The sequence below is a fragment of the Notamacropus eugenii genome, chromosome 4 (genome assembly GCF_028372415.1).
Source record: "Notamacropus eugenii isolate mMacEug1 chromosome 4, mMacEug1.pri_v2, whole genome shotgun sequence".
NCBI classification, from domain to species: domain Eukaryota; kingdom Metazoa; phylum Chordata; class Mammalia; order Diprotodontia; family Macropodidae; genus Notamacropus; species Notamacropus eugenii.
This window is the reverse complement of record NC_092875.1, coordinates 283,592,527-283,736,705: the sequence shown is the minus strand read 5'-3', so window position 1 is coordinate 283,736,705 and position 144,179 is coordinate 283,592,527.

Genomic DNA, 144,179 nt, shown 5'->3' with positions numbered 1-144,179 from the left:
CCTTTTTTGGAAATTTCTCATTTTCCTCTTTTATTGGTTGAGAAGTGCACATTGGGAAAGAAACTGCCCAAAAGAATTTAGTCAAAATGTTCTAGAGCTTCCCGTCTGTTTGGGGATTCATTAGAATTCTATAGTGCATTAAATAAAAAATTTCAAATAGATATCAACGTGCCAAGAGAATGTGGAAAATGTCTCAACTAATCAGTAAATAGTTCAGATTAGATACCACGTGTAATCATATGATACCTAAATCTGGACCACCTCCATTCCTAAACATTATTATTCAGAAGACACTGCAGCTCACTTATTCTATTTTGAAAAAATTAAAAAAAATCCTAGACAGGATTCTGCATTTAAAATGAAGCTTTAAAAAGTTTGTGAGATTTGGGTCCACAAATGAGAGTGACAGCAACGAGAATTATGTTTTCCTTTGGGGTTTACACCAGTGGTGACATTGTGATGATGACGGAGTATCAGTTCTGACAACCTGAAGGTTAATTGCTTAGCCCACATTTGAGGTCTGCCAGAGTGGGATACTGCCATGAATTTATTTACAAAAGTCAAAAGCAGTTGCTGGGGTTTTTAGCATTGCCTCGTACAATCACAACTAATGACTCGATGATTTTGAGTTTGTTGTTGTTTTCTGCGCCTTTTTCAGGTTTTCGTTTCAGTTAATTTCTTCCTCAGTTCTGTTCTCAAGTAACCTCTTCCTATTATTCCTCTTCACCTTCAGTTCTTGGCAAACAGCATGACACTTACGAAGAACACTCAACTCTAGAACAGAAGCAATTAAAAAGTAAAGCAAACTTGAAGGTACATTTTCTGAGTCATGCAGACTTAGGTGTTGCTCCATTAAAAAAAAATAAGTACTTAAAATCTTATTTTGTCTTTCAAAGGTGAATTTGGCTACAAATTTGGACAACGAAGTAAAACTGCAGAGAACAAGGGATCAAATGAAAGCAATTGAAAAACAGATTTATTTAAAATGCTGTAAATGAAACATGATGTGTTAAATTATGCTTTGTTTTATTAGGAAGGGAAGAAACCAAGTATCTAATGCTGTGTTACCTAGATGGAAGACTAAATTTTTAAAGAGCTCTTTTATTTCACATACGTAAGTGTTCTAGAAAGAAATAGGTAGGTAAGAGGCCAAATTAGAAGTTACTTGCTCAAGGAAATCTGTAATAATTGGCCTACGTACCCATAGCCTAAAACAAAAGCAGATCAGTCAGTGATTTTAATGAAACGCAGGATCTAGACCCATTTCTTTTCTTCATTCAACCATTTATTAAGTACTTGGTCTCTGTCACATACTCTGCCAGGTCTAGGAGATGTGAATAACAACAATTACAAAAACTAGAACTTGCCCTCAAAGAGTTCACATTCTGCTGGGAAGTAAAATTGTGTAGTGAAATTCACCCAGCATTGCCAATGCCAGTTGGGATTCGTGACTCTCTCTGCTTATGTAGTAGCATGCAAGACCACTCCAGTTTCCAGTGGAAGCCTTGTTCCACATCAATAAGTCACTGCAAAATAAAAGGTATCCCAAAATCTCAGCACAATTTTATACTATTAAAGTTTAAGCTATTAAAGTTTAAAATCCCACTGGGAATTTCGAGATACAAATTTAATTCAAGGAGGAGTAAGGATCCTAACAAATGGAGGGTGGCAGGGATTGAGAAGTGCCTTGAATAGGCATCTGAAGGAAGCTAGGAAGTGGAAGAAGTTCAGATGAATCTGCATTTCAGGCAGAGTTCATGTAAAGACCTAGAGAATTTTGCTTGGATATCTTACAAGCAGATGCTTCTGTCTCTTCATATCATTTTTCCCCCAGGTTTTTAGAGATTAAAAAATCTTTCTGTATTACTTTTCACGGCACATGGTATATATCATTAAATAGCCAAGGTACACACACACACACACACACAAATATATATATATATATATATATGTAGTCCTTCAACATTACTAAATGTTTTTGCTTCAGAAAAAAAGCACCCTTTCATACAATACTACCCCAAAAGGAAGAAAGTCAGAATAAAATTACCATATTTTGTTTGAATATCTGCAAGAATAAATACACATATATCATTTCCTTGACTTATTCCTTGTCAGTTTGGTCTTTAGTTAAGGCTTCAACCAAAAATGTGTTTGTGATTCTATTTACGCAATTAGAAGGGATAGGAGAAAAGTATTATTTGTTTAACTGATGGCATAACCCTTGGGAGGACTTTGTATATCATGAGATTCATATTGATATCAGGATGCATTTCAGTCCCTTATAAAGGGAAAAGATCAGAAGTCAGAATAATGTCCCAGGGAAATGATCAGAATAGTGTCCTACCTATCTGACCACTTCTTCTCACTAGTGGGCCCTCTTCTCCTTTTCCTCTGTTCTAATTCTCTTGGTGATCTTATCAGCTCTCATAGACTCAGTTATCATCCATGATTATCAGACCTACTTATTCAGCCCTGATCACTTTGTTGACCTCCAGTCTCCCATTTTCAAATGCATATTGGATATCTCAAACTAGATATCCTGCAAATTTCCTAAACTCAGCATGTCCAAAACTGAACTCATTAATTGTTCCCCCAACCTTTCCTCACTTTTTAACTTTCCTATTACTGTCCATTTTCCTTTTAATCACCTGTATTGTTGACCTTTATATTATCCTTAAAATCTCTCTTTCTCACCACCTAAATCCAATCTGTGGCCAAAGCTTGTCAGTTTCAGCTTAGTAACATCTCTTATATATGACCCCTTCTCTCCTCTGACTGCCACCACCTTGGTGCTGGCCTTCATTTCCTCACACCAGGATTATTACAGTAGTCTGTTTGTTGGCCTTCCTGTCTCAAGTCTTTCCTCACTCCAGTCCATTCCCACTCTTCTGTTAGATTGCTTTTCCTAAAGTAGACATGTGACCATGTCTCTCCACTCAGCAAACTCCAGTGATTCCCCATCACTTCCACCTCCTGGTGTTGAAAGCCCTTCACAATTTGTCCCCTCCTCTTGCCATATTTCCAGTTTTCTTATATTTTATCCCATTCACTCTCTTCTCCATGACTGGTCTTTATCCTCTTCCTTGAACAAGATACTCCATATCCCCCACCCTGATTTTTCGCTGGACATCCTCCATGCCTGGAATTATTTTCCTCATTTCTGCTTCCTGACTTGACTTCCTTCTGGTCTGAGTTAAAAAGCTTATCTTCTACAGGAAGTCTTTCCCAATCCCTTTTAATGCTAGTGCCTTAGCTTCGTGCTTATCTCCAATTAATCTCATATATACCTTGTTTATATGTGTATTTACATGTTCTCTCCCCCATTAAGTTATGAACTTCTTTAGAGCAGATTCTAAAGTTTGCCTTTTTTCTGTCCCCAGTGCTTAGCAAAATATTTCACACACAGTAGGTGGTTAAAAAATTCTAGTTGACTGATAGTAAGCTCAAGAAATTTGTGGAAGGACTTCTCTCAGATTTCACTCATCTTTTATTTTGTGGCTGACCAGAGCTGTATTAAATCCAATTCAGGTTAGCAGAAGGTAGCAAAAAATTGAATAGGAGAGCAGGTGAGTGCCAAAGTCAAGGTCGAATGCTTTAAACTATACCCCAACCAACCAGGAAGATGACTTGCTGTCATAGAATAAAACAATAGAAGAAGAGAAAAAAAGCAGAAGTGTTATCCAAATATAAAGATAAAATGGATTTAAGGAAAGAGAAAGGATGATTTTCTTCTTCTGAACCTCTTTTCTTCACTGACCTACACTTTTCAGAGAATGATTGAAAAGCATTTCAATGCACAAATGTAATAGAGAAGGCTTATAATTTTGACCTTGAAGTAACTTTAGTGGTTATCTACTATAATCCTTCATTTTATAGATGAGGAAGCTGAGATCCAGAGAGATGGTTACTTTCTCAATGCTGCACTGTTGACTCCTTTCAGTATATATGCTTTCACTATGTGTAGTGTGGTTTTGATTTATCAAAGCTAACTTTCCCTTGCAAAATAGTATATAAAATCACAGATTATCAAAACAAAAAAACCTTATTTTTTGGAATATCTATGCATTTGTGTTTAAACTATTTCCTCTAAGCATTCAGATATGTTTTAATCCTTAATGCTCAATAAAAGTACATCCTTGTTTTCAAGGAGAAATGTGTAAATATTTTACAAGTTTTAGAAATAATCTTGCAAAGTATACTACTGCCAAAGTGAAAAGACCTCGAGTTTTTAAGACCCTTCCTTTGAAATAAGTATAACATGTATCTTTGAGTGGACAATCTGTTAACATTTCTGGTGGAGGTTTTAGGCATTCTTGTTAATAGCACATTGCAACTCGGATAAGTTCTTTAGATGTTATAGCAAAGTGACCAAACCAGGTTGTTCCGGAGGAAAAGCAGTTAGCAAGCATTTGTTAAAAGTTTATTAGGAGAACCAAATGTTCAAAAATATTTATAGCAGCTCTTTTTGTGGAGCAAAGAATTTGAAATTGAGGGGATGTCCATCAATTGTGAAATGGATGAACAAGTTGTGGTATGTGATTATAATGGAACATTACTGTATATAGTGGAACAATACTATAAGAAATGATGAGCAGGGTGATTTCAGAAAAACCTGGAGTTACATGAACTGATGCAGAGTGAAGTAAGCAGAACCAGGAAAGCACTGTACATAGTAATAACAATATTATACAATGAACAGCTGTGAATGATAGCTATTTTCAAGACAATTTCAAAGGACTCATCATGAAAAATGCTATTCACCTCCAAAGAATATTTTTTCCTTCCTTCCTTCCTCCCTCCCTCCCTCCTTCCCTCCTTCCCTACCTTCCTTCCTTCTTCCATTCTTTCTTTCTTTCTCTCCTTCCTTTTCTCCTTTCTCCCTCTCATCCTTCCTTCCTTCTTTCTTTCCTCCTTTTTCTTTCTTTTCTTTCTGTCTCCCTCTCTCTTTCCTTCTTTCTTCTCTTCCACAAAAAGACTAATATTGAAGTGTTTTACATGATTGCACATTTATAACCTATATCAGATTGTTTACCATCTTAAGGAGAGTGGGAGGTACAGAGGGGTAGAATCTGGAACTCAAAACTTAAAAAAAATGTTAAAATTGTTTTTTATATGTTGGGAAAAGATATTGTTTCAAAAAAAGCTTATTATGTGCCAGGTATTGTGTTAACACAGGGCATACAAATATAAGTAAAAATAAAGATGGTTCCTATTTTCAATTAACTTATATTCTAATAGAGGGAGCTAAGACATATTGGTAGAGGGAGTGGCATGAGAGATGTATATCACAGAGTGAAAAGGCTTCAGATACTGAGGGAAGTTCCAGTTTAAGAGGGCTACTGAGTCATGTCGGCAAACCCTTTGGAGTCAGAAACATATTGGAAAGGGTGGAGAGTAGGGAGGAATGAAATATGGCTAACCTGAACATATCAAATATAGGGAGCCCAGAAAAGTCTTCTTTGTTGGGAGAAAACTGCTTTGGATAGAAGAGATATTCTAGGATGAGAAGGCGCCAGGTCTGGAAAGGGTTTAAAGAGCAATGGAGTCATGAGGAGGTGTTTCTCATGCATTTCCTACTGTTGAGGTAGTGTGGTGTCATGGAAAGAACACTTACCCGGTCACTGGAAGGCCTATGTCTGAGTCCCAGTTAACTCACCTTCAATAGGCATTTGTTAAACACCTGCTGTATCTCTGTGATCTAGCTGTAGAGGGAAGCAAAAAGTTTGTATAAGTTCCTATTATCCTCCATCTTACTTTTACTATAGAAAATGAATAAAGCACAAATTCAGACAAATATAATACTTATCATAAAATTAATGTATTGAAGAATGAAGAGCAAAGTTCTATATGAAGTCAAAGAGAGGTTGTTCCTGTTGGGAGGAATCAGAAAAAACCTTCATGGAGGAAAAGTCATTTGATTGTTCTTTAAAGCAGTGGCATCAAACTCAAGTAGAAACAGACCCTTATGGGTCTCATATTGACTTATTTTATTTATTTAATAGTCCAAGCATTTAGAAAATGACAAATTAACATTATTTATGTTGTATCATATTTCTAGTAAACATTTCCCAATTAAGAATTGGACTTAATTGGGAGCTTTTAGTTCGTGGCTACACCACAAGTTTAACACCTCTGCTTCTACGCACTTAACAGCTGAAGAGTGGGAGATGTAAGAGAGTTCAGATGTAAAGAAACAGATCTGTGAAACTGTAAGGAAATCTAAGTTAGAGGAAAAAATGTCAGACTTTGATGCTGATGATCTGGCACTGAATTCTGATTCTGCTACTTACCAAATTTAAACTCTTTTGTGCTTTGTAATAGTAATGGAACATTGTTATATGTAGTGGAATAACACCATAAGAAATGATGAGCAGGATGATGACCACAGAGAAGTATTTTTATGGCTCATAAATCGTTTTATATGTACAGGATCTTTTCATATTTCTTTGATCGCTCTTGAGTACAGACTTAGCAGTAGTATAGGTAGACCAAAGTATAAAATAGCAAATTGCTTTTCAGAATGGGTATGTATATTCATTCTTAGGTGCACCAGCAGTGCATTGGTGTGCTTGTTTTCCTATAAGCTCTCCAACATTTATCGTTTTCTCTTTTTGTTATGTGGAACCTCAGAGTTGTTTTAGTCTGTTTCATTATGTTGTATACCTAATATGTTCCAATAATCAATCTCTTTTTAACTGAACTGAATTGTTTTAATGATTAATGCTTTGTAGTTCATTCTGAGATCTGGCACTGCTAGGTCTCTTTGTTCCCTTTTCTTGTCATTGTTTCTCTTGAGCTTATTTATCTCTTTTTTCTTTCATGTGAACCTCATTATTATCTTTTCTAGTTGGGTAGTGTGATTGGTATGGAATTTAAATATGCAAATTCATATAGGTAGCATTATAATTTTAATACATTGGCTTATCCTACCCATGAGCAATTAATGTGTTCTCAGTTATTCAGGTCTGTCTTTATTTCTGTAAACATTTGTTCATAATTGTTCATATATAATTCTTGTGTTTATTTTGTAAGGCAGAATCCCAAGCATTTTGTATATTGAATTGCAATTTTAAATGTAATTTCTATCTTTTTTATCTATTCCTGATAGATTTTATTAGTACTGTACAACAAGTCTGATGATTTGTTTGTATTTACTTTATATATAGCAAGGTTGCTGAAGCTATTATTTCAATTAATTTTTAAACTATTCTTTAGAATTCTAGGAGAAGCAAGTCTTCATTTTCATTTACATTAGTCAAAAGAGAGCAGAACACATCAACATATAAAAAGTTTGATGTAGAAATACATTCAATTTAATGAAGAAAGAGATAAAATTGAGAAGAAGGGAAAGTGGAATATAAGGGAGATTAGACTTAGAAAGGGATTAGTCATAGGCAAAATAAACCCAACAACAAAAACTAAACTAAAGCTTGGATAGGGATTTGTGAAAAGATGATTAAAAGGGAAAAAAAGAAAGGGCAATAACTTGAAATAAACAAAGGAGAATTGAGTATAGAGGAGCAAAAATCAAAGAAGATAATGGGGGGGGGAACAACTGGGGACTTGAATGGAATGAACTCACTCATAAAGTGGAAGAGGTTAACAAAATGGATTAGTAAGCAAAATCCCAAAATATGTTGATTACAAGAAATGTACTTGAAATATAAAGACTCACATAGAATTAAAATAAGAAGTATAAGTACAATTTATTTTTGATACTTTAATATTTAATATGAGGTCTAATATTTATTTTTTGGTTTCTATTAAGTAGATATTTCCATTTTTTTTATTATGTCATCTTGACAATGTGGATTTTCATATACCTCTTCCCATATGTAATGAGAGGAATTAATATATCAAAATATTATAAAGATCATGTCTTCTCTTTATTCCAAAAAAAAGAAACAAAAAAATTAATCTTAAACATTATCTACTCTCTTTCATATCATTAATCATTAGCGATCTATACAAAGTACAACACAGAAAAATCTAGGGCTAAATTGAAATAGAATATTTACAGAAGTGAATAGAAAAATATTAATTTGCACTCATGATTGTAGTAGTGTACTTTCGTGCTATAGCAATATTATTTAATGCTTGTAAATGTACAATTACAAACTTCTTGAAAATCCTCTCACTGGACACTTTTAGGCAAAGTCTGGATGAATTCCAGTATGATGGACATGTGATTTTTGGTCATATGTGAGTTGAACTAGATGACTTCTAAGGATTCTTCTACCTTTGGGATTCTATGATTAGTCTGGGCTAATGAAGTGTTGCCTTAATTTCCTCATCTATAAAAGGAGTTGGAGAAGGAAATGGCAAACCTCTCTATCATCTTTACCAAGAAAACTCCAAATGAGGTTATGAAGAGTCAGACACAATTGAAATGACTGAACAACAACAACCAAGTGAGATTTTGCTTTAGTGTCTTACATTCTAAAAAGCTAAAGTGGTGTTGTATCTTCACTCTCACTTATCTTTGCAAATTTTGTACAGTTAAGATCAAAGGATTCCTCTGTTATTTCTCAACCTCATGAGTCTACAGAATTCTAATTTTAACAACAGAAAATATTCTGAGTGATTTCTCTTGATGTTTAACTTAACAGCTTTCCATCAGGATTGAAGATACAAATTCTGTCTCATTTCATATCTCTGTTAGTGCTCCTTTTCCAGTTTCAACTGAAGAATGGTGCATGATTATTGATGTACACCAGGTACCACCATGTGAGGATATAATTTCAAGTATATCCTATCCAGATTAGGCAAATCATAAAAACATCTCAAATTAATCTCTTAGTGATAGACATGTATTAAACACTTACCGTATTTCAGACAATGTGCTAGGTACTGAGGATGCATAGTTGAAAAGAAATGAGTTCCTGCCTTCAAGGAGTTTACTACTCATTTAACAACCATTTATTAAGTGCCCATTATATATAGTAGCACAGGAGGAGATACAAATATTATTCATGGTCTATGTTTCTGGTAGTAACAATCTATTTCTTTATAGAAATTATCATTAGGTAGATAGTGGTAGCCTATATGTAGATACATACATACATACATGCATAATATGTATGCTATAAGTAGATTATATACAATATTATTGGCAGGACAGCTTGAATTCCTAAAGATAGAGAAACTTTAACATTTTTTTTAATCATACTTTTCTATAAAAAATACTTTAAATTATAATATCAAAGAGCAAAATCAATAAAATCATGATTATATCAATAGATACAGAAAAAAACTTTTGAGAAAATACAGTACTCATTTTTATTAATTACAGCAGAAAGTATAGGAATCAATGGACCTTTTTAAAAAAAAATGATAAATAGTATTTATCTAAAACTAAGGGCCATTCTTATTTGAAATGAAGATAAACTGAATTTCTCCCCCACCCCATAAATTTGAGGTAAAGCAGAAATGTCCATTGTCATCATTTCTTTTTGACAGTGTTAGAAATTTTCACTATAACAATAAGATAAGAAAAAGAAATTGAGTGAATATTCATAGACAAGTAAGAAACAAAAGTATCATTTTTTGCAAATGATTTAATAGCATACTTAACATTATCTATAATAGAAAAACAAAACAAGTAGAGACCTTTCCAAAAAGATCAGACATAAAGGAAGGCTGTCTATTGTCAACAATAATGTTTTATATAGTTTCATAAATGCTAGTGATCGTAATAAAGATAAGATAAAGACATTGAAATCTTTAAAGTAAGGATAAAAAAAGGAGTAGATTTACTTTGGCATTGGGGTGAGCACAGGTAAAGAAAGAACAGAACTGTTCCTATTTGCAGCTGATATGATGGTTTATTGAAACAATGAGTAGCCTCAAGAAAGTGACAGAATATAAAATAAATCCAGAAATAATTAACCCTTCTATATATTGCTTGTATAAGCTAGCAAAAAAAAGTGTTCTTAAAAAATAAAATACATTCTTACATCACATATCTCATAGTCAGCCTATCAGTACTTATTCACTAATATGGAGGAATAACACTTATTATTGTCCAAGGCTAATCTTGGACAAACTACTTAACTATCTAGGTCTCAGTTATCTTATGTTTAAAATTAGGCTGTGGAACTAGTAATTTCTAAGTTCACTTTAATTCCAAAGTTGTCCACATGACCCACAAAACTGAGGTCCTCCCTCTCCAAAAAAGTAAATGCTACAGTTAGAACAATTATAGTTGTCTCCTCAGGTTAAGATGCCAAGAGGCCTAACAAGATAAGATCCCTTTGAAATAACAATGGAGAAAGTTCACCCCTAACATACACATTCAGGTACCCTCTACCTGGTAACCTCTATACTCTCTCAGGGCACATGAGAACCACTGGATTGTACTTTTGGATTTACGCAGAAATTTCTTGTTTCTATTATACCCAGCACACCCTGTCCCTTCCCACACCTTCACCCTATTATTTTATAATGACAAGCATCATGTCTCAATTCTGCTTAGCCATTCATAGAAGACAGAATAGTATAGAAGGTTGAATTGCATTCTACCTGAGGTGGCTACACTCAGTCACAAAACTTAAGGACAGAGGGAAGTGGTCTGGGTTACCAGCATGTGGTGCTGCACTGGAGCTGAAGGAAAGGACAGTGACATCCAGTTAGGTACAATCATTTCCTTCCAGAAGTCTCTTGAGCCAGGATTTGAGGCAATTGAAAATGAATTTCTCAACATAAGAGGAACTTGAGACATTCCCCCAGGGAAATTACATCATCAAAGAGGAAGGAATCAGAAACAAGACATTAAAATATTAGGGAGGGGGGACTAAAACTACCAAAGATCTCAGGAGAAAGAAAACAGAACATAAGTAGTTACATCAAAAGGAAAGATATAAAAATAGAAGAGAAGATGATTATGTCATCTAAAAAATCGTAAGTTCATCTAAATAAATATAAAAGACAAAGGAACTTGAACCAAGACAATAAAATAGTAGCCCTTGTTGATTCCTATTACAGCACAGAGCTTCAATCGGATAATCCTGAGTAGATCTAGAGAGAAATCAGAATCTTGAAAGAAGTTAGAAGTGAATAAATCTCAGAATTTATGGACTGCACAACAAAAATAATTAGCAAAATAGTAAAATCTTGAATCTATACAGATAAATCTTTTCAACGAATCGAATGAGAGAACAGCCTATAGGGAAAACAGATATTCTGAAATAAAGGGTAATCTAGAAGACTAGAAACAAAAAGCAATAATTTTTAAAAGAATGCATTTTGGGGGTGGAGTAGAAAGACACAGATACAGAGGCTCTCCCCATACAGCCCATAAAATATCGGTAGAGAGGGACTCTCAACAAATTCTGGAGCAGCAGAAGTGGAGAACAACAGAGCGGGAGAGATTTCGAGGCCAGGGTGACCTGAAAGGCCCACGGGAAATGTCTATTGCATTGGACATGGAGCAGAGCCAAGCCCAGCCTTGGCCACAGTGCACAGATTGCGAATAGCCCTTGGGGGGTGGAATCTCCAGTCACAGCAGCAGCAGGTTTGCAGATCGCTCAACCCACAGGCACCAAAGGTAAGTGACAGGGCTTTTTGAGTTGGCCAGGAAGGGAGAAGGGCCTTTCCATACCTCCAGCAGCAGACAGCCACCAGAGAGGTAACATTGGCAGGCGCAGCAGCCACATCCATTGTTGAAACATAAAAACCCTGTGGGCACTGAGGAGCTGATTCTTGCCTTGGCCCTGTGTGGGGGTCCTGGGGGATCTGGTCTTTGTCTCACACTGAATGGAGGCCCTACCCATCCAGCTTATCTGAAAATCAGCCCCCAGTGCTGACTTTGCGTAATTGGAGGTCAGGTGGCTGTGGAGAGGTAACTGCTAAGATTCTGGTCACAAAAATCTCTCCCTGCTTACAGATCAGTGTACATGCTGGATTGTGCCACCTTGGAGGAACTGAGATCTTACAGATTCCCAGAGTATACCCTACTCTTGACAAAGGACCCAAAAGTCAAGTAACTGGTTGGGAAAATGCCCAAAAAAGGTGAAAAAAATAAGACTATAGAAGGTTACTTTCTTGGTGAACAGATATCTTCTCCCATCCTTTCAGATGAGGAAGAACAATGCTTACTATCAGGGAAAGACATAAAAGTCAAGGCTTCTGTATCCCAAACATCCAAAATAAATATTCAATGGGCTCAGGCCATGGAAGAGCTCAAAAAGAATTTTGAAAATCAAGTCAGAGAAGTAGAGGAAAAATTAGGAAGAAAAATGAGAGAGATGCAAGAAAAGCATGAAAAACAGGTCAACACCTTGCTAAAGGAGACCCAAAAAAATGCTGAAGAAAATAACACCTTGAAAAATAGGCTAACTCAATTGGCAAAAGAGCTTCAAAAAGCCAATGAGGAGAAGAATGCTTTAAAAAGCAGAATTAGCCAAATGGAAAAGGAGGTTCAAAAGTTCACTGAAGAAAATAGTTCTTTAAAAATTAGAATGGAACAGATGGAGGCTAATGACTTTATGAGAAACCAAGAAGTCACAAAACAAAACCAAAAAAAAAAAAAAATGAAAAAATGGAAGATAATGTGAAATATCTCATTGGAAAAACAACTGACCTAGAAAACAGATCCAGGAGAGACAATTTAAAAATTATGGGACTATCTGAAAGCCATGATCAAAAACAGAGCCTAGACATCATCTTTCATGAAATTATCAAGGAAAACTGCAATGACATTCTAGAACCAGGGGGCAAAATAAATATTGAAAGAATCCACTGATCACTTCCTGAAAGAGATCCAAAAAGAGAAACTCCTAGGAACATTGTGGCCAAATTCCAGAGTTCCCTGGTCAAGGAGAAAATATTGCAAGCAGCTAGAAAGAAACAATTCAAGTATTGTGGAAATACAATCAGGATAACACAAGATCTAGTATTTTCTAGATTAAGGGATCAAAAGGCATAGAATATGATATTCCAGAAGTCAAAAGAACTAGGACTAAAACTAAGTATCACCTACCTAGCAAAACTGAGTATAATACTTCAGGGGGAAAAAATGGTCTGTCAATGAAATAGAGGACTTTCAAGCATTCTTGATGAAAATACCAGAGCTGAAAAGAAAATTTGACTTTCAAACACAAGAATCAAGAGAAGTATGAAAAGATAAACAGCAAAGAGAAGTCATAAGGGGCTTACAAAAGTTGGACTATTTACATTCCTGTAGGGAAAGACAATATTTGTAACTCTTGAAACTTTTTTCAGTATCTGGATAGTTGGTGGGATTACACACACACACATACACACACACACACACACACACACACACACACACACACACACACACATAGAGAGAGAGAGAGAGAGAGAGACAGAGAACACAGGGTGAATTAAATAGGATGGGATCATATCTTAAATAAATGAAATTAAGGGGTGAGAGAAATATATTGGGAGGAGAAAGAGAGATATGGAATGGAGCAAGTTATCTCTCATAAAAGAGGCAAATAAAAGACTTTTCAGTGGAGGGAAAAAGGGGGAAGGTGAGAGAAAAAAACATGAAGCTTACTCTCATCACATTTGACTAAAGGAAGGTATAAAATGCACACTCATTTTGGTATGTAAACCTATCTTACAATACAGGAAAGTGGGGGAGAAAGGGGATAAGCAGGGTGAGGGAGATAATGGAAGGGAGGGCAGTGGAAGAAGGGAGCAATTAGAAGTCAACACTCTTTGGGAGGAATAGGATCAAAAGAGAGAACAGAAGAAATAGGGCACAGGATAGGATGGAGGGAAATATAGTAAGTCTTACACAACAAGACTATTATGGAAGTCATTGGCAAAACTACACAGATATGGCCTATATTGAATTGCCTGCCTTCCCAAAGGGAATGGGTGGGGTGGGAGGGATGAAGAGAAGTTGGAACTCAAAGTTTTAGGAACAACTGTTGAGTATTGTTCTTGCAACTAGGAAATAAGAAATACAGGTAATGGAGTATAGAAAGTTATCTGGCCCTACAGGACAAAAGAGAAGATGGGGATAAGGGAAGGAATGGATGTTAGAAGGGAGGACAGATTGGTGATAGGGGTAATTGGAATGCTTGGCACTTTGGGGTGGGGGGAGGGGAGAAATGGGGAGAAAATTTGGAACCCAAAATTTTGTGGAAATGAATGTTGAAAACTTAAATAAATAAATTTAAACACACAAAAAAATAAAAGAATGCATTTTTTCTGTACAAGGGAAATACATTGATATGGAAGATAGGAAAAGCAGAGACAACTTAAGGATCATAGACCTCCCAGAAGAGAATGACAAGCAAAACTCTGAGTACTGAATCTCAAACAGCTGAAATGAGAAAAACACACAGTACTTATAAGGAAAGAAAACAAAGCCCCAGATGAAATCATCCACTGACCTGAAAGGACACAAGAAGTGCAAGTCATGTCATCATTTCTCTTATGGCATGGTCTTCTTTGGCAACTAAGGTCGAACACAACAACACAACAACACAAAACAAAGTAACATTCCTATTTCTCACTTCAAGACATTGTTTAAATTTAACCATCTCAGTGACAAATTCTAAAGTTCTGTCAATGTTAACTCTGTGGAAGTCCTTTCAAAGTTTTTGCTATGTTATTTCTAAAACAAATATGTGCTATTGCCATGTTACAGTGGCCTTCTGACCATCTAGAATGTTGTCCTTTGTTCTCTAAGAGGACCAAAATAATAGCACCATGATAAAGTGAAATTTCAGTGTGTCCACTTGTGGCTGATCAGACAAATATGAGTTCAGAATGTTCCACCACAGGTAGAGCAGATAGTCTGTGTGAATATTAGGGGTGGATACTCCAAATTTGTGCATCTGACATTGACTTTGTGCTGTTTCAATTATGCTTTGCTCATAGAGCACAGCACCCTTTCTGATGTGGGCATGCCATACCGAGCCGTCCTCTGCCAGTGTCTCCCATGTTGCACAGTCAAATCCAAAGTTCTTGAGAGAGACCTTGAGAGTATCCTTATATTGCTTCTTCTGACCACCGTGTGATTCTTGCCCCATGTGAGTTCTTCATAAAATAGTCTTTTTGGCAAGTGTACATTTTGCATTCAAACATCATGGCCAACCCATCACAGTTGCACTCTTTGAAGCATAGTTAGAATGCTTGGCAGCTCAGCTCGAGAAAGGACTTCAGCGCCTAGTACCTTATCCTGCCAGGTGATCTTCAGAATCTTCCTAAGACAGTTCAAATGAAAGTGATTCAGTTTCCTGGCATGGCACTGTCCATGTTTAACATACAACAATGAGGTCAACACAATGGCTCTGTAGACCTTCAGTTTAATAGTCAGTCTACTACCTCTTCTCTCCCAAATTTTTCTTTGGAGCCTCCCAAACACTGAGCAAGCTCTGGCAATGCATGCATCAATCTCATTGTCAATTTATACACACCTAGGAAATATGCCACCAAGGTAAGTGAACTTATCCACAGCATTCAGAACTTCTCCATTTGTTGTAACTGATGGTTCCACTTATGGATGGTGTGATGGTAGCTGATGGAACACCTGTGTTTTCTTGGTCTTAATTATTTGGCCAAAATTAGCACAAGCAGCAGAGAATTGATCCATACTTTGTTGCATCTCAGCTTCAGAGGCTGCATTGAGTGCACAATCATCTACAAACAGAAAATCATGCACCAACACTCCCTTCACTTTGTCTTAACTTGTAGCCTTTTCAAATTGAAGAACTTACCATCAGTATAGTAGTTGACCTTGATGCCATGCTCATCCTCATTGAAAGCATTTGACAACATGGCTCAAAACATCTTGCTAAAAAGCATGGGAGCAAGCACACAACCATTTCACTCCATTGGTGACTGGGAAGGCATGAGAGCATTGTCCACTATTCAGAACCTGGGCAGACATGCCATCATGAAATTGATGTACAATACTGATGAACTTCTCTAGGCAATCAAAATTTTGCATAATTTTCCATAAACCCTCATGACTAACAGTGTCAAAGGCCTTGGTCAGATCCACAAATATGTGTACAGGCCTATATTCTGCTCCTGGCATTTCTCCTGGAGTTGTCAGGCAGCAAACACCATATTGACTGTTCTTCAGCCCTTTCTGAAGCCACATTGGCTGTCAGGTATATGACCATTTTCCAGATGAAGGATCATCCTATTAAAGAGAATCCTTGCAAGAATTTTGCCAGCAATGACTAAGAGAGGGACCCCCCCGCCATGATTGTTACAGGACAATCTATTCCCTTTACCTTTATAGACATGGACAATGGAGGCATTCTTGAACTCCTGGGGGATAACTTCCTCTTGCTATATAACCTGGAAAATTTCAGTCAGCTTTTGTGTGAGCACTGGTCCCTTTACCTTGTAAATCTCAGCTGGAATAGAATCAGCACCAGGTACTTTACCACATGAAAGGAGCCTAATGGCCCTCAAAACCTTTTCTTTAGTTGTAAGTTCAGTTAAGAAGGGGTTGACTTCAACCTGAGGTAAATGGTCAATGGTCTGAGCATTGATTGATGATGGTCTGGTGAGAACACTCTGGAAGTGTTCTGTCCATCTCTCTAGGATCATGTCCTTATCACTAATCAATGTGGCTCCATCAGCACTGGGTAGTTGTGATACACCATAATTTTTTGGTCCATAAAGAGCTTTCAGGGATTCATAAAAGTGCTTCGAATTGTTACTATCAGCATAAAACTTAATTTCATCTGCCTTCTTACTGAGCCAGGAACCCTGCATCTCTCTAAGCTTTATTTGTACTTTGCTTTTGATGGAATTGAATGCTGCCTTCTTAGAAGTGGATGAACTATCCTGCTGATAAATCCTATGGAGTTCTCATTTTTCATTTAGCAACTTCTGAATTTCCCCAACATTTTCATCAAACCAGTCTTGGTGTTTGCGAGTGTTCTGACCCAGATGAGTGAATGCTGTACACCAAATCTCTGAAGGCTGCCCACTCCTTTTCTGCTCCACTGTTGCCAACTATGTGTTGGCTCAATGTTCCCTCCAAGTTAGCAACAAACTGTTCATACTCAGAGGAGAGCTCTAATTTGTTGACATTAATTCTTCTGGTAGTCATTTTGCCATGGGGGCAGCGCTTTTGATGAATGCAAATATTTAGCTTGGAAAGGATAAGTCTATGATCAGTCCAACACTCTGCACCACACATTGCCTTTGTCACTCTCACATCTTGTCTGTCTGTTCTCCTTACAATCACATAGTCTATTAGATGCCAGTGTTTGCTGCAGGGGTGCATCCATGAAGTTTTATTGCATTTAGGTAAATGGCAAACAGTGTTGGTGATGAGAAGGTCATGTGATGCACAAGTCTTCAGCAGTAAATGACCACTGCTGTTGCTGTTTCCAACTCCATTCCTCCCTAGGAATTCCTGCCAAATCTGGTAGTCTGAACCTACTCTAGCATTAAAGTCACCCAGAATTACAAGCTTGTCCTCTTGTGACACATTGATGATAAGGGTCTCGAGGTCTTCATAAATTTTTTCTTTGACTTCATCAGGGTTTGTCATGGTGGGAGCATAGGCACTGATGATGGTGGCATGGCATTTTCCTGTGAGTGGCAATCGCATTGTCATGAATCTGTCATTCACTCCTTTTGGCAGGCTAATCAGCTTGTTGATTAGATTATTTTTGATAGCAAAACCCAGGCCAGCTTCATGGCATTCCCCTTCACTGTGATCACTCTAGAAAAATATGTATCTGGCTCCAGCTTCAGTAAGGTAGCCTTCATTTGACTACCTTGTTTCACTCAGGGCTGTTATTTGGATGTGTTGCCTGTTAAGCTCGCTTGCAGCAAGAGCAGTTCATCTTTGAGGTCTACTGGATTTTTGTTTTCTAGTAGTGTGTACACGTTGCATGTGCCAATGGTGAGTGGAATCATCTTTGCAGATGTTTTTGTACATTTTGTACATTTTTTTGTGTTTCAACTTCATAGTTGGATTCTCCACTTGCTACGGTAATCAGACCAGGGTTGGGCAAGCAGACAATGTTTAGGGCACCTTTTCGAGCCCCCTTCCTCACACCAGAAGTTGAGCAGTGTGATCCTTAAAAGGCTGCTCAGACACCCAGAGGGCTGCTGAGACCCACTGCTGCTTCTAGTGAGAAACAACCTTATGGCCTGGGATACCTGTGTACAGAGTTGTGACTACAGTTCCCGGTCCATCCACATCTGCTGCTTCATCATTTGCCTGTCACCACAGGACTTTGAGGCATAACAGTAAAATGGTATGGGTGACGTCTTTTGATCCGTAAGTAATTGGATTTAAGTGAGACAGAGTTGCATGAAGTTGTCAGCCTCACTCTCTCCTCCAGAGTCATCATAGTCCAGTAGCAGGACAGAGTCAAGATGACTGGCAATGGCTCAGGACACAATAGATTGACCTTGGCGTCTTTGGTGTCTCACCAAGCTCTAAGCACTCCACATTGCTTGCTTCATCTGCCTTCATGGCTATTGGAACAAATTGTTCTCATCTGCCCATTCCAGTAGAGGAAGTTTTCACATGCTTGGGGTAGACATTCCCCTAAATCACCAATGGGTTTGAGACCCCTAGGTCCCCTTTAATCTGTTTTGGCTTGTCTGAAAAAATGGTTTACCAGGGTATGGTCACTGCACATGCTGCAGTTTCTTGGAGCCACAGGTGAAAGTTGGGGGGAACAGGTAGACATCAAAGGTGGAAAGAGCCCTGAAAAGGGCTCAGCAGTCATCGCACCAAAGGTGCTGGTCCTCACTGAACACACCCTACACCCCAGTGATCATATATTCTGATATTGGATAGGATTGTAAGGTCTGCTCATTGTTTTTGGTGTTGACCTAGTTATATTTGTTTTACTTTATTTTGTTTTTATCTAAGCTGCTAGATATAATGCATTGATGCCAACAAAATTTAAAAAAATAGAACTTGAGAGAGTAACATTAAAAATTAACAAAATTAATATAATTTCAGTTAATTGGTTGACAAGTGGTGTGCATCAATTGAGGAATGACTGAACAAGTTGTGATGTTATGATTGTGAAGGAATACTACTATGCTATAACAAATGATGAATTCAATGATCTTAGAAAAAAGGATAGATTTGCATGAACTAATGTAGAGCAAAATGTGTAGAACCAAGAGAGCACTGTATAGAGTAACAGCAATATTGTTTTAAGAATGACTTTGAGTGAATAAGTCATCTTAACTAATATAAATACCCAAATTAACTACACGTATGAAGGAAAATGTTATGTGCATCCAGAGAAAGAACTGATAAATAGAAGTATGTATAGAATGAGTGTGTTGGGGGGAAGGAAGAAAGACATCTCTAGGGTGTGGGGGAAGGAAAAAAGAAAAGGAAAAACAGAAATTTGCTTGATAATTTTATTATATATTTAAAAAGGAATAGAAAGTTGTACATAATAGATTTGCAGTTTCATGTACAATCATGTTTTATACTATATTACAGAAATCTTTGTTTTATTCCATAAATTAGCAATAAAGTTTTAAAAAGAATTTATTATGTTGGTAGATTTCTAGATGGATTCACTGGAACACTTCAACGAAATGACATACTGCATGTTTTCTCTTTTTTTCTGGCAATTATCCTTAAACACAGATGAGGCATAGGGGTTTGAAGGGACTGGAGATGTTTGCACCATTTGGTTAATTAATGAGATTGACCCTAAATTTAGCCAGAATCACTGATTCCAGGAGGTGTCTTCTTTGGTCATCTTTAGGTGTATTGTATTGCCTTCTTTCTCTGTGAGATAATTCTTATTATCTTTTTTGGTGTATTCTATCACTTCCTAAGCTTATTGGAATTATTTCCCTCACCGATGATACTATATACTCCCAGAATTGGGAGCCAGATACAGGACTGGCATTCTTGGTTGGGTTATTATTCAAATAGATACTAGAAATAGGAAAGGAGAATGGAGGTTCCCAGACTACATACTTATTGATCAGGTCCACTCTTACATGGACACAATGTAACATTACTTAGGCCAATCCTAGCTTTTACAAATCAGTCAAGTAAATGTTAAGCCCTACTATGCTCTGATCACTGTGCAACATTCTGAGGATAAAAAGGCAAAACCAAATATGTTCAGGCCCTCAATTGGATTGCATTCTATCATTGGAAGAAAAAAACATACATGAATACCTACAAAAGTTACAGAAATTAAATGTGGGATAGCTTGTAGAGAGGTAGTAGAAGCTAGCAGGTGTCAGGAAGTATCTCAGGTGGGGGTGATACTTAAAGAAATTTAGGGGAGGAGCCAAGCTGGAAGAGTAGAAAGACACACATATGCTAACTCCTAACCCACAGCCCATAAAATACCTGTAAAGAAGAACTCCCAACAAATTCTGGGGCAGCAGAAGCCACAGAACAACAGATTGGAAGAGATTTCTGTTCCAGAGAGACCTGAAAACCGACACCAAAGGTCTGTCGCGCACTGGACCTGGAGCAGAGCCCAGCCCTGCCTTGACTTCACAGCAGCTAGAGGAGCAGATCAGAGAAGGCTTCAGGGGCAGAATCTCCAGCAACGCAGGTCCTTCCACCCACAGGCACCAAAGATCAGTGAGAGGGTCTTTTCAGCTCGTCAAGAGAGGAGCGGGGTGACCCCATGACTCAGGCTCCCTCGGGAGGCAGCAGCTGAGGCAGCAGCAGTCAGGGGCTCTGAAAGCAGGCAGGAGCTCAGATCCATTGTTGAAGGTCTCCATGTAAACCCCCTGAGGGAACTGAGCCCCATGTGGTGGCCCTGGACCCTACCCTAGCAGGTGAACTTAATCTCACACTGAATAGCTGCCCCACCCCTGCCAAAGCCCTAAGGCTGGGAAGCAGCATTTGAATCTCAGCCCCCAAGCACTAACTGAGCAGATCTGGAGGCGAGGTGGATATGGAGAGGAAACTCAGAAGTCAAGTAACTGGCTGGGAAAAAGCCCAGAAAAGGGGGGAAAAATAAGACCATAGAAGGTTACTTTCTTGGGGAACAGGTGTCTCTCTTCAGATGAGGAAGAACAAGGCATACTGTCAGAGGAAGTCAAAGGCCCTCCCTCCAAAGGGGACTTAAACTTGGTTCAGGCAATAGAAGACCTTAAAAATCAAGTCAGCAGCTTACTAAAGGAGTACCAAAAAAAAAAACACTAAAGAAAATAGCAGTTTTAAAAAGAGGCTAACTCAATTGGAATAAAAGGTCCAAAAAGCCAACGAGGAGAAGGAGGTTCTAAAAAGCAGAATTAGCCAAATGGAGGAGAAGGTTCAAAAGCTCACTGAACAAAATAATTCATTGAGAGAGAGAATTGAGTCCAGGGAAATGAATGACCATGAGTTAAACCAAGAAGTTAGTAAACAAAACCAAAAATTTAAAAAAATAAAAGATGATGTGAAAAAACTCATTGGAAAAACAGCTGACCTGGAAAATAGATCCAGGAGAAATAATTTAAAAATTATTGGGCTACCTGAAAGCCATGATCAAAAAAAGAGCCTAGACACTATCTTCCATGAAATTATCAAGGAAAACTGCCCTGATGTTATAGAACCAGAGGGCAAAATGGATATTGAAAAAATTCTTCGATCACCCCCTGAAAGAAACCCAAGCAGAGAAACTCCTAGGAATATTGTAGCCAAATTTCAGAGTTCCCCGATCAAGGAGAAAATACTGCAAACAGCTAGAAAGAAACAATTTGAGTACTGTGGAAATATAATCAGGATAACACAGGATCTGGCAGCTTCAACATTAAGTGAACAAAGGGCTTGGAGTAGGATATTTCAGAAGTCAAAGGAACTGGGATTGAAGCCAAGAATCATCTACCCAGCATATCTGAATATAATTCCTCAAGGGAAAAAATGGACATTCAGTGATAGAGACAAATTTGAAGATTTCATGTTGAGGAATAGACCAGATCTGTATTTAGAATTTTGACTTCCCAAGACAAGAATCAAGAGAAGCATGAAAAGGTAAACAGGGGAAAAGAAAAAAAAAGAAAAATCATAAAAGACTCTGTAAAGCTGAACTGTTTACATTACTACATGGAAAGAAAATATTTTTAACTCTTGAATCTTTTCTCAGTATTTGGGTAGTTGGAGAGATTGTATGGACACACACATACACATAGATTGATAGAAAGTACAGGGGGTGTTATATCAGAAGAGATGGGGGGCAGAGTCAAGATGGCAGAGTAGAAAGACACACATACACTAACTCCTAACCCACAGCCCATAAAATATCTGTAAAAAAGAACTACAAACAAATTCTGGAGAAGCAGAAGCCACAGAACAACAGAGCAGATGAGATTTCAGTTCCAGAGAATCTGAAAACCTCTCACAAAAGGTCCTTCGTGCTGCGGACCTGGAGCCCAGCCCAGCCCTGCATTGGCCGCGCAGTGCCAAGAGGAGCGGATCTGAGCAGGCTTCAGAGATGGAATCTCCAGTGGCCGTGGGGGTCCTTCCACCCACAGGTGACAAGGGTCAGTGAGAAGGTCTCTTTGGCGGGTCGAGAGGGGAGTGGGGTGCCCCCATAACTCAGGCCCCCTCGGGAGGCAGCAGTGGAGATGGGAGCAGACCAGGGCTCCCCAAGCAGGCAGGAGCTTGGATCCATTGTTGAAGGTCTCTGCATAAACCCCCTGAGGGAACTGAGCCCATGAGGCGGCCCTGCCCCCACCTGAGCACTTGAACTTAATCTCACACTGAATAGCAACCCTGCTCCCGCCAAAAGCCTGAGGCTTGGAAGCAGCATCTGAATCTCAGATCCCAAGTGCTGACTGGGAGGACCTGGAGGTGAAGTGGGTGTGAAGAGAATACTCAGAAGTCAATTCACTGGCTGGGAAAATGCCCAGAAAAGGGAAAAAAAAATAAGACTATAGAAGGTTACTTTCTTGGTGAACAGGTATTTCCTCCCTTCCTTTCTGATGAGGAAGAACAATGCTTACCATCAGGGAAAGACACAAAAGTCAAGGCTTCTGTATCCCAGCCCACCCAATGGGCTCAGGCCGTGGAAGAACTCAAAAAGCATTTTGAAAATCAAGTTAGAGAGGTGGAGGAAAAACTGGGAAGAGCAATGAGAGACATGCAAGCAAAGCATGAGAAACAAGTAAACACCCTGCTAAAGGAGGCCCCCAAAAATGCTGAAGAAAATAACATCTTGAAAAATAGACTAACTCAATTGGCAAAAGAGGTTCAAAAAGCCAATGAGGAGAAGAATGCTTTCAAAAGCAGAATTAGCCAAATGGAAAAGGAGGTTCAAAAGCTCACTGAAGAAAAGAGTTCTTTCAAAATTAGAATGGAACAGATGGAGGCTAATGACTTTATGAGAAACCAAGAAATCACAAAACAAAACCAAAAGAATGAAAAAAATGGAAAATAATGTGAAATATCTCATTGGAAAAACAACTGACCTGGAAAATAGATCCAGGAGAGACAATTTAAAAATTGTGGGACTACCTGAAAGCCATGATCAAAAAAAGAGCCTAGATATCATCTTTCATGAAATTATCAAGGAAAACTGCCCTGAGATTCTAGAACCAGAGGGCAAAATAAGTCTTCAAGGAATCCACAGAACACTGCCTGAAAAAGATCCAAAAAGAGAAACTCCTAGGAACATTGTGGCCAAATTCCAGAGTTCCCAGGTCAAGGAGAAAATATTGCAAGCATCTATAAAGAAACAATTCAAGTATTGTGGAAATAAAATCAGGATAACACAAGACCTAGCAGCTTCTACATTAAGGGATCGAAGGGTGTGGAATATGGTATTCCAGAAGTCAAAGGAACTAGGACTAAAACCAAGAATCACCTACCCAGCAAAACTGAGTATAATACTTCAGGGGAAAAAATGGTCTTTCAATGAAATAGAGGACTTTCAAGCATTCTTGATGAAAAGACCAGAGCTGAAAAGAAAATTTGGCTTTCAAACACAAGAATCAAGAGAAGCATGAAAAGGTGAACAGCAAAGAGAAGTCATAAGGGACTTATAAAAGTTGAACTGTTTACATTCCTACATGGAAAGACAATATTTGTAACTCTTGAAACTTTTCAGTATCTGGGAAGTTGGTGGGATTACACACCCAGATACACAGAGAGAGACACACACAGCACAGAGTGAATTGAAGAGGATGGGATCATATCTTAAAAAAATGAAATTAAGGAGTGAGAGAGAAATATATTGGGAAGAGAAAGGGAGAAATGGAATGGGGCAAATTATCTCTCGTAAAAGAAGCAAGCAAAAGACCGTGGAGAAAGAGGGGAGGGGAGAGAAAAACATGAAGTTTACTCTCATCACTAAAGGAAGGAATAAAATGCACACTCATTTTGGTATGAAAGCCTATTTTACAATACAGGAAAGTGGGGGATAAGGGGATAAGCAGGGTGGGGGAGATGACGGAAGGGAGGGCATGGGGAGGAGGGAGCAATTTGAGGTCAACACTCATGGGGAGGGACAGGATCAAAAGAGAGAATAGAAGTAATGAGGGGCAGGATAAGATGGAGGGAAATATAGTTAGTCTTATACAACACGACCATTATGGAAGTCATTTGCAAAACTACATAGATTTGGCCTATATTGAAATGCTTGCCTTCCAAAGGGAAGGGGTGGGGAGGGAGGGAGGAAAAGAAGTTGGAACTCAAAGTTTTAGGAACAACTGTCGAGTACTGTTCTTGTCACTAGGAAATAAATAGAGGTAAAGAGGTATAGAAAGTTATTTGGCCCTACAAGACAAAAGAGAAGATGGAGACAAGGGCAGAGAGGGATGATAGAAGAGAGAACAGATTGGTGATAGGGGCAATTAGAATGCTCGGTGTTTTGGGGTGGGGGGAGGGGACAAAAGGGGAGAAAATTTGGAACCCAAAATTTTGTTAAAATGAATGTTAAAAGTTAAATATATAAATAAATAAATAAAGAAGAGATGATATCCACATATACACACACAGAAATAAATAAAATAAAATAAAATAAAAATTAAAGGGTGAGAAAGGGAGTAATGAAACGGGGCAGGCTATAACTCATAAAAGAGATAAGAATAATCTTATTCAATAGAGGAGATAAGGGAGAAGGGGAGCGGAGGGAAAATAAAGCTACTCTCCCCACATGTGGCTGAAGGAAGGAATAACATGCTCACTAAATTTGGTATGAAAATTTATACCATACCACAGGAAAGTTGGAGTGGAGACACCAAGTAGAGCGAAGGGAAGGTTAGAAGGGAGGGCAAATGGGAGAAGGGAGTCACTAGAAATAAACACTTTCGAGAAGAAATTTAGTCCTAGATACGTGGCAAAGTGTAGATACAGCATGGGACTTGTAGTCAAGAAGTGTTGACTTCAGATTTTGCCACAGAAACAAGCTGTGTGACCCTGGACAAATCACTTCACTTTGTTCAGCCTCCATTTTCTCCTATATAAAATGGGGATAACATTAGTACTTTTATCACAGAGCTATTGTGAGGATCAAATGACATAGATTATGCAAATGTCTTTCAAACCTTAAAACATTATATACATGTTAACTATTAGATACATAAAATGCCTTGGCCAAGGTTACCCACTGCACACTTACACCATGACTTACTGAAAGAGTCAAGTCTAGAATTCAGCTTTCCTGACATCTAAAACCTCTTTTTGCTACAGCATACATATCCCTTAAATCACAGTATAATCTGGAACATATAGTGCCAGACAGCTTTGGGAATTAGCACTTGATATTTTTCTTCCAGGTTTGTAAACATCTGTGTAGTCCTAAGTCCTGAGCAGAAGTGTCTTTTGTTGAATATGTAGTAGCATAATTAAGAAAGTTTGCATCCCTAGAAAAGAGTCCTACAAGAGACCAGAGATCAGCCTACGTTGGAAACAGTGTAGCTACAGAAGTCATTTTGGAGCTACTTGAAACCCACAATAACAATGAAAGCCTCCTTGCCCTTGTGTGCACAGTCCTCTTAGTAGATGATATTGTTCATGAGGACTAAGAAACTGGTGTTTCTAAGCCATCTGGCATGTCATGGCTAAGTTCAGCTCCAACAGCATAAGCAGAAACAGACACGTGTGGTCAGAAGTTATCTTTCCTGCTGATCACAAGGTAGACATAGAAAGCAGTCCCTGCTTGACTTTCCAGAAAGCATCTTTATGCTAGCAAGTCTAAAGACAGAGGATGCATTTTTCTCATAGACAATGAAGCACTGTCGCAAAAGTTGGCTTTGGTGACCAGCAAAAATGAACAAAGAAACCCATAGCAATTGTTTTGTCTGAACCCACATCCTTCCTGGAACAAGAAAGGTGGGATGGGTTAGGATGGACCGTACCAGGATGAAATCTCACCAGAAGGGGGTGGGGGCAGAGATAAAAGGAAGACCTGAAACTGCTATAAAATGTTGAAGATTTGAGGAAATAGCTTAAGTCTTAGAAATAATGAGTGGGCTAATACTCCCTATTTTTTATGACAGGATCCTGTCCTCAAAGAATTCCTATTCTACTGAAAACAAATACCAGTTGAAGTTAGCTCCCCTGCCTCTGATCAGTCTTTGGAATTTCCTCTTTTATCACCAACAAGCAAGCATGTGTTCAGCACCTACTGCATGCAGAACGTTCTTTAATACTGGATGCCATATAAAGTTTAAATGAGACATAGTCATCACTCTCAAGAAGTTTATAGTGTAGTGGGGAATAAGACATCAATACACATAGCTATCACAATATACAATATCACATAATAAGTATATTAAGTAATTAAAAAACACAGTGCTATTAGGGCTTTGAGGTCTGACCCTCAGATGTGAATAGAGACTCTCTTGTACCAATGAAAGTTTTTTTTTAAGGATTTCAACCCCTTATGACTTCCTACACACAAAGCTAGGAAGATCTTTGTGGGAACCACTGGAGGAGACCGTAAATCATAGAAAATACAGCCATTGAGGAATATGAAAGAGTTTCTTTAAGATCTGAAGGAGACTCATGTCTCCCTTAGAGCAGTTATTGCTATTTGATCAATCAACTAACAAGCATCTATCACAAGTGAAACAAAAAAATAAGTGAAGGAGCCTGTGTGTTCAAGGAGCTTGTGATCTATTGAGAGAGATGCTGTGGGCATACATAAACATATAGAACACACAAAAAATGAAAACAAGGTACTTTGAGGGTGAGAGCTTGGAAGATGGGAGATCAAGAACAGCTTCTGGTAGAATGTGATACTCGAACTGATCATTAAAGGGAACCAGAGATTCCAGTAGAAAGAGTTGAGGAAGGAGTGCTTTCCTGGCATGGAGTATGATCAGTGAAAAGGCAAATGGGAGATGAAACATCATGTCTGAGGAGTAGAAAGTAAACCATAGAATGTGTGGAGGGGTTACTATGTAAGAAGACTATAAGCTAAGAAGGAGCCAGATGTGAGGAGATTTAAATGCCAAACAGTGGAACTTATCTTTGATCCTAGAGACAATAGGGAGCCAAGGGAGTTTATTGAGCAGGTCAAGGTACTATGGTAGAAACTCATAGCTACTTTCAGAGTTTGTAATGACTTGGAATGAAATATTCCTTTTATGGAACATTATTTTTTGATATATTTGGCCATGCCCATCCATGGAGGACTGGGAGATATGACCAGAACTTACGCAGCAATATGTAAATATCAAGCTCCAACTTAGATAAAATCTGATGCTGCTTTCCAGTCTGACCTCAGGAATTCTACTACATGATGGGGTAGAGCTGGTATACTTTGGGAGTATACCACTCAGAGAGCCTGGACATGTTGTTCCACTTAGGCAGGATGATATCTATCAATTTGCCTGCCTGCCATCATAGGTATGGAACCCACAAGATTTCCTATCTCTACCCATTCCCAGACTTAGCATTGAGAAAGGAGTACATTCCAGGCATGGAGTGTGACCAGTGAAAAGGCAGATGAGAGATGAAACATCATGTAATAGCAAGTAAACCAGAGAAGGTATGTGATTCCACTCAATGAGCCTTCCATTTCTAAGTGCCAGGGCTTCAAGTACTGTGAGTTGCAATTACAGTAATCATAGGTCCCCTTAACCTTTATGGATTGTGTTCTAGACCATAGAAAGTAAATATCCCAAATATCTATGCTGCCTTTTAGCTAACACATACCCATTCTAGTCCACATTAATGACTGAGAAGGCTAAATTTCTTTAGGTCCAGGGAGGAGGGAGATATTTCCAGGTACTCCAGTTGAATATTTCCCACTCTTTCTAGGTGACTTTCCCTGTATATTCCAGTTATTACCTGGGATGGATTACACCATTATGCAAATATAGACAGTATGTGTGTTATATCTTGTCATAGCTCCCATCAAGACCTCTTGTAAGAACTCCTTGCCCAGTAGCATCATTCAGATGTATATAAACATACCAGAGGAGTCATCTCCCTTGACATGTTAACAGTTCAATTGTTTGAAACCTTGTTCTGGGAACCCAGTCTGAGGCACATGGATCTACTCATTAATAATCCCTGAGACAACATCTCTGTTGGAGTTCATGAAAAATAAATGAAGATAACATTTGCCCCTTTTCTTATAGACAAACACTCTCTGTGTGCTATTTATTAAACTGGGAGTGGGTAGCTATAACCTTTACTATGATTATAGTGCCCTGACCTGGTGATCATCACTATCTAGGACAAGTAATTTCTGACTTTATTCCTGAACTTTTGGACAATCTGTCCGGGATGATCATCCTCATTCCAAAAGGCTGGGGATGAAGGCATGCCAAACACCAATTTCTAGACATGATATGGTTTGTTTTGATGTTCTACTTGATTAATGCAATGATTTTTCAGGCTTTCAGAAGTTTATGGGTTTAGTGCCTTTAGATTTGATGGTCTTGCTTTAGTCACCAACATGCATTAAGACCCACTTTCTTCCCTTCCTGTATGTGAGGTAAGATATGAATAGCCTTTGGAAGACAGGAAACTTTTGCTTTACTTTTGGAATAAATAGGTTCTTCATGGATTCATTCCTTATCTCAAGAAACACAAGGTAAATAGGAGGAGTATTGATGTGGTGGCATAAAAAGACGCCAATAACCAGCTTCCTTTCTCTCTCTCTCTCTCTCTCTCTCTCTCTCTCTCTGCTTAGAAACCTGGTAAATGGGAAAGAAGAAGAGTCTTTGAAATTAACCCCCTGTGAACCACATGATGAGAACATCATCACAACATGCCCATCACACTGGAATCCCTGAAAGTAGGGGATCCATGAAGAAGTGAAAAAATTCCAGACTGAATGTACTTAGCTTAGAATGAGCCTCAGAATGTGAAAATGATGTTTAATACCTTCTGGGGAATAATCAATAATAAACTATTGATATGTTTGACAAAGAAAAAGTTTTACAAAGACATTTCTCCCACAAAATAACCTTGAATTTACAGACATGTAAATGCTGTGTATTTGGGTACAGCATAAATACGTGACAGCACACTGGGAATCTTCATAAAGTTTCTCCTTATATATTATGTGTAGCCTACTGGGTTTATGTAACTGGTTTGAGAACATATTACCCATCCTTCCAAGCCCACCTCAAATCACGTCCATTGTCTAAGCTTCTATGATTCCTTTCTCCCATTGTAAATGAGTTCTCCCCATTTGAACTCGCGGAATATATATATATATATATATATTTTATAATTCTTATTTATATTACTCTAATTTCTGTAGTATTTATCTGATACCTCTTCTAATCACCAAGATTAAGACTACCCACTCCCAGTCTTGGGGGTTGAGGAAGACATGGCCATATTTATATTTATATATCTTTCTGTGCCTGCCTAGCTCAACGTGTTGCACATAACAGGAAGTATAATATGAGGCTGTTAAATGAACACAAGAATTAATGAATGTATAAAAGTATGCTCTGACTTTTCCTTCTTTTTTCCCTCAGAGGAAAATGTACACTTTTACCTTCTAAGTGAATTGTTGCAATGTTTTAATAACACATGAAATCATACTGGCTCCTTCTGAGTTTGGGAAATCTGTCCATAACTCTATGCAGTCAATCTTCCTCTCATGAAAACCTAAAAAAACTAACTGCTAATGGAGTGAATTCACTCCTTATTAACGGTGCAATGATAAGCGGATATTTTTAAAAGGGGTCCCGCATATTCACACCACAACTTTTAGCACTATCAACTAAGTGATCATTACATAGACCAGAGGTGTCAAGCATATGATCGGGACTCCCAATTGAGAGTACACCAGAAACAGATTAAAATATAACTGGAAGATATTTAACAAAATAAATAAAATACAATAAAGCGTATTCTTACATATGGATTAGTGGTCCCTGTTTAAGTTTGATACCACATAGTCCCCCAGGGAACTACTGAGTCTGGTGACCTTGATAGATTCTTGGGACATGGGAGTGCACTAAAGAATGGAAAATAATAGATTTTAACTTTACTGGAATCAGATGTGAATCTTTTTTTTTTGGCTAGGGTTAAATAAAATCTATCTTGTTTCTAATATCATGTTAGCCTGTATACTTCCCGGAAGTTGAGAATCATTTCCCTTTTTCATAGAAATCTATACACAAACTAAATTCTTAAGTTCTGGTATTCCTAGGAGAAATAACCCTCAATAAATCTTGAGCTAGAGTATAAGATTCCCGAAAAGCCTTTAGATTGGAGTCTACACTATGTAAGTCCCAAACTTGTGGGATCCTATGGGCAAAAATGAAAAAGTGCATAATAATCACATAAGCCTAGGGAAAAAAGTATTGCAAAAAATAATTTCATAATAAATATTTTAAAATACATGTAAGGAAAAAGAATACAGAAAGAAGCACAAAATAGAGCTATTTCATTATTAACTTGTTAAACTTGAAGAAAATGAACTATGTGTAAGAGTTGAGTTACATAATTCTCCGTTTTATTTCAAAATGTTTGTGTGTGTTGATGATTGTTAAATTTACAATAATAAAAGACAATGGAAAAAAGAAAATGTCTTTGCTGATTGTTGATATGCAAAGTCTAGACAACATCAACCTTATATTTCTTCATCACTTAGATAGAGGAGATTGTATGGTATGCTAGAAAGAGCACTGGATTTGAAGTTGGAAGACATTAGTTTGAATCCTTTCCTACTTGCCTTCCTGTGTGACCTTGGACAAGTCACTTCATTACTTTAGGCCTCAGTTTCCTCAGCCATCTAATGAAGGACTTGGACTAGATTTCTACGGCATTGCATTATTCAAAAGTCTCCAACTCTATGATCATCTTGAAGATACTGCAGTATTCTGAAGCATCTTGCCTCCATACCTGGCACATAACATAGCTCTGGGGTTATCTCTTTAATTTTAGAAGATATGAGTAGTTTTTGAGCTTCTTTACTATGGATTTGGAAAGGACATGCTTTCTCAGGATAGACCCTTTAAGAAAATCTATATACCCCATCCTTAAAATTGCAACTAGAACAATGATATAATATAAGCTTCTAAAGCCCTAGTTGTGGTATGTCTAAACTGATAAGCAGATATTATGATGCGTCAGTTTCCTGCTTTTGTTGGCCTTCTGAATTGAACATCTCTTAGTTTACCATGGTCAAGATAAGTAAACACACATTTAATTTATATGGTGTGGAGTGATGCAGTCTCACAGGCAAAGGTGTAGCCTTGGGTATCTTGTTCTGCCCTATGTGAGGAGCCAAATGTGAGACCATACTCCCAGATTCAACCAGGTCCACTGCAGCTATGTCATTTTTAGGCAATGCCAGATCTTGGCAGGCAATTAGTGCCCTAGGCAATTGACTAGAGTAAGCAAAAAACAATGTGCTAGATATTAAATGTACACTTCTTCAGGGGATAATCAGGTAGACCTAGACATTCTGCCTGAGGGGAAAAGAGCAGAAACTGTTACAGGAGCTAAAGCAAAGTTATTCAGAATGCAGGCAAAGCAGATGAGGATGAAGTAAACAAAAGAGGCAGATGCCAGATCTCAGACAGAAATCAGTTCCAGAACTAGGCAAAGCAGAATGGGAGGAACCGGAATTCAAGAAGCACGTTTGCGTGAGTCAGCACTTTCCCTTTATGAAGGGATGGAGTGTTCTCCCCATCTCCTCCCTTGCTTGTTAAGACCACAATTGGAGCATTGTCTTAAATGCTGGGTGGCACAGCTGATTATAAGGAAAATTATAAGCTGGAGAGCATCATGAGAGAGTAACCAGGATGGTGAAGGGCCTTACATTCTTATCATATGAGAATTAGTTCCAAGTTTAATTTGGAAAAGAGAATATTCCAGCTGTGCCTGGAGTCACTCATCAAAGGCTCAATGAGTAGTTGTTGGGTATATCATGATGAGAATTCTCCTTTATGTATGGATTGGACTAGATGATCTCTAGAGTCCCTTCAAACTGTGAGATTTTGAGATTGAGTTAAATGAATATTCCATTTATTAAATGTCTTATTCTTAAGTAAAGTAGGATGGACACTAATACTTAAGTACTCAACAGTTATTTTAGTTAATGGATCTGCTCAAAATGCAGGGTGGAAACCATTTTAAATTGCTGTCTAGAAATAGAAAGTAATTACATCTTAAGATGTGAAGCTTTAGCAAGATTCTGTCCTGTTCTTTAGGATGGACATTATGTTAGGTGCCTATAAACAGGTGAAGTAGACCTTCAACATGATTGAACTTTACAGTTACTGACTCTCTTCTAGAAACTTGTGTGAAGTTAATGGAAGGTCAAAGATGGAAAATATTTATGGGTGTTAAAAGGAGGTACCAATCATTGCCTGGTATCCATGTATCTCTTCCCAGAACCTCATTTGTTTATTTGGGAATGGGATAAGCCTATGGGTCATTGGGCAGAGACAAATCTATTTAGAGGAAAGAAACTTGGGGGATCCTTTGAAAGTGTTTTGAAAAGGACTTTTAGAGCCATGATCAAGGAGTCCTGGATAATAGTGATGGATAATAGGGGAAATAGGTCATATTAATAAATGAACAAATTTATATGGGCAAAAAAGAACTTTTGCTGTGCAATTTTAGAAAATAATTTGACAGGGTGATTTTTCTTTCTCTTTAGATGAATGACTCATTTTTATTCTTTGAAACTAGATGGAAAGAGACGCTAACAAAATGTCTAGCACATGTATTAAAATCTGAGACAAATGGCGTTACCAGTGGTCAAAATTATCTTGTGGAATCACACTCCTGTGTTTCTAGAATCTCAAAATTTTCTGGCCTTTCCCTACTAATCTGAGAACCTTGACCCTGATTTCTCATCTGCCTAGTCCTGACATTTCTACCAGGTCCACCTTATTTAACTCAGTGTGTGGTCCTGACTCTACAAGCCTGACTCTTGTGACATTGCTTTTCATGCCCTATTTTTTGCATATAGAAATGTTGAAAACTACCTCTCTGATTCTTTCTCCCTACTAGCTGTTTATCTTGCCTATATGATCAAGCTTATAATGACTTTTTTTTTGTTATCTGAGGGTCTTCACTTTATTTTTATTCAATTTATACTCTCTTGATTTTTTACCATTACCTCCCCCCCCAAAAAATCTGACAGTCTCTTTCCTTCTCTGTGTCTTTGTGTCATTCCCAGAGTGTGGAATAGACCTTTATCATGTGTCTTTTGGTACCTTTATCAAACCTCAGTGCTTCAGGCAAATCTCTAAGACTAACTGTTAAGTTCCTGAAAAGATATTGATCTGCACTGGTGGAGAGAATTCCTTGCTAGAAGTTCCCTATACCAGTGAAATCACAGATCCAGTTAAAAAAATGCAAATCTAGAAATGAAAGATCTATAACTTTCGGTGACTTTCCCACTTTTGATGTACCTCCTGTAAAGTCTTCCTTGAACATTCAATCAAAAGTAATCTCTAACTCCTGTGTTCTGTTATTGTATTTTGTTGCATCTCTTTTTGTTTCCCCCGATTTAGCTCTGGGAAGAGCTAGTTCATTTATTTATTATTTAACTTATAACATTCATTTTCACAAAATTTTGGGTTCCAAATTTTCTCCCCATTTGTCCCCTCCCCCCACCTCAAAACACCAAGCATTCTGATTTCCCCTATCACCCATCTGCCCTCTCTTCTCTCATCCCTCCCTTCCCTTGTCCCCATCTTCTCTTTTGTCCTGTAGGGCCAGATAACTTTCTATATCCCATTACCTGTATTTCTTATTTCCTAGTAGCAAGAACAGTACTTGACAGTTGTGTTCCAACTACTCTTCATTCCTCCCTCCCCACCCATTCCCTTTGAGAAGGCAAGCAATTCAATATAGGCCATATCTGTGTAGTTTTGCAAATGACTTCCATAATAGTTGTGTTGTGTAAGACTAACTATATTTCCCTCCATCCTATCCTGCCCCCCATTGCTTTTATTCTCTCTTTTGATGCTGTCCCTCCCCAAGACTGTTGACTTCCAATTGCTCCCTCCTCCCATTTGCCTCCCTTCCATCATCCCCCCCCACCCTGCTTATCCCCTTCTCCCCCACTTTCCTGTATTGTAAGATAGGTTTTCATACCAAAATGAGTGTGCATTTTATTCCTTCCTTTAGTCTAATGTGATGAGAATAAACTTCATCTTTTTGTCTCATCTCCCCTCTTTTTTCCTCCACTGAAAAGTCTTTTGCTTGCCTCTTTTATGAGAGATAATTTGCCCCATTCCATTTCTCCCTTTCTCTTCCCAATATATTTCTCTCTCACCCCTTAATTTCATTTTTTTAAAGATATGATCCCATCCTGTTCAATTCATTCTGTGCTGTCTGTCTCTCTCTGTGTGTGTCTGTGTGTGTAATCCCACCAACTTCCCAGATACTGAAAAGTTTCAAGAGTTACAAATATTGTCTTTCCATGTAGGAATGTAAACTGTTCAACTTTAATAAATCACTCATGATTTCTCTTTCCTGTTCACCTTTTCATGTTTCTCTTCATTCTTGTATTTCAAAGTCAAATTTTCTTTTCAGCTCTGGTCTTTTCATCAAGAATGCTTGAAAGTCCTCTATTTCATTGAAAGACCATTTTTTCCCCTGAAGTATTATACTCAGTTTTGCTGGGTAGGTGATTCTTGATTTTAGTCCTAGTTCCTTTGACTTCTGGAATATCATATTCCACACGCTTTGATCCCTTAATGTAGAAGCTGCTAGATCTTGTGTTATCCTGATTGTATTTCCACAATATTTGAATTGTTTCTTTCTAGCTGCCTGCAATATTTTCTCCGTGACCAGGGAACTCTGGAATTTGGCCACAATGTTCCTAGGAGTTTCTCTTTTTGGATCTCTTTCAGGAAGTGATCAGTGGATTCTTTCAATATTTATTTTTCCTCCTGGTTCTAGAATATCAGTGCAGTTTTCCTTAATAATTTCATGAAAGATGTCTAGGCTCTTTTTTTGATCATGGCTTTCAGGTAGGCCCATAATTTTTAAATTGTCTCTCCTAGATCTATTTTCCAGGTCAGTTGTTTTTCCAATGAGATATTTCACATTATCTTCCATTTTTTCATTCTTTTGGTTTTGTTTTGTGATTTCTTGGTTTCTCATGAAGTCATTAGCCTCCATCTGTTCCATTCTAATTTTGAAAGAACTCTTTTCTTCAGTGAGCTTTTGAACCTCCTTTTCCATTTGGCTAATTCTGCTTTTTAAAGCATTCTTCTCCTCATTGGCTTTTTGAAGCTCTTTTGCCAATTAAGTTAGCCTATTTTTCAAGGTGTTATTTTCTTCAGCATTTCTTTGGGTCTCCTTTAGCAAGGTGTTGACCTGCTTTTCATGCTTTTCTTTCATCTCTTTCATTTCTCTTCCCAGTTTTTCCTCCACTTCTCTAACTTGATTTTCAAAATCCTTTTTGAGCTCTTCCATGGCCTGAGCCCACTGAATATTTATTTTGGATGTTTGGGATACAGAAGCCTTGACTTCTGTGTCTTTCCCCGATGGTAAGCATTGTTCTTTCTCATCAGAAAGGAAGGGAGGAAATACCTGTTCACTAAGAAAGTAACCTTCTATGGTCTTATTTTTTTTCCCTTTTCTAGGCATTTTCCCAGCCAGTTACTTGACTTCTGAAATGCTGCTTCCCAGCCTTAGGGCTTCGGCAAGGGTGGGGCTGCTATTCAGTGTGAGATTAAGTTCAGCTGCTAGGGTAGGGGCAGGGCCACCACACGGGGGCTCAATTCCCTCAGGGGGTTTACATGGAGACCTTCAACAATGGATCCAAGCTCCTGCCTGCTTTGGGAGCCCTTGTCTGCTGCTGCCTCTGCTGCTGCCTCCCGAGGGGGCCTGAGTTATGGGGACACCCTGGTCCCCTCTTGGCATGCTGAAAAGACCCTCTCACTGACCTTTGGCTCTTGTGGGTGGAGGGACCTGTGCTGTTAGTGGCCATTCTGTCCCTGAAGCCTGCTTGGATCTGCTCCTCTTGGTGCCACATGGCCAAGGCAGGGCTGGGTTCTGCTCTGGGTCTGGTGCACAATGGACCTTTTGTGTCAGTTTTTCAGGTCTCTCTGGAACAGAAATCTCCTCCACTCCATTGTTCTGTGGCTTCTGCTGCTCCAGAATTTGTTGGGAATTCTTTACAGGTATTTTATGGGCTGTGGGTTAGGAGCTAGCATATGTGTATCTTTCTACTTCATCATCTTGATCCTCCCCTGCATCTCTTTCTACCTTGTAAGAGCTGCTTTTGCATGTCTTATTGTCATGACTAGATAGAGAACTGGTTAAGGGATATTTTTTGACGAAATTGCCTAGAACTAGAACATCTGGCTCAAGTCCATTTCTTTCTAAACTACACTGCCTCTTATTTCCAAGATGCGTGAGCACTACTAAAATAGGCTATTCTTTAATGAATGCTGGGAACGTTGGGTGAAAATTACCTTCTTGGGATATATTGACCTAATGGAGTCAAATTTACTGATATTAGGTTCATGTCTGTTCAGTTGAAAGAAAGAATATTCCAGTGTTTCTATGTTCAACAAATGAGACTTTGGCAAATGACTTTGTAGCAATAATTTATTATATAGCAGGTGTATATTTCTTCTACTTGGACTTGCACCCGAGACGTGGTCTATTTTTTCCTACCAAAGGAATTCAGAAATTTTTTTGTCTTTTATTGTCTGGGTTAGTGAACTTTAGAATATATCATGCTATGAGGGTAACAATGAGTGCAAGACTATCTAACAAAAGAATACATTTCTATTAAGCAAAAATATAATATGCCTCCACTCAGGGTTTGATAAAATCCAAAAATTTAGAGTGGAATAGGGCCTTAGAGTTCATGCACTCATAGAGTTAGAGGGGAAAAGGGTCTTTGAGGCCATTTAATCCAAAGTCATTTGTTCTACAGATAAGGAAACTGAGGACTAGAAGTCTTAAATGCTTGGATAAAGGTCCAGATATTAAGTCTGAGTGGGAATTAAAACTCAGATCTGATCTCTTTACCCTAAATTTGCAATCCAGCCTTCCTTTGCTTACCAAATATAAGTACTATTTTATAACATCCTAGTTTTCCAGACTTCAATAGGCAATGGCTTATATCCTTTGACCTTCAGATTTTCTCTACTATATTTGGAACTAAAGTCTTCCTCCCACAACTTCTCTCTCTGAGGCCCCACAACCATCTCATTCTCTTTCTGTATATTCCTGCACTAAATGAAGGATCTCATCCCAACAGGGGGGTCTGTTGTCACAGGTTCTTACATCTGCATTCATAAAAGGAAAGTCAGCTTTTGAGGGCTTAACAGTCTCCTTTAATCAAGCACATATATCATTCACTTAGTTCAGGAAGTCAACAGACAGTGCTTCCAAACTGTCTGACACAAGCAATATATATAACACAAATCAACAGACAAATCCAAATGTCTGACCATAGTTGCCAGAGAGGGAAGCACCACATCGGTTTTCAAAGCTGAGGGGCTTCTTAGTGGCTTCCCAGAGTCTCATCTGGCACACAAAGCTTCTTCCAAAAACTAAGACCCAAAGTAAAATCTCACCCTCAGAGTATTTATGCCTTTTTTAGACCTAGAGAGCATCCTAGTCCTTGAGAACCAGTGCCTCTTTAACAAAAGGAGTAGGCCTTCCTACAAATCTTCCCTAATCAAACTCCCCTTGATGGGCAGACACATTAATAGGTGGGGAAGATCTTTAATCACATATACTGTTTCTAGTTAAAGAAACTCTTGTTTCTGAACTTTACTCCTAGTAAAGATTCTTGGCTGGTAAAGGCAAGATTCAGTCAGAGGCACTTGATTAGACTAAAACAAAAACAGCAAAACATACTACCTTGCTTGCCTTTACATTTGGTTAATAGAGTTGACAAAAACTTCACATTTGGGAGGCAGCATTCATTCCATGTTAGAGGGTATAAGTAAGGAGAAGACTATATAGTCTAACCAGTGCCCTGAACTTTAGGAATGGGAATTGCTTTTAGTAACAGTAGAAGTAAGATCCCTTGACTGGGATTCCAAAAGTTATCAGTTCAAGATGTATAGTAGGCTTTCAAGAATATACCTTCAGTGATACAATTGCCATCAATTTCAATGAGTAAGACATATGAAAGATATGTCAAGAAAAAGATGGGGTGGAATGAAGACAACAAACTCAAACTTTAAAGAGTATGCGGTACTGCATATCTAGGCAGTACTGTGTATTAGATACTACAGAGTATTAGATCTCAAATTAGGAAGACTCAAGTTCAAATCCAACCTCAGACACTTTCTAACTGTGTGGTTCTGAGTTAGCCACACTGTGTGGCTCTCTCTCAGCCTTAGTTTTCTCATTTATAGAATGGGGATGATCATACCACTACATCCCAAGGTTGATGTGAGGATAAAAAGAAATAATTTATAAAGTTTTTTGCAAAACTTAAAATGCCATAGGTATCATTATGGTGTAAGAGAATTTCATGTGCTCTCTTTTGTACTGGAGGAAAAAGTAAGACTGATGGGTATATAGTAGAGGGAAGTGATTTAAGCCTAATATAAGGAAACATTTTCTAATAATTAGAAATATCCAAAGATGAAACGAGATACTACTGGGATAGTAAAAGGTCTTCAGAAAATTTCTAGATGGACATCTTGGGAGCATATTCAACCAAGAATTTATGATTTGTGAAGGGAGTTGAGGCAGATAACTTCTAAAGTTTCTTCTAATTCCAAGATACTACGATTTCACATTTCTATAATAGGGATGTAGATTTAGAGATGTAAGGGCACTTAGTTATTGTCTAGTCCAAGCCTGTCATTTTAGAGCTGAGGAAATTGAGGGTCAGAGAGGTTTAGTAATTGCTTAAGGGTGCATAGGTAGTAAGTTTCAAGTCTTGGACTTGAACCCAGGTCCTCTGTTAAAAAATCCACCACTCTTTCCCCTGTAAAATACTGCCTCAATATCCCTTTCAACTGAAAAAGTTGCCCCTGGAATGGGAGATACCTAATGGTTGAGAAAACTAGAGCATGCTCCTCCAAGGACAATCTGTCAGCATTCCAATTCATTTGCACAAAAACCGTTGCTTTTATATAACAACACTATGTCATGATTTTGGTAGAATATGGGAGCATTTTCTCATTGTGGATCACCACTTGGATCCTCTTCAACAATGCCAACCACCTGATGAGACACCCACTCCAGGGTTGAAATGATACAGGGTGGATTTTTTATTATGAGGGGATCATCCACTATTGAAATTGAATTTTGTATTCCTATTTGCAATCTACCACCTGATAAATGCTAGATTATGATTCAGAATAATAAACATGGAATTGTTGTCTCAGACCCAAATGCTTCCCATTGTCTAATGTTACATCTGTCTTTTTAGGGGTATTCTCAAAGGAAAACACAATTTGAATGCGTGCCTGTGTACTAACAGTTTCTGGAAACTGAAGAACCTATCCATTTTCTTTTTTTAAATAAAGGCTTGTTGTAAACGGTTCATATAACCAGTTATTTGTCTTGAAATGGTCTTCCCGTGAAAATACTTGCCTTAATGTCAAGTCAGGGAATAGCAAAGCTTGGCTGGAGTCTCAGTGTCTAGCAGATATAATATAAATTTAATTTCATGGCAAAGTGAAGTCTATTACAGAAAATCAGAAAGAACTATCTTCTCAGCAAGGTCACCTCTCTTTTTTTTATTGAGTCCTTTTTATGTAGCTTTTTTGAGCTTTGACTATACCTGCCAATAAAAATAGGACTCATCGTTTGAGTACAATACTGACAAATTAACCAGCAAACATATTTCCATTAGTGAGTGGGGGCAGAAGCTCAGGGGATGAATGTTTCTTCTGTCTGTTTTATCGTACCTGTAGTTGAAAAGACCCCTGACAGCAGTGCTAGTGAATCTAGAGGCTTTAGTTTTGAGGGCCTGTCATAGAAGTGTCTTCAAGTCAATGTATAAACTTTGGGTGACTGGGAGTAGATTTTGGAATAGGATCTTAGTGTGGTTAAGTTAGTCAAAGATTGGCCAACATGGATAAGGGTCTTTTAAGCCATAGCTCCAAAATCCTTTAATTGGTGTTTTCTATTTGCTATTCTGTAGTTCAATACTTTAGTTAAAGCTTTCCTGGATTTTTTGCAAAACATTGCGATAACTCCCAAACTGCTGTATTAGACAGTCATAGCTCACTTCCTAGTATCAACACCTGATTAATCCTGGCCATTAAAAACATAATTGCTTTTAAGAGTAATATGATGGCAAGGAGGTAGCAATTCAGTCAATGAAATTTAATGTGGGACTCTATCTTCACTTTTATCATTTAAAATCAACCAAGGAAAATATTTCCAGAGTTAAGGATTTTAAAGAACCTTGGGGATCTTATAGACTGACTCTCTTACAGTAGGGAAATTCAGGTACAAGGAAGTCAAATTATTTGCCCTAATTCACAGCAGAAGAACCAGGAGTAGCAGATGGAGAGAAACAACTTCCTAACCATCTATTGTTGAGTCATTTTTCAATCATGTCCAACTCTTTGTGACCATGTTTGACAAAGATTCTGGACTGGTTTGCCATTTCCTTCTCCAGCTCCTTTTACAGATGAGGAAACTGAGGCAAGTAGAGTAAAGTGTCTTCCTAAGGTCACATAACCAGGAGGTGTCTGAGGCTGGATTTGGACTCATGAAGATGAGTCTCCCTGATTCCAAGTCCAGTGCTCTATCCACTGTGCCACCTAGCTGCTCTCCTAAGAATTACTCAAAAATAGAATAGCCTTCCTGGGAAGGCAGAGGGCTTTGTGCTATTGATGGTCTTCATTGTTTTGTGGTAGTGGGGTGTGGGAGGTGTTCCCTTTTGAGTATGTGTGGGATTAGATTTTTGCTGACATCCCTCTGCACTCTAAAATCTCATGATACAAGCGATTAGGGGCAGTTAGAGGATTTGAGCCTGAGTCCTGTAAGGATTCCAGAAGCTAGTCTTCCCTTCATTACACTGTTATGAGTCCTAGCATAGCTATATGTGTGAAATTCAATCTAGAATAGTTTGTCTCTCTCTATACATAAACACACATATATGCACCTATATAGATTATATCTATGTATCTATATATGTATAACATATAAATATGAATGTATGTATGTCAGTAAACACATATGTACATAAATGAATATAAACTGGGTTATTATGGGAGGATCAAATTTCTGGTTTCATTAGTGTAGGGAACTCTCACTGAGAAAGTCCTTTGACAAATGTAGATTGATGCATTCTTTGCAATTTATAAATCTTTGAATTTGGTTGGGGGTACCAACTGAGTCCTTAAAGGAACTGCCTAGGTTTGTAGTCAATATATGCTTGAGCAGGCCTTGAACTTAGACCTTCTTTATTCTGATGCCTGCTTTCTGTACACTTTGCCATACTATCAAATATACTTTATCAGATTCCATATTGCTAGCTAGCTAGCTAGTTAGCTGTATAAATATATAGATATAGATTTGCATTTTTCAAGTCAAGTAGCATAGACATATGGGTATACATGTATGTGCATGTGTATATCTATTTGTAGCTACAGTCCCAAACGTCTTAGTGTAGCTTTAAGCCTTTAGAAATTGAAATTGAACTAAGACTTTTGGGACACGCTGTATATATGAAAAGTCCCCTCTAAAGTCATTGTTATAAGGTACCTGATTCAGTGTAATTTTATATGAGTTTCAAAAATTTGACTTTCCACTCTGATGTCAGTCAACAAATTTGAATTAAAATGCATCCTATCCAATATCTAAAACTATGATAGAGGGCTGTGGGACCCAAAAGATGCAAAAACAAATAAACAACAGTCCTTAATCACTGCCTGTATTAGCTCTAGCAGAGGCTTTAGAGATTATCTGATCTAATCCTCTCATTTTATAAACAAGGCAACTTAAACACAGAGACGTCGAATGACTCGAGCCAAGTTACATCTAGACTCAGTTTACAGAGCTGGGATTCACATGCAGAATCTCAAAATGGAGATTGAGGATTCTTGACACTGTGCTACTAGAGCTCATTTTCTAGTTAGGTAGCTGTTGTTGGATAAAAACCTCGGTGTATTAACAAAATGATCTATCTATTGTTATCTTAGTGGTTTTAAATCCCAATATTTTCTTTATGTCAAATAATTCTGAGGACTTTAGTCATGGAGAGCATAAATGCTTCAGATCTGCACACAAACATTTCTTCTATTCCTGTGGTTCAGCAGCAGAAGGATTAGTTGGGCATGATACTGAAAAGATGTTGAATTTGACTAAAGCTTCCCAAAGCACCTCCCTACAAGTTAGCCATCACATTATCAAGAATGTAAATCATTTTTTTTAGATTTTTCACACTTTACGCATCAAAACTGACTTTTCAAGAATGGAAAGTTGATATGACTTATTCTGGTAAAGGGTTTAAGTATTTTATAAAATTCTCCAAATGATATAAATCTTTTCCTTTTTGGTTAAATACATCTCTCTTCCTCCCAACTTTGGGACAAAACAATTCCCCTATAGAACAAGGGATCTTTAAAGGAGTCCAGGGTAGTTCAAGTGGTGTTTGCCTTAGTAAGAAACAAAAAAGACAATAATGATAGATATTCATAACTTAATGATGCTTTAGTCTCAAATCTATGATCTCAACTGAATTTTCCCATATCTGAGGAGTGAACAAAAATCAAAGTACTTTTTGAAATATAAAATGCAAAATAAATGACTTGTCAGGGGACCAAAACCTACAATTATATTTAAGAAGAAAAGAAAAATAAAGAGTTCCTCCTTCCTGGAAGTTCTATTAACTTTCGTGAAACCAGGATTGTTTTTCCTTAATTCCTAAACTACGCTTCATTAGCACTATGCTCCGACTTTTTAATGTCAGACATAAGAACTGATAATATGGATTATTAGTTTACTTTAGAATTGGCTTGCTACAGGACAGAAGAAGGGAATGCACAGTGACTACAAAAATGTAACAGAAAACAACACCCCGAAACAGGGAAACGTAGAGAATTTGAAATGCCTAATCTCGAAGGCGCTGGAGAAACAAGAGGAAGCATGCTCTTCTCTGATGAAGAAGGTGGTGGTGGGGAGAGCTATTGGCATGGAACATTATATACGCAAAACTATGGTAGTTCATGTTTTTGGACTATATTTCTTTGCTACAAGGGAGGTTTCAGTTTGGTATGTTGGAAAAATGATATTTAAAAATGAATGAAGCATGAAAAAACATCGGTAAAACTTATAAAGAGAATAAAAAGTAACTCATTCATCTGCGGATTCTGGACAATAAATTGAGTATGCATCTGTATGGGACTTTTTTTCTGCAACAGAGATTTTTAAACTCCTTTTGTGTTATGAACCTCTTTGGCAGTTAGAACAAACATATGGACATCTTCTTGGAATAATGTTGCTGTTTTCTAAATTATAATGGAAGGAGATGCTAAATCTCATTTAGAGGTTCGGGAAAATAAAGATATATATATTTTTTTGGTACCAAATTGATGGACCTCCTGAAATCCACTCAGTGTCTGTAGACCCCAGGTTGAATCCCTATAGCAAGGCAGGAGCAACATCTGTCTGAGAAGAGATGTGTGAGTATATTTGATGGGGGAGGGACACAGAATAGAAGTGGTGAAGTGGGATTGGGGGCACAAATTACACTGATATCATTCTTCCACATCAAAGCTGCCTCAAAGTATGCTTTCTGGTAAATATAGATGGCTGGCATATTTATATCCCAACATGGAGTCACTGGGTAGAATTAGGGGGACCCATGGGTAAGTCAACACATAAATGTGACATCCCTTTCTTCTTTCTCTCTCATCTCCTCTAGAATTTTTACATGTGTGACTATCTCCAGGCCAGGGACAGGGGGGAAAGAGGAATAGATTGAGCATTGGGAGGAAGAGACTGTTCTTTCCTAAAAGGTGCATAAGTACTTTTTCACCTGGAGAAAAAAAAATGAAACAAAAAAAAAACTCATGTCTCATTGCTTACTAGAATTCAGGAACATGTAAACCTGGCTTATCAGGCTACTGGATATGCAGCATTTTTGTTTGGAACTATCAATATATTTTAGCATTTATACCTGAACATTATTTAGCTGAACTCTTTTCCTATTATCTTTGTTCTCTAAGACTTCTTTTACTTTTACACATTTTTTTAACATAAGGAAATTAAAGGCTAAAATCATTTAATATAACATTATGGATAGAGGTTTAATACAGAAAACCACTTCATTATATAAGGAAAGATTGTGTAGATAAAATAAAATCCTTTCATTATGAAGGAGATTTCAGTATCCTAAGTTTGTTTTAAGTAAGTCTTTCAAGAAAGCCCTTAGGTTTTAGTATAAGAAGGAGGGTCCGTTCATTCAGGAAACAGAAGTATAAGAATTTGTCTGTATCAGATTATTTATTTTGATCTCTTTCACAGTGTGTGTGTGTGCGTGTGTGTGTATTGACTTTCAGCTTTCTTCTCCATTTACTACATATGTATATGCATACACACATGCATGCATATATGTATATTTACACATATATATTTTAGTATATGTGCTGTCAAAGTGAGCACACACACACATATATTTTAAATTAAATATTATTCTTCTTTTAAAATGACCACACATTTATTTCTTTTTTCCTTCTATCTCCCAATGCCATGGGGGGAAAATAAAAAAAGAAAAACAAAACCCAGAAACACAAAACTTTTATAACAAATATGTATAAGTGAGCAAAAAAAAAAAAACCACACCACATTAGCCATATCCCAAAATGTATAGTTTCAGTCTGCACTTTGAGATCATCTCTTCTCTGCAACATTTTTCATTTTTATCAACAATCAAAGTTGGTCATTATGTTTGTCAGAATTTGGGGATCATTAAATTTGTCTTTAAAAAGGTTGTTATTATATAAATTGTTCTCTAAGTTCTATTTCTTTATCCTGTATTACCTTTTGGATTTATGGATTCAAAAGGTGTTCAATGCCAAATAGGGGATAAAGAGAATACATAAAAGGTAAAATAGACAAATTTGATAACATAAGATTTAAAACTTGGTGCAAACAAAATTAATGAAGCTATGTTTTGGAGAAAAATAGGTGACTGGGGAAACTAAAATCTTTGCATTAAATTTCTCTGAGAAAGGTCTCATTTCCAAGACACATGAGGAAGTGATTCAAATTTATAAAAAAAAAATAACAGCTATGCCCCAATTGACAAATTGTTAAAGGATATGAAAAGGGAGTTCTCCGGGAAGAAATCCAACTTATCATGAATCACATTTTTTTTTAAAGGCTCCATTTGCCTTCTCACTTTTCTTAGTTCACCTCCCTAATATGTTTACTACAGTTGGTTCTTGGAGAATGTTTCCCCAATGTCTTATTAATACTCCTTCTTCTATCCTTCCCAGTCAAGATAGAGTTAGGAAGAGCACAACTTTGGGGGGTTGAGTTCTTTCAATTCAATTCACTAACCATTTTTTAAGCACCTACTCTTCGATAGACACCTTGCAATGTGCTAGAGATAAGACAAAAGTGAAACCAGGAATGAAATCATATTTACATGAAAAAAAAGAAAAACAAAATACATTCAAAGTAAATGGATAAGAGCAGTAATGACCGAGTGGGAGACAGGAGGGTCAGGCAAGGCTCCTATAGGAAGGGACTTGAACTGAGCTTTGAAGTGAGCTTGGGATTCTGGGAGGTGGAGATGAAGAGGAGGAATTTTTTGGCATTGAGGGAGAGAGGCACAAAATCAAGTAAGTGAGTTATGCTGCAATGTAGTGTTCTGAAGGAGAAATTATATTAATTCTACCAAGAAAGGTTGGAACCAAATTATGCAGGTATATATTCATACCTGGCATAAAGAAAAATTTGTCTTTTCTTCTAAAATCAATCAATAGACATTAAACAGGAGTGATACGCTTGGGCTTGTGGTTTGGGAAGATCACTTTGGCAGCTATGGGGAGGATAGATTGGGGAAGTAAGATCGGAGTGGGAAGAGACAGGAAACAGAGAGACCAATTAGGAGGCTGCTAGAGTAGATCTGGTGGTGGGTGAACTAGGGTGAATGTAGAGAAGAGGACAATCATTCAGAACTGACAACTTGTTTCAGTCTTGCAGTCACTTTCCCTTTCTTAATGATCTTCCAAAGATTCACAATGGCTCAGAAATCTCACCTACAACTTTTTTAATGTTTTGTTACATTTTGTATCTGGCTACACTCAGTTTCCAATGTTGTATTGTGCTGACAATACCCAGCTTTGTAATAAAAACAACACTGCAAAACATCTGAAACAACAACCTACCTGTGTCACATCTCAGACTGAAAGTAAACCTCTTTTTAATCAACAAAAAGGAAATGTATCCCACCTTTGATCATCTGATATCCATCATTTTATTTGAGTTCAATTATCTTTAAATGGAAGAGGGCTAGATTGTGTAGTGGACAGAATGTTAGCTACAGAGTCGGGAGGTTGACTTCATTTCCTGCCTCAGATAACTTGTTTGTTGAGTGATCTTGGGCATGTAACCTAAATTCTTCTAGCCTCAGTTTCCTCATCTATAAAATAGGGATAGTAATAGGACTAACACTACAGGTTTGTTGCAAGGATCAAATGAAATAATAGATAAAGGACTTTGCAAACCTTAAAGCACTGGCTAATTGTGCGTATAATTATTATTCACTTACATTTTTTTTTGTCATCAATGTTTATGTTGTTCCTCTGCCCCTTTCCTATGCATCATCCTAATTTTCCGTCTGTTTCTCTCATATTTGTTGTTTATTCTGGTGCCATAGTAATAGCCCACATTGCATCTTTATGCCACAAGTCATTCAGCTCTCTATTTCCCAATCTATGACTACCCACTTTGTTTCCAGTTCTTTAAATAGCATGAATAATGAAATTGTGAATATTGTCACATACTGGCAATATATGTCAAAGTCTTTCTGCCATTGACATCTTTAGCATATAACGCCTGTAGCAGGCTCACTGGGGCAAAGGGTATAGATCATTTAGTAACTTTTCTCATAGGATTCCAAATGGATTACTAGGCTTGTTATGCCAATTCAAAGAGTTATTCTGCTATTCTTTTCTTAGTTCTCTCAATATGATTTCTGCTTTTGTTATTCTTATCAATTCAAAGGATGTGAAGTTTTATCTTCAGGGTGATTTAATTTCTGTTTCATTTTTCTATATGTGTGTCCATAGATTATAATTTCTGTTTGCCTCAGTTTCTCTATTTGTAAAATGGGGATAATAATATTGCCTGTCTCTCAGGGTTGTTGTGAGGATCAGATATAATAATTATAAAGTGCTTAACACAGTACCTGGCCACATTGCAAATGTCATATGAACCTTATCCATATCATTATAAAAATAACAATTACTATTACTAATGACAATAGTGATAATAATCATTACTTCTTTGAAAACTGTATTCTTTGTTCATTTGACTATATTGGGGAACGGCTTTTAGTTGTATAAATTTTTGTCAGTCTTCTCTATAATTAGACTTTTATCAGAGTGGCTTGATGAAAAAAAGATATTTTCCAACCTCAGGCTTATGTTCCTCTAGTACATGAAGTTTGTTAATGCAAATCATTAAAATTTATAAAATGGATGTAGGATATTTTATTTCTTTATAATTGCCTTTATCTCTGGTCAAGTTATGAACTATTTCCCAAAACATGAGTATAACAAGTAATTTTTCATTTTCCTTTATATAAAAAAAATAGGACCTATGTACTCTTTTATGTTTGGATCACATATGGATTTTTACATTGTTATGGTATACACTCTCAGATGTTGGTTTAAACTTATTTCACAACAAATTCTTATCCAGTTTTCCCAGCAGTTCTTTCCAAATAGCCCTTGCCTCAGTAGTTGTGTTTTTGGCTTTATTGAACTTTATCATATTACTATTATATTTATCATATTCATTCATTTCTAAAGCTTGCTTATTCTAGACATTTTTTACTTAGCAATTTAAAAAAATTTCTAACAATAGTTCTGATGGCTGATGCTTTATAATATAGTTTAAGATGAATGAGATAATGCTAGGTAGACTTTTCTCAATGTCTACTTTTTTCATTATTTTCCTTCAAGTTCTTGACATTTTGTTATTATTTTGTCCAGTTCTATGAAGTAACTCCTTCATGTTTTGATGTGTCTAACTCTACATTTATCATCTAATTTGGGTAATATCATAATTTTTATTACTTCGATATAGTCAGGTCTGAGTATTGAGTATATATGCAGTTATGTTTCTCCATATAGATATGAAATGTATCCTGACAATCTAATTTCTTCCTTGAGAATTTTGATTTTCATCATAATTTGTAATTTCTACTTTATTTATTTTGACTTCTTTCAATTTTTTTTTGCTCTTCTCCACCATTGTAGAAATTTTAACATATATTTAGTAATATTTCAGAGCTTTTATAGTTGTACCTAGGATGCTTTCCCTTTCATCTAGGGGTTCTTTCAGTGAGTTGTTAACTCATTTTATTGGACCCTTTTTGTTACTGATCATTTTTCTTCTGTTTTCAGTCTTTGCTGGTTTTACTGCCACCCCTCCTCCCCTGAAGAATATACATATCATTTTCCTTCTTCCTTCCAATACATAGTTTGTTGTTTCTTATCTTGTACTTTATTAGGTAAATTTCTTTGACAAGATGGAAAAAAGTTGGACTGGTCCAAGACTTGTCATGTAGCTGTATTGCCAGAAGTCTTTATTTGTCCCCTTTGAATTGTACTTTAGTTTGTTTGGAATCTTTCTAACTTACTCATGATTGTGAGGGGCACTTGGCCTCATTATCCACATCACTTTTTTCTTTCTTGTTGGAAGTCTTTTCCTCCTTGTTCCATATAGTCTTGATGTTTGTCCCCTCCCTCAACCAAGGACACCTACTCTTTTCCATACAGCCCAGAAAAGCTGGACCAATTCCTACCCCCAACTCTTTGCTGATGAATGAAAGGGTCTGGTTTATCATCACAGAGAGGAAATTCTGGATAACAAGAGTAGAGGAGCTTTTTGGGGAGTGCTGGGGTAAAGGACCTTGAATGGTAATAATACCACATGGTTTAAGTAGAAGTAGTAAGCCTTATGTTGTTTTATAGGTAGAAATCCCTATTAGACATAGCCTACAAATATTCTCCTTGGTAGAGAAAAAGAGAATTAAATAATTGTTAAGGGCTTTTTTTTGCCTTTTCCCCATTATTTACTGAAAGTTGAATTTTACTTTCTTCAACCTTCTTTTCATCAATATTTCTTTAAATACCACAAGACAAAAACAAAACAAAGCAAAAAGATTTGTTGGTTTTACCAGGCTGACCTTCAGTGTTCCTGACAGTATTCTTTTTAAAATATTTATTTTTTAAATTCTTTTATGCAAAATTTTGACTTCTAAATTTTCTCCCTCTGTCTTATTCCCTCCACCGAGAAAGCAAGTAATATGATATACGTTATATGTATGAAATAAGACAAAATATATTTCCATATTATCCATATCACAAAAAAACAAGAAAAATAAAGTGAGAAAACTATACTTCAATTTATAGTCAGATTTCATCAGTTCTTTCTCTGGAGGTGAATAGCATTTTTCATTACATGTATCCTGTCATTCTTACAAAACTATGCTGCACTTAAAAAAATAATCTTTCATCATCTTCCTTTGCTTTAATTTTTTAAGCCTGTCTTAATGAAATCTAAGTCAGGCTGTTAGTCCCCTGGCTATCCTCGTTGGTGTCTTTAAACAATTCTCTCCTTCATTAGAATTAACTCCCTTCATTCCGAATTCATTCTTGTGAACTTTTTACGTTTGTAGGGCTGATACCTCTCTAGAATTTTAGGCTAAGATATCCTATACATCCTTACCCTGAATGCTCTGAAATATACTCTCCGTAAACCTAGGATATGTATCCAAGGACTCTGGTTAGCTTTCTTTTCCTTCTCTATCATAAATTCTAGCAAATATGTATAATCAAACAAAGCAAATTCCTCTTATCCAGTAGTAAATGTCTCATTCTTCATCGTGAGTCCATCAGTTCTCTGTGATATGTAACCTACTTCATCTTTGATCACCCAGAATCAAGATTGTTCATGACATTGATCAGTTTCCAAGTCTTTTAAAGTTGTTTGTCTTTACAATGTTGTTATTATATGATTTTGTTGTTATATTCTCCTGTTTCTGCTTACTTCATTCAGTACCAATTTAAACAAGTAGTTCCAGATTTCCCTGAAACCTCTTTTATCATTTCTTATGCACTGAGAATTTTATTACATTCATTTCCCGTAATTTGTTCAGCTATTGCTCATTTGATAGACACCCCCTTAGTTAATTGTACTTGAACACTAGAGAAAGAGCTGCTATAAATATTTTGGCATTAATGGGTCCTTTCCATCATTCTATGACCTCTTTGGTGTATATACCTAGTAGTGGCATACTGGTACAATTCCAACTTCTTTTTTAGTGGTACCCACTCCTGATCAGTCCTAATTATTTCTGTATATTCTAGAATTAAAGTCCCCAACTATACCCTATCTTCTTACCAGCTGTTATTTCCTATATTTGCTCTGTTTTATGAGTCATCTTGGGCCCTTAAGGTCTTCAGTTTCTAGTCTAGGTCTTAATAATCCTTAGCAAGGTTTGGTAGATTTCCTTTGCCAGCAGCATTTGTCCCTGTTTAAATTAACTGAAGTTGTAGTCATTAGGTTTGATGATTCTTGTAAGAGTCTTTGTCACATCATAGATATGTGCTTTGCGAGAACAAGAGACATTCACATTGTTAATGTCAGATTAGCACATGTTTGCCTCAGTACCCCTCAGCATGGATTCACCAACCATCACAGCTCCTCTCCTCTTCCTCTGAAACACCTGTGGAAACACATCAACAGAACTTGGAGTGCAAGGCACCTGTTCCTTCCCTGATGTTTCTAGCCATTTTATCAATAGCAAGATTCTCATACTTATATAATATATTCTAATGTTAAGTAAATCTTCTTTCCTTTCTATGTTGTATAACAGTTTTCATTAGTTAAATTTAAATTTCTAAATTTTTACTTGTTTTAAGTGAAATATTTATATTCAGAATGATTTATAATTTATAACAATAAATAAGATAGATAAAATTTCACATAGAGGAAAAAGTTCATTAATATTTTATAAAAAATGTTGCACACACATATACATACTCATACCATATGAATGGTACAAAGAATTATGCCAATTTATTACTCTTTGAATTACTTTAAAAGTATTAATAATATCTAAATATATTGCAAACAGATGTGAAATGTTCTATCCCCTGACCAGCTGTTATTTCTAAGTGACATATCACTTGAGATGGCACCTGGAGTGGAAGAATTCTTTGGAGGAAAACCAATCCCTATTCCAACTTCTTGTGCATTTCTAGTTTTGTTAAAGTTAATCTTTGAGGTTAATTGTATTCATAATGGACATAGAGGTATTTTTTCCCTCTTGATTTGGTAGATGATGATGATAATAATAATACACACAGATTGTTAAGATAATATTTAGGGCAAACTTTCAGCAGTGTGTGTGTCCTTGTGCAGATTAAATAATTGGACAATCATTCATTCACTAAATCTATTCTCTTTGCAAGGTACCTTATGCTTAGCATTCCAGGGTTCAACGTTGGGATGAGAGAACTTAAGAAAAGTGCTTTATTAAGGAGCACCTTATCAAACAACATACAACCTTTCCTATTCCTTTCACTCCATTTTAGAATCATAGAATTGGAATAGGAAACACATCTGCAGAAGCATGGGCCAAATAATCAGAGAATCTTAGTGTGAGAAGGTACCTTGGAAACTATATAGTACATCACATCCTTCAATAGAATTTCGAGATACAATATCGTTACAAGTGGTCATTCAGTCTCATTTTGAAGAGCTCTAATGAAATGAAGCATGGCAGAGGAACATGTCACTTACTTACCACTACCTCTTCCACTTTTGGATGGCTCTGATGATTATGCCTTTTTTCTCCTTAAATTAATGTCAGACCTATTTTTCTGCAACTTGTACCCGTTGTGTTCCTGGTTCTAATCTTTATGGATGTATAGACTGTGTCATATCTTTCTTTTCATCTCTAGAAACTTAAAATCATGGACTTTATTACTGTTTTACTTCTTGATTATTGTTTTTTGTGGTCTTTGCTGATATTCTTCTTGTGTTGCAAAGTTCTACATTTTACTGCTATACTTTGTCATAAATGATTCTTTGGCAGATATGTGTGGACAATGTTCCCTGTCCACTTTCTTTTTCTTAATAAGTCCTCATGAATCTAATTAGTCGGGCTCAAGATATGATGAGTGTACCTTGTAAGATGTGTTCAATTCCTGGCTGAGATGGTGAATAAAGGCACAGGGAAGGAAAAGTGCTACTCATATTTGAGGAACAATGATTGGGTGGGCAGTATTGCCAAAAAGAGATGTCTAAGTATGGGATTAGATTGTCAGTATCACTGAATAATAATACTGGAAGAGACGTTGGAAATAATATACCTCAAGTTCTTCATTTTAAAAATGGTGAAACTGAGACCTCGAGTTTAAAGTCATGCAGCTAAATAGTAGGAGATTAAAGGACTTGAGCCACAGTCTCCTCATTCTAGAGCTAGTGTTCTTTCTCCCATATTACACTGAAAAAATAAGGCTAGGAAGGATGCTCAAAAATAGGAAAAGCAGAGGGAATGGCATTTGGAACTCTGTATTGAAGTCATAGACCACACAAAAGGTATTGTTTCTCATTAGTTGAGATGGGATAAGCCAATTACTTTAAAACGTTTGGTTATTCCAAGAAATTCATAATCATTCTTATTGTACTTCATAGTACACTTTTAGATGGAGATCTTTCTTGATCTTTCTACCAGCTAGTGCTTCCCCCACCAAAAAAAAAAAATAGATAAAATAAATAGATTGTATTTTGTTAATACTTACAAATATCCATTTTATTTTTCGTTATATAATGTAAGCTTCTTGAGGGCAGAGGCTCTTATTTTCTTCTTTTGATCTCCATTGTCAAAGTGTAGGTGGCATATTAAGGTTATTTGGTCGTTTCAGTCATGTCTGACTCTTCATAAACTCATTTGGAGTTTTCTTGGCAAAGATACTGAAGTGGTTTGTCATTTTGTGCTTTAGCTCATTTTGCAGATGAGAAATTGAGACAAACAAGGTTAAGTGACTTAACTTGCCCAGGGTCACATAGCTAGTAACTGTATAAACTTAGATTTGAACTCACAAATATTAGTCTTCTTGACACCAGGCCTGGTACTCTATCCATAGGGTCACCTAGCTGTCCATATTTGGTATTTAACCGATGCTTCCTGATTGATTAAGAGTTAAATATTATTCACCTTTCTGTTACTGGAGATTGTGAGATTGTCATATTATTGAAGAGGACCACAAAGTAGACCAACTGCTTACTTTTACATATTAAAAAAAAATAAGCTTAGAAAGACAAAGTGATTTATGTTAATGAGTAATATGGTTAGGATTTGAACTCAGCTACTATGACTGCAAATTTAGCACCACACTTCCTGCTCCTATTTAAGCATCCCTGCCAGGCATATTGGGACTACTGGGTGGCTCCAAGTCCTTAGAGTCCTGGACCAGAGTCAGGAAAACTCATCTTCCTGAGTTCAAATTTGGCCTGAGACACTTACTATCTCTGTGACCCTGGGCAAGTTACTTAACCCTGTTTGCCTCAGTTAACTTATCTAGAAAATGAGCTAGAAAAGGAAACAACAAACCAATCCAGTATCTCTGCCAAGAAAACTGCAAATGGGGTCAGAAAGAGTTGGATATGACTGTAACAACTCAAACAACAAAAATAATACTAGAGAGTGCATTATATTGCCATATTAAGAGGTTGGAGTGAATTATCTCTGACATCCTTTCCAATTCAAAATTGTTAAGAGCCTACTTCTTATACTTGAAAAGAATATAGGGGATCTAGTCAAAATATCCCTTCAGACATTTAGGAAACTCATCAGGTGATGAGCACCTTCAAAAGAGTAATCAATCAGTCTTGTGCAGGTTGACCAAGTTAACTCAATCAAGATATTATGACATATCTTTTGGCAAGTTGGCAGGCACAGTGTATTTCCAGTTCCAAATGAAAAGGAAAGTCTTTAAAATAACATCCTATTCTCTAGCCCTATTTGTCATCACATGTTGAGGGCCTAGGCCTTCCACTCTCTGGAATAGCTTCAGTCATGCCACCTGTGAGCCTGACTGAACATGAAGTGGCAGGACAAGGTCACCAATGATAAAGCCCTGTAACAATAGCCAATCTGCTAGTATTGGTGTCATGCTCGTCAGAAGAAAACTCCCCTGGACCTGACATATTTAAGGAGAAGGGAACAGCAGGATATTCAAGCACCTGTTGTGTTGTGAGATAAAGGGATCCTATTGTGAATAGGAAGGGCAAGAGAAATGTTCTCAGGACTGGCAGATCAGAGCTCAAAGTCCCATGCCATAAATAGCCGTGGATGTCTAGGGAACAGCCACAATCTGCTCACCAGGCTGGTGTGCATCTATAAAGATGGACTTACTTATTTTGAGCAAATGCTTTGGGCTTAAATGAGAGTCTACAGGGCAAAGTCACAAATGCCAATAGGCTATCCAGAGAGTAGTTACCCATACTAATCATGGGACAGAGGCTGCATTTACATAGTATAGAAGGAAGTGTTTTTCTTGTCTTTCTTTGCAGCCAGGCAGGCTCGCAAACATTGATTAAAATTGTTCAACAATAATTCAATTAAACATATGGCCACTGAATGCAGTATGTGAGATACTGTATTTGATACTGGGAATATAAAGATAAAAAAATAATCCTTAGGAGGCTATTTTGTTCATTTACATGGGAAAGTCGGTACAAAGGCTGTGCAAAACAGTACAAAATCTAAGAGAGTAATAGAGCCTACAGTTGGGGAAGATGGAGAGGAGACAAGAAAATCAGAAGGTAGTGTTTGAGCCTTTCTTTGAGTAAAGCTGGGGATTTTGGGAGATTTGTAATATATTCTAAATGTGTGGGAACTCCTGTGCAAAGGCCCAGAGGTGGGATATGGCTTGACAAATATAGACAATAGCTCACGGGATGCTGTGACAGGAATGGAAGGTGCAGAGGGGTAGTAATATGAAATAAGACCCAAACTCTAAATAGGAGCTTTACTTAGGTTCAGAAATGCCAGATTGAGGATTTTGAATTTTAATCTTTAGATAACAAGAAACAATTGACAATTTTGAATTGAGGTTTATTTAGTTAGATCTTTGTTTTGTGAATATGAATTGGATATCTATGTGGAAGGAAGAAACAGGAAGCAGTGAGACACAGTAGGAGGCTATATTAATAGTCCAAGTGCTAGCTGATAAATATGAAGGAGAGGCTGTGAAGAAAAAGAGGCAGATGCATTAGCTACAGTGAAGGTATAATTATCGAAAGGTGAATGAACTGAATGATTGTGGAGGGGTGTGGTGCAGGAAAGGAAAGAATGGAGCTTTCTGGAAGAAAGATGATGCTTTTAATAGAAAAGGAGAAGTCTGAGAGATAGATTTGAGAGGCAAATATCTAAGGTTCTGTTTTGGACATAATTGAGTATAGAATAATTATTGGAACATCAAGATGGAGATGTCCTGTGTGCAGGTGGAAATGCAGTCCTGAAGTTTCAGAGAAAGATGAGATTTAAGCTTCTTCAGCAGAGACATGATAAGTGATTCCATGGGCATTAATGAGATCACTGAGAGAATATAGAAAAAGAAGAAAAGACGGATTAGTACAGGTAGTTGGGGAGATATCATCTTTAGAAAAGCTCCCTTTATTTGACACTGCTTCTCTTCCTTGTTTGGTGTTTGAGTGTGTGTGTGTGTGTGTGTGTGTGTGTGTGTGTGTGTGTGTGTGAGTCCATATTTATTTTTTCCCTTAGGCAGATGGTATAGTGGACAGAAGTTAGGAAGAAATGAGCTTGGAATATGTTTCTGGACCATTAATGGTGTGACCCTGGGTAAGTTATTGAGTCTTGCAACCTTGTTTTCTTCATCTGTAAAATGGGAATGACAATAGCATGTATCTCAGAGAATTATTATGAGAGTCAAATTAAACAATATATGTAAACCTGAAAGCATGATATAATTGCTAGCTTTTATTATTATTGGAACATAAACTTTTGGAGGGCAGGAACTATCTCAGTTTTGTATATTTTTCTAGACCTTAGTATGGTGTCTGGAACATTAAATGCTTTTTAAATCATTCATTTCATTTATTCATCCATCTAGGGCAGGAGACTGAAGAGGAATGATTGGATAGGGAGGAGGAGAAAAAAGAGAAAATGGTGCCATAGAAGATAAGGGAGCAGAGAGTATCCAGGAAGATACCACACTCGACAGTGTCAAAATCTACAGAGTGAAAAGAAAGATCATTGAATTGAACAGTTAATAGTAAATAGTATCATTTTTGAAAACTAAGTATAACAGCAACATAGACCTCACAGTGTTCTCTTTTATGTCACTTTCTTAATCATTTTAATAGCCTCCTAGTAGGTTTTCCTTTCTCTCCTCTTCAAATCTGTACTTCTCATGGGTGGCAACCGAATTAGATTCAGTCTTGCCATTTCCCTGTTCAAAAAACTTCATTGATCCTCTTGGTTACTTTTCAAATGTTTCCAGTTCCTATCACCTGTCTTCACAGTCTTTCCCAATATAATGCAGTCCTATCTCACTCTACTTTCTGTCGTATACTCTATACTTCAACTAACGTAGAGTATTTTCCCTTCTAGTTGTGCTTCTCTGTTTCTGTGCTTGCTCAGGTTTTTTCCTATGCCTAAAATTCTCTCCTCTCACTTCTTTGCATATTGAGTTGCTACCTATCCTTTAGTACACAACCGTGTCACCTCTTTGATGACTTGTTCCCTGGTTTGCACAGCACTTCATATTAGGCATTTCATTTGAGGCCCACAACAAGGCTATGAGGTAGGTGCTGTTATTCTCATTTTCTGAATGAGGAAACTAATGTGAAATGTGAAGGTAATTGTTCAAAATCATAGTAAAAATTAGAGATGGGATTGCAACTTGTGTTTTCCTGCAGGTCATGCTCTGTTCTTTCAACCACTCTATCCTCTATAATGGTTGGTGAAGTGCGGGGGGGTTGGGATTGTTTTTTGTTGAGGGGGAAGGTAGGAGAGAGCTAGGAGGTGAAGTGAAGTGGCTGTGACCTTGGCAGGAAAGAAGAATTTCAATAGATGAAGCATAAAGACGATTTGTTTCTGGCATGGTGGACAGTCTGACCCAATAAGAGTTAGGAGAAAACAAGATGATTTGGGAACAGCCATTTGTTCAGTTTAGCTAGATCCGAAAGGGGGCAAAATTCCCCCTACAGAAGACTCTTCTATATGCATTTATCATTATACTCAAGTGATTAGTTACAACTGAATCATGTGAAGATAAAGAAAGTGAGACACCCAGAGTTAAGGGATTTATCCAAGACCTCACATTGACATTGTTAAAGTGGTGCTAGAACCGGGAAGCTGATTCTCATTTGGTTTTTAGTCTAGTATCTCTCACACCTTAGACTTGCTCTCTGGGGTCCTCCTACAGTCATCTATCTGAGTGCATTTCCATTGTTGAGGCTGAAGATTGTATCTCTGCTGTAAATAGGGAGAAAAACTGCAATTCTGGAGATCATCAATCCTGGAAATTTCCTGCCCCTCTGGCAAATTTAAATTTAAAATAACACCTGCTTCTCCTCTGGGATGGTAAATAGACAAGATGGTTCCCAGTGTAATATGGGCAGAAGAGTAATTTAATGGAGAAAAAAGGGAAGAATTGACTGCATGTTCAGAATTCAGAACTCAGCTTTGGTCTCCTCAAGGAAACAAAAGCTTCGTATTTAGTTGAACATTTTGCTTTGACGTTTAGTAGCAGGACCTATCATACCTACATCCTTTTTGTTTCCATAGTCTTCTTAACAAAAGGTCTCAAAGGAGAGGCTACATGACATAGTGAATAGAAAACTGGATCTGATAGGAGAGGATGATCTAGGTTTGAATCCCAACTCAGATCTTTGCCAGCTTTATGATCATGGGTAATTCACTAAATTTCTATCCATGAGTCTTAGTTGAACTAACATAAAATTAACCACCACATAAATGTCAGCTAATATTATTTAGTATTGTTCTGACTATGACAGGTAAAATGGCATGGTGTATTGATAATGCATTTTTGCTTATTGTTAATGTAATTTTGCTTCTTAATGGGAAGATCTTTCCCATATATTTATAGGCCCATGTGACCTGAGTCAGGAAGCCACATGGAGCCCGTGGTGAGAGGAGTTTGCTGAAAGGGGAACAAAAAAGGGTGGAACAAGAAGAGGTGGAGCTAGAGCAGATCTGAGAGGACATTAGAAGTCATGAGAGAAGTCAGAGCTAGGAAGGATATAGATAAGGAAGCTGTTGGCTACTGTGAGTGAAAGAGCTTGTTTGTGATTTGTTTAGTGGAGCTGGCTTGTGGGAATTCTAGCAGGGGGAAGGCTTAGGGATGGTGCTGTTCTCTTCATTGTTGTATAGATTTTTGTTGCTGTGATGGATTTGACTTTCTGGTGTCTGAATAAATGTTTTGGTTCTGTCTTCCACATGGAGAGTCTGTTACATTTCACGATACAGAATTGCATTGGGATATTCATGGCTTCCATAGGTGCTGTGAATATTGCATTGGTGCTACACATGGTGAGCAGACAGTTGACCTTGGAGTCACATAGACCTGGGTTCAAGTTGTGCCTTTGATATTTACTCGCTGCATGATCCTGGGAAAGTCACTTTCTCTCTCTCTCTCTCTCTCTCTCTCTCTCTCTCTCTCTCTCTCTCTCTCTCAACTTTCTCTCTCTCTACTCTAAAATTCTAAGTTGTAGAGAAGGTAGACAAATTGTATTGGTAGAGGGAATTTCCTCAACTGAGAGTCCCCTATATGAATAAAAGCATGGTTTAGTTCCTCTCCCTCTCCCTTGTATGACTTGTACTCTCCTTTATAATATAACAGAGTAGGAGACGGATATAGGAAATTATCTTCACTCTTATGTGTTGCAAAATTTCTCCCAGCGTAGAGAGAGGTCTTTATACACAAACTTAGTTTGGTGTTTACCATATCCTTGAATATGCAAGAGAATATTTCAAAAAGATGTGCAAATATTCAATACAACCAGAAAAATGGTTGTATTCTTTTCCATGCAATTGAAGTTTTACATGGGTCATTTATAAATGGAAGTGTGCTAAACCAGGCACTTCATCAGGCCAATTTTAAAGACTGGCTACCATTGATTGGTATGAAAGTTTCAGCAAGTATACTAACTTCATCATAGGAGGAAAGGGATGTGTGTGTGTGTGTGTGTGTGTGTGTGTGTGTGTGTGTGTTGGGTGAGAAAGGGAGTTTGAAAATCAAGGATTATGCCTGGATTTAATGAAGCAGCACAAATATTCAGTTTGTATGAACTAAAAAAAAAGTAAAATTCTTAGATCTTCAAAAAGTGAATTATGTAACATATTCTTCATCTTTGATCAAGCACACAAAATGCCATCACATTAATTCTACCATCAAAATATGTGATTCAAATTACAATGCAGTGTTTGCTTTCTGTTAGTGTGGTTTACAAATCAGTTTGGTTTGCCCTTTTAATTACTGATTGATTGTTCCTACATCAGCATGATTGATTTAAAAACCACTGTGAATAATAAGGCAGTTTCATGATAAATGAAGGTGTAGTGTGGAGATAAGGGAAATTAGTTTATTGCAAACAGATAATTATACTTTTAAGTATAGTAATCTTCAAGAACTGAACACTATGGGGCTGATAAAGATTTGGATTGTCCAAGTTTCTAGGGAATCTTATCAAGCTTTCACTTTTTTTCCCATGAACACTGGAAAAGTCTCCAAACTAAATTTCTCAAGTATTAGAAGAAAAGTGCTGTGGTATTGTTTTCCTCCCACAGGTATTTTTAAACATATTGGGGTGGTTAGGATTGTAAAGAAAATTAGTCTTCTTCAGATACATGAATTTTTCCTTTAGGAATAGTAGTTTTTGTTTTCATGGAATTAAATCTTGTTGGAGGCACAAGGGACTTTAGTGGCCCTTTAATGCCATCTCTTGATTTGAAAATGAAAAATCAAAGACCCAAAGGGTAAATGACTTAACCAAGGTTACCCAGCTAGTTAGTGACAGAGACTACATTAAAATCTAGTGCCTTCAGACTAATGCTCATCTTTATTGAAGAGCCTGTACTAATGATGATCATGTTAATGCTGGGAGTTTTCATCTGAATGAAGTGAAGCAAATATTTGGAAAAACCTTTGTTTTTTCAATCAAACATCAGTAACAAAATGAAATGTCTGTAATAATGATTGAAAAAGTTATCAACCAAAGTAAGCTGATGTTTGCTGGTAACCTGGTCTTTGATAGTTGACTAAAACTTTGAATTGTGAGCACTGTTAAAATGGGCTTCATGAGATTCAAGAATCAAGTGTTTTCAAATGTTTGGAGGTCAACTAGAATGGTAATTTATGTGAGAAAAAATTTCCTAGCAGGTTGTTTTTTGTTTGTTTGTTTGTTTTTGTTTTTCCCCAGTAGGGGTATCTATTTCCTATGCATTCCTATGCTCCCAGGGAGACAGTTTACTTGATAGGTAAGGTCTTGCCACATCTGATAGTAGCTATAATTCTATGCAAAATGTATTTTAATTACTGTGAATCATTCCCTACACTGTAAACCAAGTGGGAGAAAAGAGGCAAGAATAAATGGATAATAAATGGAGAAAAGGGATGAGATTCACATCTTTGGCAATGCCAGTCCGGCAGTGGAGAATCCCCATCATTATGCAGGATATAAATCTGACCTAAAGAAGTTTATAGACTTTTTCTCATGTGAATAATGGATGCTGATTTCTGAAGGGAAATTTTTAGACAATTAGTGGAAAGTTCCAGTGGGAAGAAAATATTCAGTAGTTTTGTCTGCTTAATAGAAATTTTACACAATCTTCTAACACATAGGTTCTTATTGTTTTTTGTTTTTTTATTTTTTGTCATGGTTCACATTGGCAATCTGTCGAAGCTTATGGACCTTTTCTCAGAAAAATGCATGAAACGTAACACACACAGGATTTTTAAAATAATCAAGTATATTAAAACACAACTATCAAAATATTAGCAAAAAACAAGTTTATAGACACCTGGGCCCATGAAACTCATAAAGATAAAATTTAAAGCTGGTTCTCCCTGCTTAAGTTATTGTAGTATTTCAAGATTTATTATCCTTGCATATCTTAGTAGATATACAAAACAGTTAACTGCATGGTAATTCTCTGGTGATGACCCTTTCTGAGCTTTGCTAAAATGGCCCTCAGAGGACAGACACAGCCTGTCCCCGAACCCATGCCTAAATCCTTTCCAGCTCGTCCTTAAAACACAGAATCTGTTGAGATAGCCCTTGATAACCCAACATCATCCCCGTGTCTCAATGACTCATCAAAGTAGGATATTAATAGATGGTAATGGTGGGACTAGAAAATTAATAGTTATATAACCAAGAAGGAAGCTGATTCTTCTTACTCTAACTGTTAAATGCTGATATTCTATAATTCTCTCTTCTTTGAACTTCTCTTCTACCTTGGGGCTCTCATTTGTCATTCTCATTCATTTCTAAGCCTTCAATTATTTTTTCTGCGCAGCTAAGATTCACTTCCAAACTCTAGCTAAGACTTTCTCCTAAGCTCCTATATGTTCACTATCTTCTAGACATTCACATTTGCTATCCCACTATCACTTCACAGTCATATTAAGCTTAATATCATTCCTATCCCAGTCTTAACTTAGACAAAAAATAGCCTTCATCTTCTTTTTCCGTTAAATGCAGCTGCCATTCTCTTAGCTAATTGCAAAACTTTGGAACATCTTTCATTACTTTCTCTGTTTGTACATCTGTTATGAAATTCTACCAACTTTTCCTATATGTTATCTCTCCAGTTTGTCCTTAACTTTTTCTTACCTCTGCAACTATCTTCTTTTAATTTTTTCTTACCTTAATTCTCACTGGGATGATTGCAATATCATCCTGCTAGTAATGGAGAGCCACAGAAACCTTTTGGACAGACAAAAATTATGGTTAGATATCTCCTTTAAAAATAGAAATTTGGTAGCTATGTGGAAGGTGGATTGATGATATGAGAGACTGAAGACAGAAAGACCAATTAAGAGATGTGTCAGTAATTCAAGTGAGAGGTAATCAAGTCCTGAACTAAAGTGGTTATGCTATAAATGGAAAGAAGGGAACAGATTCAAGAGATAATTCAGAAGTGGAATCAAAAAGACAGCAACAGATTGGAAAGAGTGGTGTTAAGTGAGAATAAAGAACTGCTATGACATCTAGGCTATAAATCTGAACAACTGGCAAAATGCTGGTGTCAGGAAGTGTCAGACAACCTGATGTTTACTATGTATGACCCTGGACAAGTCACTTAACTTTATTGACCCTCAGTTTCCTCATTTATAAAATGGAGCCGGGGCAGACAATATGGTTCCTGAGGTGTCTTACAAATCTAATTCTTGATCTTATATTTCCTTTTCTCTCTACTAACTGATCATTTTCCTAGAATATGCTTTTTTATCTCTGCCTATCAAAGGTCTTCAACTTGAGATTCAGTTGTAAATACCCCTTCTTCCATAAAACCTCTTACAATCATGCCTTCCCTTTATATTCCTATATAATTTTATGTGACTGTCATGGCTCTTATTATACTTATCAAATGCTACCTTATTATACAGTATTCTGTACACATGCATTGCTTCTCTATTTAATTTGTGAACTCTTGGAAGGCAGAAATTATATCTTACAACCCTATCAATTCCTGTTTAGCGCTCAATGGTATGCCTTACATATAATAGATAGACTCTATCTTTTGAATTGGGAAAACTTGTTGGCTCCCTGGATAGAGCACCCAGCCTGGATTTAGGAAGATTTGAATTCAAACACAGCCTCAGACACTTACTAGCTGTATATGACCCTGGGCAAGTCACTTAACTTTGCCTTAGTACACCAGGGAGGGAAATGGCAAACCATTCCATTACCTCTTCCAGGAGAACTCCAAGAACAGTATGGACCATAGGGTCACAAAGAGTCAAACACGATTGAACAATAAACAGCAATCTTTTGAATTATTTTAACATGGAATCATAGAAATGAACATTTAATAATAAACTTTGCCAAAGGTATGTACAACTTCTTCAAAAAGCATTCATCCCAAAATGAATGGTGAACTCACTACCTACTCTTGTTGTACTATGCTTGTTGCTTTTACAGAGGAAATGAGGTTGGAAGGGTTACTTAATATGTGGGATGACAATATTGTGATTGAGAACTGTCCACTATACTGGAATGTGTAAGCATTTGAGCCCAGGATGCTATTCATTGAGTATCAGAGTTAGAGGAAACCTTAGAGGGTAGTTAGTTTGATACATATTTGGGCAAAGACCACCTTTGCAGCATTTCTAATAACTGGATATCTACCCGCTATTTGAAGATCTCCTTCCTTCTAGCTCTGCTTCCGGGCTAAGTGAAACAAGTTTAATCTCCCTTCTACAAGACAACCCTTCAAATACTTGAAACCAGCTTCCGCAGTCACCTGACTTCTTCCCTTATCCAGGTTAAAAATCTCTAAATTCTTCAACCAGTTCTTTCAGAGCAATTGTTTTGAGTCTCTTCACTTACCATCTTACTAATCTACCACCCTTACCCATTATTCTTTTCCGGAAATGCCCCAATCTGGTAACATCCGTTGTAACATAACAGGGATATATTATCCATATCTGATGATATCCCTAATATCAGATTAAGAAACAGTGGGATGATCCCCTGTTTCATTCTGATCATTATGCATATGTTATTGCAGGCTTAGATCATATTGAACATTCTTGACAGTCATATATCATATGAATGAATGATAACGTATTCTAGAAAAATGTATATTCAGGTGCTTCTCTGCTAAGGAAAATGACATGTACAGCAATGTATCAAGGTCTTGAAGTATAAATAGGTTATTTAAGAATGCAATGGCAGATGCATTGTTTCATTTCACAGTTAATCAAAATTTACATACCATTGGTAGATGAAATAATTTAAATAGTAGACTAGAGTATGATGACCCAGATTGATATTTGCACTTTTTCCCACTCTTAAGGATGGAATAAAATTTTGCTAGTTTCCAGCAAGGTAAATATGTCATTGAAGAGAATATATTAGGAAGGAAAGACCTATTGTTATCTAGCCAGTCCCTCAAGAGAATGTAGGACAGTTCTCTCTAGCAACTTTTAATTACTTTGTCCAGTCCACTTTTAAGTATTCCAAGTGATAGAATTTCAATTATTTCCAATGGAAAACTTTTCTAATTTTTTTTCTGGTGGAACATAGCCTAAAATATATCTTCACTAGTACTCTTAAAGAACTAAAATCCTAAAAGTGACTTTCTGATGGAAATATTCATTTTTAATCTCATTTCATTATTCTTAATTAAATACTTTATCATATTTTCCAATAATTCTGGCCTTGCTCCATTCTACAATTTTGTTGTGACTTGAATGAGGGCATAACTGACTGTTCATTCACTTTTTGAATGGAAGTAATCACTAATATATTGAATGAAAGACCTGAGATTCAAAACATAAGGATAATTGGAAGAGTAGGAACAAGCTAAGAATTAAACTAAAAAAGGATAAATGTGCAGTTCTGCACAACAGTTCAAATAATTCAGCTACTAAAGTACATACCCAGGGAAACATGACCATTTAAGAATTTGTGTCAAATTGGCTTTGTGATTTTAGTCAGTTTTATACTCAATATGGTGATAAGGTATGATGTAACAGCTAAAAAAACTTAATCAACCTTGTGTTGCAATCACTAAAGTAGTGTCCAGAAAACAAGGAAGGGATAGTTTCACTGAACTCTGCAGCATATTTGAGCATTCAATTCTAAGCACATGTCTTTGAAAACAAAGAGACAACTTAAGGACAACTGAAAATGACTGTGATAGTGAGGAGACATGAGAAAGTGCCTTTTGAGGACTGATAGAAGGAACTGGAGATGATTATCCCGAAGAGAAAACTTTTGGAGGAAAATGATGACTTCTGATATATTGAAAGTTTTCCCATAGAAGAAGAATTAGAAACATTCTCTATGTCCCTAGAAGACAGAATGAGGAACTATGGTTGAGAGAGATAAGAAGACAATTTTTAGTTAAAAATGAGCAAAATTTTCCTGTCTAGAAATGATATGAATTGATGGGGTTGAGGGTAGAATTTTGAGGTCACTGATAGTGGAGGAATTAAAGCAGAGGTACAAATCATTGTTAATTACCTTTTCCTGTGGCTCTTGTAGAGGGATTGTTGCTTTGGGTAGAATTTGGAATAGATAATCACAAAGAGCTCTTCCAGCTTGGCAACTGTGTGATTTTTTTTTTTATTCTGTAGATCATGAAGTCATGATATCCATACCTGAGTAAAAATGTCAATTGACAAGCATGTATTTAACAATTATAATGTATCAAGCTCTATACTACATACTTGTAATGCCAGTGCAATACCTATAGTAGCCACTATGAATATGCATGCCTATTTCCAGGGTAAATTTACAAAATCTAATAAACTTTCTTCCTGAAACATGAAACCAAAATATTTGTTTAGGACATCATTAGAATACCAGGAGATAAGATTTAACAAGGTACTTATCATTGATCCAAGAAGAGATGTTACCTTAAACCTTTCTGTCAGGCCTCCCCACAATATTGAGTTCCCCTAGACAAATTTTTCTCTTCACCCCTGCTTCTCTCTCTCTGCTCTGCCTGCTTGCACACTCTTTTCATTCTCTCTTCTCTCTCCTCCCTGGGCAAGCTCCTCCCAGTCAAAGCTCCATGTGACCCAGGCTCCATATGACCACAAGCACCTTGTTATCACAGGCTCCAAGTGGTAGGTCTATTAATTAATGGGTGGGGAAGATCTCCTTATTCTATTAAAATTATGTTAGGCCCTAAGGTTTTTCATGTTCATTACATAAGCTGATGGAACTTTAGGGGTAACTTGTATGGACATAACTTGCATAAAAATATAAAAGGGATAACAGAAAATAAACACATAAAATAGTATTCTAGTGTGGGAGCTTGGGCATTAGGATCCCATCACTCACGCCTCAAATGAATGGGACCCAAAATCCCTTAGGATAAGGGGTGAAGGTCTCATCTTCTGAAACTGCTTCCTGTTGATATTGGACGTAGGGCTGTCCCTGCCTTGCAAGGTTCCATTTCAGAAGTCAGTATGTTAGCCAGTATGCAGAGCTTGATCAATGCCAGGTTCAGGGGTGACATAACATAGTGTTGGACATAGGGTGATAACCAGCTTAAACAGTCAGTTATCTACAAGCGGAGGGTATTAAGCCTGTAGGAAACAAATATAGGAAACAGGTTAAACAAACAAACAGGGGCAAAAAAGAATAAGGAGTCAATAACCAGAAGCAGGGTGAACATGGTGTCAGCATCATGAACCCACAAGAACTGCATTAATTCCTGTCTTCCTTACTGCAAATTGGTATCTCCCCTCAGGCAAATTTAAAGTCATACCTTTCAACATATCTATCCTAATGATGTATTCAGGAACAGATACAATTACCACTGTATATTCTTTCTTAGGTAATTGCTCAATTTTCATCATTAGTCTAACTTGTCTGGCTGGTATTTCAGCTCCTCCCAGTCCTGTGATGGTAATAGGGATTCCTTGTTTAATTTATGAGAGTTTCCATATATGAGGGAGGCCTCCACACAGTATCTGTTAATACCTTAGTTACAGTGGTTGATCCGTTTTTCCAATATATAGTTAAACCAATACGAGGTCTGTAATCCCGTCTGTGTACTTCTTTAATCTGAGCTGGGGCTTGGTCAATTTCCTATCTCTCTGCAGGTGTGACAAACTTGGATACATTCATTGGATACAATGACTCAGGAGGATTTGTAGAGGGTTCTTACTTCCCTGTTCCATCGAATATTAAATTCCTTTCCCTAGTTCCTTAGTTGGAATACCATCTATTCTTCCACAATCTGTTTCCTGCTCTCAGTAAAGCAGTAAACATTTCTCTCCTTGTCAAACTATTCTGACTTTGAATCTGCAGGCTAATTTCTTTTCTCCCTTGAGGAAATTTATCTTTTCCTCATTCTCCTAAGTCACCTAACTGTGCAATCTTATCCAATGCCTCTGAAAAAGGGTGCCCTATTTCCCCAATTAGTAGTCAGAATTGTGTGTTTTTAAGCAGGGGGAGCAGTCTTCACTATTATATTTTTATGAGAAACTGTTAAGGGAGTGCTGTGATAGACATCTGCATCTCCAATCATATTTGTAGTTTTCATTACTTCTTCCTTTAACTTTCTCATACAGTCTCTAAGCGAATACCAGGGTCTATCTCCACTTGGTCACATAGAATTGATGGGATACTTTATTGTATACCCTGGCAGCTAAAACTAACAAATTAGTTCCATTGCTAACTCCTTGAATATGGTGATCCCAAAAAGCTTGTTGTGCAAAAGGATTCTGGCTAATACCTATAAATTTCAAACATTCTATGTTATCTACTTATACTCCTCTGGTCCTTTCATCACTGATTCCTACCATCCAAGATACTAGTGATTCTCCAATTTTGAGGGTGAATCAACTTAAAATATCTGTGACCTCCTGCTGAGCAAAATCCTCAATTACTTCCTTAAACACTGTGTGGCCCCCCTGGTTCTCCTGCTTCCTTTGTAGTATTTGATGAAGGTCTGTATTCCTAGAATTCACCTAGAAGCCTCCACATCTAAATTTGTTTCATTTTTCTCCCATGCATCTTCTTTCCAGGCATCTGGGTCCCAATCAGGCCCTACACGTGCTTGCAAGGGTTGCACACACCTTCCTTTTGTTAACTTTTCTCTTCCTTTTCTGAGTTAAACTTACAGCTGTCTTTTCTGCTACCATTTGATACTTTCTAACTTGCACTTCTAAAGGAAAGTTCTGATGTTATAGCATAGAAAACTTCTCATGCAAATCAGCTAACCACTTTTTGGTTGAACATTTTCCTCCAGTAATTTGTCTCTACTTTTACAAATAATAGGGTAACTTGTTAATGATGTCTATCCTTTTCTATATACTCTTGCCATTTCTTTCCCCAGTTCTATTGGTATTCCTTGCAAATCTTTCTAAATCCATGGGTTCTCCCTTCTGTAGCCTCAGTTACCTGTTTTCACAAAGTCCTGTGCTTTTAACCCATTTTCTTTCTGGGGAGGAATAAGGTTAATCCACCCATTTCCTTCCCTAGTGCCTTCCTTTCCCCAAGTAGAGGTTTTATATTTCACAATCCCATCCTCATTGCCATTACCCATAGCAGCTGCTATGAATATGCACGAGTATTTCCAGGATAAATTTGCAAAATGTAATAAACTCTCTTCCTCAAAGGTTAAACCAAAATCTTTACTTGAGACATCATTAGAAAACCAGGAGATAAGATTTAACTGGGTACTTGTCACTAATACAAGCCACAAAAGCAAGTTCCCCTAGATAAATTCCTCCCTCTGTCAACTCACAGCTTGCTTCTCTTTTTCTCCTCTGCCTGCCCTCACTCTCTTCTTGTGCTCTCTCTCTCCTCCTTGAGCAAGCTTCTGCCACTTTGAGCTCCATGTAAACCAGGCTCCATGTAACCACAGGCTCCATGTGATCACAGGCTCTGTATATTAGGCATATTAATGGCTGGGGAAGAACTTCCTATTCTATTAACATAACAATACTGCCCATAAAAATCTAAAGAAAAAAACATCCATACTCATGAAGGATTCTAAAGAGGAAGGATAGAGAAAAAATGAATACACATATATGTATTTATTTACAATTATTTACTTTCTATTTATGTGTACATATAATGCAAACCAATGTGTATTATATATACGCATAAATAAATAGAAAGTGAGTAATAATAAATGAATACATGGTAGTTAAACATGAAGTAGTTTGAGAGCGAGGGCCCTAATAATTAGTGATGGGGTAAGGAAAAACTTCATGTAAAAATTAGTGTTTAAGGTTATATCCCAAAAGAAGAGAGACACCTCATGAGGTAGAGGTAGGGAGGGAGGGAGCACCTTCCAAGCATGGAGGATGCCCTCCACTAAATTCTGGGCAGAAAAATCATATAACCTCTGTTTGTGGACCTCATGTGAGAGGAAAGCAACTAACTCCCAATGCAGCCCATTCCACTTTGCAGAAGTTCTAAATATTAGAAAGTGTTTCCTTATTCAAAGTGACACATGTTCTACCTGCTAGGGTTAAGCAGAACAAGCCAAACCACTCTTTCACAAGAGAACTCTTCAAATAATTGAAAATGCTGTTTTCCTCTCCAACAGACCAGTTCCCTCTTAATGTGGAGCACCTTGTACTTATTCAAAGTATCAAGTCTTCAAAAATCCTTTTCTTCTACTTTCTCCATCACATTTATCCACCCTCCAGCCTTTTGATGAAAGTTTGGATTTTGTTATCTTTTGATTATTTTTTCTTCTGAGTTTTGTTTTTGAAGTCCTCCTTTGTTTCCTCCTCCTCCTTCTTTTTCTTCTCCTTCCTTTTTTTCCCCCAAGGAACTGTACAATCTTCCTGACAATCTTAGGAACAGAGAATAATCCATTCAGCTCCTATATCTACACTTTGTCCCTAAGTAGCCACTGTTTGTCAATGACAGAAATGAAAATATAGAAAACTTGCTTTCCATACTTCTTGGAAGCAAAACTTTTGGTATTTTGTGATTCCTGACGGTAGCTCTTATGGCTAATTCTTTTAGCAAACTGCTTATTTGCCACGATTTGTTTGCTGCTCTAGAGGACTCAGGAACTGGAAGCTACTGAGCAAGTCTATATATAGCAGTCTACCTTACAATTTTCCTTGATGAAACACTTAGTTGATCAATTGCTTTAGATTCAAAATGAACAGATTCCTGCCAAGTCCTATTGCTAATAAAATCTGTCCCTCAGATGTCATCTGCATAAGGGTCTCAACTAGAAAGGTAATTACCTGTAAGGTTTTATTGATTTAATTTTACTATCAATCTATTCTCTCCTCCTCTCAACGGTAACATTCAGATACCACCTTGTTGTTCTTCTATCCCTCTTATGTCCCTATACTGTTTTCCAGTTTACAAAGTATTTTTATGTATATAATCTCATCTGATTCTCATAAAAACTCCATGAGTTAAACAGGACTAAGACACTTATATCCATCTTATAATTTCTATTGTTGTTAGCTCATTACTATTAATTTTGAAATCCTTTACATATAAATACTATTTAACATTTTTCAAGACAATTTCATATATGTTATTTTATGCAATCCTCAAAACAATCACAATTTCATTGTCTATAATAGTTCATGGGAAAGGAAATTGGAGATCTGAGAGACTAAATATTTCATCCCAGGAAAAATAGCTAGTCAGTGGCAAAAAATGAGAAAGACTCCAGTGACCAGAATTCTAGAACAGGGTTCTTTTCATGGTACCACATTTCTTCCTTTAAAAAAATTGTGCTAAATTTTGTTAGTATTGCTTCATCTTCCATCATAAGTTTGTTTCCCTAACCACTGAATTCTGTATGTTGATTTCCAAGATCTCTCTCATGAAAGATTGCCCTTTACTTAATTATTGTATTCTGAAAGAAAAGAAGTGGCCATGGAATGAGGAAAAATTTTTAAATATAATTGAAGGAAAGAAAAAAAGAAAAAAAACATATATTTATAGTAAGGAATATGTCAGAGACTTGAGCAAAGAAAAGAAATTTATAGAAATTAAATGCTTGTTATTAAAATAGATTAAATGAAATGCAAGTTGAATAAATAAATAAGCTACTTTTTAGGATAAAATGACCACAACATAATGTAGGAAAATAAAATTAAAATTTGAAATCTAAAGATGATTTAGTAGAAAATCTTTAAAATAGTTTAGCAAGTATGTAGCATTTAATAGGAAGAGACAGCATACTGTGTGGTGGGTTGATAATAAGCTTCCCTTAGAGTAAGGATTGTGCATATGGTGTTTTTCTGGTTTGTTCTTGATTCTCAAAGAGGACCATGATATCAGAGAGATGATGACATGACTTGCAATGGAATTGGATCTGAATGAAGAAAAGCTGTGCAAAGTTACCAGCCTCACTTTCTCCTCTAGAGTCATTTGAGTCCAGGGATCAGATAACAATCAGGACTAGGTTCAAGGCCTGAATTCAACTCATATGGGCTGTGTGACCTTGGGCAAGTTACTTAACCTTTCAGTGTCTTAGGCAACCCTTTAAAGAGACAGCATAGCTACTACTGATTTACATTGGCAAAGAGGTTTCCTTACAAAAATTTTGAAAAAGCAGATAGTTTTCACCATAACAAGAAAAAAATTGTAATTTTATGAATTAAGAATTTGAGGAGATTCAGAAATATATGTAGAAATATGCATTATATATAAATATAATGATATAAAACAAATTATCTGGGATACTCATAAAATTGGGGGGCATTCCAAGTGATGATAACTGTTACTCCACTGTATCAGGAAGACTCACCTTCATGAGTTTAAATCCTACTAGCTGCGTGATCCTGAGCAAGTCATTTTACAGTTTACCTTACTTTCCTCCTCTGTAAAATGAGCTGGAGAAGGAAATAACAAACCACTTCTAGATAACCCTAAACAGAGTCACAGAGTTGGACACAACTGAAAAACAACATTATTTCTTGGTTAAACTGCAGTTTTCTCTTTTTTTAAATTTAACTTGTCTATTTCTTTATTTCGACAATTTAAAAGGCAGCATCGTAGAACTTGCAGGAATTATAAGGAACATCTGACTTAATAACTTCATTTTACAGATGAGAAAACTTAGACCCAGAGGGCTACAGATCTCTCTGTCTCTCTGTTTCTCTCTCTGTGTTTCTGTCTCTGTCTTTTTTTCTCTGTCTCTGTCTCTCTCCTGCAATCAAAGTGACTTGTCCAAGGTCACACAGATAGTAATCTGGCTGAAGCCAGATTTAAACTCACATCCTTCTGACTCTATCCACTGTGCCACATGGATTTCTCTTATGTCACATTACTAGTCAGACTAAAATCAATCTGAGCCTGCAAACTTCCAGTCCAGAATGCTTTTCACTAAACTTTGCTATCACTCTCATCCTCTTATCAAGAGTAAGATCCAGAATATGGAATAGTGGAAGTCTGAAGAAGAAAAAAAAACAAAACCCCCAAACCAAGTGTGTTTAAAGTTAAGAAGAAAGATAATTTTTATAGAGTCAATAGTGGCAAGTAATCTCTCTTTTTCCCTTTGATGATTTGAACCTGGAATCACAGATCTAGAGCAGGAAAAGACCTTAGAAGATATCTCCTCTTCTCTCAATTTACAGATAAGGAAACTGAAGTTGGAAGGGGTTAAGTGACTTGCCCAGGATAACACTCCTAAGTATCAGAGGCAATGTCTGAGCCTACATCTTCATAACTGTGAGCTCAGTACTCTCTCCACAACAGGAAAGATTTCTTCCAGAACCTGATTCTATGACATCTCACACAAGAGCGATCTTTGTTCTTCATCTTCTTTCACATTCCTTCCATACTCCCGATTCTTTTATGTTTTTATTCTTGTATCTTTTCCACTTGAGGTCACATTATTATTTATACAGAAACATGAAGAGGCTGTATGTGATCCCAAGTGAAAATTCTTCTGTAATAATTTTCTATGCCATAAAACAGAATTCATTGGAATTAGAGATGGAGCAGACATACCAGGGCATTGTCACTTTCTGTCCCTTTGTTCCCTAACCCCTCCCTCCCCACAATGGTTATTCCCTATACCATATTCCCTATCATTTTCTATCATCTAATTCCAAGTGGCTCAAACAATGGAGAATTTCCTATTTCGCTTGGGTAACCAATCTACCAAATAATAGATTTTGTCTTCAGAAAGCCTTTTCTAGAATTCAGACAAAATGAACCTCTCTTTAATTTCATCCAGATTCTTAGCTTCACTTTCTGTCATGACTTTAAACTTTACTTCTACTTAATTTTGTGGATTTTTGTAGCTTTTTGAGGTTTATTTCCTATTACCTCTTCCTGGGTCCTCCTTTCTTTTCTTTGTCTTTTCAGTTTTTCTCCCTGCTAATTGAATTGAAGAGGTAATTTGTTGGAAAACATAATAACCTCTTCTTCTGAAATTAAATATAAAGTGAATTGCTAATTGCTTGTGCTAATACATGTAAAAACACTTGGCATAGATGCATACATTCAGTCTGAACTGAGTTGCACTGTAACCTCTGGTCCTCAGATTGGGCAAGTGGTTCATAAGAGAAGAGTTCTTAACAGCCTGAGATGTAGTTTCTCATTCACAGGCATTTCTCATACCTTTTAAAGCAGTTTGTAGACCATATAAGCAAAAAGGGAGAAAGAAAGACATCTCAATAGGTTCTACATTAGCTCATTAAATACAGAAAAAAAAATCTATTTTACATAATTTAACATGGCAAACTATAAAAAGGTGAAAACTGCAACCCCTAGGCATGTGTTTTAAAACATCCTCATTTAGATGCTAATTTTGATTCTAAGTGTATGACTGGCTTTAAAAAAGCCATTAACAAATGGCCAGATTACTTAAAAGGCATTATTAGGCAAATATGTATGGGTTTTCTGATACCAAGTGTCCTTTTTATGGTTGACTACAACTACACTAAGTAAAAGAGGATGAAGATATTTGTTTTAAAAGGAAAAAAAGTCACACAATAGATAAAAAACAAAAACTGGTAATAACTCTATGGAAATAAAATTATTTACATATATGCATATCTTTACTATTTTCACCTATGTAGTTACTACATGTATACATATATATATATAGAGAGAGAATGTTATATATGTAAATTATATGTCTATATGTTTGTATATTTGTGTGTCTGTGTGTGTATTTTTTTTTTACTTTTTCCTAGGATAGTGATACTTCTTGAATCCTTTGAAATAAGCAGCATGGTTGCAGTCAACCTCACATAATGGTGAAGTGAGCTTAGAAATATTGCTATTTAATAATAATTTCATACCCTGCCTTGTGTGTTAATAAAATTCACCATGACAGAAAAAGTGAAATAAGGAAAGTAAGAGACATGAAGGAAAGTGTTATCTCCAGCTGAGATTGAACTCATGACCGGCAAAAATGATGTTATAATGATATTAAAATGAAAACTGTCAGCCAGAAAAAGATAGAAGTAAATGTATTATGCTGTATAAATTAAGGGAGTGATTGAGGATGGGCAGATGGCTTTATAAGTGCACGATGGTGAAGGAATGCTGAGCTGGCCTTGAATGAGGTTTGGGGCAAACCTCATGCAAATTTCTGTGGAGAAGGTGTCACAAAACTGCCCACTGCTGGGCAATTTTCCCTGGTAATAGACAATTAGGTTCAATTGTGGAAGAGCAGCTACGATGATAATAATAGTTGACATGTATATAGCACTCTGAGGTTTACAATGCTTTTTGCATATTTTACTTCATTTGAGCTGCCCAACACCACTGTGAGACAAGGATTATAGGTATTATTATCCCCGTTTTACAGATGAGGAAGTCAAGGCTCAGAAAGGTTAAGTGACTTGTCTATTCTCATGTATGAATTTTATGTTATTCATTAAAAATACGATTCCGAGACAAGGTTCATGGGCTTCACCAGACTATAAATGGAGGAAGTCTAACACATATGCATGTTTTCACACATATATACATGCACATACATGTGCACATACATGCACCTGCACGCATGTGCTCGCACACACACACACACACTGAAAAACCTTTGCCTTTGATCCAGTTTGAGACACACATCAAGGAAATATGAGCTAGTGTCATAAAAACCCAAACGAAATGAGTACTGGTGGATTTGTCAGGGAAACTCTCAAGGTTTCTGCCCAATCTAAACTGAGATGTTGGTTCTATGGCTGTGTGGTTATGCCATAGCTGAGACTCAGCGCCACTTTCACCTTTGTCCCTGGCACAGGAAAGATTCTCAACAGCCTCTACCAACATCACAAATAAGAATTATTCTACAATCACCAACGCAAGTTGGAATTTTTTGTAAAGGACACTAAAATTCTTCTAAGTTGACAAGTCAAAGTTGAGAGACTAAGCAATTAAATATGGATACTATAAATATAAGGTTATCTAGGTTCCTTACTAAGAGGATTCTGAAGGCTCTGGAAGGCATTTGGATTGTAGGGTAAGTCAGAAGAGGTGTATATCTGTAATCTCAAACAAATGGATAAATGGGAGTCTGACACAGGCATAAGCTATCTCATCTTGCTTAGCTGATACAACCTTTCCATATCGAGGGTACTAGAAGAATCTTGATGATATATTAGGGAAGTACCTCAGAAAGATAGATTGTGGAATACACATAGACATTGGGTAACTGGTTTTGGTTCACTGGCCATGTAGTTAAGAGGAAGCACTTTGATTAGCCTCAAAGACATTTCAAATGTTTGATAGCATCAGACATCTCTTTTTTGCCTCAGTTACTCTTGGGGGATCTCAGGGACTCTTTTTCCTGTGGTAAAGGGAAAGATCTTAGGGCTTCTCCACTCCGAGATCATGTGGCCCTGAGAAACAGTTTTCAGTTCTTGGCCTTTTTGGTTATTTCTTTTTTGTCTGTTTGTTTTGTACATGAAGAAAGTGAAGTCTCTCAATTTGGGAGTTTCAAACCAGGTAAAGAGCAAGATACCAGCATCTAAGACTCTCAATTCAGGTTGGGTTTTCTAATCAGTGAAGCATCCTCCTAGAGTGACCTGGGTGGAAGGATGGGAGGCTCAGTGGTGGCTGAGACTATGACTCATCTAGGAGTGACATTACCTTTAGATATACATTTGATAGAAATCATGAAGGAACTCAGCTAATATTTTAGTCTCAACAGAAAGTACCAGTCCAGGTGCCCTGAAAGTGTTAGGAAAATTGTTCATACGTTTATTCTCACTGTGTCTTCAAAGTTAACATTTCTTTGTAAAAGCTAATTGATTTGAAGTGATTAAAGAGACTTGAGGTGCTAGTCATAGTCTACTAACAACGAAGGAAACACATTGGTGAGGGGCTTGTCCCAATGATAGTAGAGGGTTTGCCCCAATGACAATGCCCCCGGAGGCAGATATACTTGCAACTTGTTTGTAGGGGAGAGAGGGCCAACACACACTTACTGTGTAAATTTGTACCATTTATAATTGTTTTGCCAGGCTTACGAGTGTTCCTGGGATGATAGTATTTATGCCAGTGGTATTAAAGTGGCAGTTATGGTTGTGTGCCCAGAGGTGGAGGCAGGCACCACGGACCACTACTTGGCCATCAGGGTGACATGTATAGGTTCAAGGGCTTGGTGCTGAGGAGGGGTAGCATAGGGAGGTTGAAAAAAATGGTCAGCCAGTCAATCAATAAACATTTATAATAACCTTTTGTATGTACCAGCTACTACTAAGCTTTGAGAAGACATGTAAAGTTAAAAGACAGTCGTTGCTCTCAAGGAGTTCATAGTCTAATGGGGAGGCAACATATAAACAATTAGATACAAACAAAACTGTATGCAGGATAAATCTGAAATGATGAAAAGTGGGTGAGAGGTAGTTACACTTAAAAAGCAGTATGGGAGGCAGCCGTCATCATACCTTGAACCCCAGCATGAATATGGGTACTAGGTTTATCAATATGTCATAAATCTCACTTTCCAAATTCTTAATCACCATTGGGAATTATGAACATTAAGCCCTACTCTTCCCAAAAACCAGCTAGGTAGCACAATGATAGAGCACTGCATTCAAATCCAATCTCAGACACTTACTAGCTATGTGACCCTGGTCAAGTCACTTAATCCTGTTTTCCTTATCTGTAAAAAGAGTTGGAGAAGGAAATAATCAATCATTCTAGTATCTTTGCCAAGAAAACCTCAAATGGGGTTATGAAAAGTCTGAAACGACTGAACAAAAACAACTCTTTCTGATGAGATTCTACTTAATATCACTATATAATGATGGAGACCGATTGTTATTATCATCTGTAAAATGTGAAATAGCAAACTGAGGCACAGAAAACTTAGTGACTTTCCCCGAGTGCTACTAGACATTAGTGGTGGAATATAGATAAGAAGTCAGACCTGAAATGCATATCCTTGGTCTTTTATGTGAGTTTGGGTGTTTCTGTGTAAAGTAATTACTTTAATTTTAAACTATATTGCTTCCCCATTCTTCTCTGCTCTCCAGCATGAGGTCTCTAGCTTTGTTTTAGGCTAATAATACCTGTAACACAAAGAGGGATTTCCAGAGCTCTCCTAAAAGCAGTAGAGCCAGAGTCCTCCTGCAGGGCTGGGGTCCCCTTGCCTACCATTATTCATGGGCAGGCAGCTCTGAACCACCTCTACCATTTGACTCCAGCTGTGTTGGCATAACAGAGAGTCAAATTTGCTTCAACAAGCTGTAACCCTGAATTTATCGTAAAAGCTACCATTTCGATTTCCTTTAGCTAGTAAACAATCTTCTGCTATTGAAATGGTTAATTATAAATAACACTACCCTCTTTTAATTGAAATGTCTGATGATTTAGAGCATTTTTATAAGACTAGAATTAAAAAAACAAAAAGAATAGGGTTGAATAGAAATGGCCTGTAGGAGTCCCATTAAAACAACGATAGCTGCACCTACTCAGAAGCCATGGATTGCCACATCTTTTTGGAAATAATATTTTCTCCTTTTATACCATTTATCTTCACTTTTTCCCAAAATGTATCATCCAGGATTAATCCCTACATTCTCACTGAGACAGAAATGCTGCTTAGTTTAGTTTAAATAATAAAAGTGAAGGAACTGGGCAAGAGAGCCAGCCGAAAAGAATGTATAAAATACCTTAAGAATCCAGTGTGCCTGGTGATGGGGAAAGGGGGGGGGGGGGAATTCACCTCTTTTTATGCCGAATGAGGACAATTATGCCACTTCTCTATTAAAAGTAGACAATCCTTTCATTACTCTTCCAAGTTATTGATGTACTTAGATTCAATTAGTCCAAAGGGTATGCTGGTAAATATTTAACAATTGGGCACTGGTTTACTGTATCAAAAAATTAGTGATGAATGGATATCAATTTGGAAATATTTCTCTGGTGGAGCATTCCAAAAGTCTATCCTTGACCTTATACTGTCAATATTTTTTTTTTTATCAGTGATATGAATGAAAGCCTAAAGACTCCATCACTTTGCTAAGTCTAGGCAATAGATGGAACAATAAATCTAATGCTTATTTATAGTATTTGCTGATTTATGAGATACAAATGTTCACACTGAGAATTTAATAAGCAGTTCTTATGAGCTAGTTTGAATTGGATACAACACAGCCACTTTTTTTTTTTGTTCCGGTAGTTCAATCATGTCTGATTCTTCATGACCCCTGTGGACCATGGAACGCCAATACTGTCCATAGAGTTTTCTTGGCAAATGTACTGGAATGGTTTGTTATTTCTTTCTCTAATATGTAAAATATACTTAAGTTAATACATTGATCCTCTTTTAAGCCAAGTAAGCTAAAATGATTTTCTTTCAAGATGAGTCCTTAGCTACAATACTGCAAGACTGAATGTGGGGAAGGGAATAAACATTTATATAGGACCTACTATGTGTCAGTTACTATGCTAAGTGCTTTCAAACATTACCTCATTTGATGTCTACAAATAGCAATATTTTAATATTGGTAATCATACTATACAAATATCTCATTTGAATACAAACTAACTTATTCATAGCAATTTTTTGGTGTGTGTTATAAAGAACGTTCCACTGAGGAACTGGACAAAAATATTATATAGGCTTTCATCCATATCACTGATAAAAAATATTGAACAATATAAGGTCAAGGATAGACTTTTGGAATACTACACCTGAGAAATATTTCCAAATTGATATCCATTCCTCATTAATTTTTTTGATACAGTAAACCAGTGCCTAATTTCTCTGTGATCATCCAGCTCATAATTCTCTATTTTGTCGACAAACTTATCATGAGAGAATATGTTAAATGTATTGCTGAAAACCCAGGTATGAAATTTCTGTTATTTTCAACATCTAGGAAGTCTGTTAACTATTTATGTATGCATGCATGTATTTATATATACATATACATGAATATTATAACTATATGTATATGTACGTAATATAAAGCAGGCATATTCTGTTCTTGGTGAACCTGAGAATCTACTCTCTTCTCTGTTTTGAAAATTAAGGATATTTTTGCCTATCATGAATGCTAAGCTATCTGTATTACTATCTCTACTATTCCCCACACTTTTTCTAAGTTCATCAAATTAACTCATAAAGCTGCTCTATATGGAATTAAGAGGATATGAATTCAAATCCAACCTTGACAATTGCTAGCTTTGTGACCTTGGAAAAGTCATTTAACCTCTGTCTGCATCAATGTCTATTATAACACCTACCTCTCAGCATTGTTATGATGGCAAAATGAGATGACATTTAAGTGTTTCGCAAACTGTAAAGTGCTGTCTAAATGCTACTTTGTCGTTATTGTTGATGTTACTGTTATTATTAACCATGGAATGGCATTAATTTGGGGCAGGCCATCTAAACACAGTGAGGTATTTAGGGGCTTTTTTGACATCTCCTCACTTGACTTGAGTTTTTCTTTTAACCATCTTTATTTCTCTCATTCCTAGGCTGAAAATTTAACTAATTTAACTCATTGACTGATTTAACTTTTCCTTCTTTGTTTCCTTTTTTCCTTCCTTCCTTCCTTCCTTCCTTCCTTCCTTCCTTCCTTCCTTCCTTCCTTCCTTCCTTCCTTCCTTCCTTCTTTCCTTCCTTCCTTCCTTCCTTCCTTCCTTCCTTCCTTCCTTCCTTCCTTCCTTCCTTCCTTCCTTCCTTCCTTCCTTCCTTCCTTTTTCTTCATACATTGAATTTTTCATTTATTTTTAATTTAATAAAATTATGCATTTTTAATCACCAAAAATCTGCCTTCTCCTTCACCCTATACCCCACTCTAATTAAAAATGAAGACAGATATCCTTTGTATAAACATGTGTATTCAGGCAAAACAAAGCTCAGCATTGGTCATGTTAAAAAATATGTCTCTGCTCTGAGTCTTTCGTCTTTCTATCAGGAGGTTGGTACTATGTTTCATTATTAGTTTTCTAGAGTTGCCATTTCTGAATAAATTCTTCTGGTTTTATTTACTTCACTCTGCATCAATTTATATGTCATCCTAAGTTTCTTTGAAACCATCCCCTTTGTCATTTTTTTATACCATAATTGTATTTTGTCACATTTCCGTGCCATATCTTGCTCAATCGTTTACCAATTTGTGGGTATTTCCTCAGATGACCATACTTCATTGTCTGGAAAAAAGTCCAAGTAATTTTCATCAGGAATACCTGGAAGTCTTCATTTAATTAAAGGTCCATTTTTTCCTTTGTATTATTATTCACTTTTTGGTAAGTAGCTTTTGGCTGCAAGCCAATGATATATATCTTTTGCCTTCAGAGATATGATATTCCAAACTTTCCCCTCCTTTTTAGTTGTGGCTGCTAAATCATGTATAATCCTGATTGTGATTCCTTGGTACTCAATCTTTATGGCTACTTTCAGTAATTTTATTTGTCCTGGCAGCTCTGAATTTTGAAAATAACTTTCCTGGAAATTTTCAGTTTGGGGTTTCTTTTAGTAGGTGATTAGTGGATTATAAATTGCCTTTGGGTTCATTGAGATTGGGGTAGTTCTCTTTTAATATTTCCTGAAATCTTATGTCCATGCTTTTGTTTTGGTTGTAAGAGCTAGGTAATCTGTTTTTTCTTAGAATTTTTACATTTAATTTTTTCTCATTATTCTGTTTTCCAGATCAATAGTTTTTCTCTGTAACTTACATTTTTTTTCTATTTTTTATCTTTTGACTTTGTTTTAATTTTTTTTTTTTTTTGCACATGGAATCATTACCTTATACTTGGTCCATTCTAATTTTTAGGGGTTTTGTTGCATGGGCAAAGTTTTATAATTCCTGGGAAAAGCTGTTAATTTCCTAACTTTTTCTTTAATAACTTTCATTTCTTTTTTCAGTTTTTCCCATCAGCACTCATTTCACTGAGGAGAACATTTTAAACTTTTAAAAATAAACTTTGTTTCATCTCTTCCAGGAATTTTCTTTTGTTTGAATCCTTCTTTGAATTTGTGCAGAAGATTATATTCTGATTTGAGGCTTTGCTTGTAGATGTTTTAGAGTCGTTCTCTTCTCCTGGGTTTGTGTCTTGAACTCTCAGTCTTCATCATACCCTTTTATGGCGGGATTCGTTTTGTTTATTCATCTAACCATTCTTCCAGTCTACTTTCTGACTTTGGACTTGATGTTAGATTGTGCTCTGCAACACTTCTGGATGGGAAAGAGTGGGCTGGCCCTTCTTACTACTTTCTTGGGGTGATTCATACTATGTTGTTCCAGATTTCATGCTCTGTCTTGAGATCTGAAAGCTTTCAGTGCTCTTAAAGTGGTCTTGTCCAGTTGTGATTGCTACCCTTGCCCCCAATCTCAGTTTGAATTCTGCAAATTCCAAATAAGGGGGTTTAGATCTGAGCAACATTAGATTGCTGCTAGACAGCCACTACCAGTTAGCTGCCAAGTTCTTGTGCTTCAGTTAAGAATGGCAGGCTTTCTTCAAGTCTGGTATTGCTGCCCTGAGTATTCCTCTGTAGGCTTCAGACTGTACTTGCTTGGAACTGAGACTCTGCTCTATTTGCTTCTGAATGTATTCCTCTCTTGTTATACTACTCAGAGTCTGAGATTACCTGGGGGAGGTGAAGGGACGGGTCCTCTCACCAGGCAACCTTAAATCTATGAATCAGCGCTTGATAGTAGGCAAAAAAAAAAAAACAACAAAGCTATCAGTTTTTACCTATCCCCGCTGTGGTGCTCCAGTATAGGTCTGAGGGTGTCCTGGTATGGATCTGGGACCTCTTTGCACAGTCTCTCCCTGAGTGCTTTTGTGTTTCACACTCTGGTATTCTCTGGACCAGACCCCATTGTCCCCAGATTGTACTCTCTGTCTTTCTTTATGTCTTTCTGTCCCTGTCTCCCTCTCTCTCTGTCTCTGTCTCTGTCTCTCTCTCTCTCCCTCTGTCTCTCTCTCTGTCTCTGTCTCTCTCTGTGTCTCTGTCTGTCTCTGTCTCTGTCTCTGTCTCTCCCTCTCTGTCTCTCTCCCCTACTGTCAGGGGAAACACAAATGATTCACGTGATTCTCCCATCAAGATTCAGTCTGCTGTGTTTTCTAAGTCTGTTTAGAAGAGTTTTTGCAGGTAGGGAGCTCTTTGCTCTACTGTTTCCTGCTATCCCACTATCTCACCTCCACAAATTTGATCATGTCATGACAGAGATGGCATCTCTATGGTAATACCTCCTTCTAAACTGCACTTTAGTAGTTCTGCCTTTATCACTAAAAAACACCTATATTTTCCGTAGGTTGCATTGCTTCCCTGCAGCTTTTTGTTCAAGCCTTTTGGCCCATGTCATGGAGAAATGGAGCTTACCTCTCTATGGTTGAGCTTCATAGTTATGGTGGGAGGGAGGGTCCGAATGCTGGCATCATTGACAGGCAGTGCGTTGTTATGGAAAGACATCACAATTTGTAGTCTGAACACCTAGGTTTAAGTTCTGTTATTCAATTCAATTCAATTGACAAGAGAAGAGTCTACAAGAAGAGTAAATAAGTATTTATCAAGCCAGGCACATTGCACAGCATTGGGGATCCAAGGGACAGAATGAAATGACCTATGCTCTCAACGGATTTATATTCTACCCTTACAACTTCTGTAGATTTGGACAAATCATATTCTCTTTCTAGATCTTAGGTTGTATGCAAAATAGAGAGTCTGAGTCAGACAACCTGTTAGATCCTTTCTAACTCTAAATACACAATCCACTTGATTTCACATATATCATGACAGGGTAGTGTGAAGTAAGGATGTAAAAGGAACAAGGAAGCGCTGATTTCCTTGTGCTCTGCCCTAGGGTAGCTATGAATCTAAGAACAGATGGGAAATCAACATTAGCCAGTCTTGTAAATCAATGACTAACAATTCAACCAAATTTGAATGATATGAAAGTCTTTCACAACTTTTGTGAAAACAGAGAAGGTCGTGTAGATGACCTGTATTTACCATCTTGTGTGAAAGACCTACTTGCTCTTTGGAGAAGGAAGGGAAGAAGGAAGGAAGGAAGAAAGGAAAGAAAGAAGGAAGGAAGGAAGGAGAGAGGGAGGAAGGAAAAAATATTATTTGTTATGTGACAAGCACTATGAATAACCACTTACAAATAACTCACAAATATCTTATTTGATTCTCATGACAACCTTGGTAAATGGATGCTGTTATTTTCCCTGTTTGACAGTTGAGAAAACTGAGGCAGATATAGGTTAAATGACTTTCCCAAGATCACATATCTAGAACATGCCTAAAGTCATGTTTGAACTCATCTTCCTGAATCCAAGCCCAGTGCTTCATCTACTGTGCTACCTTGTTATTACCACTTTGGCATTGACTTTATGGCAAATAAGAAAGTTATCTTGACCCCACACTAGTGTTCTTTTCCTCCTGAATTTAGCATAAATATATGTCTATCTCCTTATGTATTATTGCCGCAGGAGAATATAAGCACCTTGAGGGCAGGACAGATTTTCATTTTGTCTTTTACTCTTCAACACTTTTCACAGTGAATGTTCTGCATAAACTTGGGCTTTAATAAGTATTTGTGGAATTTGTGGGATAGGATGGCATAGCACCATCACAGGATTCTACAAGATTGCACAAAATAAAACTTACACATGCCTAGTTAAATCACTGAGATGATCGTGTCTACTCATGCCAGTGCAAGGCTGCTTCTCTGATATATATAAACTATGAGGGGGGAATAAAAGGGCTGTAGTTCAAAAGAAAGCTGATAATCATCCTTATGGTGACAGAACGGTTGAAGGGAGAGCAGCAATTGTAGGGAGATTTGGAGGATAGCGCGACTCACTCCAAGGAGAAAATTTCAATTCAGAGCACACAGGATGGATCGATTGCTCATATGACTGAGCAAAAGGACATTTCTAGTTCAGTTGAGAGGAACTGGGATTTACATTAGGATGTCAGAGAAGATACACCAGCTAGGGATTGTGAAGAATTTGAGCCTTTTTACCCAAAAGGTTCAGTGACAGAAAAGAAGGAAGGAAGGAAGGAAGGAAGGAAGGAAGGAAGGAAGGAAGGAAGGAAGGAAGGAAGGAAGGAAGGAAGGAAGGAAGGAAGGAAAAGAAGAAAAAGAAGGAAAGGAGGGAAGAAAACAACAAGAATATTTTTTTTTTTTTACTAATGAGGAAAGGGACCAAAGTGAAAATTATTTTCCCCTTTAAAGAACAAAAATTGGCCAAAGAGAGACATATTTCCAGCCTATGGGAGTTCCTGGTGTATTCCTGAAAATTATCACTGAGCCAAGTCCAAGGGTGAGGGAGGTCTTGCCATATGGCTATGGAAAAGTAAATTGCTCATGGATTTAACAAAGTAGCATTTCACAGACATCAGGACCAGAGTATAGCAGGGTCATAAGAAGGGACTCTAAATATCATCTCCTCCCCAAACATATTTCACAGAGAAGATAAACTGAGGTTCAGAAAAGGGAAGGACTCCAAAATCAGAAGTTTTAATATATAGGGGGAAAAAAATCAGTTATAATGCAAACTATCCTCCATCTGTCTTTCTTTCATCTTTGCCTGTTGAAACAGGACAAGTTGAGAGAAAAATGGAAATTAGAACTAATCAAAATAGGATTCACTAGCAGGCTTGGATTGCTAAAGCTATCATATTCTATGATAGTTTGTTTATTTGTTTTTAATGCTAACAAAAATATCTCAGGTGCTGCCTGAGAGGATAAAGTCACCTATGATCTGTTTGGTTCATCCTAGGTGAATAATGATTCTTCTTCATGCTACAGATCTGTATTAAATATGTAGAATTTCAATAGAACATTGTGCTCCAAGAGAGCTACTAGTCATCTGTATATTAACAATGATGAAGCGTTCATTGGAGAGCATGGGTGAGACCAGGGAGCATCACACCTCAAAGGCACTCAGTCGTATCTGTGACTATCTATTTTTTCTATGAATTCAGTCAGAAAGATGGGATTTTACCCATATCAGACTATCAAAGAGTGAAAGTAGTTTGAAGATCATAAAGGAAAATTTTTCAGGCTAGAAAGAATAAAATGATTTTCTACACAATGTGAATGTTCTGATTGTGCTATTTCAGAAAGAATTAGAATCAACAAGAAACATCCAAAGGGCTTGGAAGACTAAGAAATAGACTTTGAATAAATAGAAGGAAGACAAAATGTTTCCATTACAATTTTTTTCTTTTAGAATCTAAAAGTTCTAGTTTTTGTTGCTCAACTGCAAGAATTTATTTGATGTATTTTATTATCACTTCCACTTTTTTGTCCAACCCTCTTACTTACCCCAGAAAAATTGACTGCTAAAAGATGTACCCAAAATTTAAAATAAACCAGTTTATTTTTCTGTTATTCTAGAATTAGACTCTTTAAAATAAGGAAATTAAGTGTAACCTGTGGCCCAGAACTAAAGCTCTGGATTTACACGGATCAGATTAAACCTTTGGAAATTCTTGTAAAGTCTTTCTTTTTAAAATTATGCTGCCAATCAAAAGTAGGACAGGTCATAGACGCAATCAACAGTCTCATGCTCTTTCACACCTGGTCTGCTGCCTCACCACAAAGACACAAGGGAATTGCAATATTTTAGGAATTTATGAATTTCTTTTGAGTTGATATTTTTGACCACTGTTTAGGTAATGACAGTCTTGCCAAGCACTGTGCTAAATGTTGGAGATACAAATGAGGAAAAGTCCTTGCTGTCAAGGAGTTTGCTTACAGTGGAGCAAGAGAAGACAAAGCTCAAAGGAAAGCTGAAAAGCAGGAAGGAGAGGAGATAACTGATGTGAGGGCATGGTGGAGTCTAGTTCAAAGAGTGCTGCTGGTCTGTAAACCTTCTTTAAATGAAGGCTTTAGGAGGATTTCTTTGTTCCACCTTCTAGCCCCTCAGTCAAAGGGGTTGAAGGTAAAGAAGGTAGTGAAGAGGTGTGAATGCCAAAGCTTATGCAATATCACAAGGATGATGGATCTATTGGTTAAGAGGTTTCATGGGACTGTGAAGAAAGTAGGGTCCAGCTTCAAGGTATACAGCTGGCATAGGGAGCATCTGCATGGAACAACAACCTCTCCCAAAACACATCCACCTCTGCAAATTTTAGTCACAATGAATTGTCTAGAGCACTGAGAGTTGTTAGTGAAGGGCATTGCCTAACATCACCCAGACACTGTGTCATATGAACAAAGTTCTTCCTGTTTTTGAGGCCAGTTGCTTTTTCATTAATCCACATTGCCTCTACTATACATAAAATAAAAACAAGGTAGTTTAGGGGGAATCCCCAGTGTCTGAAGGGACCTGAAAAGCTTCTTGTAAGAGGGAGTATTTGAGTCAAATGTTGAAAGTAACTAGGGATTTTAAGAGGACAGAGCAAGGAGTACTTTCTTGATAGAGGGAAGAGTCTCTACAAAAGTTCAGAGACAGCAACAAGATCAGCTTGGCTGGACCATAGGGTGTGTGAAGGCAAAGAATTATAATAAATTTGGTAAGGTAAACTGAGGTGCTTATCTTTTCTTCTAGACAGTCAATAATATTCTTGGATAGATTAAACTGCTATTCTGGTGTTATCTGTATCATGTCTGTCTCTCTTTCACCTATGTATCTATATCTTATCTATCATCAATCAATCATCTATTTCTGAACAATGGCAAAGATAGAAAAAGTAATGAGTTCTGCTGTGTACAGTACATCTATACATCTATATCTATATCTATGTGTGTGTGTATAACAATGAAATTCAAATGCTGTTTCCCAAGTATAAGCTGTAGCACTCTATTCAATTATTTTTATTGACTTGTCTACAGTATAAAAAGGCGTTGTTGCAGAAACTAGAAAACATCAGATTTTCAATGAACATAAGAAACTGTACTTCTGTTGTTCCAGCTTTGTTAATGATCAAATGTAATTAACACAGAAGAGCTTACAAAAGTGCAGCAGGGCACGCAGCTGCACAACCACGTCCTCATAAGAGGGGCAGGACTGAATGACCCATAAAATGCAAAGCTTAAAGGCAATACAATGAGCAATTTGAGCCATGCTTTTCAGATGCTTCACCAATCTGCTGCAATCTGAGCTACTTAGCTGGGCGCTCTGCATTTCTCACTGCTTGTTCTGTTTCCCAGTGATTCCCTCATGATATTTCAGTCATTTTTCGACATCCCTCCCACTCACCCCCATTCTGGATCCAGCATCACAGACTGGAAGCTGTTTTCCCTTCCAATTTCACATTATAGCACTCATCACCTCTTCCAGAAGTCCTTCTGTCACGTTGTCTTCTTTGAGCTGGGTCAATAAGTCTCAGCTACCTCTTCTTGATAGATTTCTAACTGGGTTGGACAAACTTTTTTTTTTAAATACAATTAAAAATTTTTCTTTACTTTGCATTTCCATGGTTTTCCCCAGTAGCCCTTTCCTTCCTCCTCCTAGAGATCCATCCCATATAACAAGCAGTGTTTTTTAAAATTAGAAAAAGAAAGAAAAATCAATATAACCAATCAGTACATCAAAAAAAAAATCAGAAAATACATGTTCAACATGTGTGGACCTTCAACTTGTGCAAAGGGTCGGGGGATTCTCTTTTTTTTTGAGCCATACTTGTTATTTATAATTTTACATTATTCTTTTTTTGCGCGCTCTCTCTCTCTCTGTGATTATTATGACCATTTGTATTGTCATCTTCATTGCATATATTGTTTTCTTGCCTCTGCTTATTTCATTCAGCATCAGTGCATATAGGTCTTTCCATAGCTTATAATAATTTCTTACAGCACAGTCATATTACATTATATTCATATGCCCCAAGTTCTTTAGCTATTCTCCCATCAATGGGCATCTATCTTGTTTCTCAATTTTTGCTATAACAAAATTGCTTTTACAAATGTTTTGGTGTACTTTCTTTTGGTGTACACTTTCTTCTCATTGATAATGGCTCCTTGGAGTGTAGCCCTAGTAATGGAATACCTGGGTCAAAGGATAGGGACAACTGAGTCATAAAAGAATGTTTTTTCCAAGGAATATTACCTCTAAGTTTTCAGCCAATTTTACAGTCCCAGTAGTAAAAAGTTCCAAGCTTTTCCTGTTCCCTTTTTATAAGTAGTTTCTGTTTAAAACATGTTATATCCACATACAGTTTGTATTATATGTGTGTTCATATCTGTATGCATATATATACATATATATATATATATCTACGTGTGTGTATGTGTAGGTATATTTGGGTAGATGAATCCTTGAAGAAAACATTTAGACACAAAGGTCTCCATATTTCTTTCTCCACAGTACTTAATAAAATGGCTAGAAAGTTTCACAAATTAATTTCAAATTGTCCTAATGGCCACACTTAATGTGACAGGTAAAAATCAAGTGATTGAATGAATGTGTACATTACAAAGAAAATTTTAAAATAGTCTATTGAATTCAAGAGGCTTAATAGCACTGCTATCCATGCTATGTGGGACATTATTAATTTGGCTAATAACCTTAACATTTTACATTTTCTCATATACATAACAAATTAAATGGTGTTATAGACATATCACTGATTCATACAATATTTTAATAAATTAAATAAGACAGGCATGATAAATTTAAACAGAGTCATATAAACATCTGTTTTGTATCTTTTCCTTTAGGCTAGTTCTTCAAACAGTAATAGCAAGAGTTACTGAAAGGGAAAGCACTTACTAGAGCTCATCTTCAGGCATATTCAAAAGATGGTACTTCTGCTATCCACCCAGTTTGACCCATACATAGGAAAAGAGTGGGGGAAGGAGGCTCCAGATGGTATCTTATCTTTACAATCACAAGTCATTCCTTTAACAGCATGAGTCCTGGAAATAATGGGCCAGATTCACATCCTATGGGAATCTTCCCATAGTTATATGATGCAGGACATGAATCTGATCCATTTTTAATAAGCCCATAGGTAGATCTATGCAAAATTCAGCTGTTTCAGATCAAGGTTTCCCTAGGTTTTTATGTGCTTAGACCATATAGCAGTAAGGTAATAGTTTTTAAGTTCAGTTTGTATTTTGAGAGGGTCATTGAAAAAAAAAACAAACTAGTCTGATAACTTTGGCATATCAAATGTAAAAAAAAGAAAAACCAATTTAGATAGTATAGCAATTACCATAGAAATGTTTCTCTCTTTTTCTCACTGTCTCTATCTTTCTGTAATTATGTATCTACACACATCAGGTATATATGTCACATACACACTGTTCATATTATATTTGTGTATGTGTATATTCATTTGTGTATGCCTATATGTATATAGGTATACATATACATAACTACATATATCCCATTTCAATTTTTGATTTCGCTTTATTTCGATATTTATGTTTTAGCACTGCAAGGAAAATGGAAATAGAAATAGGTTGTTTTCAACTATTTTCAACTGACTAGTCTTACCCTATGAACTCTACTATGCACTTCCAATTATCTTGTGCTGTATAAGTTGAAATGAAATGATTAAAATCTTGGTTTTACAATTGCTTCCTCTAAAAAAACCTTGAGAGGATTTTACTGCTATTTATGTGAAAAATAAGATTATTTCTTCATGTTCTGAATAATCAGTGATTGCTTGATATTGTAGGATGGCCTAAAATATATCTGTTCAACTTGGAGAACCAGTCCTATGTGTTCCAGTGTTATCTCATATTAAATTTAGGTATAATGCTGACATTTCAATTTTCAATTCAACATAACATTATGTTCTGGTCACTTCTGTAGATGACCAGATGTGACATCCTTGTAGATTTGCATATGATAATTTTAAAATGATTGATCTTTTGCTTATTTATTAGCATTTATCGATTTTTAATAAAAGAAGTCAGAAGCTTGAGATTTTGTGTTTTTATTCCATACAACCCCTCACACTGGCTACATGGAATTTTTAAAATGATATTTGGCAAAGTACAGAAAATATTTTGAGGAGTAGATTGATAGGAACTTGGCTTCCAAAAATCCTGGTTCAAAACTTATCTTGGCCAGTTAACAACTTCATGACAACATCAGTCACTTAACCTTTCTGAGCTTGTTTCATGATTTACACCTCAAAATATTAAGTCTCTGTGATTTTATTTATGAAGAAATCTTTCCCCTCCTCCAAGACAGATCACAACTCACTTTGAGCTTAGTACATATTAATGTTAAAGAGTTGCCTGAAGCCCAGAGAGGTTGCTTGCCTTGTTCATTGATGAAAAACTATTAAGTATCCCACACAGAATTGGAATCTATGCCTTTCTGACTCCATGTCCAGTTTTCTTTTCACTACTCTAGGCTACTTCTCATTGGTTTTAAAATGGAAATGATAAAGCCTGTACCATCTGTCTTAGGAGATCATTGTGAGGCTCCAAGTCAAATTAGAATACTATCATATCCAGAATTTTATATTTTAAATTTCATGATGAAAACAATATGATAAAGTTCATCTTTCCCTGTTATTTGATTGCATTAGTTATCTTTTCAAAAGGTGCTAAAGTCGGTAGTTAGGGGACTTGCTTTGATGTTCTTTAGCCCTTTGTAGTAGGAGAGTGGGAAGGGAATTCCTTCTCTCCCATTAGATTAGAAATCCTTGACCTGGCCTCTAGAAACTTGCAAGGAGTCCATGGATAGATTTCAGGGCCACTGAATATGTATTTGAATGAAAAAAACGCATCTTTATTTCAATATAATTGATGTTCTTTATATCTCATATTCCTTTTCTTATACATTTAAAATATAATTCTGAAGAATCCATAAATTTTACCAGACTTCCAAAGAGTTCCATGTTACACAAATATTTTTGGATCCCTGTGTGTGTGTGTGTGTGTGTGTGTGTGTGTGTGTGTGTGTGTTAGATAATAAAAACAAAAAGTAAAAATTTCATAGCCATTAGTTTTCAGTTTTGTTCTTCCTTTCTTCTGTGCCTCCTCTCTGTCCCTCTTTACTTCCTCCTTTATTTCCTTCTTCCTCTCTCTCATCCTGCCTTCCTTCTCTTCTGCTCTCCATCCTTGTCTTTATTCATCTCTCCTTTCCTTCCTCTCTCCCTTCCTCCCCCTAACTCTGTCATTTTTCAAAGGCTATCATCTATACCTCCATACATGGAATGATCTTCCTCATCATTCATACCTTCCTCCAAGTTGAAGCTCAAGTCCTATCTATTACAAAAGGTTTCTCCTGCTTGCCCTAGTTACTTTCCTGCCTAATAAAATTACTTTGTGTGTAATATCTGTTAATCTCTCTATACACTGTTTCCCCTAGTAGAATAGAAGTTTCTTGTGAGGAGCCTCTGTTTTATTTTGCCTTTGCATCTCCAATTCCTGACAGAGTGCCTACCATAAAACAGACAATAAATGTTGTTGAATTGAATGCCTCATTCTGTCAGATAGGATGATTGTCTGTATCGTTCAACTGAAAAAGTTAATTATGATAATAAAATAAAATTTTGTTTTGACTAGCTTCAAATTCTATGGTCTAAAGAATGATTGTGAAAGGAAAGGATAATTTTCCTGACTGAAAAATGGGTTTTAGTTCAGACTTTGCATGATTTTCCTTCCTATTTTTAATGTTTGATAGTTTAGATGTCTCAACCTTGGATCTTGAATTATTCAGGACAGAGGAAGTAAAGAGAGGTTAAGAGAAATAATAGAAAAGTAATTTTCACTTTCCCCCATAAATTTAATGGTAATGATTAATTTCAAATGAAGATGTGGCCTGTATTTAGGGTCCTCCAAAGTTTTTGGACTCACAAAGACTGAGTCTAACCATGAATAGTGACCCATTAACAGCTATTTTATTTCTTTTGCTCATTGTCCCCAACTAGAATTACTCTAGGAAAGTTCCAAAATTGTGTTTGTGCTTAGCTTGTGTTTAGTTATCAGTCAATCAACTATTATTTATTAAAACATCAAGGCAAAGAAAAGCAAAAGACTTTTTTTCAAGGTTCTTATGGACTAATGTGGGAGACATCGTGAAAAAAACTAGGTATAAACAAGATATTTATGATATATTAGAGATAATAAATGTATTAGTTGGAGGTGATTGAGAGTGAAGCTACCAACATTAAGAGGGATTGGGAAAAGCTTTCCCTAGAAGCTAGGATTTTAGTTGACACTTGAAGGGACACAAAAGGGAACCTAAGAGGCAAAACTGAAGGTATAAAGTCATGGAGGACAACTAGTGAAAACTCTTAGAGTTGGGAGATGGAATATCTTGTCCACAGAACAAGGAAACTAGTGTTACCAGATAGCAGAGTAAATGGATGGCAATTGGAAGGGGATAGGTAAAAGAGGTTTTTATAAGCTAAATAGAGGATAAACTAATAGAGATCTGCTGGGGATGATTAAATGTGACAAGGAATGACATGGTCATCCTTGTACTTTAGGAAAACCAATTTGCCAACTGAATGGAAGATGGACTGGGTTGGGGAGAAATGAGAAAGGGAGACCAGTCAGAAGACTATTGTAACAGTTTAGGCATGAAGAATTGAGGCACTGCACCCAGGTGTTGACAGCGCTAGAGGAAAGAAGGGAATATATATAAGATGTTATAAAGATGAAAACTAGCTGACTGAACAACTGATGGGTAATGTGGAGTGCTAGAAAAGGAAAAATCAAAGATGACACCTAAGCTGGGAACCAGGGTGACAGATAAGATATTCTCCCAGTCATAAGGCTTGGGAACAAAGATGATAACTTCAAATTTGAACATAAGTTTAAGATGTCTTTAGGAAATCCAGTCTGAGATGTCTGGGATAGGCAATTGGAGATGTAAACATGGAGGTCAAGCAAGTTATTATGTCTGGATAAATAAATTTGAGAATAATCTGCAGAGACACCAGTCAAATCCATGGAGCTGATGAGATCATAGAGTAAAACAGTGCTGAGGCAGAAAAGAAGAGGACCTATGACAGAACCTCGGCAGATATTCCCAGCTAGCAGATGTGACCTACCCAGGAAATCACCTTTCTCTGTGTGGAAAACTTGATTCTAAGAGCAAGCTGCCTAAGAAATTCAGACTCCATATACTTCCTCCACAATGGATTGAAATGGAAGAGTAGCTCTTAAACATTGCTCTGAACTACCTTTCTATGGCATGTTAGCATACCTATGTGTGCATTTGTCATGTTTTTCTGCAGCAAATCTCATCAGTGCCATAGCTTTTGAAATCGGAAAATCTAGTATAGAGTGTCTTCTCTCAGTTCATCTATAAGAATACACTAGTCTCGCACATTTTTAGCCCAAAGTAGTTATTTCAACTTCATAGGAGTAGAGAAATAAGTGCATTCATTCATCACACTCCCCAACCCTCTAGTCTAATTCTATATACCTAACAGAGACATATTTTGTTACAAACTGATCTTTTTTCATCAGTAGAGAAAAGACAGACAAGAAGTACAAAAGAGAGTTGAATTAATCTGACAATTCACTTTTATAAGACTCAGAAATAGGAAGCTTCTCCCCTAAGAGTCATCTCATTGAGTTCTAGTCAGCCAATGAGCTTGGAGGTAGCCCTAGCCACTAAAAACCTATCAGGAATTCTGTGTTTCCTCAAGGCTAGTGGGCATGTCTATACTCTTGATAGGAAAATGCCCCTGGATGTCTCTAAGAAAAAGGACTCATGCCTTTTAATCTCAACAAATTGACTGGAAAACTCATTGAATTGTTCAGTAACTTCCCTGACCAACTGCCTTCACCTTACAAAGAAATGGAATTTAAAAATATTATATATCATTCAAATACTCAATTATGAGTTATATAATTCTCTCTCTGCTTTCTGTCAGGGTAGCCAGCTACGAAGCTGCTATAGTAATTTAAGTATAAAGTACTGAGAGCCTAAACAAGGGTAATGTCCCTAGAGCATCACAGTAGGATGACTTAAGAGATATCAAAATAGGGGAATAATTCCAAAGAAGAAAAAATGAGCAAGAAAAAAGCAAATTTTAAATGTTCCATGAGCACATATTACTCCCTTTCCTTCCCATGCCCTGCTGTCCCCCCAAACAGAAATAACACCTCCCAACCATATACAAAACAACTCCCCATTTTACCCATATCTGCCAGTGTGTGTGTCTTACTCTACATGTTTATTCCATTACCCCTGTGTCAGGAAGTGGGTACCATTTTTTCAGTATGTTCCTCTGGCATCGTAGTTGTTCACTGAATTCTTAAATCTTTCATAGTTGTTTGTTTTATTGAAACATTTCAAAGAAAGAATCAATAGATTGTAATGAATGAATCAATACAGGTAATAAAAAAAGGAGCTTGTGAAAGATGCCAAGGCATCAAGCCTGAGTATAACTAATTATCTATATGCTCTTGGGTAAATAATGCAGCCTAACTATTCCTCATTATCTTTACCTATCAAATGGATGACTGGTACATGTTTTAGTTACCTGTGAGTGGAAAATGAACTAGCATAAATGAAATTACATTAAAAATAGGGGACTTGGAGAGCACCATAGTATATAGTTGCTAGAAACAGCAAAGCCATTCTTTTTTGACTGGGGGAAGGGCATATATTTTCTTAATAAATGGATCAAACTCTACCCAATGATTTTTCTTATCCTGAATTTATCCCACATTTTAAAATTAAAGTGACACCATCTTCTATTTTATAGGCATGAAAATCCTCCTGGACTCTCACATTTGTCAAAAGAGAAAAGAGAATGGCCTCCCTATTCAAAAATAAGCTCCTCACTTATACATACCATATGGGAAAGTCAGTAGTGGTTTTTTTGTTAATAAAACTATTTATTTACATGAATGGTTTCACTAAGACAGGCATTAATTATCTAGTAAGTACCAGATACTGTACTAAATGCTTTACATCTATTAACTTATTCCATCCTCTCAATAACCTTGGAAAGTAAGCATTAATGTATTTTTCCCATTTTATAATTAAGAAAACAGGTTTAGGTCACTTGTCCAGGATTACATAGCTTGTCAGTGACTGAGGCTAGATTTGAACCCTGTTTTTCTGGCTCTGAGTTTAGTGCTCTATCCACAGTATCACTAGCTGCTGCTGTATGTATAGTAACACACACATATATGTGTGTGTGTATATGTCAACATAACTATATTTTGACCACAAAGAGGAGGAGTATCCAGGCTATGGAATTTAAGCAGCCATAACCTAAACATCCAACAAGCTTTCCTAAGATGTGAGTTTATGAACAGTGAAAGAAGGGGCTGGGATAAATAAAAAGAAATCTATGAAATCCTTAAGACAGACTTTGTTAACCTCACCATGTTGCCTAGGTCTACCTTGTTTGTTCAGGTAATTTCCAGAAATTATGAAGGAAAACTGTCCTGATATCTTAGATCCAGATGTTAAAATAGAAATTTCAAGAATCCACTAATCACCTCATGAAAGAGATCCCGAAATGAAAACTACAAGGAATACTATAGTCAAATTCTAGAACTTCCGGGTCAAGTAGCAAATATTGTAAGTAGCCAGAAAGAAACAACTCAGATATCGTGGAGCCACAGTCAGGATCACATGAGATTTCACATCTTTCTTGTTAAAGGAATGGAGGGCTTACAATATGGCATTTTAGAAGGCAAAGGAACAAGCATCACAACTAAGAATAACCTACCCAACAAAACTGAGTATAATCCTCCAAGGGAAAACGCATATTTAATGAAATAGAGGACTTCTGCACATTCCTGATTGAAAAAAGAGTTCATCAGAAAATTTGGCATTGAAACAAAACACTCAGGAGAAATATAAAAAAAAGTAAACATGAAAGTGTAATCATAGTGGACTCAATGGAATTAAACTGTTTACGTTCCTATATGGGAAGATGATACATCAGCAATCATGGTCTCAGACAAAGCAAAAGCAGAAACAGATCTAATTGAAAGAGATAATCAAGAAAACTACATTTTGTTGAAAACTAACAGATAGTGCGAAAAATTTCACAGACAAGTTCTCCAATAAAGGCCTCATTTCTCAAATATGTGGGAACTGAGTCAAACTTATAAAAATAAATACCATTCCCTAATTGATAAATGATCAAAGGATAGAAACAGGCAGTTTTCAGATATCAAAGCTATCTATAGTCATATATAAAAAATGCTCTAAATCACTTTTGATTAGAGAATGGCAAATTTAAAACAACTCTGACCAATCATCTCATACCTCTCAGAAATAACAAATACCGGAGGGGGGGAGGTTTGAGAGAAAATAGGTACATTAATGAATTGTTAATGGAGTAGTGAATTTATCCAACCATTGTTGAGAACAATCTAGAACTATGCTTAAAGGGCTATAAAACCATCTATACTCTGACTCAGAAATACTACTACTAGGTCTGTATCTGAAAGATAAACAACAAAGGACTTATAGTGTAAAAATATTTATAGTCACTTTTTTCGTGGTAGCAAAGAATTAAAATTTGAGGAGATACTCCTTGATTGGGGAATGGCTAAACAAGTTATGTCATATAATTGTAATGGTGTACTGTCGTGCTATAAGAAATGAGGAGAGGTCCTGTTTCAGAAAAGGCAAGACCTATGTGAACTGATGCAAAGTGAAGTAAGAAGTAGGAGATCATTGTGCACAGTAACAACAATGTTGTAATGGTGATCAATTGTGAAAGACCTGGATACTCTGATCAATATGGTGATCCAAGACAATTACAAAGAACTCAAGATGAAAAAAAAAATTCACTTCCAGAGAGAAAGAACTGATGAACTCTGAGTGCAAATTGAAGTATAATTTTCTCACTTTTTTGTGGTATGACTAATATGGAAATGTTTTGCATAATTTCACATGTATAATTGATATCAAATTATTTTCTTTCTCAGTGGCTGAAGGAGGGGTGAGAAGAATCTGGAACTCAAAATTTTTAAAAAATCATGTTAAAATAAATAATAAAGTTTTGAAAAGAAAATATTATTTTTGATGTTATGAAGGTGGCTATGGATTTTCAAAAGTTGTGTTCATGCAATGTAAGCTCTAGAAAGTTCGACCATTCCAGAAAGACTCTGAATATAGCCTCAGGAAAAGACCAAGGAATGGTGAGTGAGGCACATCCCCTGTAAGTTGATCACCAGGCTAATAAAACCTTTATTTCTTGTCACAGAAATCCATGAAATATTTACACAATCCTATTTCATTCCTTTCTAGTATTACAGTGGCAGAGGTAGAGTAGTAGGAGAGGAATCAGGGGCCACTCAAAATTATACAATTTTTAGACCATTGACAAACTTTAATTTGACTGTTGCTACTCTGTGAGTTCCTTCTATTGTTGAAAGGGATAAATAATAGTAATCTTGATATTATCACTATAAATGTAACCAGAATGAAGAAGGAAGTTGCACCTAATGGAAAGATGTCTCATTGTTGCTCCTTGAAGAAGCAAAGAAAGAAGCTGGTCAGTAGAATTTTATTATACCTTCCCAAATAATAGAAAATATTACTTCATTGGACATTTGGTCATCACATTTTGTAATATCAATGATAAATATTTATAAAAATCATTATAAAAATACTTGCATCTTGTCTACCAACATACATCACTGAGTTGTAGAAAAAGTATAGGAAGAACTTAAGAAGACTCTCTGAATTGAATTAACATATATAATATTTGGTGACTTCAATGAGAAGATGATAAAATGTGAAATTTGGGAAAATACATGGCAAAATGTTGTGTGTTCGTCCTTTGTTGCTGAAGGAGACCAGGCAATCGGAGAAATACTGACATGACTTTTACTTCACTTTGGTTTTTATTTTGAGTGAGGGAAGACTGTGCAGGTCATTAGCTTCACTTCTCCTCCAGAGCCATCTGAATCCAGTGACCAGATATCCATCAGGATGACTGGAGATGACCCAGGATGAGGCAATTGGGGTTAAGTGACTTGCCCAAGGTCACACAGCTAATGAGTGTCAAGTGTCTGAGGTGAGATTTGAACTCACATCCTCCTGACTCCTGCACTGGTGCTCTATTCAGTGCATCACCTAGCTACCCTCCAGGAATGAGTCTCATGACTTACAGATAATAAAGATACACTGTGCTTCTAAACATGAATATTTTCTTCAAAAAAAAAAAAGAATTGTCTGGTACCAGACACAGTGGATATTAAATAATACCACAAAAAAAAAATGACATTGACTACATATTAACATCAAGGAAAATAATTATTGTGGATGTGTTATTGCAAGTTGATGAGTCCTTCCTACTGGAACATGAGCTTTTGGAGATTATTCTGTTTGTGGATGACATTGTCTTGATTGTGTCATCCTCCCTTTCCCAAGACAATGTAGAGTCTCCTGTTAAACGATGGCAATCAATCAGGGTATCTTGGCCTGTCAGTACATATAGGAAGGGCCAAATGGATGAAGAGTATCTATTGACCAGATTTCATCATGCATCTGAATTGACACTATAGACCTAGTTCAACAGAATGCATATCTGCTACAGAAAACACAGATGGACAATTAGCTGAGCCTACCATTGAAAGGGAGAAATGGAGTGGACTGGATTGCTTTCAGGAAATTGCAAAGACCTTTCAGTGACTACAGCTTTCCTTGATAGCAAATGCTCATCATTTTTTTCCATATAAACATTTATTCAGTATTATTATAAGTTATTGAGACCTAGAACATCATTCTCACCAAGGAACTAAAGACAAGCCTTGTTCGAAGTACAATGAAAGGGCACAAAGTGGGTATAAACATTATACCTACCAAAAACCAAACAGTGAGGAACTCCGAAGAATAGGAGTAATGCATGTCTCCAAGGAATTGTAATCGAAAGAGGAAATGAGATTGTCATGTAGCAAGAGAGGATGACGAGTAGCTTTCCAGACTGTTCCACTGTTCTCATTATGTCAGAAGAAAATGAAGAAATCCTTCACTACATTGTATGGAACTCTTATGACTAGCTTTTGGGAGGACAGAGACGAGAATTCCAAAGAATGGGCAGGTACAAGTGGGCAACCATATGATTCACTGAAGCAACTCCCTAATTAATGAGATTGCAGCTTCGTTTTCATATTTGAAAGCATTTCAAAAATGCTATTCTTCCTTTAGAGGTAGTGGGATTTAGTCAACAGTTCTAGGCTTTGACCTGAGGAGATCTGGATTTAAGTCATACCTCTGACACTAATTTTGTGACCCTAGACAAGTCATTGAACCTCTAGGTGCTTTAGGCATCTTCCTAAGATTTAGCTCCTAAATCAGTGACAAATTACAATCTAGGTGCTGTGTTTGGGATAATATGCAAGTAATCTCCTAATAGTGAAGGGCTTCTTTTTTTTAATTCTGTGCATTCTCAAATCTTATTTTTCAGGGTTGCCATAATTATTTTTTGAAACCCACAAATATTTGTTTTCCAGCTATTGCTTCCATTGATCAGAACCTTGACTATAACTCCATATTTAGGGCTAAGTAGATAATTTACTTCTATATTCTATTGCACATTCTTGGACTGAAAGTCTAATAAAAGTATTCATGTTTCCTTTAAATCACCAACACATGTGTGTGTTTGTGTGTCTTTCTTTCTGTGTAGAAAGTTGAATGGACATAATCTGGCTTTCTGTAATCATTTTTAAATGAATGATGTTTAACAGGGAATACTTTAAGCAATGTCCTAGAATGGGCATAGAGGATGATTATTGAAAACTTAGTTATGGATCACCAATGCTTTTTAATCTCAAGATATTTACTTAAAGAGATAGAATATTGGGCAAAAATCTGACAGATTATCTAAGTCTGGAGTGAAAAACCAAAATTCTCTGAGTTGAAACATAGCCATTTACCCAGAAGTCTTTTTTGTTAGGGAACTCAATATCTATTGCTTGATTTACAAGTCCAATATCTTTCTCTCTGTGCTACCCTTCCACTCTAAATTCAGTCTTGTTTTAGGTCCCACGGAGGGTAACTATGGATCTCTGAGGGATGACCAAAAAGGGCGTTGTTTCTACTCAGGGTGCCTAATTAGGAATAAGAGATGTCAAACAGACAGAACCTTGATGATTGTCTATCCTGGCTCCTTCATTTTTAAAAAGGAGAAAATGGAGGTATGAAAGAGTTGAAGTGATTTGTGTAGGGTCAGACAGAAAGAAAAAGAGCCAGCATATGAAACCAGGTTATCTGACTGAACCCAGGGCTCTTCTCTTTGTGCCACACTAATTCCCTGCATTTTGCTACTTCCCAGGATTCTCTTCATATCAGGCGAGACTACAAGTGGCAATCTTTAGAGGTAACAGGCACAATCTGGGATGACAAATCATTCATAAGGTTACCTTATCCTCTGAAAGATTGTCCTCAACTGGGCACTGAAGACTAAGAAGGAAATTCTTTTAAGAATAATGGCTTCCTTTGTCCCCCCAAAACCTCAGTTTTTAGTATTAGCAATAAAAAACCCACACATTGTTCCCATCACTTGAGATTCTTTTTGGATAACTCCCTACAGTGGAGCCTATGTTCATCTCATTCATTTCCTTTCTTCTTTTCTTCCTCACTCCCTGCTTGTTTCCCTCCCTCTATCCTCCTTCCTCCTGCCCTTTTTGTTTCTCTTCCTTCCTTCCTTTCTATTTAATAACTAGTAAGTTTTCAGGTGGAATTTGGAATCAAGCCTCTCTTGATTCCCAGGACAGCACTTTTCCCACCACAATACCAGGTTGTCTCTCATGTTGAGGCTACTGCAAAGACTAAAACTAACAGTATACAATATCCCTTCCCTTCTCTTTTTTCACACATACACACACACACAGACACACAAGTGTAAGTATATATACATATATATATTACATATATATGTATATATATACATATTTCATAACTTAGATGGGTTACACTAGCTATTGCTTCAGTCTGATTCAGTCAACAAGTACGTATTGAATTTTGTAAGTCTAGGACAAAATATTTTTTCATGCATGAGGAGTTTTTCTGAAGGGTAAAAAAAAGGAGGTTATTAGTTCAGATTATTTGAACTTCCTTTTTTCCTCTAGTGCTTTCATCTAGCTTCTGTTTTTTAGATCCTTTTGCATCATTTTGCAAGGTTTTCTTAAAGTCATTTCTTTGTGGAAATATGCTGCTTTGTAGAATTTTACGGACTTTTTATTGCTTTTCTGCTCCTTCATCCTGGGACAAACTCTCAGTTACTTTGGTTGATATATTTTGTGCTTTATCATTCCTTTATTCTTTACAAGATGTGTGCTTTTTGACTTTTCTATTCCTACCGTCTTCAAGAAAGGTTTTTATTCAGATTTCTCAGTGTAGAGTCCCCATAGTTCTTTCCAACTCCCCCTCTCATCAAGCTTAAGGTTGTTTTTGATGACATTATTTTTGATAGTTTTTTTTCCCTTTCATTTATCATTACTATGGGTGCAAGTTACAGAGTGTACATATATCAATTTTTTTTTTGTTTCTCCCTTATTAAGCAAATTATTGGGATCTGTTCTCTGAACTGAATTTTGGCTCTTTAGCTGCTATTGGAATGTGAGTACTTTTCATACACCTACCCAGAAAAAATGGGAAATAAAGATGCAAATCTTAGTGAAAACTTAAGCTGTTTTAAAAAGTCAAATAGTTTTTAAAATTCTAGTAGGTATTGGAAAAGAGAAGAAAAAAAGTGAAAAAAGGAAGAAAAAAAGAAAGGTTAGAGGAAAAATCTGGGAAAGGAAGAAATAGTTCAGTAATGATTCTTTTTTATAACTTGTGATGTTGCTTCATCATGGAAAATGGGAGGAGAGAATTTTCAAAATTCTTTTGTTAAAATTAATATTTCTTAGTAAGGTAATACAAAATGAAAACAGATGGGGGGCATGTAACGTAGGAGGTAGTACATTATAATACATGTGATTTCTCCATATTACCACAGATCAGAAGGAGAAATAAGCTTCAATTAAAACAATAAAATTTCAAGCTGAATTTTAATTTTATTATATGTTGATCTTATCTGTACTGCAAACATAGATTTTCTTTTTAATGCACCTGTGGTGAATCGATTGGAGGGAAGTTATGGTTAGGAAACTTGCTGTAGCATTCTACACATAGTCCGCATAGATTTATAGACTTAGAGAGTTGCCAGGAGCACTGAGGGATGGAGTGACTTGAATTTATTGTTCTTGTTGTTCAGTTACTTCTCAGCTGTGTCCAACTCTTCATTTCCCTCTTTGGGGTTTTCTGGGCAAAGATGTTGGAGTGTTTTGCTGTTTCCTTCTCCAGTTTATTTTACAGATGGGGAAACTAATGCAAACACAGTGAAGTGATTTGCCCAGGGTCATGCAGGCATTAAGTATCTGAGGCCAGATTTGAACGCACAAAGATGAGTCTTCCTGATTCCCAGCCCAATGCTCTACCAGGGTGCTAACCACTATATAAATATTAGTTATCATCATCATCACCAACATCACCATTGTCATCATCATCATCAATCATCATCATCATCACACAGCCGATATATGTCAGAGGAAGGAAATGAACACAGGTCTACTGACATCAAGGCCATCTCTCAATCTATTACATGATGCTGCTTCTCTCAACAGATTTGTCAAGAATGTATGTTACTGTCCTTTAGAAAGTGAATATTCCCAGAAACTGAATTCACTTTTTAGGGGAATCCCTGTATTCTAACCTGTGACTGAAAAGGAATATTGCTTGTAATATTGTTAGCAAATGGTCATCCAGCCTCCGCTTGAAGGTCTCCAGGAGGAAGTGCTTTATATGTCTTTGTGCTTTGGGGTAGCTCTAGTTGGAAGTGTTTTTTTCTTCATTTTTCAATATAAAGCCTGTTTTGCCTCTCTGCCATTTCCAGAAATCTATTTTATTTTGCCACTTTGAAATCAAGCCAACAAGTCAAGTCATGTGTCTGTAGCTCAGCAGCTCACATCCTTGAATTAAACTAGGATGTTCCTCTAAGTGCTGCTTTTCTCAATCCTAAAAAACCTCAGTTCCTTCAACTGTCCATCTTAAAATGTGGTGTTTTCCTATGATGTTTCTCTCCACATATACTTCAAAGGCTATGAAAAACAAACTGAAGATTAAATATTTTTTCTAGGTACAAAGGAAATGAGAATATTGCTGGTAAAGAAAAAATATTTTTAAAAAGGAAATTAAGAGTATAGACAACATGAAAATGTGAATCTATTTTAAAGCTTGTCGTATTTAAAACAGACAACTATTAGAAGTTATCATCACACAGAACAATAAGTCTCTTTAAATCTTGCAAAAAAAAAAAAGAAGCCTCCTACACCATGCTAAAAGGGCAAAATATTATAGCATAGGATTTGGTCGTGTGGTTTCATTGATATAGGGAATTCCTAAATGAGGAAGCTTCCTCTACCAATGTAGGTCAGCATCTTCTCTGCAATATATTATGTCAGAGAACTGTCTAGAGCACTGAGAAGCTAAATGACTTGCCCAGGGTAAAACATCAAGTTTTGGTCTGAGGTGGAACTTCAGTGAATTCTTTCTGACTGCAGCTTGTTCTTTATCTATTATATCACACTTCCTCTCATGGGATATATGTTTGAAATGTTATTTATATGAATCAAAGTTGACTTATATTTTATGCAGCTTAGTTGAATAAAACTGGAGTCAAATTATTGCCAAAGGAGATATTTACTTAAAAGAGTGTAATTCAAAGTCTAATTTTCCTTTAAAGTCTTACTGCATCATAAAAGAAATGATAAAAATTTTAGATAAAATTGAGAAAATTTATATACAGCAAGATGCACATAAGTATGTATGCATGCATAATTCATATTTATGCATGTATACATTCATATATATATAATGTGAAATTATTTTGCAAATCACATATATGACTGTGTGTGAAAGAGACAGACAGACAGAAACAGAGACAGATAAACAGATGCAGAGAGACAAAGACAGAGATAGAGGGAGACAGATTGGGGGTGAGAGAGAAAAATAGACACCTAGAGACAGGGACAGATAGAGAGAGTCAGACAGAGAGAGTGATAGAGACAGAGAAAGACAGAGACAGAACTTTGCATGTTGTTATTTTGTGGGGATAGAGTGAGAGAATTTTAAAATTTGTCATCCTTGATGTGACAGAGGCCAAATCTTAAATCTGAATTAGGACATTCTCTATAGAATCCAGTGTAAATGTTGCCTACTGCCTGTTGCTTCTGTCCTTATTTCCAATCCCTTCTATGAGCTTAGATACCCTCAGACCTTTCATCTGTGCCCAGCATGTTTAAAAATCTACATTTCCCAGACTGCCACTGCCCCTCCAAATGCCTCAGATTATTGGTTCCTGCTGTTATAGAGTCTACTTATAATATCTCTCACCTCAATACCTTGCTTCCCTGCTGCCTCTCCACTCCTGCTAAACTGTATGGTCTGGCTCTTTGCCCTGAGTCTAATGGTACCATATCACTATGAATTGACTTTTCATTAGTCTGTAGTTCTACTCCAAGAGCAGATATCATATTATTCAGATTCCACTTGAGAACAGAAAGGCACCAATCATTCCAAGAAGAAAAAAATACAGATTAATAACATTTGAAAAGCATGTTTTGTTTTTTTTTTAATTAGCATAGCATATACCCATTTGATCTCCTTACTACTCCTAGAATGACACACACTCCATCTCTCACTTCTGGGCACTTTCACTGGCTAGTCAGTCCTCTTTCCTAGAATGCTCTATCTCGTCTTCACGGTCAGGTTTCCCTGGCTTCATCAATCCCTGCTACAGTCTTTTCAAATCTCTCTTAATTCTATTGCCTTCCCTCTATGCATTATTTCCTATTTATTCTGGAGATAGCAGGCTTTCATATTGCTTCTCCTAGTAGATTGTGAGTTCCTCAAGGATAGGAACTGTCCTTTGCCTTTCTTTGTAGCTCCATATCTTAGCACAGTGCATAAGATGTAGTAGACACTGAACAAATGCTTATTGACTGATATATTATTGAATAATATGTAGTGGGCAAAAATATTGTATTTTGATTGAAAGATAGTAGTTTCATCAGATGACTAAATGAACAGGATGAATATATTGGTTACACTGTATTTCTCTTTCAACAGAATTTGTTATATTTACATGAGCAAAACATTGTTAATGTGGACTCTCAGTTCAGATATTACAGTGGCCTCATTAAATCGAACTGGAGGTCATGATAGCATTTGTTAAGACAGTATTCTACCAGTACTAAAGACCAAGAAGACAGAGTATACAAGCATGTATGTGAAAAGCTGAGAATTGATTGTTCATAGACAGAAATGAACCCAAATAACCATATATTGCAGCTGGGAGTATAAAGATTTATTGCCTATCTTTAGAGTTAAAGATTCTGAGGTACTTTTTATTTGTAAAACATTTTGAGTTTTCCCCTATTTCCTGGATTATAGAAAAATAGTAATACATGTAGATTTGCTTTTTTGCCTTACAAATGATACCAATTCCTCATGGCAATATTTATGATAAAAATATTTTGGAAATGTGAATTTAGCGCTTAGACTGCTAGGCTTATGCTTATAAATGGACACAGAGAACAGGGACAAAGAAGCAGAGTAGACAGAGGACAGAGGGAAAGACGGGGAGAAATACAGAGACAGAGACCAAGAAGAAGAAAGAGAGAGAGAGAGAGACAGAGACAGAGACAGAGACAGAGACAGAGACAGGCAAGCAGAGGTAGAGAAAGACAGAAAGATTACAGCAGAGAGACAGAGAGATACAGAAACAAAGAGATAGAAAGACAGTGACACAAAGATGCACACACAAAATGGCATAGTAAGTAGTTCATTGGTGGAAGAAGGTTTAAATGTTAATTAAATTGCAAGTCCTTTGCATACACGTGCGTGCACACACACACACACACACACACACACTCCACCCATACCCATACACATGCACATCAACCAACTGGTCTAGACTTCTGATTTCATCAAAATGAATAACTTACCCTATGAAAACCAACTCCAATGATGGTGATTGACCAACCATTGAAACATTATAGGTATAGAGAGTTGGTTAAGGCATTGAGATGTTAAGAGACTGTTTTATATCAGAGATAGGACTTCCCCCAGCTTTTACTGACTCCAACACCTGCCTTCTATTGACTATGTTGTATTACCTTTCATATATCTATATATGCATGCATCTTTATGAATGTGTGGAAATATGCTTACATATATTACTACCAAGACTATTTATTGCAGCATGTATGCATATGAATATATAGATATATAGGTATAATTCTGATTATATAATATATTTTTATATCATATGAAGTCATGCATATATATCCACAATTTTGTATAATATTCTATATGTGACTTAGCAATATAAATGTGTTCATAAGTATAACAATATGCTTAAATGATTCAACATTTATATTTCCCCCTCATAAATAAATACAAAACAGTCTTTAACATTTTTTTTTCAGTTTTGGGCTCCAGATTCTCTCCTTCCCTCCCTTCCATTGAAAAGGCAAGCAATTTGGTACAGGTTATATATGTGCAGTCACGCAAAATATACAACCAGCATACTTAGAGTAGCATCATAAAAAACCATAACTTCATACATATTATTGATAATATATTTTATACATATACACATATGTTCAGATACATACCAGCATAAATGTTTATATATGTGCATATATGTACATATGTGTATTTGAATGACTTAGCTTGATGGGTCTCTCTTTTCTTCCTTACCATTCCATATAAGTGAAGTTCACTTCTCAGTCAAAAGTTCGACTTGTTGTACATATATATATATATATGTATATATATATATATACATATATATATATGTATATATATATATATATATACACACACATAGATATGCACATAACACATAGACAATTACAGATATTTTATAAAACTTTTATTACATCTATGATTTTGTTAGTGAAGTATTCTAAGACAGATTAGAATAGGATTCAAAGTATCTTCTGTGGCCTAGAATTTGACAAAGGACAGTTGAATACGGCTGGCAGATTCCTGTTTTAATTGTTGCATGTGTAACAAGATAATATTTTTCTTTGTAGAGTTGATATTCAAACAGAGTTCCAGTTCCTTTTCGTTCACATTATTCTGCTTTTCTGTGACAGTCCCGACCACATAGTCATGTTTTGATTAAGAGACTAATGCTTTATTAAATTTTGAATAGAGTCTGTTATCAGTGTGGTTATTGAAATAGCAGTATAATATTCTTCAGCTGCTTTGTGAAAGGATGGGAAAATGTGATTTGTTATCCCTACCAAGTTTTTCATAGTTGTTTACAGTGGTTTGAATAATGCTTTTGTAAAAAGGCTCTCAATTTCAGTTTGGGTTGATATTCCTCCATTTTACTTCTTCCATTTTCATAAAATACTTAAATTTGAAATGTTGTTTCCCTCTTTCCAATTCAATTTTTTTTGAGAAACAATACATTTACACCAACTATGACTTACAATTTTAAAATTCTACTCATGATATCTGCGACTTTTAAATTAATTTAATCTAATCAGCTTTTGTTGAGCCCCTCCAGCCCATGCATTTTTGTTAAATTGGCTGTTATATAATAATAGATTGGGATCATAAGATTCTGTTTTTTTCCTTTAATACTGCAAATGCCACTTCTTAACGAATGAATATTTGCCAAATGACTGTCACAGACTTCTCAAATATGCAGAAAGGCTAAAATGGGAGGAGGGTGTTTCCACTACATTTGGTAAAATTAAAATCTGTTCATTTAGAGAAAAAACAACTTTACTGAATATGCATATATATTGGACAGCAAATATGTTTTACTGGAGAAATCATAAGACTAAGCTCAAGGCTTGCCTCAGTCGTTTTCTTTGGTTAAGTCACATAATCTCTAAGAGTCTCAGTTTTCTCTTTATAAAATAACAATAAATGCTTGCTCTAGTTTCTGGGAGGGAATTGATTTTGAGAATCAATAATAATGAATATGAAGGCACTCTACAAATTATTAGATATGCTAAAATATTATTATATAGAAATATAACAAACTCCTTAAATCCTTATTATTTATAACATACTATACAAGGAGCAGAGGTAGATAACAAAGTTTAGATTATGTCATAATATTATAATATAGTTTTCTTCCTTTTCCTTCCTTTTCATGCTCCAATGGATAGTGTGCCAGATTTAAAAACTTTCTAACTGTAATCATAGGCAAATAGCTTGGAGGAGGCTTGGCTTTCTCATCTTTAACAACTAGGAGGAAAGTACCTAGTTCACAGTATTGGTGAAAATCAAATGAGATCTTGTAAGCAAATCACTCTGCAAATCTTAAAGCACTCTATAAGTGTCAGCTTTAATGATGATAGTGATGATGATTATATGAGATAGAACTATTAAAGCCTATGACTGCCATTTTAACAAATAAACCAGAATTTATTCATCAAACACATCTTTTCCCCTTCAGCCAGGCTTAAATTTCAGAGAACTAGAACCACGGAGAGCAGAGAGCTTTCAGGGATGACAGCGGAGAGTAAGGTTCTCTCAATCGGTAACTTCCTTGTAGTACAAGTTGAACATTTAGAAAATTTTACAAGAGTTCTTTGATACACCATACACAGAAACATATCCTGTTAACTGTGCATATAAACACACACACATACCTTTGCATAATATTTACTTTAGAGACAGAAATTTTCAAAACCATACACTTTTTTCATATGGACTTGCATTTAGTCACATACACAATTTCTATAGAGAAAATTATTCATTGTTTAAAATATGAGGTGAAAGATATCATAGGGACTCATTCTAGGGTTTTTCAAATAACACTTCAATTAGTGGATTTTTTTTTGGTTAGCCCATGTAATTATCATTAAATGTATATATAGATTAAGATTTTGGGTTAAAAATAAACATCTATAAAATACGCATCAAAATCAGGTAAATATATGGTTATGTATACATGCATGACATGTGTGATAGAGAAATTTACAAAAGAAATTCCATTAATTGAAAATATATCTAATGAAAAATAAAAATAAAGGTATAACTGATTATCTTACTAAGTAATAAAAGACAAAACTCTCGATTCATTACCTTATCAGTGATTGGTTACTTATCACATTCACTTCCAGCGCATAAAACTTCATCCTATGGGATATGGGCAAGTGATCCTGAATAAGAGAATTAGTCAATATTCTGCAGAGTGGGCTGGATTTGTTCTTGTCTAGTGAGATTTAGAAATAATCAAAGTCCATTTCCATATTCTGAATTTATATCATCCCTGCTTGTTTCTTCAGGTTGCAAAATTGCCTTTCCTTCATCCTCCTATATACCAGTCTAAAATAATGTTTAAATTTTATTTCAAGCTGTATCTCTTTATCTTTCCATAAGTTAATTTAGTGAGATAAATCATGGAAGCCACGTAGAAGATGCAATCCTTTATGTTCAATAATGAAAAGAAGCAAGAGTAAAAGACTGAGGTATTTCAAGGAAAATTGGTTGAAAGGTACTTTGTTTCAAACATAGATTCTAAATGATAGAAATAAAAAAAATTAACTCAAAGACCACTGTCACATAGAGAATGTCATATGCAGGTCATCAACCAAAACAAACAAAAAAAAAGTTTTGGCAACCCAAAATACTCTTTTTTCCTAAGATAAGAACTGTAGCTTCCACATAGATATGACCAATAAAATCTCACTGTTCAGACTAAACATGTATTGTGCCTAGCCGTTAACCTTTTCAGACTGAACTCACATCTTACATTAAAATACTTTGAAGCACCTTTAGCAGCAGTTTTCCTAAAGAACAAGACAATAACTTTGACAGTATTTAAAGGAAATGGCCACATCAATATAGTTGCTTCAACAATTGTTTCCCAATCAAACAACTGTTTACAAAGGCAACGCAAAAAAACTCCATCAGATGTTTTACTGAGGACAGAGGTCAAATGAAACATCTGGCTTTACCTAATAGCAAAGATACAAAACCAGCATCAAAAGTGACCTGATTGTATAATTAAGTCAAGCGAGTAGGGGCAGGAGATGGGGTGGTAGAAAGATAGTCTTTTCAAGGATCTTTTTTTCTTTTTAAACAGTTCCTTCAGTCATGAAATCTGTATCCGAAGACAGACCTCAAATGAAGTCAGGTTCAAAGATTCAAAGTATCTGAAAGTGATGCTCAAAACACAGCAATCATATTTGCTAAGTTGAAACATTGTAGATTGTTAAAAAATATTAATTTCACATAATCTCCTTTAAACATCTAGATTAATTTACTTGCTAGACTGAAATATTTCCCCTCTAAGTTTATTATTTTGAAATGCATTATGAGTATAAAATATATTAATAATGTACCAAATGGTTACATAAAGCATATGAAAATTTAACTCAATTCAGATACTCAAATGGATCTGTGACTCTTTGATTTAATCGAGTGATTTAATATATGTACGTAGCTTGGTATATCTTAAAGCACTATAAAAATGCAATCATCATCCTCATCATCTGGCTGTTCCTATTGATGCAGATGACAACTTATGTGTATCTATCCTAACCATGAACTCCACCACCCCCATAAGTTCACCACTGGGAGTTTACCAAAAACTTCATCCTCCCTTTCACATGACATTTCCAGGATAAGATTGAATCTCATGGGCTTTCCATCTCTACACAAATGACCAGCCCATCTTTTCTTCCTATCCTACATTCCTTGGTGATATCTTTTATTCCTGTTCCTCTTTAAGTCCTCCATTATTATTAATTTCGACCTCCTCACAGTCAATGTGCACCTCTCCAATGACCTTTGTGTGATATTCATTTTCATTTCCTCAAAGACCATTTTGACATGTGTTCCATCTCTCACAGGCATAAAATAAAACCATTAGAATTTAGATGATCTTTTTTTCTGAGGGAAGTTGTGATCAATCATTAAAAAACTTAGTAATTTCCTAAAAGTATGTTGCTACTTAAATATAGAATAAACTCACTGTATATTTGGACTTTTCTTCTCTTAACTTCTCTAAACTTAATTACAACCTTTACATTTGTTTTTAAAAACTCAATTGCGTGCTCCAATCTGGTCAGACATCCTACATTCACTTGCTTTTCCCATGTGGTCAAGTCAAATCTTTTGGATTACTTATAGATCTCTCTCTCTCTCTCTCTCTCTCTCTCTCTCTCTCTCTCTCTCTCTCTCTCTCTCTCTCTCTCTCTCTCTCTCCATATATATGTGTGTGATGTGCTGGGCTTGATGAAACAGGGTAATGTCATTCGTAAATAAGAACATTTGAGTTACTTTACGAACACCGATAATTTCCCTTCAGCTTGAAATCTGCTATGGATTGCCTCCATCAAAGTGACACAGGCATTCAGTAATCAAAGTCTCCATACTTCATGTTTCATTTAAAATTTAAGGTCATTGAGAAAGGTTATTTCTGTTGAACCTTTCAAGAATCTTGAATGATTTTGATATATAGATTAAGAGCATCTTTTTGAAAGAGAGCATATAAGATAGTGTTTTAATCTACAAAATCATGTTTTATTTCATAATCAGCAAACAATAAATATAGTAAGGTTTTGTACTCTACAAACTCTTGAATTGTTGTGAAACAGATAAGATGTTTAAGATAAGACTTTGAAAGGCTAACCAATATCTTCATTGAAGATACCCTTGATTTTTATGTAAATGACCTTAATAAAATTTGTATAAATGGGAAAGTTAGTGTATAATTGGGTAGTTATTGATGTCCTCTTAGTTTCATTTTTTTTCAGTGTTAATAATGTACAGGATATTTTCCATGTCTTCAGTATCTTACCTTCTTTCAAATACCTTGTGAAATAATACTGTAAGGCTCCGGCAATTATGTCATAACGTAGCAACAGATTTCCTCTAGCTCAGACCTTTTATTCAATATGTCTACTATTACTATCATTTTTTAATGATTTCTTCCCTTTCCAAAACTATATTTAGAATTATGATCTTTAGATTAGAAGTGCAGTGACTTGACTTTCTTGTGTGTGTGTGAGGCAATCAGGGTTAAGTGACTTGCTCAAAGTCACACAACTGATAGTGACAACTTTCTTTGATGGTTAAAAAATAAAAAAAGTTACAAAAATATTTGAAACTCTTTTGCATTTTTCTACTAAACTTTTTTTAGATTGGTTTTTGCCTTCCACAACATGTCATAATCATCCTTCTTTACATATGTAACTCTCTTTCTGAGAGATAGTCCTTTAGATAGGATCATTCCCTCCTGATTTGGCATCCTTTAAGGATGGATGTTCCTTTAGACTACCAAGTGGTGACCATCACAATACTGTAGTTCATGATCACCCACCATCCTATAATGTGTATATAATGTATGTATATACACTTATTTGTACATGGGCACATAAGAATACATGTACATATATGTATGTAAAATACATATTTTTATTTTTAGTTACAAATCTTCCTTTTCTTCACCCTCTCCCTCATCCATTGAGAAGGAAGGAAATATTATACACTTTATCCATATGAAATCATGTAAAATATTTTATCAGACATAATGTATTTTAATGTGTGAAAGCAATGTGACTAATGAGCTACTTTCTGCATTCATATGTATGTATAAATATATGTACATGTATAACGTATGTGCAATATACTCAAGAGATTAGAAAACTGAATTATTGTTAAAAATTTCATGTATATTAAATTAGCAGAATTCCTATTGAATTTTTGTATTTACTGGCGGATAATATTATATTAAAGGCATTCTAATGGAATAATGATCAATCAGAAATAAAAATAAAACATGTCTAAAATTTTCAGAAGTATAACATTTACAAAACATTTTTGTAAGTGTTTTATTAAATTTTTGTTTTGATATTCACTAATGATATTGTTCTGGGGTTCTTATTTTTTACTTTATTCTTCCCTGGGTTAGATATTAGGTTTACATTTGACATTTAAAAGGAATTTGGCAGAAGTCTTTCTTAATTTGGGGGGATAATTTGTGTAGCAAAGATATATTCCTTGAAAGATTGTTTGAACTCTTCTTTAAATTCATCTGAATTAGGTTTCTTATTTTCTTTCATTACACTTCTCTAGAGGTTACTAATTTCCTTTTCCATGACTGGATTCTTCAAAATTTCTACTGTTTTGTAAAGTTGGATATTTTATATATCTTAAGATAATGCTCTAATGCTTTTGAATTCTGAAATTTTCATAAGTAATTGTATGTATAGTTTCCAATTATTTTCCTTTAATCTCTTCTCTGTTATGATTTCACCTCATTCATTTAAAAAATATTTTCAATTTGGTTTTTCTCTGTCTCCTTCTTAATCAGTTCGTTAAAGTCTTATCATTTTTTTGTCTTTTCAAAGAAAAATCTTTTAGGGTTAAAAATCAGTTTTTTAAGTGTTTTTAATATATCTTTATCAACAATTTTCAAGATTTCTAACTTGTGTTTCTTTCAACTTTTTAGTTGAATTTCTAATGTTTAAGTTGTATATTCAGTTAATTAATTATATATTTTTCTATTTTATAAAAGTATATTGTAAGGATATAATTTATCCTTTGAGAACTGCTTTAGTAACTTCTAGGAAATTTTGTTTATTGTCTCAGTATTGTCCCTTCCTTCCTATTGTCTTTCATGGCATTTAATTATTTCAACAATATGTTCTTTTATCCTCCCCAGTATTTAGTATTTTGTGTAGTTGTTTCCATTTAAGTCTACATTATGGATAGTATGGATTACTATTTTTATTGCATTATGTTCTGTAGAGAATGTGTTTTATATTTCTTATTTTTGACCTTTATTTGTAATTGCTTTATGTCTTTCTGTTTTTGTAAGGGGAGAATCCATTTAAAAAAATTAAATATGTTTTAATTCTGGTTGGATGGATATCTTTTCTATTAATGACTAATTTCTAATGCATCTCTTGTTTACAATTCCTTACTTATTATAGTGTCCAGCCAAGAGATTTTGGATAGTATTCTCATATGCGGAATTTCCATTATTGCATCTGCCTCATTGGTTTGTATATGGTTGAGGAGACTATACTAATATTAAGATAATAGATTCATCATTCAAAAGAAACTCAGACAAATATTTTTTAGCTAATGTATTTATTTTTCATTTTCAACATTCATTTCCACAAGATTTTCAGTCCCAAATTTTCTCCCCATCTCTTCCCTCCTCCCACCCCAATATGTCATGCATTCTGATTATCCCTTCCCTCATTCTGACCTCCCTTTTATCTCCCCCATCCCATATCCCTTTCCCTATTACTTTTTTACAGGGTAAGATAGATTTCTATACCTCATTGCCTATATTTCTTATTTCCAAGTTGCACATAAAAACAATTTTTAACATTTGTTTTTTAAACTTTGAATTCCAAATTCTCTTTCTTCTTCCTTTCCCAACCACCCTCATTGAAGAGGCAATGAATTCAATATAGATTATGCATGTGTAGTTATGCAAAACACCTCTATAATTGTCACATTGTGAAAGGCTAACTGTATCTCCCTCCATCTTATCCCATCCCCCACTTATTCTATTTTCAACTTTGACCCTGCCCCTTTTCAAAAGTGTTTGCTTCTCTCTATTCCCTTCCCCAAGCTCTCCTCCCTTTTGTTATTTCCCCTTATCCCTTTCCCCCTTACTTTCCTGTAGGGTAGAATACCTAATTAAGTGTGTATGTAATTCCCTCCTTAAGCCAAATCTGATGATAGTAAGGTTCAATCATTCCCTCTCATCTCCCCCCTCTTTCCCTCCACTGTGAAACCTTTTCATTGCCTCTTTTATGTGAGATAATTTATCCCATTCTGTCTCTCTCTTTCTCCTTCCAATATAATCCTCTCTCATTCCTTAATTTTATTTTTTAGATATCATTCCTTCATATTCAACTCATCCTGTGATGTCTATCTATCATCTATCTATCTATCTATCTATCTATCTATCTATCTATCTATCTATCTATCTATCATCTATCTATCCACCCATCCAATCATCCACCCATCTACCCACCCACTCATCCACCCATCCACCCATCCACCCACCCACCCATCCATCGATCCATCTATCCATCCATCCATTGATCCATCTATCCATCCATCCATTCATCTACCTATCTACCTACCTATTTACTCTCCTATCTATCTATCTATCTATCTATCTATCTATCTATCTATCTATCTATCTATCTATCTATCTATCTATCTATCTATGTATATATATATATGTTTCCTCCAACTACCCTAAAACTAAGCAAAGTGTCATGAGTTACAAATATCATCTTTCCGTGTAGGAAGTAGCAGTTCAACTTTAATAAGCCCCTTATGGTTTCTCTTTCCTGTTTACCTTTTCATAGTTCTCTTGATTCTTTTAAATAAAAGTCAATTTTTTTATTCAACCCTGGTCTTTTCACCAAGAAAGCTTGAAAGTCCTCTTTTATTGAAATTCTATTTTTCCCCTGAAGTATTATACTCAGTGTAGATGTATAAATGATTCTTGCTTTTAACCCTAGCTCCTCTGACCTCCAGAATATCATATTCCAAGCCCTTCAATCCCTTAATGTAGAAGCTGCTGGCTGTTGTGTTATCCTGATTGTATTTCCACAATACTCCAATTATTTCTTTCTGGGTATTTGCAATATTTTCTCCTTGACCTGAGAATTCTGGAATTTGGCTAAATTATTCCTAGGAGTTTTCTTTTTGGGATCTCTTTCGGGTGGTTATCAGTGGATTCTTTCCATTTCTATTTTACCCTCTGGTTCGAGAATATCAATGAAGTTTTCCTTGATAATTTCTTGAAATATGATGTCTGGGTTCTTTTTCTGATCATGGTTTTCAGGTAGTCCAATAATTTTAAAATTACCTCTCCTGGATCTGTTTTCCAGGTCAGTGGTTTTTCCAGTGAAATATTTCACATTGTCTTCTATACTTTCATTCTTTTGATTCTGTTTTATAGTTTCTTGATTTCTCATGAAGCCGTTAACCTCCATTTGCTCCATTCTATTTCTAAGGAATTATTTTCTTTAGTGAGCTTTTGGACCTCCTTTTCCATATGGCCAATCCTACTTTCTGAGGCATTCTCTTCATTGCCTTTTTGGACTTCTTTTGCTATTTGGATTAGTCTGTTTTTTAAAGTGTTATTTTCTTCAGTATTTTTGGATTTTCTTTAGCAAGCTGTTGACTCATTTTTCATGATTTTCTTGCATCATTCTCATTTCTCTCCCCAATTTTTGCTCTACTTCTCTTACTTGATTTTCAAAATCCTTTTTGAACTCTTCTGTGGCCTGAAACCAATTCATATTTTTCTTGGAGGCTTTTGATGTAGGAGCTTTAACTTTGTTATCTTCTGGTTGTATATTTTGATCTTCTTTGTCACCAAAGTAAGATTCTGTAGTCTGACCTCTTTTGCATCTGTTTGCTGATCTTCCAAGCCAAATACTTAGCTTTCCAGCTCTCTGTCAAGGTAAGACTCCACTTCAAGTGGGGGTGGAGGTTGGGATTGGTATACTGTCCCAGGCTTCAGGGGTTTTCTATCACCTGCTTGATCCCCCACAGTCTGTGGACCCAGAGGTCAGGAAGCTGCTGCTACTGCTGCTGCCACTGCAATTGTCCTCCTTTGTCCCTGGCCTGGGGCCGGACCCCAGCCAGATCACACCTCTCCCAAACTCAGGCCTGAGTTTTCCCACTGGCCTTCTATGCTGTCTTTGGTATTTATGGGTTGAGAAGGCTGGAATCTTTTAGAGATTCCAGTGATTCAGTCCCCTGAGGCGTGCTGCCACCCTGTCTGTGCTGACTCAGCCCTCACCAAACAGTGGTCTGCTCTGCTCCCAGTCTGGTGCAACAAATACTTCCTTTCTACCTTCCAGACTTTCTTGGGCTGGAGATTTGTTTCACTCCTTCATTTTGTGGGTTCTGCAGCTCTAGAATTTGTATAGAGTTATTTTTACAGTTATTTCAAGGAGCTTAGCAGGAGGACTTAAGCAGGTCCTTGCTTTTAAACTGCTATCTTGGCTCCACCTCCCCCCCTCCAATGATTTTTTAAAAGAAAAAAGTTTTAAGTTAGAAATGTCAAAATTGTTGTTATTCAAGTGACAAAATATTCAAAATTAATGCCTAAACATTCAAAAGTCTTCTAAACCTTTTTCAACTCGAGTCCTCAAAGGAATTCTCCTTTAAGAGAGAGAGTTTTTCTTGTCCACATGAAAAGAATTAAAGTAAGTGGGAATAGGCATTCAATCATTTTTTAAAAAAAGAATTTCTAATTCATTTCCACAATTATTTTTTATGTTCATTTATTTATTTATTTTTAGTTTTCAGCATTCATTTCCACAAAATTTTGAGTTCCAAATTTTCTCCCCATCTCTCCCCTCCCCCCAGCCCAAAGCTCTATGCATTCTGATTGCCCCTTCCCCCAGTCTAACCTCTATTCTATCACACCCCTCCCTTCCCTTATCCCCATCTTTTCTCTTTTCTTGTAGGGCAAAATGAATTTCTATACCCCATTACTTGTATTTCTTATTTCCCAGTTGTATGCAAAAACAGTTCTCAACATTCATTCCTAAATCTTTGAGTTCCAACTTCTCTCTCTTCCTCCCTCCCCACACATACCCACTGTGAAGTCAAACAATTCAATACAGGCTATATGTGTGTAGTTATGCAAAAGACTTCCATAATAGTCATGTTCCTTCCATCCTATCCTGCCCCCAATTTATTCTTTTCTGTCTTTTGACTTTGTCTCTCCACAAAAGTATTTACTTCTAATTGCTCCCTCCTCCCATTTCCCCTCCCTTCTATCATTTCCCCACCCCCCTTATCCCCTTCTCCTCTACTTTTCCTTAGTTAAGCTGGATTTTCATACCAAATTGAGTAGACATGTTATTCCCTCCTTAAGCCAAATGTGAAGAGAATAAACTTCATTTTTTCCCTCTCACTTCCTCCCTTTTCTTTTCCATTGAAAAACATTTTCTTGACTCTTTTATGGGAAATAATTTGCCCCATTCTGTTTCTCCCTTTATCCTCCCAATATATTCCTCTCTCACTCCTTAATTTTATTTCTTTACATATCATCCCTTCCTATTCAACTCACCCTGTGCTTTCTGTGTGTACACACACACACACACACACACACACACACACACACACACACACATATAATTTCTATACTCTTTTTTTCATCATGACTTTCAGGTAGTCCTATAATTTTTAGATTGTCTCTCCTGGATTTGTTTTCCAAGTCAGTTGTTTTTCCAGTGAGATATTTCACGTTATTTTCTATTTTTTCATTCTTTTGATTTTGTTTTGTAATTTCCTGATTTCTCATGAAGTCTTTAGCTTCCATCTTCTCCATTCTAATTTTTAAAGAGTTATTTTCTTCAGTGAGCTTTTGAACCTCTTTTTTCATTTGGCTAATTCTGCTTTTTAAAGCATTCTTCTCCTCATTGGCTTTTTGGACCTCTTTTGCAAATTGAGCTAGCCTATTTTTAAAGGTGTTTTTTTCTTCAGCATTTTTTGGGTCTCCTTTAGCAAGCTGTTGACTCACTTTTAATAATTTTCTTACATCACTCTCATTTCTCTTCATAATTCTTCCTTCACATCTCTTCCTTGATTTTCAAAATCCTTTTTGAGTGAGGTCTTCCATGGCCTGAGACCATTGCACATTTATTTTGGAAGTTTTGGATGCAGAAGCCTTGACTTTTAGGTCTTCCTCTGATGGTATGCATTGTTCTTCCTCATCTGAATGGATGGAAGAAAATACCTGTTCACCGAGAAAGTAACCTTCTATAGTCTTACTTTTTCCCCTTTTGGGGGCATTTTCTCAGCCAGTTATTTGACTTTTGAGTCCTTTGTCAAGAGGAGAGTATACTCTGGGGGCCTGTAAATTCTCAGTTCCTTCAAGGTGGCACAATCAAGGGAGAGGAGTTTACTCTTCTCCTGGCCTGCACTCTGATCTGTGAGCAACCATAGACACTCTGTTCTGCCCAGGATCTGCCTGTAGGGTTCCCTCTCCAGAGCCTCCACCAGTTCCACCACCAGCACTCTTCCTCAACCCAGGAGAGTCACTCAGGGCTGGCAACCAGATCAGCAGCTCAATTCTCCCAGGGTCTTTAGGTGCAGGGCTCCAAAAATGACCACTGCTGTTGCAGTGGATGCTGCTGGTGGCTCCAGACCACATTCCCTTCTCACCCAAGTGAAAGAGCTTTCTCACTGACCTTTGAAGCTGTCTTTGGCATTTGTGGGTTGAGCAATCTTGGAACTGCTGCTGCTGCTGGTGCCCTGAAGCCTGCCCTGAGTCCTGTCCTTGCCACACTGTGGGGCTCATGTTAGGCTATGCTCTGCTCTGTGTCTTGTGTGATAGACCTTTCCTGTCAGCCTTCCAGGCTGCTTTGGACTGAAAATCTCTTTCACTCTTGGCTTCTGATGGTCTAGAATTTGTTTAGAGTCATCTTTTACAGATATTTTATGGGTTGAAGGGGTAGGAATTACTACAGATTTGTCTTTCTGCTCTGTCTTCTTGACTCTGCCCCCCGATTCACACAATTATTTAGTGAACTTTAAACAACATAATGTTTCCTCAATCAGGTTACCAACCCTACACCCCAGATGTCCACAAACCAGTGATTAACTATGACTACTCTCAATACTTGGAGCTGAATCAGATTACCTCATCATAATCACCTTCATAATTATAGGGCTTACAAAGTGCTTTAAATACGCGATTTCATTTGATCCTCACCACTGTCCTATGAAATCAGTGCTATGAGCCATAAATATTGTTTCCATTTTACAGATCAGGGAACTGAGATTGAAAGAAGTTGAGTAACTTCCTTGGGACACACAGTGTGGGTTGTATTCATAAACAAAAAGGTTTCTGGTTGATATGGAGACATGGAGACTTATTTGCCCAGCAAGATTAAGCTCTCAAATTGTTCTAGACTTCATGTTTTCTCCCTTAAATCCATCCTGACATTGTCTTCTAGAAAATTTCAGAAATAAATATATAAAAGGTAAAGCATGAATTCATTTTATTTTGTTACTTTATTAAATAATGACTCCTAGAGGAAAATTTTTTTCTCTAGCTTTTGTGATGTTCTATAAATTTCCCAACAAATTTTGGGGACCTGAAGAAAAAATAAAAAACAACTTAGAAGACAGAGAAGTGTGCTCAGAGTTGGTCATACTGCTGTGATGTAGCCGTAACATCTTAGTGCCATGGCAGCTCTCTAAGAGCATAAACTGCAGAACTGTGGCACATCAAAAGAGCATTACCTATGGCAATCAAATCACAGGTCGGAAAATAAGTAGAAAGTGATACATCCAATGAAATATACTTACTTTTTTTTTTTTTTTTGCTATTACAGATATAGTAATGGGAAAAAAATGGATTCTCTCTTCTAACCTGTGTAATTAAATGGTATTCATTGTTTTTACTTTTTAGTTATTTTCAATTGTATCCAACTCTATGTGACCCTGATTTAGGGTTTTCTTGGCAGAGATACTGGAGTGGTATTCTATTTCCTTTTCTAAGCCATTTTACAGATGAGGAAACCAAAACAAACAGGGTTAAGTGACTTTCCCAGGGTCATGCAACTAGTAAGTGTCTGAGGTTGGATTTAAAATCAGGTCTTCCTGCCTCCAAGCTCAGCACTCTATCCAGTCCAACATCTAGCTGCTATGGTTTCCTGTGGAAAACTCTAGGAGTAGAAACTCTCCAGATGCAAGGCAACAATTCATACTCTTACAGCATTGGTGTCAAAATCAAGTAGAAATGAGAGTCACTAAATTGTACACCTTGATTCCCAAGGGCCCTAATGTTGACTTAGAATACCATATATTCATATTATATATGTTCTAATGTTTTTTATTTATTTTGTTTAATATTTCACAATTAAATTTAATCTAGTTTAGGCCACACTCCTGAGTGTTGCCTCCCACCCCACCCCCACCCCTTCAGGATGCATGTTTAGGCCCCATCTTACAAAATTTCCTGAGCAACTGAAAGGTTGTGAGATGCCCATGGTCACAAAATCTTTTTGTATGGCAACAGAATTTGTGGCCTCCCTTATTCCAAGACTTAATTCCAGGAATGAGGAGAGCAGTGTTAGGAGTTCAAATTTACCTTTGACTCTTACTAGCTGTGTGATTCTGGTCAAATAACAACCTCTGTTTGCCTGAGTTTCCTCAGTGTTGTTGTCATGATAAAAGAAGGTAGTATTTGTAAATATTAAAGTGCTTTGCAAACCTTAGAATGCTCTATAAATGCATGCTAGTTATACAGTCCTCAAATGTAAAATTGTGGAAGACAGTAATAATAGCACCAATCTCAAAGGGCTGTTGTAAGTTTCAAATAACATAATATATGAACAATGCTTTAATCAAACTTAAGTATATGCAAAATAAATGCTAGTTATTACTGAAATGTTTGTACTTGTTGATGGTTTAAATTTCATAATGAAGAAGATTTTAAGAGGTACCAATGTATTAATTGAATGATTGCTTCTATAATAGAACTGACTTAGAAAATACTTTCAGCCCCATAAAGGTTAAATTAAAAAAAAAAAAACAACTCCATTAAGGTATTATGGTTCTTGGAGCAAATGTGAATGAGTATTTCCTCTTAATCTAAACTAATCTCTCTGTCTCTCCCTGTCTCTGTCTCTCTCTCTATCTCTCTATCTCTGTCTTTGTCTCTCCTTGGTAAAGAAAGAACTGTTGATGACCTCACTAGTAAATTTATCAGCTATCTCGATTGGCAAGATTCACTAGCAATTTTGTTTGATAAACCAAAATACCACCTGAAAATCTCTTCTCCAAACAAAGAATATCCCATGTACATGTTAAAATCATGTATGTTCCTTTGAAATATAGAATAGCCAAGATAATTTTAGTAGCCCTCTGATGATTAACATTAAATGAGGCAGGAAAAAAATGGTGCTGTGTTCACCAATAGTGTTAACCACTATCTTGGAAGATGTACAGTGCAGAGTCCAATTGAAGAGAATTTCTGAAAGATTATGAGTCTTTTAAGTCTTTAAGTCTAAAGAGCATATTTAACTAATTATGTCAAGACCTGGAAAGTTGCAAGGCTTTTTGAATGAGATTTACAATGCCAAATAATTCAACCTAATCACTCACATGGGAAATAAAACCCCACAGGGGGCAGGGCAGCTAGGTGGTATAGTGGATAGAACACCAGTGCAGGAGTCGGGAGGACCTGAGTTCAAATCTCACCTCAGACACTGCACACTCACTAGCTGTGTGACCTTGGGCAAGTCACTTAACCCCAACTGCCTCATCCTGGGTCTTCTCCAGTCATCCTGAGAAATAGCAAGTCTCTGGATTCAGATGGCTCTGGAGGAGAAGTGAGGCTGGTGACCTGCACAGCCCTCCCTCACTCAAAGCAAAGTCAAGTGCAAGTCATGTCATTATTTCTCTGATGGCATGGTTTTTGTTGGCAACAAAGGACAAACACACACACAAAACCCCACAACTCTGAAAAATGGTAAACTACGTTATGTAGTTCCCAAATTCATACATTTCCAGCCCACAATATCACAGGATCATAGATTACATATGGATGGGACCTCATAGGCTGCAATATCCAACTCTCCCCCCACCCCCCTCTCTCTTTCTCTCTCTCTTCTTTGGAAAGAAAGAAATATTGATGCTTTTGCTAGTAAAGCTATCAACTGTCTTTGATTGGCAAGATGCCTCTATTTACTAGCACTTTTATTTGGCAGAGCAAAATGTCACCTGAAAATCTCTTCTCCAAACAAGGAATATCCCATGTACAAGTGAAGTTAGGATTCAGTCTAAGGGCTACACTTGAGGACCTAAATGGCTGCATGTGGCCTTGAAGCTGTAGGTTCCCCAGCCCTGTAATCTATCGATACATGTATCTTACACAGACATTGCAACTGAACCTAGGGAAAAATAGGCTAGATTGCTTTGGGGTTATTGGGTATTTTTAAAGAATTCAAACTTGTCCCTGAAACAGTCTTATCTCTTTTTAGTATCAATATTCATCTCTTGATGTTCTATGGCTTTAAATCAGCACTCTCCAAAAAGTCCAAATTGGGGGTCATTCACAAAACCATGGAGAGGCACAAGGTGAGGTCAATGGGCAGCAGAATAGTCCTGTGAAAGAACAATATACTAGAATCAGTATGAAGAATATCATCTTCTAGAAATATGTACCAGCAGAAAGAGATGACAGCTAATCCTAAGATGAGAGTGAGTGACGAAGCTTAATAGCCCACGTGTCTACTACTAAACACATGATATATCAAAAGAGCTAAAGAAAGACCCATGGCCAATTGAGTAGATCCCTTATGGAGGAGAACCAGAAGTGAAAAGGATTGCACAGGCTGAAAATATACTGATTAGTTGCAATCTAGACTGGTGTAGGGCGTATACACCAGTGTCAAAGAAAGCTCAATATGGAAATTTGGCAGGCTTGTGTAACTTATTATGACTTTAGTCAAACTTTTCTATTTGGGGACAAGTTGAGGGGCAGAGGAGGTTTCATCTGAAATTTTCAGGATATCAGTCTTATTGAAAGTTAAGTCCATGCCACTCTTAATTGACTTCATTCTCAGAATAATCAAATTAAGAATAGGAGGTCACCATTAGCTCCTCAAATGCCCAACTTATTCCAAATTTGTTAGCTATGCTCCACAGCTCTCAGGGCAGATTGGAGCTCTAATTAGCAGTCTCTCTTTCCTTTGATGTTCACTACAACTCTTATTAGTATTAATGTATATGGAAGAGAGAATAGATCTTTAAATAATTTAGAAAAAGCTTTGTGTATTATGAATACAGGCATATAAAAGATTTAATGATGTGACTTTTCCATATTTATACTGTGTGCGCATAAACACATACGGCATGTATTGTATATAACTATGTACTGGGCACTAAATGAAGCTCATAAAATCTTGTCATTAATTATATTGACAGAGGGAAGCTCCTATTGTATTTATTCATTCATTCCTGGCCATGGCTGCTCTTTCATTTAACAATGATGTCACTAATTTTTAAACATCAGTTCTTAAGAAGAGGCCCCTCATAGAGAATTAAATAATAAACTGTAAGAATATTTATTTTTCCTGTCCAGGCCATTCAAATGGAACTTTCCATCTCTGTATGTCAGGCATTTAATAGTGTAAATTTCTAAATAAAGGCATTTCACAATAGTTGAGATGTTCCGGGTGATTTTTTTCCCTCTGTATTTCCTTCACAAATATTATGAGCTGCAGCCATAATCCTTACATGAGCACAATTGACCTACAACGTGATTGTACTGTATTGTATTTACAAGACGTAAGTGGTGCTTGACATCGTAGGAAGAATAGGTTGTCTTTGACTTCCTCTGTGAAACGTTGAATTCATTATTTGAGTAACTTTGCAACCAGGCTAACATGGTTTCATTGGACAGAAGATGAATTTTCCACCTTTTCAAAATGCTTTCTGCATTTGAATGGTCCAGTTGCTCTGAATAAATTTAACCTCTAAACCTCCACTATGAACTTAACTCCTGTGTTTTTTTCTCAAGAAGCAAATAAACTACTTAAAAAGCAGAAAAAAAATGTTTTTACTGGTTACTTTTAAACCTTTGCTGAAACAAAGTGATTAATAAAATTCTTTCCATGTGTTCTCTATTTGTTTCGGCAGGCAGACCCCGTAAAAAGGCAGAGCTTTTCAAATTTCCTATATGCGTAAATCATTTTTCTTTTACAAAGCCCAGTCACCCAAATGTGGCCCAGAAATGGTCTCAGTAAAACCTGTTTTGAAGGACTCGGTGCACAGGTCAAGGAAGAAACAATGCCAAAGTGCAAGGTCTTTGTTATGCATGAGGCCTGCTGGCCATTTCAGAACAGCCCTTGGTGTCAGGGAACCCAGTTGATGACAGATGGCTTGACTGTCCTTGCAAATTTTTCACCTTAAATGACAGCCTATGTGGAAATGCTCTATAATCAGTGGGGACAGAGCCTCCAAAAAACCTCTGGGTAATTAACACTAAGAGCAAAAGCTTTCATTTCAGGTATTGGATAAAAGTTTGTGATCTTTTAATATTTAAGGCAATGCTTGAATATTTGTCACTGATGAAGAACTAAATGTATATCCTTCCTTTCAAAAGGTGACATTCACTTATAAACAAAGGGAAGTATAGAGAAAAGGGTTTATCCACAGGCTTACAGATAATGCCCTTTAACAGCATGTGTTGTACAGTTCACTTGAATCCAATAAATAATTCTCAATGCCTGACAATTTTTTCTTTTCTTTTTCCTTTCGTTTTTTTACCTTGAAAAATGGAAAGGCACTTCCCAACAGAATGGTGAGGTAGGGCCATCCCACGGAGATATCTAGGAACATAACGTAAAATTAAATAATAAACTGTGATAAGCAGTTTGATTCTGTAAAATGTTGTCAATGAATGATTAGAAGACTATAAACATATAATCTCACCCCTTGTGTTTATATTCTACCTATAGAGGCTTAGGAAGATAGTGGGAGAAGTGCCATGAGACTGTGTTCAGATGTAAATAAGGATTTTGTAGTTTTCTATGAAGCCTGGTTTTCCACACATATAGTTATACTGTGGGTAGCACTGAAATTTATCAAGTGAAGGTTTTGAAACTAAAATGTCAAAGAACAAACAGTACATGCTTTCTAGTTTACAATCACAGGAGATCCTAGTTGCAGTATACTTTTTTCTTTTTTTTGGAGATGGTGAGGGGACAGGATAGACTTGTTACTTCCTCAGTGTGCAGACGTCATGATACTAAAACTCCTTCCACTTGTGTGTGCACATCTGTAACTCTTCTATAGCTTATAACCTGGGAGCAGTTTGAAGTTAAGCGACTTATCCATGGTCACACAGGTGAAATACAGAACTCAGAATGAAGGCATACTAAAAAAGAAAAAGCAAACACACAAAATCATTGGGTGTTTCTGAATGAATCATTTTTATAGATTGGTTTTAATGAAAAAATCATAGCCATCATTTTTTCCTTCATTTACAGTCTTGTGTAATATAATTTACTCTTTTTGTCCCAAAATACATGTAGATTAATCATGAGGTCATAACAATCAATAGTCCATTATTTTTTGTACTTTGAATTGTCTGAATGTTTTTAGTAATTTCATTAAATTTAGAAAATTATTTGCAAATTAAACCAATATTTGGACCAAGTCATCAAATTGTTGATGGATGTTCTTAAATGGGACTTTTGCTTTGAGCTTCATGTAAGAAGAATATTAATTGTCCTTTTGCAAAATACGTATTAAAAAAGATGAGAAAAGTTAGATGTTACATCAAGTTGGGGATGAGTAACTTCCTGATTTTAATACATGTTGGAAAATTTTAGAAATGATTTTCTGTCAGTATTGATTAGCTGCTTCCAACATATTTCCTTGTAAGGACTGCAACTTTTTGCAGTTCACTATATAATTGTTATGATATAGAAGTATTTGAGTTGCTTGCATTTGAACTCTTTCTTTTAGGAAGTTGTAAATATGGTTGCATAAATAAAATACATTTTGGAAAGCTAGCTTGCATAGAGTAATTCTGCTTCGAGGTCAGAAGCAATCAAATGAGTATTTGAACATTGTCTATTGCAATCATTTGACTTGGAAAGTAGGGACATTTTCTATAGCAAATTGAGCTGTAAATTCCATAAAATGTTGTAATTAATCACAAAGCATCCTAGAGAGCACTACGACAGAGATTCACAAAATTATTTGGAAAAATGGTTATACTGTTTTCTGTGTCATTTAATCTCTGACCATAAGCATGTTTAGTTTATTCCATTTTTTTCCTGTAGCCATCCCACTGATTTTTTCTTTATTGCATTACCTCCTCTCTCCAATGTGATCTGGTTTGTTTGCACCCTTGAGGTACTATATCAAATGGCAGTAGAGATATTAGCCTCAATTGATACTAGTGCTCTTGAGTAAAAGAGCGATGATAGATAGTCAAGTTAACAAGCATTAATTAAACTCTTACAATGTGTCAGGTATTGTGCTAAACTCTGATTACAAAGAAAGGCAAAAACAATCCCTCTCCTCAAGGAATTACAAACTAATATGGGAAAAACTTCAAACAGATGACTATATATAAACAATATATATACAGGATAAAATTGGGGATGATATTTGAGAACTGGGATGTTTATTGTAAAAGGGGAGATTTTAGCTGTGATTTAAAGGAAAGCTAGGAGACAGAGATGAAGAGGGAGAGCATTCTAGGTATAGGAAACACCTGGAGTTGGAAGACGGAGTGTCCTGTGCAAGGAAGTGCAAGGTGGCTAGTCATTGGATTCTAGAGTATATGCAGAAAAGTAAAGTGTAAGAGGGGAAACTAGGTGGCACAGTGGATAGAGCACCTGGCCTGGAGTCAGGAAGACATGAGTTCAAATCCAGCCATAGATGCTTGCTAACTATATGACCTGTGGCAAGTCCTTTAACCCTGTTTGCCTCAGTTTCCTCATTGGTAAAATGAGCTAGAGAAAGAAATAGTAAACCACACCAGTCTCTTTGCCAAGAAAACACCAAATAGAATCATGATGAGGTATACACTATAGTACAGACGTTAGGTGATTAAAGTTTTCTTGAGAGGGTACTGACAGTGTCAGGGGAGAGAAGGGGGTTTATATGAGAAGCAAGACAATTAGAAGGGAGAATCAACAAGACTCAGCAAGATACTGGATATAAGAGGTGATAGTGAATGAGGAGGTGAAAATGATGTTTGGTTATGAATCTGTGTAATGGGGAAGATGACCATGACCTTAGCAGAAACAGGGAAGCTGGGACGAGTGAGAGCTTTTGAAGGGGAACATAATGACATCAGTTTTAGATGTGTTTATTTTAAGATTACTACAAGACATTCAGTCTGAAATATCTCACATGTAGGCAGTTGGAGATACGATACTAAAAGTCTGAAGAGAGCTTAGACTAAATAAATATTGATTGGTTGGTTGGTTGTTGTCTTTTCTTCTCAAAGAGGACCAAAATGACCTCACTATACTAAAGTTAAGTTTCAATGTGTCCAACTGTGGCTGATCAGACCAATATGAACTCGGAATGCTCTACTATAGGTCAGGCACAAATAATCCATTTGAACATTTGAAGTGGATACCTTCCTAAGGTTTCTTCTAGCTCTAATTCTATGAATCTCAGGGTCAAATCTTAATAACTTCAGTGTGACTTTTGTCACCTTTGTCATGTGTTTGTTACATATCATAGAATAGCCTCCTCTTTAGGGCTATTCTTGGAGATATCAAACAAACCCTATCTCTCAATCAGTTTCTAACTCAGTTGATGGTGAAAGATCATTTGCGTATCCATACAAAAACTGTAAAAGTCCCCCAGAGAGCAGATGTGAAAAAAAATATAAAACAATGTTTCCCAGATCTGTGTCTCTTCGTCTAGGTTAGAAATTCCTTAGAGCAGAAAGTATCTTTAATTTTTTTTCTGTATGTCCCATAGTAGCTAGTATAATGTTGTCATTGAATAAATGCCTTTTAACTTATCTTGAGATTTTTAAAATTGAAATAATCAATATTCATTTCTAATACTAAGAGACATGGTGCTATCATGGTGATGGCACTGGATTTGAAGTCATAGAACCTAGGTTCAAATCCTAGATGTACCATTTACTAATTGTGTTACCTTAGATAAACAATTTCATCCCTGTGGACATCAGTTGTTTTCTCTGTAAATGGAGGGAAGTGAACTACATATCATCAAATATCTGTAGGCACCTACTACAGTGTCGAGGACATAATACATGCTTAATAAGTTCTTATTCCTGTCTTCTTTCCCTCTCCTCTCTCAGCTTCACTCCTGACTCTCCAGACTTCTACACTCTGCCCTAGCTACCTTTTCACCCTAAAAGATTTCTTGGCCCCTTTGAGTTCTATCTCTGATTGGTAAACTATTCCCTGGCATCTCCATTTTGAAAAGTACCCAGGCTCACCATGTCCATACCTTCCCTCCTCCACTGGTTTTGCTTTTGACCCTCTGAACTTTTCTACCACATCCCTGCATGGGTAACTTCTTCCTCCTCCCCCTCTACTCCTTGCTTTGGGGATCCTCTTATGTATTGTCTTCTCTAATTAAAATCAAAGCTTCTTGAGAATAGATGCTGCATTGCTTTCTGCAGTGCTAAGCTTGGTACTTGGCACATAGTAAGTGTATAATATGCTTAATGACTTGATTTGACTCCATGGTCCCTTTGAAGACTTTCAGTATAGGGAAATCACTACCTCATATGACAGTCCATTTCATTTTTTTTTTAAAGTCAGTTCTATATAACACATTTTTGAGTGTCTTACTTTGGGATTCCTAATTTTAAAGAAATTTACTCTTAAACCTCATGTGTAAATTCTTCTTTGCAAGTACCACCAATTGTTCTCACTTCTCACCTCTAAAGTCAAGCAGAAGTCTTGTCCCTTTCCCCATGTAATAGCCCTTTTATCACTTGAAGACAGTTATTATGCCTCCTCTCCTTCTCAGCTTTTTTTTTCATTGTTCTGGCTAATATTTCCAGTTTCTCCAACTAAACTGTCCTCTTGACTGTTATGTCTATATCTGAATTTGCTACTCATCTTTGCTTTTTCTTTTTTTTAATCAGCAATGCCTAGAAGTCTTCAATTTCATTAATGTCTATATCTTCCCCTTATAATATTATACTTAGTTTTTCTGATTAGGTTACTCTTAGTTATAAGCCTAGATCTTTTGTCTTCTGTAATGCCATATTCTAAGCTCTCTGTTTCTTTATTGTGATGGCTACTAAATCTTGTGAGATCCTGATTCTGTGGCTCCTCAGTACTTGAATTCCCTTTGGTATCTTACAGCATTTTTTCCTTAACTTAGGAGTTCTGGATTTTAGTTATAACATTCCTGGGAGTTTTCCTTTTGGAGTTTCAAGAAATTACCAGTGAATTATTTCAATTTCTACTTTGCCCTGTGGTTCTAAGACATCTGGAGAGTTTTCTTCTATGATTTCTTGAAATGTGATATTTAGGTTCTATGGTTCTAGGTTCATGGTTTTCAGGTAGTTAATGGTTAAATTATATTTCCTTGATTTGTTTTCTAGTTCAGTTGATTTTTCCATGAAATAATTCATGTTTTATTCTATTTTTTCAGTCTTTTGACTTTTTTATTATTTCTTTATGTTTCATGGAGTCATTAGCTTCCATTTACTCAATTCTAATTGTCAAGAAGTTATTTATCTTATGCAAAGCTTTGCACTTATTTTTTTCTTATTTCCTATTTATTAATTATTTATTACTCTCATCCATTATTTATTTATTTCTTATATGCTATTTATTTATTATTTTTCTTATTTATTAAGTATTAATTCTCTTCTGATATCTTTCTTCTCTAGCTCTTGCTTCTCTTCCCATTTTTCCCACTACTGTTCTCATTTTGTTTTTAAAATAATTTTTAACTCTTTTTCAACTCTTGCTTTAAGTCCTCTAGGATTTATATTTGACTTGTGTCCTTGAGTTTTTGTTTGTAGATTTTCTTGTTTTTCTCTGCCTTTATGTTTGAGTTTTGAGACTCTCTCTTACTATTAAAGTTTTTTAAGGGACTATTTTCTTGTTTGTTTGCTCATTCTTCCAACCTACTTCTTGACTTTGGACTTTATGCCTGGTGCTAGGTTTTGCTCACTTTTGAGGGTGATATTGGACCTGAGATTCTGTTCTCTTATATTTTTATTGTTGTTGCTTTCAAAGCTCAGGTTTGGTGTCTGCATACTTTCAGTGCTAACAAAGTAGTATGACCTAGGGTGAAGTGTCGTTCACTACTTTCCCGGTCTGAGCTCTCTAAATTCCTAATCTAGGTTTGCTTCTGTTAGTTTGTCCTTGTTTTGGTAGTTTTAGTAGACTGCTATGAGACTCCATCAATATTAGCCTATAGGTGCCTCTTCAGGTTCTGAGCATCTGAATTTCTGGCTACCCTTTGGTCAGGAGTGCTTTTTGTGGTTATTTCACTGTAGGCTTATACTTTGGACTAAAGGCCAGCACTGAGTTGCTGTTCTGTTCATTTAATAAGAACTATACAGCCTATGTTTGCTTCCAAAACTTAATCCTTGCTCAGGATACAGCTGTGGGGAATGCCAGCAATCATTTCTCTCTGCCCCAGATCTATGACCAACAGCTGGGTAATGGGCATTGAAACTGTCTAATTAGCCTAGTTCACCCAGCACAACTCCTCACTGATGATATAGAAAATTCAGAATAGCTCCGCTACAAGAAGTCACCCAGAGTCATTTTTCCAGCTCAGCATGGCTTAGGGAGACAGACATGTCTGAGGAACTGTCAGATGACACCAGTTTAGTCCCTATGCCCATAGCTTGCTCAGAGATTCCTTAGGATTTATTTCTGCCCAGTGTTTTCTGACTTAGTGCCCCATCTCATTCCCACTGCTAGGTGATGGCAGAGTAAAGTAGAACTTCCCTATTCCAGGACATTTGGACTCTCTTATCTTAGGTTATGATATTATTAACTTCTTTTGGTCTCCATAACACCATGTTGAAAAATTGTTTGTTGTCATTCAGTCATTTCAGTAGCCTCCAACTCTTCATGACCCCATTTGGAGTAGTCTTGGCAAAGATACTGGAGTGTTTTGTCATTCCATTTTCTAGCTCATTTTACAGATGAGGAAAGTGAGGCAAACAGGATTAAATGATTTGCTGAAGCTCACACAACTAGTCAGTACCTGAGGCTAGATTAGAACTCAGGAAAATAAGTCTTTCTGACTCCAAAGCAGGCACTATACTGAGCTATTATTTCTTTTAAACTTCAACTCTCTTTTAGATGAACTAATGTGTAGCCACTTCTTGTGCTTTTGAAGTCAATTTCTTAACTCAAGTGTAAGACTTCAATTTTTCCCAATTAAATTTCATATTATTAAACTCAGCCTAACATGCCAGTCTGTCAAGATCTTTTTCATCCTGATTTTCATGCAACATGTTAGCTGACCTTCAGAAATTTGTGTAATCTGCTGATTTGCTAAACATACCATCTATGCCTTCTTCCAGCTTATTGATAAAAATATCAAATAGCACAGAGCCAAAAATATATCCTTCATTCACTCTAATGGAGATTTTCTTCCAAGTTTGTATAAATCCTTTAATGACTCCTCTTTCAATTTTATACAATTAGTCACTTCTTAATTATCCTAATTATAGTAGAATCTAGCTCACAGTTTTTTAGATTATCCTATAGGATAATATAGGAGATGTGATAAAATTCTTTACTAAAATAAAGACAAACCATAATTCTAACATTATTCTTATCTATCAGTCTAATCACCTTATAAAAAATGAAATGAGGTTAATTTGGCATGGTCTGTTCTTTTTCTTTAGTTTTTGTTTTACTGATTTCTTTTGATATTTGTCATATTCATTCTTGAAAATATTATTTTTCAGTCTTTTACTAAGTAAGTACCTTCCCAACATGGAGAGGTTTTTTTGTTTTTCACAAGCAAAACAAATCTTTTAATTTAACTATGTCTAATAGCATTGTAAATTCCACAACTATAGCCTCCCACTTTTAAAAAGAAAGAAAGGAAGTGTATTTTCTCATCTCTTCTCTGTGGTTAAGCTTGATAACTATGATTGATTATTAACCTTCGGTTTGTTTTTGTTATTTTTTCTGTTACCAGTTTCTCAGTTGAGTATATAGTTTTCATGGTTCTGTTTACTTCATTCTATAGGTACTCATTCAAATTTTCCCATGTTTCTCTGAGTTCTTCATATTCATGGCTTATTATGTTACAATGTTATTCCATTATATTCACGTACCACAGCTTGTTCAGAAATTCTCCACTAGATAGGTACCCAAGTTACTTCCACAAATGTGTTGCTATGAACAATTTGGCATATATGGGACACTGCTTTCTGTCCTTAACTCCCTTCGGTACTTGGATGAGCTGTTCTTGATGAAATTATGTTGACAATTCATGATTACTTTGTGATCATTCACTACGTATGCCTTTATGGAACAGGTTCCAGAATTTTGTCAGGAATAAAAATGAAGTTCATTTTCTCTGGTTTCCAGACTCCACCACAAACCTTTTGTAAAAAGCAGGGCAAAAAACTGTTCTTCCTTAATCTTGTGGTAATCCTCCTCTTTTCTAATTCTTTAAGGGAAAGGGCCCTGGTGGTTTGCCCAGGTAATTATCTTTCCTCCCTCTGATTCTGTCAAAGAACTCTCTTATCATTGGTGGTATGGAACTGTGGCTTCTCTAAGGATGAGCTATGCCACCTCAAGCTGACTTTTGTACATAGACCTTTCATCCAAGCTAATTTCTTAGTTATGTTTATGCCAAGAGGGAGAATAAAGGAGCCAAAACATAAAATGGATAATTAGGAAGGAAGAACCTTTCTGTTTCTATAGAAGTGATTTCCAAAAGTGGGACCATAAAATATCACAAAGTCACAAATGTAGTCCTAGATCTCGTCTAAATTTTGCTGTTGTTGTCATTTTAATTGAAATTAAAGATGTCCGTTTCTGACCAATTCTAATTTAAGGCGAAAGTGTCTTCTACTTCCATGCATTTTTGAAGGATTTTTTGCTATATGACTTAACCCAAATCCAAAAGTAAAATAGTTAAATATTACTGAAATGAATCAACTGTCATTGTGTATATTTTATATTATATGCCATTATATTTATATAGTAGGCAATTACTTTTTCATAAGCCTGTGGCAAAAAATAGACAGCACAGACTTGATTTGCAATACTTGTTAGGGGATTGGGAAGAAAAACTTTCTGTATTGTACTTATTGCCTTTATTAACCAAGGACCAGATTCATATTTTCCTCTACTCTCTCAAAGATGTGTGGAAGATGGGAATTTGGCCTCAAGTCACATAAAATACATGTAGAGGTGACAGTATACAATTTTCTAAAAATACATTAGTAACTGCTGGGAAATTTAAAGTCTTATTTTTCTTGAGAGTTTTTTTTTTAATTCATGATATATAGTTACACAAAAGTTTTAATTAAAACATTTTAGAGAGTTACAAAAGGTTAGTGTCCAATGTAATGTTATCCAACTGAACTCAATTAAACAAGGAGTCTAGCCATACCACATTCTAGAAATCACAGTTTAGAAAAGAAAACCATTAGATGGTGAACCCCATAAGAAAGCAACTAGGTGGTCCAGTGGATAGGAGTTAGAAAGATCTGAGGTCAAATCTTTCTCATCTTGTATAATTCTTGATCTGTTTCCTTGAGAGCAGCAATCACTACTACCATTCCTACTTGCTGTAATGGTAATTTAAAGATGGTAATGGTAATTTAAATGGGAAGATCTTTCCCATTCATTAATAGGCCCATGTGACCTGCCTGGGTCACATGGAAGTCTGAGTCACATGGAGCCTGTGTCAGGAGGAGTTTGCTGACCAGGTGGAGCAGGAAGGGGTGGAACAGACCTGAGAGGAAATTGGTCACAGAAGTTAGAACTGAGGGAGAGAGAGAAAGCAGGCAGTTGGCTAGCATGAATGAGAGAGTTTGTTTGTGATTTTGTTTAAATGAGCTTGCTTGTGATTTGTTTAAGGGAGCTGGCTTGTGGGAAGCTTAGCAGGGGAAAGACTCAGGCATGGTAGTGCCCTCTGTGTTGTCATTGGGTGTGGATTTCTTTCTTGCTCTGATGGATTTGGCTTTCTGGTGTTTGAATAAATGTTTTGGTTCTGTCTTCTACGTGGAAAGTCTGTTGTATTTTGTGATTCAGAGTTGTGCTGGCATATTCATATCTGCTGTAGGTGCCGTGAGCATACACTGGCACTACACTTGCAAAACATAATTAGTATTATATTGCTATACATGACTAATATGGAAATGTTTTGTATGACTGCACATGTACAGTCTATATCAAATTGCTTGCCTTCTCAAGGATGGGGAAGGGAAAGGAGAAAGGGAGGGAGAAAATTTGGAGCTTAAAATTTTTAAAAATGAATGTTAAAACATTTGTTTACATGTAACTGAGAAAAAATTAAAAATAAAAAAGTATTATATTGCTACATTTTTCTTGACTTCTCCATCAAACCCTGGGGACCTCTTTCCATTCTGAAAAATCACTTCAGTCCTGGAACTCACATCTTACCAACACCCTCTGTCCTCAGGGACCTTTTTCCCTTCTGATTGTTATCTGTGGAGCTACACCCAAAACCTACAGGTAAGAATAGAGCCCAAGCTAGTTATCGCTACATTTCCCACCTAGCTGCACACCTCTGGCCTTCACCATCAGGTTCCCATGACAGATTCCTTCCCTCATCCTCTTTTACAACTTTTTTTCTGTGTTGTCGTCCCTCATCATATTGTATGGAAGTGACACCTTAGATGCTAGACAACAAAGGAGTTTTGGAAGGAAAAAAATATTCTGATGTACTGTAGCTAATTGTATACCATAATACCCCTCTATTAGATGAAATAAACTTTTTGAGAATTAGAATTATGTCTTATCTTTGCAATACCTTGTACTTAGCATAGTGCTTTTCACAAAGTAGATGCATATTAAAAAAATCATAGAATCTCAAAATTGGAAGAAATATCAAAGATTACCCAGTTCAACACACATCTGAACAAGAATCCACTTTATAATATATTTCAAAACTGCTAATCCAGCTTTTGCATGAAACTTTGGAGTAAGGGCTCCACTGTGACCTCCCAAGTTACTTTGAGATAGTTTGAGTTGGATTTTTTTTGTTTATTCTTTATTTTTCTTTACATATGTTGTTATTTGTTCTTTATTTTCAAAGATCAGTGACATCTTGATTTGTGTATGAATTGGATTTAAATGAGGCAGAGTTGCACAAAGTCATCAGCTTTACTTTCTCTTCCAGAGTAATCAAAGTCCAGTGGCATGACAAAAATTAAGACAACTAAATTGGAAAATGGCAAATCACCCAAATATCTTTGCCAAGTAAACCCAAAAAGGGGTCGCAAAGAGATAGACTATGACTGAGAAATGACTAAATAACAAAAAGTAATGGATAGAGAAACCATACTAATAAGCATCAGGATCTAATTTAAATTAATTTATTTTGGAAATAAAACTCTATATTTACATCTCCGGGAAAAATATATGGAAAAAAAAACAGATTGACCCTAGGTTTAAATATTTAAAATATTTTATAAAATTTGTCTTGTATAACAGGCTAAAGAGACTGTTACAAAGTCTTAATATAATAGCATAAGCAATAAGTTCATAAATTGGAGGCCCAAGTATTAATATTGGTGATGTCAGGCTAGAAAGGAGTTTTCTTTCTTTTCAAGGATGCATAGATTTGTGATCGGGAGTGCACAAGATTTCAGCATTGTCAGACTCTTAGGAGATGTCATAGTCCATCCTGTCTAGCCCTTTTTCTGACAAATGGTTATCCTTCCTGTGCTTGATGACTCCAGTTATAGGAAATTCACCATTTCCTGAGGTTGTGTTTTTCAGTTTTTCCTTACATTGACAATAGGCTTTTCTTTCCCTTCTATCTTTTGTCTCTGGCTGTTTCAGAAGATGTTCTTCTACTAAGAAGTTTAACAACCCCTTTTCTCTATAGCACTTCTTCACATACTTGAAGCTTTCTAAGATCTCCATTACTCCTCCACCTACCCCGATAAAAATATCCTCTTCCCTCTTCTCTAAACTAAATGTCCTCAGTCATTGAGCTGGTTCTGATATGTCACTTAAGCTGTCACTGAGGCAAGTTCAAGTTCGTTCTGTATAAATTTGTTAAGCAAAGCTCAGGTAGGGTGAACAACCACAAGGAAGTGTCTGCCTGCAATAGTCTCAAAATAATGTTCCTTCATAGCTGATCTGTGAATTTGGGTCCCTTCCTTGAATTTTTTCTTTATAAGTTTGGTCTATGGAAGGCAAGTCTTGTCCCTATTTTCAAAGGTGATGGTAAATCCAACAGGTTCTACTCTTTTGGTCTCTGTCTGTAGGTGTGAATGATGAGCATGCACCAGGGGTTTCATCTGTGTATATTATTGATCATTTAAGCATCCATTTTGATACCAAACAGGGATAATTAAATTTCAGAGGTGTGGTGGGGGGTGGAGTGTGTCTCTGAGATTCCTTTTGGGTCTTTTTCCAAGGGAAAATTCTCATAATGGAAGATTAAGGGGATTTTAAATACCTTGGTCTGTCTAGAGTTTAAATAAGTTTTGTTACGATTATTAGCTAAAAATTATCAATTAGGTATAATTTAAATTTAATACCTACTCTGAGGCTGCTTCCCAGAGAGTGTCTATTACTCTCAAAGTGGAGTGGAGTACACTGTGAGTAACTACACCTAACACTATAACCTAAAATACATTCTTTCACAAGTACCCATGGTATCCATGTGAAAAAATGGGCAGAAATTGAGAAGGCAGCCATAGTAAGGCATACACATCAAGAATACATATAGCTGAGTCAATTCACTCCTCTGGTAGTAGTTGAAGTCCTTTGTCTCAGTGTTTTCAAAAATCTCATTCCTGGAAAATACCAGGAATAGCTTTTTCATAGGGCTATTGCCAGCTCTCTTTTCTGACACCTGTGATCACACTCCCAGAAAATGCTTCCAGCTTTGAGTGACTGCCTCATTCTCTAAATATCTAAATGAAGCCTGTGGCTCTGCTCCTTCAGCTGGATCCAGAACTCTCTGATTTTTCATAATTTAGGTGGTTTGTCTCCTTCAAGGAGAGGAGAGTCAAATACCATGAGAAATCCTCTCCTACTCCACTGGAGATGACAAACATCTAGAGATTAGCTCTTGTGAATGTGAGTACAATGTTCAATTATCCAATAAATTTCCTCTCTTCCTTTGGTAATTATGAGCTTGGAGTTTTTAGTATCTGCCTTTCCTTCCGGTATCTTGAAAGTTGATCAATCAATACTTTCTCATAACATTCTTGTTATTGATAATTATCTTTGAAAAAAGTCTGTAGTGGAGGGAGTGGAGTCAAGATGGCAGAGTAGAAGGACCGACCTGCTGTAGCTCTCCCTGCAGAGTCCATAAAATACCTATAAAACGGCTCTAAATAAATTCTAGAGCAGCAGAAGCCACAAAACAACAGACTGAAAGAGATTTGTAGCCCAAAGCAGCCTAGAAGGCTGACTGGAAAGGTCTATCATACCAGGCTCAGAGTGGAGTGCAGCCCACAGAGCACAGTCTAGTCTTGGCCATGTGGTGTGGCAAGGTCAAGACTGGAGCAGGCTTCAGGACAGAATCCTGGGTAGCAGGTGTGGTTCCCAGATTCCTCAACCCACAAACAACCCTCAAATCACAAGCACAAATAGCTTAAAAGGTCAGTGAGAAAGCTCTTTCACTAGAGAGAGAAGGGAGCAGGGTCTTGCCCTAGCCTTGACCCCAGGCAACTGCAGCATCCATTTTTGGAACCCTTGGCCTAAAGACCTGGGAGAATCAAGCAGCTGATCTGAATCTCATTCCTGAGTGGTGGCCCTGGGCTGAGGAGGAGCACTGGTGTGGTGGAGCTGGAGGTGGTTGTGGAGAGGAAACCCTACTTACAGATCCTGGGCAGAAAAACTTTTGGTTGCTCCCAGACCAGAGTGCAGGCCAGGAGAGGAGTTTATTCCTCTCCCTTGATTGTGCCATCAGGGAGGAATTGAGAACTTACAGATCCCTAGAGTATAGCCTCCACTTGACACAGGACACAAAAGTCAAGTAATTGGCTGGGAAAATGCCCCCAAAAGGGAAAAAATAAGATTATTGAAGGTTCCTTTCTTGGTGAACAGGTGTTTTCCTCCATCCTTTCGGATGAGGAAGAACAAAGTATACCATCAGAGGAAGACATCAAAGTCCAGGCTTCTTCATCCAAAACCTTCAAAATAAATTTGCAATGCTCTCAGGCCATGAAAGAACTCAAAAGAGATTTGAAAATCAAGTACCAGAGGTGGAGGAAAAATTGGGAAGAGAAATGAGAGTGATGTAAGAAAATCATGAAAAATGAGTCAACAGTTTGCTAAAGGATACCCAAAAATGCTGAAGAAAATACCACCTTTAAAAATAGACTAACTCAATTAGCAAAAGAGGTCCAAAAAGTCAATGAGAAGAAACATGCTTTAAAAAGCAGAATTAGCCAAATGGAAAAGGAGGTTCAAAGGCTCACTGAAGAAAATAGTTCTTTAAAAATTAGAATGGAGCAGATGGAAGTTAATGACTTTATGAGAAACCAAGAAATTACAAAACAAAACCAAAATAATGAAAAAAATTGAAGACAATGCAAAATATTTCATTGGAAAAACAACTGACCTGGAAAATAGATCCAGGAGAGACAATTTAAAAATTACAGGGCTACCTGAAAGTCACAATGAAAAAAAGAGCCTAGACATCATCTTTCATGAAATTATCAAGGAAAACTGCCCTGATATTCCAGAACCAGCAGGTAAAATAAATATTGAAAGAATCCACTGATAACCTCCTGAAAGACAGCCAAAAAGAAAAATTCCTAAGGAATATTGTAGCCAGATTCCAGAGTTCCCAGGTCAAGAAGAAAATATAGCAAGCAGCCAGAAAGAAACAATTTGAGTATTATGGAAACGCAATCAGGATAACACAAGATATAGCAGCTTCTACATTAAGGGACTGAAGGACTTGGAATATGATATTCCAGAAATCAAAGGAACTAGAATTAAAACTAAGAATCACCTACCCAGCAAAACTGAGCATAATACTTCAGGGGAAAAAATAGTCATTCAATGAAGAAAGGACTTATAAGCATTCTGAATGAAAAGACCAGAGCTGAATAGAAAATCTGACTTTCAAACACATGAATCAAGAGATACATGAAAAGGTAAGCAGGAAAGAGAAATCATAAGGGACTTTCTAAAGTTGAACTGTTTACATTCCTACATGCAAAGATAATATTTGTAACTCTTGAGACTTTTCTCAGTATTTGGGTAGTTGGAGGGATTATAAACATATAGACAGAGGGCACAGGGTAAGTTGAATAGGAAGGTATGGTATCTAAAAAAATAAAATGAAGGAATGAGAGAGGAATATATTGGGAAGAGAAAGGGAGAAATGGAATGGGGCAAATTATCTCACATAAAAAATCAAGAAAAAGCTTTTTCAATGGAGAGAAAAAGGGGGAAGGTGAGAGGGAAAAAGTGAAGCTTGCTGTCATCACATTTGTCTCAAGGAGGGAGTAACATGCGCACTCAATTTGGTATGAAAATGTATTTTACACTACAGGAAAGTAGGGAGGAAGGGGACAAGTGGGGTGTGAGGGAATGATAGAAGGGAAGGCAAAGGAGAGGAGGGAGTAATTGGAAGCAAACACTTCTCGAGAGGGTCAAGGACAAAAGAGAGAATAGAATAAATGGGGGACAGGATAAGATGGAGGGAAATATAGTTAGTCTTTCACATGTCTATTATGAAATTCTTTTGCATAACTACACATATATAGCCAATATTGAATAGCTTGCCTTCACAATGGGGATGTGTGAGGAGGGAGGAAGGGAGAAACATTGGAACTCAAAGATTTAGGAATGAATGTTGAGAACTGTTTTTGCATGCAACTGGGCAATAAGAAATATAGGTAATGGGGTATAGAAATCTATGTTTCCTATAAGAAAAGAGAGAAGATGGGGATAAGGGAAGGGAGGGGTGTGATAGAAGAGCGAGTAGATTGGGGAAGGGGTTGTCAGAATGCATGGTGTCTTGGGTTGGGGGCAGGGGAGAGATGGGGAGAAAATTTGGAACTCAACATTTTGTGGAAATGAATGCTGAAAACTAAAAATAAATAAATGAATTCTTTTTAAAAGTCTGTAGTGTTAAGTTAATTGCATGAAGTTACTGGTGTGTATTTCATTGAACTTGTAGCCACTTATTAAAACCTTTCATGGATACTAAGGAGTACATGTCATTACACACTTTTCTGTCTTATCCACAATAGATTGTGACCTGCATTAGTTTAGAAAATATCCACACTAACAAGATTACAGATCTTTACAACACTAAAACAAGTTTAATTCAGACCTAGTTCAGCATTGGGAGGAATTCTGTGTTGTAGATCAGTAATTTGCTTACAATTTTCAGGGTAATTGTGGCCTGAGGCACTTAAAGTTTATATAATCATTGTTATGATGCCAGCATGTTTCAGGGACATGACTTGAATCCACATCTTCCTGACTCCTCACTCCATATAGAACATTTAGAGCCTGGTCAGACATCAAAGATGCCAAGGTCATCCACTGTGTCTTGGGCCGTCATTAGTCGTGCTGACTTTCGTCTTGCCAATGGGCTTTCAAAGAGAGAGTAAAGCTGATGGCTTTGTGCAGCTCTGCCTCACTTAAAAGCAATTCATGCATGATTCAAAGCATCACTAGTAACATTGTTGGTCATCTTTGAAAATGAAGGACAATCAATAACAATTATGTGTGAAATCCTATGGATATAAAAACAAAAGTGTTTGATCACATGGGATTCACATTTCACTAGGGGACACAACATATCTAGGATATTCCGGATGAACAGGCATAGAGGTATAACAAAACAAATGATAATGCAGCATATTTAGCATCAATTCCATTAATAAAAATAATTACGTTAAACCATTTGCCAATGCCAAGGACTTAGAGAATGAGCACTTTCTTTTTTAAGTCTTTTGTAGCTATGGTTTCTGCGGAGGTTAAGGTTGCAAAGGAAAAAACAAGTATCAAATATCTCATATGATAGCCTACTATCTCAGATATGTAGATACTTAATAGAATTATATGAGAATCAATGTCATTTTCCAATAGAGGAATAAAGGATGTGAACAAATAATCTTCAAAACAAGAATTGCAGATTACTTATAAGCATATGAAAGAATGACCTAAATCAAGGATAATAAAAATACAAATCAAAACAGCTTTTAGATTTACCTCCCCCTTAGCAAAATACCAAAGATTATCAAAAACAAAGTCAATCATAGAGGGGACGTAGAAAGACAAGCATGCCAATGCACTTTTAGTGGAGCTATGAATTGGTCTAACTATTCTGGAGAACAGCTTTAAAAGCTATTTTGGCATATACCAAATACTTGTGGTTCAGAGAGTCTATGTGACAGTACCCATGGTCATACAGTTGATAAGTAGCAGAAGAAAGATTTCAACTTCGGCTCTTCCAGATTCCAATTTCAGCATGTTGCCCATTAGTCCATACTGCTGTCTGTTCATAGGTGTATGCATGCATGCATTACTGTGTCATTTCTGTTATATGTTTATTCATACACGTACATATCTCTGTATGTATGGATGTATGTATAGATGGATGAATGGAAGTATTGATGGGTGAATGGATATGTGGATGATAGTGTAAAGATAGGAGGATCTGGGATCAAGTTCTGCCTCTGATACTTACTAGTTTTGTGATCACTAGCTATTACTTTAACCTCTCAATGTCTCCACATGATTTCCTAAGACTTCAGAGTTGCAGAGGATCAATGAAAGGCTTAGAGTTTTAAGGGTAATTAGAGATCATTTATTACAACCACTCATTCTGTAGCTGAAGAAGCTGATGTCCAGGGAAGATTTAGTGGCCTGCCCAAGGTCAAATAGGTAATAGCCATCAGAGCCAAGATTTTAGCCCAGGACTCAACTAGTGATTCTTTTTCCCATGGGGAACTTCCTGGTATAGAGACTCTCTTCACTGATCCTGGTCCACCAGTATGATTGAGGATAGTAAATAGACACTTGGTCTTGGAATGTGAAAGACATGGATTTAAGTCTTACCTATGACAAAAGCTATCTATGTGATTCTGGGAAAATCACTTACCCTCAATGTCCCGGGAAACTGTCTTTGGAGATAGGTTGCAAAAGAGTTACTAATCTGTATTTACAGGGACAATTTACTCACTGTAGTTCCCTACACCAGGAAAATCTCAGAAAGATAGATAAATATGTAGCTAGATAGATGTTTGTTTATATGCATATTTGTCTATGAATTATATCTATGTTTACAAACATTTATGAACATGTACATGCATACACATGTATGTACACACATATATTTGTGTGTTTCTGTATATGTGTACAGGTATGTTTGTATATGTCATTATAGAGAAATACCTCAATACAGCTATCTGTCTAGATTCATATATTTCTACCCCCATAGCTATAACTGTGGATCTAGCTAATTATTATGGCTGGTAAGTAACAAGACATTCCAAGTGTTTTGTGGAGTTAGCCATCATTTTGCAGTCATATGTCATCTATACATGAAACATACCTATAAATATACATATGCAATTAATACACACATAGACACATCCCCAACAAACAGAAACACCCCCAGAATTTAGGAGGATAACTTTATTATTTGTGAGCTAGCATCCCAGTACTAATAATTGTTCAATATTGTTTTTTTCCACATCTAAATATACAATATGTTTGATTTATTAATAATGAAAAAGGAAATATGTAAAGAAAGCAGGGGTCAAGCAATCTTGATGTAAATGATGCTGTCTCTTCTTTGTTTGGATATTTTATAGTAAATCAAATGTATCTTATATAATGAGGCTTGCCTTTATTATCCCATCGTTGCTGTCTTGAAAAGGAAATAGGGTATGCACTACAGTTTGAGATCATTTGTAATTACAGAAAGATATGCATCAAAGTCATGTACTCCTCACATGGCTTTAAAATCCTTTCATTTAGTTTTTCTGCACATCCTTCTTGTTTTA